The sequence below is a fragment of the Salmo trutta genome, chromosome 31, assembly GCF_901001165.1.
Source record: "Salmo trutta chromosome 31, fSalTru1.1, whole genome shotgun sequence".
Classification (NCBI taxonomy): domain Eukaryota; kingdom Metazoa; phylum Chordata; class Actinopteri; order Salmoniformes; family Salmonidae; genus Salmo; species Salmo trutta.
This window is the reverse complement of record NC_042987.1, coordinates 38059613-38185124: the sequence shown is the minus strand read 5'-3', so window position 1 is coordinate 38185124 and position 125512 is coordinate 38059613. Positions and strand designations below refer to the sequence as shown.

At 42.2% G+C, this 125512-nt stretch overlaps 6 protein-coding genes across 10 annotated transcripts; 1 reads left to right on the top strand and 5 right to left on the bottom strand.

Moving 5' to 3' along the window:
* Positions 1-661: 661 nt before the first annotated feature.
* On the bottom strand, positions 662-2257 carry opn4.1 (opsin 4.1). The gene is given in 3 exon segments (XM_029724692.1): positions 662-1048; positions 1050-1177; positions 1180-2257. Coding segments are annotated over 3 exon segments (1593 nt in total).
* A 6948-nt stretch (positions 2258-9205) lies between these two features.
* On the bottom strand, positions 9206-16346 carry LOC115170175 (PX domain-containing protein 1). 2 transcript variants are annotated; one of them, XM_029726539.1, is made up of 6 exons: positions 15856-16342; positions 15385-15559; positions 14859-14959; positions 13980-14097; positions 11551-11674; positions 9206-10512 (listed from the first exon to the last, which is right to left on the bottom strand). In XM_029726539.1, the coding sequence occupies exons 2-6, from the start codon at positions 15437-15439 to the stop codon at positions 10368-10370; spliced, it is 543 nt and encodes a 180-aa protein (XP_029582399.1). In that variant the 5' UTR covers positions 15440-15559; positions 15856-16342; the 3' UTR covers positions 9206-10367. The 2 variants fall into 2 exon arrangements, with proteins under 2 accessions (XP_029582399.1, XP_029582398.1); XM_029726538.1 differs by having other exon boundaries at positions 15385-16346.
* Positions 16347-29794: 13448 nt separating this feature from the next.
* Positions 29795-56979, top strand: prpf4ba (pre-mRNA processing factor 4Ba). Of its 2 annotated transcripts, XM_029726534.1 has the most exons (16): positions 29795-29907; positions 30407-31498; positions 35028-35165; positions 38742-38894; positions 39115-39196; positions 40334-40532; positions 42917-42990; positions 43660-43750; positions 44963-45110; positions 47509-47646; positions 51164-51317; positions 52354-52468; positions 52904-53055; positions 54442-54528; positions 54620-54668; positions 55107-55282. In XM_029726534.1, exons 1-16 carry the CDS (start codon positions 29855-29857, stop codon positions 55157-55159), a joined length of 2778 nt encoding a protein of 925 aa, XP_029582394.1. In that variant the 5' UTR covers positions 29795-29854; the 3' UTR covers positions 55160-55282. The 2 variants fall into 2 exon arrangements, with proteins under 2 accessions (XP_029582394.1, XP_029582393.1); XM_029726533.1 differs by lacking the exon at positions 54620-54668 and having other exon boundaries at positions 55107-56979.
* A 2565-nt stretch (positions 56980-59544) lies between these two features.
* Positions 59545-65300, bottom strand: LOC115170174 (uncharacterized). 2 transcript variants are annotated; one of them, XM_029726537.1, is made up of 6 exons: positions 64876-65300; positions 64677-64780; positions 64545-64570; positions 63620-63691; positions 63326-63390; positions 59545-61124 (listed from the first exon to the last, which is right to left on the bottom strand). In XM_029726537.1, the coding sequence occupies exons 2-6, from the start codon at positions 64726-64728 to the stop codon at positions 60059-60061; spliced, it is 1281 nt and encodes a 426-aa protein (XP_029582397.1). In that variant the 5' UTR covers positions 64729-64780; positions 64876-65300; the 3' UTR covers positions 59545-60058. The 2 variants fall into 2 exon arrangements, with proteins under 2 accessions (XP_029582397.1, XP_029582395.1); XM_029726535.1 differs by having other exon boundaries at positions 64677-65300.
* Positions 65301-89510: 24210 nt separating this feature from the next.
* Positions 89511-93930, bottom strand: LOC115170172 (C-C chemokine receptor type 9). The gene is made up of 3 exons (XM_029726532.1): positions 93822-93930; positions 93547-93591; positions 89511-91512 (listed from the first exon to the last, which is right to left on the bottom strand). Exons 2-3 carry the CDS (start codon positions 93589-93591, stop codon positions 90451-90453), a joined length of 1107 nt encoding a protein of 368 aa, XP_029582392.1. The 5' UTR covers positions 93822-93930; the 3' UTR covers positions 89511-90450.
* An 8331-nt stretch (positions 93931-102261) lies between these two features.
* Positions 102262-108766, bottom strand: zgc:136930 (thread biopolymer filament subunit gamma). Of its 2 annotated transcripts, none has more exons than XM_029726531.1 (9): positions 108313-108766; positions 107868-107928; positions 107623-107718; positions 107235-107414; positions 106663-106788; positions 105310-105530; positions 104895-104976; positions 103164-103208; positions 102262-102476 (listed from the first exon to the last, which is right to left on the bottom strand). In XM_029726531.1, exons 1-8 carry the CDS (start codon positions 108711-108713, stop codon positions 103167-103169), a joined length of 1209 nt encoding a protein of 402 aa, XP_029582391.1. In that variant the 5' UTR covers positions 108714-108766; the 3' UTR covers positions 102262-102476; positions 103164-103166. The 2 variants fall into 2 exon arrangements, with proteins under 2 accessions (XP_029582391.1, XP_029582390.1); XM_029726530.1 differs by having other exon boundaries at positions 104930-104976; positions 108313-108765.
* Positions 108767-125512: the final 16746 nt, after the last annotated feature.

Sequence of the window (125512 nt, the reverse complement as noted above, 5' to 3'; positions counted from 1 at the left end):
GGTGAGGGAATAAGAACAAAGGCTTACCTCAGTTGATTTAAAAATCTGTCCCCTCCTCATTCCCTTCCCTTTCACCTGTATTGATTTGGGAAAGACTTGACAGGGAAAAACAATATGCTGGAAGATCCTCATTGTCTGGCTTTTATCCGAAACAGTTCTTTCAGATCAATGCAATGAGAGGAGGTGAGGAGAGGATATACTTGTTAGACAATTGAAAAAGAGCCTAAATTCAGTTACCAGGAAGCAGGACACCTTTACCATCAGATTGAAAACGAGCCTATATTCAGTAACCAGGAAGCAGGACACCTTTACCATCAGATTGAAAACGAGCCTATATTCAGTTACCAGGAAGCAGGACACCTTTACCATCAGATTGAAAACCAGCCTATATTCAGTTACCAGGAAGCAGGACACCTTTACCATCAGATTGAAAACGAGCCTATATTCAGTAATCAGGAAGCAGGACACCTTTACCATCAGATTGAAAACGAGCCTATATTCAGTTACCAGGAAGCAGGACACCTTTACCATCAGATTGAAAACGAGCCTATATTCAGATACCAGGAAGCAGGACACCTTTACCATCAGATTGAAAACAAGCCTATATTCAGTTACCAGGAAGCAGGACACCTTTACCATCAGATTGAAAAGGAGCCGAAGATCAGTTAACACGGAGCAGGAGATATTTACTAGAGGTGTACCGAGTAGTCGGACAAAACGAGTATAAACGATCTTTAACATCAGATGGGCCTGTATCGGGCACATCTCCTTCAAACACCATTAAGGTGCTTGAAATGCTGCTAACCCTGAGGCTGTCAGACAACACTCCCACTTTCTGCGAGGCGACCACGCCTGCTGACTGCTGATTGGGGATAGCCGTATCTGTGGAGATCTCCGTGGAGACACGTCGGTCGAAGGGAATTGAGTTAACGCTGGAGATGTCGGCCTCGTTCTCCATCCAGCACGAGTCAGTGTCGGAGGCCGATGAGAGGCGGCTCTTGCCCCATGGTTCGTTGGCACATGCCCGTGACGACCATGCACCCTCTCGCACCCACACCCATGGCCAGGGAGCACTGTCTGGTGAAGGTGGGCCGTCGAGAGCCAAGGGAGGAACCACTGTTGGAGCTGAAGGATGAAAGCAGGTCCTTGTCACCCACACGCAGCAGCGAGCGTAGCATGGCACGTAGCTGGCGATTGCGATGCGGTACTTGGGGTGCGTGATGGCGCAGATGATGGGGTTGTGGATGGCCGAGGCCTTGGCAATGACAGCGGGCACTGAGTTCATGTAGGGTGTCAGCAGGTGGGCATAGCCTGCCGTGGCAACCAGCGCCACCACCGAGTAGGGCGACCAAGACACGACGAAGAGTAGGATGACCACCAGCGCCACTTTGGACATGCGCCACTCAACGCGAAGCCGCTCGTATGCCTTGTACTTCTCGCCGCAGTCCAGCCACCGCACATCTCGGCCTGCCTGGTGGATGGTGCGGAAGATGGCTACATAGCAGCCGCTGATCACCCCCAGCGGGATGAAGAAGACGAAGGTGATGAGGAGTATGGTGTAGGCATGCACCGATAGGGTGAAGGTGGTGTAGTCCCAGCTGCACGACGTCTGCAGGCCCTCGGGCACGTATGCGCTCCAGCCGAAGAACGGCGGCAGGCTCCACCCCAGGCTCCAGAGCCAACAGGCTATCAACATGACAATGGCCTGCCGCCGGCTCATGCTGCCCAGCGAGGCCAGCGGCCAGGTGATGGCCAGGCAGCGGTCAACGGCGATGGCTGTCAGCGTCATCATGGAGCACATGCCGAAGAGGGCGCCACAGAATGCGTAGAGCTCACAGGCGTGCTCACCAAACACCCAGCGGCGGTGCAGCGAGGCCACGAAGAAGACGGGGGACTGGGTAAGCGCCGTGAGGAAGTCAGCCACGGCCAGGTTGACCACAAACAGGTTGCCCGGTATGTGGAGGGTGCGGCTGCGACAGAAGACATAGATGACCAGAGCATTACCCAGTATGCCCATGATGCCCACCATGAGGATGACTGAGCCGATGATGTAGTGCACATGGTCGGGAACATCCACGGTGGGGAAGGGATGCGGTGGCACCGGGTGAAAGGGCAGGTGGGTTGGCCCATGGCCAAGCACATGATCAAGTTTATTGTTCCTGGAGGTTGAGAAGTACTCCTTAAAAATCCTTGAGCTCCCCCGGTGGGCAAAATGCCCCTTTTCTGGTCGAACGATGCCAATACTTATTTCTCTCATTAAAATGCAAATCATTTTATAACATTTTTGACATGCGTTTTTCTGGATATTTTTGTTGTTATTCTGTCTCTCACTGTTCAAATAAACCTACCAGTAAAATTATAGACTGATCATTTCTTTGTAAGTGGGCAAACGTACAAAATCAGCATGGGATCAAATACTTTTCCCCCCACTGTACACAACTTTGCAGAGAGCATATCCAACTGACAATTCTTAGAAAAAAATATAAACTATTGGAACCAAGACTTAAAAATAATTGATATTGGCATAAGATGGAAGGAATGATGGAACATAACTAACTAAATTACAGTTAATGAAAATGTATGATTAATCCAGTATAAACAAATGTATAGAATGTATTACACAAGAGAAAAAATTCACAAATTCAGCAGAGTCATGTCTTAAGTGTAAAATTAACTATGGTTAAACAATCCATGCCTTCAAGGGAATTTGCTTTTAATCTGTCTATCTTCATATTTTTATTTTACTCAGCAAGTCAGTTAAGAACAAATTCTTATTTACACTGACAGCCTACTGGGGAACAGTGGGTTAACTTCCATGTTCAGGGGAAGAACAAGATATTTTTTCATCTTGTCAGCTCAGGGATTGTTCCAGCAACTTTTCAGTTACTGACCCAACGCACTAACCACTTGGCTACCTGCCACCCCTCTGTTTAGCTCTATATGAGTGTGCAGTGTTGTGTCTTTGGCTATGCCGGATTAAGTGATATGACATGCTATTCTATAAAATCATTTCTCTGTAATTAATATTACCTGATTAAGCTAATCAGGTAGATAATTAACTAGAAAGTCGGGGCAGCACGAAAGAATGTTTATAGAGCTGTTATCTTCCGAATAAACACTTAAAGACCTGGTAATTTTTTACATCAATAGCAGTCAATATTTAATCCTCACCTTGTTTAGTCTCATCTGAAAGGGGTAAATTCTTGGTTATCTTCACGAACCCTGGCTAACAAGTTGAATCAGCAATACAAAATTGGGTTTAATTATTTATTTGCTAAATAATCACACAGAATGGATCATACATTGATTACAAATGATGTCATAAAGGAAAACGTCCCTGGTGGACGGAACAGAGACGACGGCTGGTTACACAAAGAGAGGGGGGTTGGGTTTGAGTGAAAGAGCGGGAAGACTTGAGTAACAAAGGGAGAAGCTATGCAATCGTAAATACAGAATCTTATGCATTCTAAATAACCGCCCATTTGGAAAAGGAAAATGCAATAAATATTTACTCTGAGCTGCGCTTCAATAGGTTGGTTGTAGATGGAAGGCCGGGTTGCCCAACCTTGTCCTTTGAAGAGTGTCTCTGGTGGTAAACTGGATACGTTGTAGTATCGTCGTTGTGTGGTAGACTGGATACGTCGTCCGTCCTTTCCTAGCCCACGTTTACAGCTGCTGTTGCTAACTCAACGGCTAGTATGTCTCACTTCTTTAGTGAATAAGAGTTCAAAGTTCATACCATTCGCAACCAAAGCTCACGCTGAGGTTAGCTTAGTTCTGTAGTTGACATGTTTATCCTTTTAATGTATGGACTGTCGTCCTATCGTCCTCAGAACAGAAAGTTACATTTTCGTCAAGAGCTTTATATAGGAGGGGAGAGAAAGGCGTGTTTCATAGTTTATAACCAATGTATCTTCACATGGGCGGGCCATTGAGTGAGCAGAGCTTTAACCTTATGAAAACCCAATTCTCTCATTTGGAAGCTAAAATTACATTTAATCTTTTCACAAATAGTTTCATATTTAAACATTTAAATTGCACAACAATTCCATGTGAATCTGATAACTAGAATGTGTAGACTTTCCAAGATACAGTTTATGTCGTCCTGTCATCAGTCATAATGTCTCAGACGCCAACTGATCTGGCATCATATTCATTGAGTACCAACGCATATTTTCAACTGGTTGGATTACCGAAGTATGGTTCCTTTCCCCCCACCTTTTGATGTTCCCAGACTCTCTATGTTTATCAAAGGCTATTCAAGAGTCCTTCTGTAGAGTCAAGAGAAAGGATAGGGAGAAAAGTATTTATGGGGGGCCATAAACCTCACCCACAGGCCAACGTCATGACAGCAATGAGATACCCGAAGAGTTGGACGATACTTTTCTCGTTAATCATCAATCATCAATTACAGCTCGAATTCAAAATGGATGAAATATATTATTTAGTGTTTTAGGTTATTGTCCTGCTGAAAGGTGAAATCATTTATTTATTTATTTTTACATTTATTTAACCAGGTAGGCTAGTTGAGAACAAGTTCTCATTTACAACTGTGACCTGGCCAAGATAAAGCAAAGCAGTGCGACACAAACAACAACCCAGAGTTACACATGGAACAAACAAGCGTTCAGTCAATAACACAATAGAAAAAAGAATGTATATATACAGTGTGTGCAAATGGAATGAGGAGGTAAGGCAATAAATAATAGGCCATAGTAGCGAAGTAATTACAATTCAGTAAATTAACACTTCGAGTGATAGATGTGCAGATGATGATGTGCAAGTAGAAATACTGGTGTGCAAAAGGACAGAAAAGTAAATAAAAACAATATGGGGATGAGGTTGGTTGATTGGATGGGCTATTTACAGATAGGCTATGTACAGCTGCAGCGATCGGTTAGCTGCTCAGAAAGCTGATGTTTAAAGTTAGTGAGGGAAATATGTCTCCAGCTTTAGCGATTTTTGCAATTCGTTCCAGTCATTGGCAGCAGAGACTTGGAAGGAAAGGCGGCCAAAGTAGGTGTTGGACCTTACAGATAATTGTCATCTCCCGTTGTCTGGTGGAAAGCTGACGAAACCAGGTTTTCCTCTAGGATTTTGCCTGTGCTTAGCTCTATTTGTATCCAAATAAACTCCCCAGTCCTTAACGATTACAAGCATACCCATAACATGATGCAGCCACCATTATGCTTGAAAATATTGAGAGCGGTACTCAGTAATGTGTTGTATTGGATTTGTCACAAACATAATACTTTGTATTCAGGACAAAAAGTGAATAGCTTTTTTGCAGTATTACTTTAATGCCTTATTGCATGTTTTGGAATATTTGTACTCTGTACAGGCTTCTTTCTTTTCACTCTTATTTACAGTAGGCTTGCCATAACAAAGGGGTTGAATACTTATTGACTTAAGACATTTCAGCTTTTAATTTTGAATGAATTTGTAAAAATATTAATTAAAAAAACACCATTCCACTTTGACATTATGGGGTATTGTGTGTAGGCCATTTGAAATGCATGCTGTAAAAACAAAAGGGAAAAAATCAAGGGGTGTGAATACTTTCTGAAGGCACTGTGTATACTTATAAACAGGAAATCAACCAAACCTCCATCGTTAACACAATGGAAAGATAATGTGCTTTATTATCTAAATGTTGTAAGTGCATGGGCGACGGAGAGAATCAAAATGGTGCAGTGATTCGGGCGCAGGAGATGGGGGTGTGAGCAGGTGGGTCTGGGCAGGGGAGATGTTGTGGATGTTTGTGTGCGTCTATATGCTGTCGTTTATATGTGTATGTTTTTGTACTGTAAAAAAAATTAAGAAACCTTACAAAAATAACAACAAATCAATAGGGTCATTAAAATGATCAATTGTAACATGGTCACTGGTCTCCCTTTCTGGGGTCTTTCGAAGGCTCTGAGAGAAAAGCTACTTTTTTTTGTCCTCAAAATCCCAGCAATGGATCGGTTGAGTGCTTGTAATGTGTCTAATCAATACGGAAGCAGGCTAAAATTTAGAGCAGGGTGTTTATTTTCCGACCGCTGTGTATAAACAGGTCTATTAGCTCTCCCTTCCCTGCAGCGTTTACTGACCTGAACTCTTAACATTCTAATCTTTATTTTCAGTAGATTATACAACATTAACATTAACAGCCAAGAACAGATCAGGTAAAAAAATAAATAATTAAAAGTACTTTTTTTATTTTTTTATTACATTTCCATCATTAAGGATAGACACATTTGGCAATACTTTATAGAAACAATTTTAAATACTATTTGAACCTTGGGTCTGAGTCCCAGTCAGCTATAGGCCACAGAGCATATTGCACTTTCACAAAATGCTAATCTGTTGAACTTTAAGATCTTTACTTTAGGATTGTTCAAATAGGCCTGTTATTTTTTCTTCTTCTATGTGCCAGTTGAATGATTTATGAACAAATCATATAGCTAGTTCACAATGAGGACACTTCCATACAGATCTTCAATGAAGAGCCTTTAGACATTTTCTTCGGTATCATTGAGATAAGTATTAGCCATTTATAGACAATAGTGTATTTCTTAATATATGCCTTGAGGTATCTACACAGGGGTACTTGGCACTTTCAAAGTCAATTGAGACTTACATTAGTGATTTACCTCAATAGTTAATGATTTAACTACAGCTTCATATAGGTGATGAGTCTAAGACTTGACCTCCTTGAACACTTCATTCCACGCCGTGAACATACCACTCCTCCCAGTGTGCAAAGCATTTGCCCATTTAGTAAGCCTGAAAGAACATATGAGACTGCACGCAGAGGAGAATGCTTACGAGCCTCATGTGTTCTTTCAGGCTTACTAAATGGGCAGATGCTTTGCACACTGGGAGGAGTGGTAAGGCTTGGGAGAAGTGGTCAATGAGGTCAAGTCTTAGACTCATCACCTATATGAAGCTGTAGTTAAATCATTAACTATTGAGGTAAATCACTAATGTAAGTCAAGCCATTACATTACACTCTTTTATGTTTTAGTGGATTTATATAACATTTACATGAATGTTAAAAGCCAACAAAAGATCCGGTCAATAAATGAATACCAGTTCCTTGTTTTACCTTTTCCATCCTTGACGATCGAGACATTAGGCAACTCTTTTCATAACAACTCCTAAACCAAAATACTGCACTGTTACTCCAATAAAGGAATTAGATGGTATGATATTAACTCAATTGCAAAATGATCAGGGAACCAACAGATGCAAGATGAAAATACACAGGCTGTATCTCATTTTGATATTGATTATTGTACTGCAATGTTGAGTGAGCTAGCATACAAGCATTTCACTGCACCTTTTACACTTGCTGTAAATGGTGTATGTGACAAATACAATTGAATTATATTTGAATAGTCTAAAATGGCTTCCTCTACTGGTCTACTTTTCTTCATTTACACTGGTGTAAAATAACTGTATTGGACTGGTCGTAAAGAACTGTATTGGATTTACGTAAATAACTAGATTGGATTTACTTAAAAAACTGGATGTGACTACCTGTCGTAAAGAACTCAATTGGACTAGGCTGTCATAAAGAACTAGATCGGACTAGTTGTCATAAAGAACTAGATTGGACTAGCTGTTGTAAAGAACTAGATTGGACTAGCTGTCGTAAAGAACTAGATTGGACTAGCTGTCGTAAAGAACTGGATGTGACTAGCTGTCGTAAAGAACTAGATTGGACTAGCTGTCGTAAAGAACTGGATGTGACTAGCTGTCGTAAAGAACTGGATGTGACTAGCTGTCATAAAGAACTAGATTGGACTAGCTGTCGTAAAAAAACTAGATTGGACTAGCTGTCGTAAAGAACTAGATTGGACTAGCTGTCGTAAAGAACTAGATTGGACTAGCTGTCGTAAAGAACTAGATTGGACTAGCTGTCGTAAAGAACTAGATTGGACTAGCTGGCGTAAAGAACTGGATTGGACTAGCTGTCGTAAAGAACTAGATTGGACTAGCTGTCGTAAAGAACTAGATTGGACTAGCTGTCGTAAAGAACTAGATTGGACTAGCTGTCGTAAAGAACTAGATTGGACTAGCTGTCGTAAAAAACTGGATGTGACTAGCTGGCGTAAAGAACTGGATTGGACTAGCTGGCGTAAATAACTTGATTGGATTTGCTGGCGTAAGGAACTGGATTGGACTGGATAAATAATTGGATTGGACTAGCTGTCGTAAAGAACTGGATTGTACTAGATAAAGAACTGGATTGGATTAGATAAAGAACTGGATTGGATTAGGTAAAGAACTGGATTGGATTAGGTAAAGAACTGGATTGGATTAGGTAAAGAACTGGATTGGACTAGCTGGCGTAAAGAACTGGATTGGACTAGCTGGCGTAAAGAACTGGATTGGACTAGCTAGCGTAAGGAACTGGATTGGACCAGGTAAAGAACTGGATTGGACTAGATAAATAACTGGATTGGGTTTGCTGTCGTGCTGAACTGGATTGGAGTAGCTGGTGTAAAGAACTGGATTGGACTGGATAAAGAACTGGATTGGAGTAGCTGTTGTAATGAACTGGATTGGACTAGCTGGTATAAATAACTGGATTGGCCTGGATAAAGAACTGGATTGGATTAGATAAAGAACTGGATTGGACTAGCTGGCGTAACGAACTGGATTGGACTAGGTAAAGAACTGGATTGGACTAGGTAAAGAACTGGATTGGACTAGGTATTGTAAAGAACTGGATTGGACTAGGTAAAGAACTGGATTGGACTAGGTATTGTAAAGAACTGGATTGGACTAGGTAAAGAACTGGATTGGACTAGGTATTGTAAAGAACTGGATTGGACTAGGTATTGTAAAGAACTGGATTGGACTAGGTAAAGAACTGGATTGGACTAGGTAAAGAACTGGATTGGACTAGGTATTGTAAAGAACTGGATTGGACTAGGTAAAGAACTGGATTGGACTAGCTCTAGTATAGGCTTCACTATGTTCTTTCACCAGTTTGTTACAGATCAAAACTCTAAACCACCAGATCAATGCAGATGAAGGAGGAGACGAGGAGAAAGCCACTATCGAGATGCACCCAAAGAACTGCACCATATCTGGAATGTGTTTTATCCTTATTTGCCAATTGATGGCAGTGTTGTGCAGCTTACATTCTAGACTGGGGAACCAATTCCAATGTGGGCCCCATTCAGGCATGAGATTCACATGTACACTTTTCTCACTGTGCATTATGACGTCAGATTTAATCCTACGGCAATGTGGGCTCCAACAAGATATGCGATAGGGGTAGAGATCCATGGAAATGTGGTGGGGTCTGGTCTGGTGGTAGTGATGCCGCCCCCCAGACCACACATTGCCCCACCACTCACTTTCTGTGCTATATCCCTCTGATCTATCTCCCCATCCACAACCCGTATTTATCAACAAAACTTTAACATAGCAAATTCCAGGATGTGAAAACCCTAGAATAAGTTGAGCGAACCTTTTCCCTGCATGTGAGAAAACACATCTAGTGATTTAACCTGGAAGGGAATGAAACCAGTTCTCACTACAATGCAATATATTGACTTATTTTATTTAACCTTTATTTAAACTAGGCAAGTCAGTTAATATCTTGTTAAGAGTTAGTATATTGGTTAATCAGTTTGGAGAACGATTATTTTTTTAACTCTATCTTCGTGGCACAAATGTGAAATCATTTGAATCTAGCAGCAACAGTCTGTAACCTACATAATTTAGACCGGACCAGTGAGTCTAGCAGCATCAGTCTGTAACCAGGGGTTAGGTAGGTTACTTTCTAAATGTAATCTGTTACAGTTACTAGTTACACTATATGGCCAAAAGTATTGTACCTGTCCAAAATTGTTATCAGCAAGGTAACCTTTGGATTACCCAAACTCATTAATGTAATCTGATTACTTTGAGTTACTTTCCTCTTAAGAGGCATTAGAAGACAAAATGGATTCATCAAACACATTTGGTGAGTCGTCATAGTGGTCTTGTGGTCAAACTCACTCAGGTGGAACAAACTTATACTTGCATCTTTTTTATGCTGAATTGAATGTCATTGAGAAAACAGAAAGGTCTCATAATGTATTTTTTTTCAAACATAATTTCTGAATTTAAAAGTAATCCAACTAAGTAATCATCTAGTTTTTCCAAAAGTATCTGTAATCCGATTACAATATTTTTGCTGGTAATGTAACTTGTTACAGGTACAGTTTTTTAGGGGGGGTAATCAGATTACACATAACAGACTACTGTAATCAGTTACTCCCCAACCCTGTCTGTAACCTACATCATTTGGACAGGAACCAGTGAAAGTGTAGGTAAACAAGTGAGAACCATACAGAGTCAAACAATATGTCCACCACTGTCGTTCATTCCAGAATATCAGTCTCGTAGGTCAGTAGTTGGTAGTACGTCAGATTAGGGAAAGACGTTTCTTGGTCTTCGGCGCTACCATCCGTTGATGCTGTCTCAACGAGGTCCAGGGTCTCCTTAAATCCAGATTGGGTATCGTACCTGAAAAACAATGGAAAAATATGAAAATACTCCAAAGACAAGGCATTGGAAAATGTAGTGTAAGAAAGTTGCAGGCATGTTGATGGCTGGTGACTTGTTCTGAGTGAGACAAAGAAACAGAAAATGTTAAAGAAGACAAATGGAAGAATAGACTTAAAAACAATATTACAGTTTTATTTTTTCTTCTTCATTTGTCCACTGTTGATACAGTCCCGAAATGTTTTGCATGTCAGCAGTCAAGTTTTCAAGATATTGGACTTTAAAGAAGCAGTGTCACCGGCCACATCATCATGATAATGACAAATGCAGTGCAATCTGCCTTTCATTAAAGGGGAAGTTCACCTTAAATGTAGACATTTCTTTCTGACTTTGGATGTACCGACCACAGCCTGACTGTTGTAAAGTTATTTCAACAGTTTTTTTTTTTTTTTTTAGCAATGTCCAGCATCCCAAGGCTAGAATATTTGAAGCAAAACAATGTTAATGGAAACGCATAGACCCCGCTATCGGTGTACTCATAAGCATGGGGAAAGACATGTGGAGCGAGGGAAAAGGATCTGTTTTCTTGAAAGTGGATGCTCTTTCCCCATGCTTTTGAATGTACCGCTACCTGAGTCCATCCATTTCTATTAGCATTGCTACATGCTCTGAAAATGCTAACCAGGAAATGCTGGACGTTATTAGCTAAATAATGACCCAGTGAGCTGAAGACGTTAAAACACAAAAAGATTACAGTTTCAACCAAAAATGTGTATTTTCAAAGTATTTTGCTCATAGGGCAACTGTCTAAACGAATTGAGTCAAAAAAAGAGGGAAACTTTATTTTGAGTGAACTAACTCTTTAAAAAGAACATAATATATGCATCATAATTTTCTAAACCACAACCAAGACTGTATGTCATAACAATGGATAGTAGCATGAGATATAAGATACAATAAACATGACTGTCCACTAGGGAAAATTTCAGCGTGATTTACACACAGTATGAAATAAAATTAGTAAGTTGAATGATGAAGGAAAGGATGATGAAAACTCACCCAAAACCTGCAGACTCTGTACATGTGGACACTGACAGGGCTCTGTGTCTATCCTGTGGTGCACTGTAGTCATAGAAAATGGTCTCTGTGTTAGCCAGACAAAATCCATTGCACCTCATGATATCTGTAAAGCAAAATATGCACAATATGTTTGAAAATATTCTGATAATGTACAATACTGGGGTCATGTTCAGTAGGGTACACCGCAGCGAAGCGCTTTGCAACAAACAAACTAAAATCTTTGTTGTAGCATTTCCTGTGGCACCTTCTTCGTTTCGAAAGGTTCTGTTTTGTGCCTACTGAACAAGACCCAGGTGTTGTCACAGTAATGTTTTTGCAGAGGGGTGCACGAGTCACTCAGACCCGTGCCAATGCCCCTCGCTCCGGGGGTTAGCCCATCCAAGTGCTCGGGGGGCTGCGTCTTCATCGGAGAATCACGCAAACCCAGTTTCCTTCACTCCCTTAAGCATGCTAGCCAATAGCACGGTCGGTTCAGAATAACCAAGCGACTTAATGCTAAATGAGAGCTACAAAAAAATTTGACCGTGGGGACGCAAGAATAGCTAGCTCGCCTTGGCGAGTTAGCCAACCTGGCTAGCACGCTATGCAGCGCTAGTTTAGCTAGCCCGATCTCGAAAGATCATGTAGGACCAGATCACGGAGGTGGGATCGGACCCCTCATCAACAAGTCTGGCAAGAGAGGCAAGCGGTGCTTCACCAAGGCAGACACAGGCTGCGGGGGGGGGCAGACACAGGCACCCTCTGTCTTAGAGTAGCCTCCCGTAACAGACGACAGAGTGCACAGGAGCCAGGTTGGGCGCAGGCAGCCACCACATACCCCACGCAGACAAGACATTTTCTCCGACCACCTAATCCCTCTCCGTATCCTGCTCTTCAGGTCCCAGATGAGGTACCTGCATCCAGGATAGGAAAGTAGCCATCGGTAATTCCAAGCTTCCTCAAGAATGCTGCACGTCTTTCCAGAGAGTTTGTACGCAGTACGTGCGAGTGCCACCTGAACGTGTTCCAAACCAAGACCTTTCAGAGAAATGCTATAACTGTATGACCTGGGGACCTGATTTCAATCCCGAACCTGGCTTAGCCATAACTGTTTCAGTTGTTTTCTTAGCCATTTTACACATTGCACCAGCTAATTGAAGAATAACTAATTGTTTGTGATTAGGAACAAGTACAACCTTCAGCACACAATGTCCAGGGGGTGAGTACGCTCTACCACTATGGGACAGTTTAGTTTGGCGCAACATAAGAAAGTCTCATTTTCCAGTTGTTTGTTTTCAGTAGCGTGTATCGTTCCCATTCACACCTAGGTGAATAATTGAAGAATATTAATCTCAGCCTCACACGTATCACCTGTGCAAGGCGGGGCTTCCAGATAGACATGGATTTCATTGGCCTTGTCAAGCTTGATTGTAGATCTTTCAACTGAAGTCGCGAGAGTGCAACTCCCCATAGTATGTTGTCAATTAAACTACACTGAACCAAAATATAAAATGCAAGATGTAAAGTGTTGGTCCCATGTTTCATGAGCTAAAAAAAAAAGTCCCCAGAAATGTTCCATATGCAGAAAAAGCTTGTTTCTTTCAAATTTTGTGCACAAATTTGTTTACATCCTTGTTAAGTGAGCATTTTTCCTTTGCCAAGATAATCCATCCACCTGACAGGTGTCACATATCAAGAAGCTGATTAAACAGCATGATCATTACACAGGTGCACCTTGTACTGGGGACAATAAAAGGCCACTTTTAAAATGTACTGTTTTTCACACAACACAATGCCACGTCTCACGTTTTGAGGGAGCGTGCAATTGGAATTCTGACTGCAGGAATGTCCACCAGAGCTGTTGCCGGATAATTTAATGTTCGTTTCTCTAACATAAGCCTTCTCCAACGTTGTTTTAGAGAATTTGGCAGTACATCCAACCGGCTTCACAACCGCAGACTACGTGTAACCACGCCAGCTCAGGACCTCCACATCCGACTTCTTCACCAGCGGGATCGTCTGAGGAGGGGTGCTGAGAAGTATTTCTGTCTGTAATAAAGCCTATTTGTGGTTAAAAACTAATTCTGATTGGCTGGGCCTGGCTGCCAAGTGGGTGGGCCTATGCCCTCCAAGGCCCACCTATGACTGCAGTCCTGCCCAGTCATGTGAAATCCATAGATTACGGCCTAATGCATTTCCTTTAATTGACTGATTTCCTTTTTTGAACTTTAACTCAGTAAAATCTTTGAAATTGTTGCATGTTGCATTTATATTTTTGCTCAGTGCACTTGATGTTGCTTTAATTGGGCAGCACAATCGTTTGCCCTCCAGAAACTGGTATGTGGACTGTGAAATTAACTAAACAATAAATCAGACACTTGTTTACAGTGAAACATGTTCATTAAATAAATTGCTAGATACATTCAGACCTGATATTGTTACTGGACTCTGGTAGTATGGCTCCATATTGTTGATGTTGTTTTCTCTTATCATCAGGTCCAGCGGAGATTGCTCAAAGAACGTGAGCACTGCTTCTGACCGTGAATACTGTAGACGAAAAGGTTGAAGATGAGAGTGAATTGGGTGAATCTCAAAAGTATTTTCCTCGATTGCTTGTTTCCTCTCTCCTCGCCACTTTCTCTAAGGAAAGGAGGAGAGTGTTGGAAGAAAATAACCCAGGAGAAAATCTCCTCCAATGCTCTCCTCGCATCTCTCTGAAGTTTTGAGGAGGTCGAGGAGAAAGGATGTAAGGAATCACCCCGACTTCACCCTGTCTAGGGGAAACATTTTCAGGGAATACAGCCCAAGTACATTGGGTGACCTTTTCAAGGCTCAGAAATAAATGACTTCATAAGCAATATTATTCAACCTCAAAAGGGATAAGTATAAGATACAGTACCAGTTAAAATTGTGGACACACCTACTCATTCTTTATTTTTACTATTTTCTACATTGTAGAATAATGGTGAAGACATCAAAACTATGAAATAACACATACAGAATCATGTAGTAACCAAAAAAGTGTTAAATAAATGAAAATATATATTGAGATTTGAGATTCTTCAAAGGAGCCACCCTTTGCCTTAATGACAGCTTTGCACACTCTTGGCATTCTCTCAACCAGCTTCACCTGGAATGCTTTTCCAACAATCTTGAAGGAGACACATACATTGTCATTTTGAGTGGACCCTATTATTTAATACCACGTCAACTAGTGTCCTGTTGAAATACCCAGATTGTTATTATGAAGAGACATAACTGTATATTGATATGCATTTCTAGATGTAAATAACTATAAGCCACTCTACCTTAATTGGCAAGGTGAAGACCCTCCTGAGTAGTTTTTCCACCTCCTGCAATCGAATCTCAATATCATTGGCCTCTGCAGCATCTCTTATTCGCACAAGTCCTGGTGGGGAAAAACATAGACAGGAACTATTTCAATACAAGTCATATTTTAAAGTATTTCAGAATATAAATACAGTCAAGTTATTTTAAATACTGTATTTATACTGTAGACTATAGGTTTACAATTTGTATAGGCTTTCAATGATGCATTTGTAATATGTCTTTGCAAGATTTTGTCCATGTAAGAACGACATGTCATCTTGGTGTTTTTATATAAACTAGGTTTGTACACTTTCACATGAAGGTCAATGTAGGCTGTACAATGTAGGCTGTACTTTGAATTATTATTGTGGGCCTGTACATTTTAGGCTTATCTCCACATGAAATGATCTATTCAACTTTTCATCCACATAGGTCATAGAATAATGTAGTTCTGATTCTGTGAGTTGTTTATCATGGGTCATGTATTTATAACGGGCTACCTACCGTCTAGGAGCGCTGACCGTGTAGGAGTTGCTATATCCTCTGGGAAAGCATCCATGAGTCTCTTTAGAAGGCTTCCAAGATCGCGGTCCGTTCTGTGCAAATAGAGAACGCTCCTGTCCGACAATTCGGTCCGGACTTCAATGAATTCTTCCTCTCCGCGGTGACTGATGATTCGCTGTGTGCCAACAACCCAACAATTTTGTACAAACATGTTCATGAGCGAAGTTCCCTCAAAAGCAACAGTTGCCATTTTCACTGCTTTATTCCCATTCGATGACAGGCTATAATTGTTAGTTTGACTTCGGGGCGCCTAAATATCTGCAATTTGATTCCTTTCCCCAATCTTCATCATGCATAGGCTAACGGTCGGGGAACGTTTTTTTTTTCTCAAACGTTTTCAGAAATATTAAGTGCCGTTTCGATTAACCTAAATGGCTTGTATGATGTCCAATTGGATCAAAAGTACCATACCCGCAGATGGAAGCGACTCCTCTCTCACTGGCAGAAGTGACTTGAAGGAGAAGGTTGCCAGGTTGGAAGTTTTGCTGATTATTTATGCTCCGCTCTCGCACACCACTTGATGCTATGCAGCCGGAGATGCCCAAACCCCAAATCACACTAACGACGCAATATAGCATGATACCAAACCATCTGCAACAGCAAGTTTTGCAAACCTAGAAAACTATTTAGAGCTAAGAAAGTCAGTGATTTCAAATAAATGTTGATGTACTGGTAATTCAATTCCTGCCATTTAGTTGATGGTCCTTTCAGGCTAGTGGATGCTAGCGGAACTGGTGCTGTGTTTATTTTTAACAAAGGTGGGATAATCCAATCGGGGGATTGAGAGGTGGGATTTGCTTCACAGCACGGTGCTATGCTATGCTATGTCAACTGAGGCACAGGTTAGTCTTGTAGGCTAGGGTTGTTAACCAAGGTATGTTCAGTACACAGCACATCCAACCTGGGTTACATTTTTTTAATTTTAATATTTAACTACAGTGAAGTTATAACACATTTTTATTTACAATGACAGCCTAGGAACCGTGTGTTAACTGCCTTGTTCAAAAGTAGAATGACAGATTTTTACCTAGTCAGCTCTGGGATTTGATCTAGCAACCTTTTGGTTACAAGCCCAAAACTCTAACCACTGGGCTACCTGACGAGTCACGCTCAAATCAGGGACTAGAGATTAAAAAAGATATATGTGCTATCTAGCTAAATCTGGTGCAATTGTATGTTGTTCATGGTCCCTGAAAAATAAACAACAACAAAAAAAACGATGTGCAATCTATCAAATACTTTGAGCATTTGCCTGCCTAAAGTTCCAGGTGGGCGTTGTTTGCAGGTGCGGATTGGCCATCTGGCAATTATGGCAAATGCCAGATGGGCTGGACCATTTTTTTGTTGGGTGGATTGGTCAAAATTGACATACACGAAAATAAAAATGTTAAAAGAAAAAGTTAAAACAATGAAAAAGATGACATGGCCGGTGGCCCATTGGCCTGTTAATTTCTCTGTTATTCTAGTCTATAATGATCCTTTAGCTGATCAGTGGGCAATGCCGGCCTGGTTTTCGAGGTCACGCAAACTCACATTCAAAGTCATATGCTGAACAAGCAAAGAGTCCTGCTCTGACTCTCACTCTGTCATCAGTTAGATTGTAAAACAATGGAAATGGTGCCTACAAACAAGTGAAGCGCATCATCCTCATGATTCCTGTAATGAAAGTGTCTGGCCTGCCCCTGTGCCTGTGCCCTCGCTGGGGCCTGCTGCTGTGATGAGTGAGCCACTCTCCTCTCCACCCATGCGCTCAAGGGAAAAATGTGTTCTCATTGTATAACATTTCAAAATGCAATTGCGTAAAAAACACAACTTTGGAAGCTTCGTCCCCTTGTCCCTGTCGAGGAGAGGAGGGTCTCAGCATTCTGTAGGTATAATACATATTTGATATGGCTTTGAGATATTGAGCGGCGTGCACGCAAAATGCACACCAACTATTGTGAGGGCATAGGCCTAGGGCTGGGCAATATATCAAATTCATTCGATTCATTTGAATTCCTTTTTTAGCAATGTTCCAAATGCCTGTATTGCAAGAATCAAGGTTTTTATTTTTGTTCAGTTTTTGAGCGTTTGTGTCTTTTTGGTCTCGTCTCCTTCCCACTCCACAGACACTAAGCCCCTCCTCCTTCTATGCTGTGTGCACTGTGCACCTTCCCACTCCACAGACACCAAGCCCCTCTTCCTGCCACTCACAACTACAAAGAGGTGAAAGATCACTTCTTCCTCATTGACAACAAGCAGTTTCACATCGCTATTTACAGTTGAGGTTTGGTCCGACGTAATCATGTCATATGGACACCGAAACACATTGAAACATATTTTACTGTATTAAGAGAACTTAACATTTGTAACGATACCCTTTTTATGTCTCGACTCCCAAAATGTAGAACAGAGCAGACCCTACTCAGACGGGAGTATCAATGAACATGATTGCGGAAAATTCATGCTCCGTCTTTGTCACGCCCGGCATTGCGGTACCATGTACCGCCAGCAGCATTTATGTGCTAGCGGTCTAGTCTGTGATTTATAAATGTGCAATGAGCATAAAAATATACACATGTATAAGGAATTGGCAACTCGCGCTCATTCTGAGAAATAAGTATCTTCTTATGCAGGTAGGACACTTGATTTCAACATTTAAACAAAATGAACAAGCCATGTTGTTCAAACAGTTGGCGACGGAGAGAAGGGTGTATTCATAACAGTTCAACTGTTTTAAATATAAAGATTAGCTGGCTAATCTCCAGACAGAGGACCAGTTATAGTGGTGAGTTGTATCTCCAGACAGAGGAACAGTTATAGTGGTGAGTTGTATCTCCAGACAGAGGAACAGTTATAGTGGTGAGTTGTATCTCCAGAGGACCAGTTATAGTGGTGAGTTGTATCTCCAGACAGAGGAACAGTTATAGTGGTGAGTTGTATCTCCAGACAGAGGAACAGTTATAGTGGTGAGTTGTATCTCCAGAGGACCAGTTATAGTGGTGAGTTGTATCTCCAGACAGAGGAACAGTTATAGTGGTGAGTTGTATCTCCAGAGGAACAGTTATAGTGGTGAGATGTATCTCCAGACAGAGGACCAGTTATAGAGGTGAGTTGTATCTCCAGAGGAACAGTTATAGTGGTGAGTTGTATCTCCAGACAGAGGAACAGTTATAGTGGTGAGTTGTATCTCCAGAGGAACAGTTATAGTGGTGAGATGTATCTCCAGACAGAGGACCAGTTATAGTGGTGAGATGTATCTCCAGACAGAGGACCAGTTATAGTGGTGAGTTGTATCTCCAGAGGAACAGTTATAGTGGTGAGTTGTATCTCCAGACAGAGGACCAGTTATAGTGGTGAGATGTATCTCCAGAGGAACAGTTATAGTGGTGAGTTGTATCTCCAGACAGAGGACCAGTTATAGTTGTGAGATGTATCTCCAGACAGAGGACCAGTTATAGTGGTGAGTTGTATCTCCAGAGGAACAGTTATAGTGGTGAGTTGTATCTCCAGACAGAGGAACAGTTATAGTGGTGAGTTGTATCTCCAGAGGAACAGTTATAGTGGTGAGTTGTATCTCCAGACAGAGACACAGTTATAGTGGTGAGTTGTATCTCCAGACAGAGGAACAGTTATAGTGGTGAGTTGTATCTCCAGAAGACCAGTTATAGTGGTGAGTTGTATCTCCAGACAGAGGAACAGTTATAGTGGTGAGTTGTATCTCCAGAGGAACAGTTATAGTGGTGAGTTGTATCTCCAGACAGAGGAACAGTTATAGTGGTGAGTTGTATCTCCAGACAGAGGAACAGTTATAGTGGTGAGTTGTATCTCCAGACAGAGGAACAGTTATAGTGGTGAGTTGTATCTCCAGACAGAGGAACAGTTATGGTGGTGAGTTGTATCTCCAGACAGAGGAACAGTTATAGTGGTGAGTTGTATCTCCAGACAGAGGAACAGTTATAGTGGTGAGTTGTATCTCCAGACAGAGGAACAGTTATAGTGGTGAGTTGTATCTCCAGACAGAGGAACAGTTATAGTGGTGAGTTGTATCTCCAGACAGAGGAACAGTTATAGGGGTGATTTGTATCGCCAAACAGAGGAACAGTTAGTGTAGAGTGGTGTCAGCACTGCTGCCTGTGTCTAAGTAGGGTATGTAGGGGGCTGAGTTGGCCTCTCGCACAGTGATATGGGCTGGTGTGGGTAAAATTCCATGGCCGAATTCTTGTCCCAGTCCGCCCCTGTTGTTTGCACTTTGGGACTTTTCTATTGGTTCCATTGCAACAGTCAAGCATAACTAAAGACAGCATTTGACATGATTTGCAAAAGAGTTTACATCCAACATCATAACACATACAACTTCAACATAGCCTAATATACTTTACATGCAAATGACTTCTCTGAAGCTCCCTGTGCTGAACAACAAAGACTTGAATTTCTACATGAATCTACACAGACAGACAACCATTCCCCATGCTGTGCTGTTGCTGAGGTATAAATAACAGTGGTTAAAGAGAAACTTATGGAATGGGGAAAAATTCCAGCCACAGCCAGTCCCTCAACCCCACATTATTATGTAACACGACCAGCGTCCCCTTGGATACTAGCTCTATGAGAGAGTGTGTTGGAATCGTTTCCAAATCATTTTGGCAATGGCAGCATTTCTCTCTGTTAGAAGAAGCACAGAAAACTATGGGGGAAATATTTGGTCCCCCGTGTTATTGGTTGTTTGCCATCGTTATACCAACAGTATGCTATAAAACCACATAATGGTTTTGGGTACTAGTAAATCCTACCACTACTAGTACTACAACAGTACCTGGTAAACTACTGCAGTAGTACTACCACAGTACCTGGTAAACTACTACTATTACTAGTACTACCACAGTACCTGGTAAACTACTGCAGTAGTACTACCACAGTCCCTGGTAAACTACTACTACTAGTAATTCTACCACAGTAACTGGTAAACTACTACTACTACTACTACTACTACCACAGAACCTGGTAAACTACTACTACTAGTACTACTAGTACTACCACAGTACCTGGTAAACTACTACTACTAGTTCTACCACAGTACCTGGTAAACTACTACTACTAGTACTACTAGTACTACCACAGTACCTGGTAAACTACTACCACTAGTACTACTAGTACTACCACAGTACCTGGTAAACTACTACTACTAGTTCTACCACAGTACCTGGTAAACTACTACTACTAGTACTACTAGTACTACCACTGTACCTGATAAACTACTACTAGTACTACCACAGTACCTGATAAACTACTACTAGGACTACCACAGTATCTGGTAAACTACTACTAGTACTACCACTGTACCTGATAAACTACTACTAGGACTACCACAGTATCTGGTAAACTACTACTACTACTAGTACTACTACAGTATCTGGTAAACTACTACTAGGACTTCCACAGTACTTGATAAACTACTACTACTAGGACTACCCCAGTACCTGATAAAGTCGCTCTCTTCAGGTAGAGGCTTAGAGTTTTCAGAGAAAAGTATGCACACACAGGGCAGTTATAAAAAAAGTTATGCATTTTCTAATATTTTGAATTCTGTTTATAATGTCAAAGGTACTGCTCATCTCTCTTGCAACTGTAAGCAGTGGTGTGATGGAAGGTATACACAGTTATACACCTTATAGCCACTCTTTTGATGGACATTGGGTATACTCACTTCTTAATCCCCACGATGCGTATCAAAGTAGTGTAGTAGAGTTAGGCTATACGCCATATCAATTAATGAGGCTGACGGAACAGATCAGAACGTTTAGCTTAAAACGTTGATCAAATTTGAGGGAAAACACCATTCTAAAATGTGCGCTACACATGCGAACGGTTTTCATGGACAGAGATGGAATAAATCCATTAGGAATTTAGATGCAACCTTAAGATGCAACAACTATCACGGGTTGCTATTATGACTAGGATACTGGCTTTGGCTGGTGGCAATGAAAGAGTTCATTTGAAAAACAATAGAAAATAATTGCCTCCACGTTTCTATGGCGGGATTTTGTCAATAGGCTACTTTGAAGCTAGTAAGACATGCCTCGTATTATGAACTGTGTATCATATCTACATAGTCACTTTAACTATACATTCATGTACATACATACTACCTCAATTAGTCTGACTAACTGGTGCCCCCGCACATTGGCTACCCACGACTATCTGCATTGTGTCCCGCCACCCTCCAACTCCTCTTTTACGCTACTGCTACTCTCTGTTTATCATATATGCATAGTCACTTTAACCAAACCTACATGTACATACTACCTCAATTAGCCCGACTAACCGGTGCCTGTCTATAGCCTCCCTACTGTATGTAGCCTCTCTACTGTATATAGCCTCGCTACTGTTATTTTCACTGTCTTTTTACTGTTGTTTTTATTTCTTTACTTATCTATTGTTCACCTAATACCTATTTTTTACTTAAAACTTGCACTGTTTGTTAGGGCTTGTAAGTCAGCATTTCACTGTAAGGTCTACACCTGTTGTATTCGGCACACGTGACAAACTTTGATTTGATAAAACGTCCAGGTTTCAAACAATTAAGGAACAATTAAGGAAACATATAGCGATGCTAATGACTGGCCTAACCTTCTACTGGTAGATGGAAAGGCTTTCGCTAAAACCTTCTCAATTAAATGTTAACTACAACGTAGCCTATATGCCTACCTGGCAGAATGATATCATAATTATTTGCATCAATCCAATGGCCATTTGTTTTGCAAACTCCATCTCATGTGCGCTACAGCAACACACTAACCAAACAGTGCTAAGTGCCGGACCAGTTTAATTAAAGGGTAACTACACCAAAAAAATCTAAATTTCTTTGATTTTTCTCAGACCTCAAAAGTGGTCTCCTGATGTAGTTTGGGCATTGTAGACTGAACATCCATTTAAGTTTTTTGTTTATTTATTAATAAAGTGTCACTTTGAAAGCAAAGACACAAAGCAAAGACAGGATTTTTTTTATGACTCAGTTGACTCGTTTATCTGTTTCAATAGTAGGCCTACTATTAGTCTACTTGCACAGTACAGCTTGGGTTGGCCTGACTGTGAAAGACCAGTATGGGATTCAGCATTTTAGATCATTCAGAGTGTATGTCACTGTTTGTCATTGAATTTTTTCGCCGGGCAAAATGGGATTATACGCACTTCTCCATGCACGGCCATACCACTGAAGAGAAAGACAGAGTAAATCTGGAATGATGCAATTGGTAACTACCAATGATTTACTCCTATGTAACTACCTGGTACCAGATGTTACTTAGTGGTGCCTGCTTTGATTTAATGAATCTGAAAGAACCTTCATAGAAAATTAATAGGTTAATACTGTGTAATGACCATTTTACCATGTCATTTCTTAATAAAAGCAGTATCAAGTAGTATGTGGTGTCGTAATATAAATGTGCTTGTTTAATAAGAGTCATTACATATTTACATACAAGACCAAGGTCACGTTCATTAGGCCACGCAACAGAAAAGGAAAATAAGTGTTTCTTATCGGACACGTCCAGGTAGTCCCTCCCTACATCAGTCAATTTTCTTTGGTTTGGTGCCTACTGAAAACAGCTCAAAAAAAGGCCTTTGTCAGGATTGCTGGGCCCTTCCTGCCAAGGTAGAGGATTTGGAGCGTTTGGGTGTCCTTGGTCCTAATACGGGGGACGATCTAGAGTGGTGGTGCATTACGCACGTGGCGTAGCAGCTGGTGGTCCGGCGTAGCGTACGGACAGAGGTGGCAGGGGAAAGACTCGCCTTTGAGGTGGCGCCGTGCGTGGAGGTCCAAGCTCTTTTTCTGGATGCTACAGAAAGAGAGAAAGAAAGAGAGAAAGAGAGGAGAGAGAGCAAGAAAGAGAGAGGAAGAGAGAGAGAGAGAGTGGAGAGAGAGAGGTGGAGAGAGAGCGAGAGCTTTCTTACAGTGAGCTAGTGTGTGGGAGACTGGTGCCGTAGACAGAGGCTGCCATTGAGGAGTAGAGAGACTTTGCAAACGATTAACATGAGCTCTAAAGAGCTATTTGTGTGTGTGTGTGTGTGTTTGTGTGTGTATTAACCTGCTGTAGGGACACTACTGGCACCAGTAGAGCCTCTCCTGTGTGTGTGTGTGTGTGTGTGTGTGTGTGTGTGTGTGTGTGTGTGTGTGTGTGTGTGTGTGTGTGTGTGTGTGTGTGTGTGTATGTGTAGTTTACCTGTGTGTAGGCTACCTGTTGTAGTACATGGCCAAGATGTTCAAACGTTCATAGATGACCAGCAGGGTAAAATAATAATAATCACTGTGGTTGTCGAGGGTGCAACAGGTCAGCACCTCGGGAGTAAATGTCAATTGGCTTTTCATAGCCGATCATTCAGAGTTCGAGACAACAGGTCCGGTAGAGAGAGAGAGAGAGAGTCGAAAACAGCAAGTCCGGGACAAGGTACAGTAGCACGTCCGGTGAACAGGTCAGGTTTCCATAGCCATAGGCAGAACAGTTGAACATGTTTGTTTTTTACTAGTCTCCACCGGGGGTCTTTAAAGCCAAATACAACAATGTGACTGTGGCCCTCAAGGACGGGTTCGAAACTCTACACTCCTGGAATAGTAGGAAAACCCTTTTTAAACACAAAGCTACTGTCGATAACTTTATTTGACCAGAGTAGGTAGCTACTTAATAATGGGGTTTCAATGCCAGACTTGGCTGCTCCCGAGTGGAGCAACGGTCTAAGGCACTGCATATCAGTGCTAGAGGCGTCACTATAGACACCCTGGTTTGAATCCAGGCTGTATCACAACTAGCCGTGATTGGGAGTCCCATAGGGTAGTACACAATTGCCCCAGGGTCGTCTGGGTAGGCCGTCATTGTAAATAACAATTTGTTCTTAATTGACTTGCCTGGTTAAATAAATAACATAAAAATGCTGCTATGACCCTCTTGGTCACATGATAAGTAGTGTATAAAAAGGGTACCTATTATTAGGTTCTGTAGCTTTCCAACAATCAACGACAAACACGTTTGTTCAGAAACAAACTGCGTATCTCATATGACTTGCTCTGTTGCCCAGTGCATCCCAATTCCTAAAAGAAATGTCTACAATATATTGTAAATATTGGTGTCTGCTTTCCTGCAAGTTTCTCGAGGGGGCCTGGCCCCACTTTAGGAAAATATCTAGGAAAAACAATGCATTCTACTAAATATTGTGTTTTTTGATGTACATATCATGTCAGTGGAATGGAACATTGGCCTATATGGGATGAACATTCCAGTCTTCAACCCCATGGCATATTATGTAACCTCACTGGTGTTACCATGGCCACACAGCTCTCAAAGCACTTGCTGAGACAGAATGTGTGGGAAAGGTTCTGCAATAAAATTGGGCCACAGCGACATTCCCCCCCCTTTGGTAAGAACCAGCGAACAATGGGAAAATGTTTGAGGGTCCAGTTACGCCTCCGACGGTGTTCACTGGTTTTGCATGTCCAGCTTTTCTGTAAAAAAATAAATAAAACTACATTAAACGTCTAACACTTATAATTTCTTAAACAGACACGTCTGATATCTACAAGCCACACACACAGTAATGTGCCTTACTACTACTACACATGTCATGAATAACACTAGTACCAGTGAGTGTGTGTGTGTATGTGTGTGTGTGTGTGTATGTGTGTGTGTGTGTGTGTGTGTGTGTGTGTGTGTGTGTATGTGTGCGTGTGTGTATCACTCTGGATAAGAGCATCTGCTCAATTACACAAAATGTAAAAATGTGTGTGTACGTGTATGTATCCTTGTGCTGACTACACTACCAGTTACTGTAGGGTGATTGGACATGGTCTGAAAACATGACCTGTGTGAACACGGAGGTGCTGTACCAGTGAAGCCTTGAGCCGGGTGCTTGAAGTAGCAATGGGGAACCTCAACGTGGCTTGTCACCTGTTGCATGTCCATGTGGTGGACAACTTCCTGTCATGGCTCATTGAGATGTATTCATAACATGGTCATACTTTAAATGAACTCCAAATGATGAAGGCTTTTTAAGCACTACTGTACATCAATGCTTCACCAATTGTGTATAGATAGATTAGGCCTAAAAGGTTATAGTTTTGTATACCATGGGTTTTTCTCTATGTACGCCTCTCTCAACACTGTAGCGTTTACTTGATATGTGCTCCCATTATATCACCAGATGGTCCTACAGTGTGTTGCGCGTCATTCCGGTTGAGTTTTACAGCCCATTTTATTGTGACAAATTTTATTTTTGAAAGTGTATACTGTATGTTATGAAAAAATAAAAAGACGAGTCAACAGACAAAGCATCTGTAATAGGCTTGAGGTTTGAGGGCCATAAAGGTCATAAAAGTCCTGTGTGGCTCAGTTGGTAGAGCATTGCACTTGCAATGCCAGGGTTGTGGGTTTGATTCCCACGGGGGAACAGTATGAATGAAAAAAAATGTATGCACTCACACAACTGTAAGTTGTTGCTCTTGTAACGATCTTCCACAAAAAAAACTGAACTCTGACCCCTTGTGGTAAAATTGGTTACTGACACCTCTGAGTGACTGACTACCTGTTGCAAAGGGAGCAGCAGAACTCTTTTCTGCCCCTCCTCTACGTTCCTTCTTCTTGTCTGCTTCAGCCTCCTCTTCTTCCTCGGTTGGGACCACTTTTCTGGCTCCACTCCTTGTCGGTCTTGTGGGTAATTGCTTTCGTGGGTGAACTTCCTTGAAGCGCACCTTTGAGTTGGAGAGGGGTTCGTTAAATTGGCAATCTGCAGTTCAAACAACAAATCGGATACCCTGCCATTGTTTTGGTAAACAGCTGAGGGATGAATGGGACAAATATAACCAATCTCAAATTCATGAGCAGAGCCATTAATGCAAGGACTGACCACTCATTACATTAAATATATGGTTAAAAAAAGAATTTGGCTGTAAAATGTTTGTTTACAATTACATTGTCTACAACAAAAAAATGGGAAATAAAAATGATGTTGGTTGCTGATTGGATATGACAGATGCTAAGCTCGTGAGGCATTTTTATAAGTTATATTGTTTAAGAATCAATGGGTATATTACTACTTTAAAAGTCCAAAATGGAAGTACCAACCGCAGATTGACCCTTTAATATAATTAACTGACTCAACTGTGTTCAAACACCAACTTGTGAAAATTCATCAGAATAGATTTGATACAGTAGCTAACAGGAGCCCTGTTCGAATTATTTAGAAGTGCATCTTTCCTGAAAGCCATGTGGTGGAGCCCTTGTGTCGTCTAATCAGTGATTACTTCACAGAAGGATTTTTACTGAATTCAAATAGGGCCTATGTCCAGACCAAATGCTTATAAATATTTTGGGTGCACACAATGAGAAGGTTGGTTTGGTGCTTTGGGGCTATGTTGCAGGGAGGGAACAAGTAAACCACCTAGACAACATCGGTACTCAGTCCACCCGCGTCTGTCAGTCAGTCTGTCCCCAAAGGCTTTAAGTTCTGAAAGAATATGTTTGTGCAGCAGAGCCGGTAGAGAGACATGGGACAAGGGGGTAAAACTAAAACATTTATAGAATCTATATTAGTGTAAATGTATATGTGTTCCTCTGAACAATGTCAGGTGGAATATAGACATTGGGGTAAAATTGGGATAAAACTGGTGCATGCTCTCAGCACTGTAGTGACAGTGTAGGCACATGAAGCATTGTTGAGGTCTCCGCTGTCGACTGTGGTGCCTCCGCTTGTAGGCATCCTTTGACACTACGGAACCTCCGAGGGACAAACCTGGCAGGAATGGGGCCTGGAGCCCCTCTCCCACACGTCACCTTCTCTCCCACCCGCCGCCTCCTCCTCTTCCCATGGGCCCTCCAGTGGCGCTCCATCTCCTCCAGCCGGCCTAATGCACTTGAAGCCCCAATCCCCATCGTGGCATTTCAGGTGGCTCTCAAGCAAGTGTTTGGAGGTCAGTGTGGAGCGGCAGAGGACGCAGGACAGTTTTCTTAACTGCTTGGGGCTGTGAGGAGGTGGTGACTGCTGCTCCTGGGGCTGGAGCACTTTGTCATCCAGGGAGGTGTCCGACTCCATGCCCTTTTGTCCGATGGGAGTGGAGGCAAGTTGGGTACCCACTCGGCCTGACAGGCCCTTGTTGGCTGTGGAGATGCGAAAGAGGCCCTGGTCATGACGTGAGCTGACTGGGCCATTTCCTCATCCTTGGCCTCAGGCTCATTCACCACCACCGAGCCAATTGGACAGGACAGGTTGATGGAGCCGGCAGCGTCCAATAGGAACACACTCTCCTTACTAGTCCACCATTCTATCCTCTTGACCTTAATTTTCACTGTATCTGAAACAAAAGTCCCCCCCCTAGAAAACATTTATCTTACCTCACAGGTCTATGCAACGTGTAGGCTCACATCTGAGTTGGAGCTCAGGGCCATGTCACATGACCCGGGATTGATATTGGGCAGTATGCCATACATGGACAGCATGAAGGACATGTGCGCCAAGCCCATATGATCTATCTGGTCATCATCAGCATCCTTTGAGCCAGAATGGAGGTCATCCTCCAGGTTTTAGCTTGGGGAGCCATTTTGGACCAGTTCAACTCCAATCCCTACATCCACCTCTAGGCCATGGACCTTCTCAAGACAGGGTCTGCTAAGTCGTGCCTCTCCAGTACGTGTGTGTGGATGCTGGTGAACTGGCACACTCTGCAGCTGTACATGTCGACCAGGTCTTATTAGCATGGGCAGGACTTCCAATTTTATTGTGATGTGGAACAGGAGACAGGAGCCAGAGTCAGGGCAGCAAAACTGCAGTGAGAGGATAAACAGCGTCAAGTAGGGAAACAGGTACATCAGGGTAACAGGATCTTGAATAATAATGGATAGAAGCATAAACTGACTGAGCAGAGATTAGGATCTGGCAGAGTGGAAGTGGCAGAATTGAGTACTTGTAGAGGTCTTGATCATGGAACGAGTTGCAGCTGGTAGGGATCTGCTTATAAATGTAATACCTGAATTCACACCAAAATCCCTGAACTCATTATTTGTCTGCGGCAGTAAAATGTTTTATGTGCTACAACTCACACAAAATGGGTGGTTCGAGTCCTGAATGCTGATTGGCTGAAATATTTAAGCAATAAGGCCCGACGGGGTTTGGTATATGGCCAATATACCACGGCTAAGGGCTGTTCTTATGCACGACACAGGGCGGAGTGCCTGGATACAGTCCTTAGCCGTGGTATATTGGCCACATACCACAAACCCCAGAGGTGCCTTATTGCTATTATTAACTGGTTACCAACGTAATTAGAGGTGGAAAAATAATTGTTTTGTCATACCGTGATATACGGTCTGATATACCACGGATTTCAGCCATTCAGCCTTCAGGGCTTGAACCACCCAGTTTATAACAGATCATATACCAAGGGTATCCTCTAATTACGTTATAACCAGTTTATAATAGCAATAATGCACCTTCGGGGTTTGTGATATACTGTATGGCCAATATGCACGGCTAAGGGCTGTAAACACTGAATGTGCTGGAATATACCATTTTTCTAATAATGGTTTATCTACTCACCACTAACATTACATTTGTTAAAACATCTTGTCAGTCATCACCAGAAGTTTCAGGTAGCTAGCTAGCCAGCTAATGTTAACATAGACTTACAGTCCATAGCTAGTTAGACTATCTGACAATGATGTCCCCGTTATGTCAGCCATGAGTACATGCGTACAGTATGAAATGTAAACACGTCCGATTCCGAAACAAACTGGATCCAAGCATGCAAATGAGCCAACCCATGCTGACCTTTTAGGGACCACTGTCAATATTATGCTTAGATTCTGTGCAGTAAATTACGTATTGTTTTATTGAAACATTTTATGTAATAAGTCAGTGTATAATAGTTTGTCAAATCAAAGTATACGCAAAAAGAAGATGAATTATTTCGAAATCTCATATAGGGGATACAAACAAAAAACTTTAAAGACAACGCTTTGGTTTGTCTCGCTTTCCTATCCATTGCGCATGTCCAAAGTAAACGATGGGCGGATTCGATTACGCTGAACTCCGGGGCAGCGAGTAGGAGCTCCTTCAACTCGAAAAGTAATCTGTGTCGCTCGCTCATTTTGTCAACAAGGTAACATAGTGCATCGTCAAGAAACATAAAACATATATTTTCCATACATTTTGGGGGGAATTTCCCATGCAATCACTTTTGCATGGGAAAACACAGAGTCCTACTAATTACAACACGTGCTAAATTACAACATATTTGTTTTTAGCCGACTTCGTCATGGGCATTGAACGGGGCACCTGCCTCACGCCCGGGAGGCAGCCAGTTCCACATCGAATGCAACCAACTTTTAACTAATGCGAAACACGCAAACACGGGTGCCTGGACGAGATTAATCGAATCCCCTCACTGAAAATGGCTGCCGTTGACTTTATAATGTTAACTGGTGACAGCGAGAAAAAACAATCGTAAGCAATTTTTTTTTATTGTGTTTTAGGTAGCTATAATGTATAGTTTTCCATATGGGTTATTCTGCGTATGGTCATAACCAGTTATTGTTTTTAAAAAAAATCGTCTTATATACGCGTCGTTAGCGAGAGCCTGTATCGCTTCTAGCTAGCTAGCTAGCTTACAAGCCTATGTCATAGTAATGCAACTCGGATAAATACTGGACAAGGTTAGCCAAGACCCCCAGCCGTTTACTATATTCAAGAGCTAGATCATCTGATTCAACTTGCCAATCCTCAAGCCCCTGACTAGCTAATTTAATCAGTTGGGCTTGTTTAAACTGCAACAAAATTGTGTAACGACTGGGGGGTCCCCAAGGAAAGGTCTGAGAAACACTCAAGTTGTACAAGTAGTTGTTGTAGAATAAACCAGCAATAGTTGTCAAATGAACCGATTATCATGGAGCATTCCAGTTGATTAATCATTACATTACTCCTTCCCATATCCTGTCGTGTGCAGGGGAGAGAAAGCAGAGAGTGGCAATGAAGAGGAAAACCAGGACCTGTCAGAGGAGGAAGGAGGCACCAGGAAGGCAGACGCCAGTTCGTCGAAGCGCATGGTCGCCGCGACCTCAGCCAAGACCAAGAAAAAGAAACACAGGCACCACAGCAAACACAAGAGACACAAGCAGTCTTCACCTCAGGACAAGGAGCGACGCCACAAGCACCGGCACAAGCGCAAAAAGCACAAGCGTAAAGACAGCCCCTTGACTGACGGCTTCCCCACCGGTGGCGACAACAACGCTTTCCCATACTCTTCCTCCGCCAAGCCGCCGAGACTGGAAGACGATGAGATGGCGCTTCTGGAGGAGCTGGAGAAACAGAGGGCCCTGATCCAAGCCGAGCTAGACAGTGAAATGACTGAGGGTGGCAGGGGGGTACAGTCGGGCATGGGGCTCATACTCCAGGGATACCACTCTGGGGAGGAGGAGGAGGATGGGGAGATTCAGGGGGAGAGGATGTGCAACGGGCAGCACTTGCGGAGAGGGGCAACGGGGCCCGTGGCTGGCTCAGGCTCGCAGACTGCTAAAGACACCGGTAGAGTCCAGCGAGAGTCGACAGATGCCGGCAAAGCTAAGCAGAACAATCCCAATAAAAACGGCAGGAAGAGAAAGATGGACGGCAAGACCAAGGATCAGATGAGAGGACTGAGCACGTCCAGGGATCGAGAGAACAGGAGACATTCCAGGAGTGCAGATTGCTTCAAGGAAAGGGCACGGGTATCCAAGTCTCCTCCTGGCACTAGCAAGCCTTCCCTGCCGGCTCAAAGCAGAGAGGCCCAAAACCAGGACAAACACAAGAAGGGGATCAAGTCCCCCGCCAAGGATGCTTCCTCTGGGAATGAGAACTGCTCTCCTGGCCTACGAGGGAGGCCGACAGGCCCCGCCTCGCAGCTGCAGCGCAGCAAGTCCCCATCACAGTGCCGGGACCCCCGGGCCTCCTCCGAAGCCGAGCGACGGGCCAGGTCACCGCCACCACCCAGAGGGGGCCACCCGAGCTCCCCGGAGAGTCAAAGGAGAGAGGTGGACCGACTGAGATTCTCACCTGGCAGGTCAAAACATTGTTTGGCCTCATGTCGATTCAACACACACACACACATCACAAAAAAAAAAATCATCCAAGTTGATGAGTTAAGAAATTTGGCCTTTTGTGTTTAATACAGATAAACAGGCGATTTTGTTTTCAAGGAGGAGATGCATCTTCTCGCACCATGTAAAGGCACCACAAATTAATTTACTGGTAACGTTGTAACAAACCATTAGGTTCGGGTTGTCACTCTCCCGCTGGGATAGACCATGAGCATTGGGGGGGGGGGTTGTATTCATTAGTTCACACTGTAGCGAAACGGTTTACAATGAATAGTAGTGTTTCTTATGGGGCAAATGTAGCTTAGTCCCTCTCCGTTTCAGCTGGTTGCTTCCGTTTGGTTTCTAGTGAATACGATGGTGTTAGACACCACACCGAGGATGGTTAAGGGGCCGGGCTCACATTTTAAAACTACATCTCAGTTAAAATAATAATAACATATTACATTGTCACATACACCGGATAGATGCAGTGAAATGTGTTGTTTTACAGGGTCAGCCGTAGTAGTATGATAGATGCAGTGAAATGTGTTGTTTTACAGGGTCAGCCGTAGTAGTATGATAGATGCAGTGAAATGTGTTGTTTTACAGGGTCAGCCGTAGCAGTATGATAGATGCAGTGAAATGTGTTGTTTTACAGGGTCAGCCGTAGCAGTGTGATAGATGCAGTGAAATGTGTTGTTTTACAGGGTCAGCCGTAGCAGTATGATAGATGCAGTGAAATGTGTTGTTTTACAGGGTCGGCCGTAGCAGTGTGATAGATGCAGTGAAATGTGTTGTTTTACAGGGTCAGCCGTAGTAGTATGATAGATGCAGTGAAATGTGTTGTTTTACAGGGTCAGCCGTAGCAGTATGATAGATGCAGTGAAATGTGTTGTTTTACAGGGTCAGCCGTAGCAGTATGATAGATGCAGTGAAATGTGTTGTTTTACAGGGTCAGCCGTAGCAGTGTGATAGATGCAGTGAAATGTGTTGTTTTACAGGGTCAGCAGTAGCAGTGTGATAGATGCAGTGAAATGTGTTGTTTTACAGGGTCAGCCGTAGCAGTGTGATAGATGCAGTGAAATGTGTTGTTTTACAGGGTCAGCCGTAGCAGTGTGATAGATGCAGTGAAATGTGTTGTTTTACAAGGTCAGCCACAGTAGTACAGCGCCCCTGGAGCAAATTGGGGTTAAGTTCTTTGCTCAAGGGCACCTCGACAGATCTTTCACCTTGTCTACTCGGGTATTCGAAACGGTGACTTTTCAGTTACTCTAATTGCAAGTAGACAGCTGCTTTATCCAGTATTTGATTTGATTTATTTAACCTTTATTTAACTAGGCAAGTCGGTTAAGAACTAATTCTTATTTACAATGACAGCCTACCAAAAGGCCTCCTTCGGGGATGGGGGCCTGGGATTAATAATAATAAAAAATAAATACAATATAAATATAGGGCAAAACACACATCACAACACTACATAAAGAGAGGCCTAAGACAACAACATAACACAGCATGGTAACAACATGACATGGTAGCAGCACAAAAACATGGTACAAACATTATTGGGCAAAGTCAACAGCACAAAGGTCAAGAAGGTAGAGACAACAATACATCATACAAAGCAGCCACAACTGTCAGTAAGCGTGTCCATGATTGAATCTTTGTAAGGGTCTATCAGCAGAATCTGAAGCAGATAAAAGCCACGAAGAAGAAAGGAGTGTTGACGTACAGTGGGGGAGGAAAGTATTTGATCCCCTGCTGATTTTGTACGTTTGCCCACTGACAAAGAAATGATCAGTCTATAATTTTAATGGTAGGTTTATTTGAACAGTGAGAAACAGAATAACAACAAAAAAATCTAGAAAAACGCATGTCAAAAATGTTATAAAAGGATTTGCATTTTAATGAGGGAAATAAGTATTTGATCCCTCTGCAAAACATGACTTAGTACTTGGTGGCAAAACCCTTGTTGGCAATCACAGAGGTCAGACGTTTCTTATAGTTGGCCACCAGGTTTGCACACATCTCAGGAGGGATTTTGTCCTACTCCTCTTTGCAGATCTTCTCCAAGTCATTAAGGTTTTGAGGCTGACGTTTGGCAACTCGAACCTTCAGCTCCCTCCACAGATTTTCTATGGGATTAAGGTCTGGAGACTGGCTAGGCCACTCCAGGACCTTAATGTGATTCTTCTTGAGCCACTCCTTTGTTGCCTTGGCCGTGTGTTTTGGGTCATTGTCATGCTGGAATACCCATCCACGACCCATTTTCAATGCCCTGGCTGAGGGAAGGAGGTTCTCACCCAAGATTTGACGGTACATGGCCCCGTCAAATGATGCGGTGAAGTTGTCCTGTCCCCTTAGCAGAAAAACACCCCCAAAGCATAATGTTTCCACCTCCATGTTTGACGGTAGAGATGGTGTTCTTGGGGTCATAGGCAGCATTCCTCCTCCTCCAAACACGGTGAGTTGACTTGATGTCAAAGAGCTCCATTTTGGTCTCATCTGACCACAACACTTTCACCAGTTGTCCTCTGAGTCATTCAGATGTTCATTGGCAAACTTCAGACGGGCATGTATATCTATTTTTGAGCAGGGGGACCTTGCGGGCGCTGCAGGATTTCAGTCCTTCATGGCGTAGTGTGTTACCAATTGTTTTCTTGGTGACCATGGTCCCAGCTGCCTTGAGATCATTGACAAGATCCTCCCGTGTAGTTCTGGGCTGATTCCTCACCGTTCTCATGATCATTGCAACTCCACGAGGTGAGATCTTGCATGGAGCCCCAGGCCGAGGGAGATTGACAGTTCTTTTGTGTTTCTTCCATTTGCGAATAATCGCACCAAATGTTGTCACCTTCTCACCAAGCTGCTTGGCGATGGTCTTGAAGCCCATTCCAGCCTTGTGTAGGTCAACAATCTTGTCCCTCACATCCTTGGGGAGCTCTTTGGTCTTGGCAATGGTGGAGAGTTTGGAATCTGATTGATTGCTTCTGTGGACAGGTGTCTTTTTTACAGTAACAAGCTGCGGTTAGGAGCACTCCCTTTGAGTGTGCTCCTAATCTCAGCTCGTTACCTGTATAAAAGACACCTGGGAGCCAGAAATCTTTCTGATTGAGAGGGGGTCAAATACTTATTTCCCTCATTAAAATGCAAATCAATTTATAACATTTCTGACATGCGTTTTTCTGGATATTTTTTTGTTATTCTGTCTCTCACTGTTCAAATAAACCTGCCATTAAAATTATAGACTGATCCTTTCTTTGTCAGTGGGCAAACGTACAAAAACAGCAGGGGATCAAATACTTTTTTCCCCCACTGTAAGACCAGTACTTAATTGCCACGTGGAAGATGGCATGTGTCATCATCGCCGCAATATTCCCATCCAAACATAGTCCAGTTTACGTCACCCACACATTGAATTCGTGTCCAAATTAAATCACACCCCCCCCTTTTTTAGGTAATACATGGAGAACATTGAATTTGTAACCCCTTGTCCTGTTGCTGCGTGACCTTCAGGATTCGGAGCCAGGACGAGGCAGGGGGCCGCAGGGATGCCAGCGCAGCTCTAGGTGCCCGGCGACGGCTTAGCCGCTCACCATTCAGGCGGAGGTGTTGCTCTCCCAGGAGACGCAGCAGGTCTCCATTCAGAAGGAGGTGGGTGGAGGTACTTTTGTCCCCATATGTCTGATAACTGTACTGTCCCCACCTGTGTTGTGTATATGTCTGATAACTGTACTATCCCCACCTGTGTTGTGTATATGTCTGATAACTGTACTGTCCCCACCTGTGTTGTGTATATGTCTGTGAGAGTCTAAAAATACACAAGTCATATTCTATCCCAATTTTCTGTCCGATGGTCTACTTAGACCGAAACCTAATTCTTTATTTTAATCTTTACTCACAATAAAAAATAAAAAATAAATATATATATATATATAATGGGGACTGTTGCAATTTACCTATTTTGAGGTTATCGTAGTTCTTCTAATTGTATTGTCACGTAACCGGATAGATGCAGTGAAGTGTTGTTTTGCAGGATCAGTTCAGTGAAATGTGTTGTTTTACAGGATCAGTTTAGTGAAATGTGTTGTTTTACAGGATCAGTACATTGAAATGTGTTGTTTTACAGGATCAGCCATAGTAGTACGACTCCCCTGGAGCAAGTTAGGGTTATTTACCTTGCTCAAGGGCACATTGACAGATTTTTCACCTTGTTGGCTCGGGTATTCGAACCAGCTACCATTCGGTTACTGGCCCAACGCTCTAACCGCTAGTTTACCTGCCGCCCTATCATGTTTTTCTTCAAGATTCAATAGTTTATACTGTGCATTCGGAAAGTATTCAGACCCATTGACTTTTTCCACATCTTGTTACGTTACAGCCTTATTCTTCAATGGATCAAATAAAATACAAATTATCTATCTACACACAATACCCCATAATGACAAAGCAAAAACAGGTTTTTAGAAATGTTTGCACATTTATATAAATATTCAGACCCTTACACTCAGTATTTTGTTGAAGCACCTTTTGGCAGCGATTACATCCTCAAATCTTCTTGGGTATGATGCTATAACCTTGGCACACCCCTGTTTCTCTCATTCTTCTCTTGTCAGGTTGGATGGGGAGTGTTGTTGCACAGCTATTTTCAGGTCTCTCCATAGATGTTCGATTGGGTTCAAGTCCAGGCAGTGCCTGGGCTCAAGGACATTCGGAGACTTGTTCTGAAGCCACCTGTTCCAGAGAGCTTTTCATCAAGGATGTCTCTGTATGTTGCTCTGTTCATCTTTCCCTCAATCCTGGCTAGTCTCCCACTCCCTGACCAAGGCCCTTCTCCCTTGATTTCACCGTTTGGCCGGGCGGCCAGTCCTAGGAAGAGTCTTGGTGGTTCCAAACTTCTTCCATTTAAGAATGATGGAGGCCACTGTGTTCTGAGGGACCTTCAATGTTGCAGAAATTGTTTGGTACCCTTCCCCAGATCTGTGCCTTGACACAATCTTGTCTCGGAGCTCTACAGACAATTCCTTGGACCTCATGGCATGGTTTTTGCTCTGACATGCACCGTCAACTGTGGGACCTTAAAAATTAGTACCAGTCAAAAGTTTGAACACACCTACTCATTCCAGAGTTTATCTTTATTTTTACAGTTTTCTACATTGTAGAATAATAGTGAAGACATCAAAACTATGAAATAACACAGATTTTTTTATTTTACCTTTATTTAACTAGGCAAGTCAGTTATGAACAAATTCTTATTTTCAATGACGGCCTAGGAACAGTGGGTTAACTGCCTTGTTCAGGGGCAGAACGACAGATTTGTACCTTGTCAGCTCGGGGATTCGAACTTGCAACCTTTCGGTTACTAGGCTACCCTGCCACCAGGGAGTGTTAAACAAAAAAGTGTTAAACAAATAAAATAATTTTTATTACTTTACACCTTTTTCTCCCCAATTTCGTGGTATCTAATTGTCCCATCGCTGCAACTCCCGTATGGACTCAGGAGAGGCGAAGGTCGAGAGCCGTGCGTCCTCCGAAACACAACCCAGCCAAGCCGCACTTTATATTTACGGTTCTTTAAAGTAGCCACCTTTTGCCTAGATGACAGCTTTGTACACTCTTGGCATTCTCTCAACCAGCTTCATGAGGTAGTCACCTGGAATGCATTTCAATTAACAGGTGTCTTGTTAATTTGTGGAATTTCTTTCCTTCTTAATGCGTTTGTCCCAATCAGTTGTGTTGTGACAAAGTATGGGTGGTATACAGAAGATAGCCCTATTTGGTAAAAGACCAAGTCCATATTATGGCAAGAACAGCTCAAATAAGCAAAGAGAAACAACAGTCCATCATTACTTTAAGACATGGTCAGTCAATCCGGAAAATGTCAATAACTTTTAAAGTTTCTTCAAGTGCAGTCACAAAAACCATCAAGCGCTATGATGAAACTAACTCTCATGAGGACCGCCACGGGAAAGGAAGACCCAGAGTTACCTCTGCTGCAGAGGATAAGTTCATTAGACTTAACTGCACCTCAGATTGCAGCCCAAATAAATGCTTCACAGAGTTCAAGTAACAGACACATCTCAACATCAACTGTTCAGAGGAGACTGCGTGAATCAGGCCTTCATGGTCGAATTGCTGCAAACAAACCACTACTAAAGGACACCAATAAGAAGACTTGCTTGGGCCAAAAAACACAAGCAATGGATATTATGCCAGTAGAAATCTGTTGTTTGGTCTGATGAGTCCAAATTTGAAATTTTTGGTTCCAACCGCCTTGTCCACCACTTGGTGTTTTACATTTCAAGGCACACTTAACCAGCATGGCTACCATAGCATTCTGCAGCGATACGCAATCCCATCTGGTTTGCACTTGGTGAGACTATATCATTTGTTTTTCAGCAGTACAATGACCCAAAACACACCTCCAGGCTGTGTAAGGGCTATTTGACCAAGAAGGAGTGCTGCATCGGATTACCTGGCCTCCACAATCACCCGATCTCAACCCAATTGAGATGGTTTGGGATGAGTTGGACCGCAGAGTCAAGGAAAAACAGCCAACAAGTGCTCAGCATATGTGGAAACTCCTTATTGGAAAAGCATTCCAGGTGACTTTCTCATGAAGCTGGTGGAGAGAATGCCAAGAGGGTGCAAAGCTGTCTACTTTGAAGAATCTGAAATATATACATTTTTTTTAAATAACACTTTTTTTGGTTTGTACTTGATTCCATATGTGTTGTTTCATAGATTTGATGTCTTCACTATTATTCTACAATGTCGAAAATTGTAAAAATGAGTCGGTATGTCCTTACTTTTGACTTGTAGTGTGTGTGCGTTTCCAAATCATGTCCAATCAATTGAATTTACCACAGGTGGACTCCAATCAAGTTGTGAAAACAGGATGCACCTGAGCTCAATTTCATGTCTCATAGCAAAGGGTCTGAATACTTATGTAAATAAGGTATTTCTGTTTTTTTTATTAAAAGTTTGCTAAAATGTGTAAACCTGTTTTCACTTTGTTATTATGGGGTATGTTGTGTAGTTAGATGAGGATTTTTTGTGTGTATATATACATTTTAGAATAAGGCTTTATTGTTACAAAATATGGGGAAGGGGTCTGAATACTTTCCGAATGCACTGTATATCATTAATTGAAATGACCAATTGAACATCGGGAAATCTTACATATTGCATCTGACTTTTGCTTTTCTTTACTGTGACTCTTCTACGTAGGTCATTGGATCGGGACAGGCTGGGACGGAGGCCGCAGTGGGGTTCCAGATCCCAGGAGGGGAGGCAGAGACTGAGTCGGGACAGAGAGGACAAGTTCAAGGGCAGCCTCTCGGAGGGAATGAAGGTTGACAAGGAGGACTCTGAAGATGAAGTGTAGGCAGTTCACTTGGGATTTAATTTGAGTTGTTTACTGTTTACCTCCAGATGTGTTGAATGGATGGTTCGTACACAAATGATACAACATGAATCCATTTCATTGTCATTAATTAAATCACGCACCATTTTTAGCAATGTAAGCTTTTGTCTATGGGTGTGGGGTGGACGACCACTTTGTGTGTGTGTGTGTGTGTTGACGTGGTTTGTCCTGTAATAGGCTGGAAGATTACGACGTGGATGAGGACGACGAGGAGGCTCTCATCGAACAGAGGAGGCTACAGCGTCTGGCCATCGTCCAGGTGGGTAAAAAGACGTATGACATCATCATCATCATCATCCCCTCTGCACCGACCTAACTTAACCAGAGCCACACAGCCATGTTGCTACAATATGTATTTTAACCTTTCTTTATTGGCTATTGTCATGCACAGCATGCAAACATGACACACACAGCTGTTTGTTTGTTAGTTTAACAATTTGAACAGACACACACTCACAGACACACATACTCTGGCAACACCCCTAATCCCAGGTTTTGTGTTGCTTAGTGCCAAGGGAGTCAATCAAAATGCTTAATGGCACGCCCACCTTTTCATTGGCCGATCGGGTCCTGGTCTGTTGATCACATTAGTTTCTGGTTGTTGTGTAAGAGGACTACATCGGTAGGCAGGAAGAAGGCTGGGCTGAGCGACAGAGGGGAGGGCAGTGTATTCTGTATTCCTGGAAAATACAAGCTCTCTCTCTCCCTGTCCACCAACCTCACTCACCCTGTCCACCAACCTCCCTCTCTCTGCCTATCCACAAACCTCGCTCTCTCTCTCTCCCTGTCCACCAACAACCAGAATTCCTGTAGGCCCTTCCCTCCCAGCACACCACTAAGAATACCAATAATTATGACCATATAGAGATGATTTTGTATGCACAATTTTATTTTTTTATGATTTAGAAAAGGGTGCAAATTTTGAAGTGTTTCATGTTTATAATCACTGGAGAATAAACTGGATGTGCTCCGATTGCGACTATCCTATCAACATGATCTGAAGTACTGTAATATCCTATGTCACTTTTACCCCAAGCTACATGTACATATTACATCAATCACCTCTACTACCTTGTACCCCAGCACATTGACTCCATATCGGTACGCCTCTTTATTATTATTTTGTGTTACCATTTTTTTTTGTGTGTGTGCTACTTTTTTTCTTCCTTTTGAACTCTGCATTGTTGGTTAAGGGCTCGTAAGCATTTCACGGTAAAGTCTACACCGGTTGTATTCAGTTCATGTGACAAATAAAATTTGATTTTGATTTGACATGTGCATTGTGTGCGTATGTATTTGTGTCTGTTTTTATACATATTCTCGTGCCTGTGCTTGCATATTTTTGCTGATGTGTGTGTGTGTGTGTGTGTGTGTGTGTTTTTTTTTCTGTGAACAGAAGTACAAGGGAGGGAACGAGGACAGTAACATGTCGGAGCCCGGCAGCCCGCAGAGCAGCCAGCGCAGCCGCTCTCCCTCGCCAGACGACATCCTGGAGCGTGTGACGGCCGACGTCAAAGAGTACGAGCGGGAAAACATGGACACCTTTGAAGAAAACATCAAGGCTAAGCACAACCTCATCGAACAGGAGAAAGATGGTAAACATATGTGCTGTATATACAGTTGAAGTCGTACGTTTACATACACCTTAGCCAATTACATTTAAACTCAGTTTTTCACAATTCCTGACATTTAATCCTCATAAAAAAATCCCTGTCTTAGGTCAATTAGGACCACCACTTTTATTTTAAGGATTTGAAATGTCAGAATAATAGCAGAGAATAATTTTTCAGCTTTTATTTTTTTTAATCACATTCCCAGTGGGTCAGAAGTTTACATACACTCAATTAGTATTTGGTAGCATTGCCTTTAAATTGTTTAACTTGGGTCAAACGTTTCGGGTAGCCTTTTGCAAGCTTTCCGCAATAAGTTGAGTGAATTTTGGCCCATTCCTTCTGATAGAGCTGGTGTAACTGAGTCAGGTTTGTAGGCCTCCTTGCTCGCACACGCTTTTTCAGTTCTGCCCACAAATTTTGAGGTCAGGGCTTTGTGATGGCCACTCCGATACCTTGACTTTGTTGTCCTTAAGCCATTTTGACACAACTTTGGAAGTATGCTTGGGGTCGTTGTCCATATGGAAGTCCCATTTGCGACCAAGCTTTAACTTCCTGACTGAGGTCTTGAGATGTTGCTTCAATATAGCCACATCATTTTCCTTTCTCATGATGCCATCTATTTTGTGAAGTGCACCAGTCTCTCCTGTAGCAAAGCACCCCCACAACATGATGCTGCCACCCTGTGCTTCACGGTTGGGATGGTGTTCTTCGGCTTGCAAGCCTCCCCCTTTTAACTCCAAACATAACGATGGTCATTATGGCCAACAGTTCTATTTTTGTTTCATCATACCAGAGGATATTTCTCCAAAAAGTATGATATTTGTCACCATGTGCAGTTGCAAACTATAATCTGGCTTTTTTATGGCGGTTTTGGAGCAGTGGCTTCTTCCTTGCTGAGCGGCCTTTCAGGTTATGTCGATATAGGACTCGTTTTACTGTCGATATAGATACTTTTGTGCCTGTTTCCTCCAGCATCTTTACAAGGTCCTTTGCTGTTGTTCTGGGATTGATTTGCACTTTTCGCACCAAAGAACATTCATATCTAGGAGACAAAGTGTCTCCGTCCTGAGCGGTATGACGGCTGCGTGGTCCCATGGTGTTTATACTTGCGTACTATTGTTTGTACAGATGAATGTGGTAACCTCAGGCATTTGGAAATTGCTCCCGTGGATGAACCAGACTTATGGAGGTCTACAATTTTTTCCCCGAGGTCTTGGCTGATATCTTTTGATTTTCCCATGATGTCAAGCAAAGAGGCACTGAGTTTGAAGGTAGGTCTTGAAATACATCCACAGGTACACCTCCAATTGACTCAAATTATGTCAATTAGCCTATCAGAAGCTTCTAAAGCCATGACACTATTTTCTGGAATTTTCCAAGCTGTTTAAAGGTACAGTGAACTTAGTGTATGTAAACTTCTGACCCACTGGAATTGTGATACAGTGAATTATAAGTTAAACAATTGTTGGAAAAATTACTTGTGTCATGCACAAAGTAGATGTCCTAACCGACTTGCCAAAACTATAGTTTGTTAACAAGAAATTTGTGGAGTGGTTGAAAAACGAGCTTTAATGACTCCAACCTATGTGTATGTAAACTTCCGACTTCAACTGTAAAAGTGTGTGTGTGTGTGTGTGTGTGTGTACATCAGACATGTCAACTAAGACATAGACCTATGTGAAATACTTTCAACTAATTAATCTACGCTTGGTACATTATGGAAACCATAGATTACTCTGTTGTTAATACCATGAAGTGTCTGACCCAGTTGGGTGTTTGTCTGATACAGTAGTAACAGCCACAGCAGCACTCGGCATGTTTGTTTGTCTGATGCAGTAGTAGCAGCAAAAGCAGGCTCAGTAATAGTCGTCAGGCTAGTAGTAGTGATTCAGAAGTGGAAAGGGGATACCTAGTCAGTTGTACAACTGAATGCATTCAACTGAAATGTGTCTTAAGCATTTAACCCAACCCCTCTGAATCAGAGAGGTGCGGGGGGCTGCCTTAATCGACATCTACGTCTTCAGCGCCTGGGGAACAGTGGGTTAACTGCCTTGCTCAGGGGCAGAACGACAGATTTTTTTTACTTTGTCAGCTCGGGGATTTGATCCAGCAACCTTTCGGTTACTGGCCCAATGCTCCTACCCACCAGGCTACTTGGACGTTGATCGATTTCAAATATAGTTCATAAGTCTATTACTCAATTACTTATTATGATGTTAATTTCTCATGTACTCTGACTTCTTAATCAATGAAATAGATTTTTTTTTTAAAAAGTCATATTGACATCAGCAGTTATGTCAAAGTGCTTTTACAGTTTAACAGTTTAAAGCTTCAGATTAAACTCTACCCCCTTTCTTTCCTAAAAGGAACCAACCCCAAAAAACCTTCCGCCCCCGACATGTTTACCGAATCGGATGACATGTTCGCCGCCTACTTTGACGTGAGTACTCCTCCTGTTGCTTTGATTCCATTGCGTCGTTTGGACTCTGACCACCATGACTTGTGCCAATGTGTCTTCAACTTTTTTTTAAATGAAGTTGTCTATGGAATAGGATCCTGTCAGATAGGGTTGCTAAGAGTGGTGTCTGTGTCTCGGGTCGCCCTTGTATTATCACTGTCCAAACACGCGTCTGTCAGCGGGTAACTTTAGACCGAGCCACATCGTTTTCTCTGGTGACCTTTCTGTGAGGCGACTGAGAACTGCTAGTCCGATTTTGAGTCGAGATAAGCGCGCAAGTTGGGACTTTCGCGTAAATCATTTGTTGATGTCAGTGCGGGACCAAAGGTTTGCCGCGTCAATCTCAAGTCAGAATACCACCTCAACTGTGGTTTTGTATTGTAGCCTGACAGTCAGACCTTGGTTCAAATAGTATTTGTTTTTTCTTTGAACTACTTTGAGCGTTTAAATGAGCCTGCATGGGGTGCCAGATGGACAGCATTTTCACATTTGGGACTGTTCCTTTGGTTCCATTGCACTAGGCAAGCTCAATCAAGCACAGATTCCCATCAGAATAATAACTGATTTCTTGAAAGGAAAAAAAAACGAACAATGGAAAAACCATTTGGTCTCCCGTCATACTAACACTTAAGTGATTTGTGGCCACTGCAGAGTGCAAGGTTTCGAGCAGCAGGTATCGGGAAGGACTTTAAGGAGAACCCCAACCTCCGAGACAACTGGACAGATGCAGAGGGATACTACCGTAAGTCCATTTGGCATTAAAGCTCCTTCCTTATTTTGTTCATTTATATGTTTGCTTATTCATTCATTAATCACTACTGAACAATACATATAAAAACGCAACATGCAACAATTTCAAAGACTTTACTGAGTTACATTTCGTATAAGGAGATCAGTCAATTGAGATTAATTCCTTAGGCCCTAATCTATGGATTTCACATGACTGGGCAGGGGTGTAGCCATGGGTGGGCCTTGGAGGGCACCCACTGAGGGGCCAGACTCTGCCAATCAGAATGAGATTTCCCCTACAAGAGGGCTTTATTACGGACAGAAATACTCCTCAGCGCCCCACCCAAATAATATTTTTGTGTGGATGGAATATTTCTGGGATCTTTTATTTCAGCTCATTAAACATGGAACTAACCCTTTACATGTTGCGTTTTTATATTTTATGTTGGATGTTTATCTATATTCCGGTCTCTGACATTGCGTGTTCTGATATTTCTTAATGTCTGTGTATTTTTTTACATTTTTACTGCTAGATATTACTTTTAGAGCTAGAGGAACAAGCATTTCGCTGCAGCTGCTATAACATCTGCACATGACGTGACCAATAAACTTTGATTTGCCCGAAAATGTGAAGATGGTTGTTTACATGCAAAATTGCCATTTCTTGTTGGTCGCTAAATCAAACAAGGAGGATCAGAAAATCTGTTTTACTCACCTGCTACATCGGACGCGTAACTTTTGCTTAGCGTGAGACGCTCCAGTTAATTTCAACAAGTCCTGAGCATAACCATGCCGGCTCTGTTTGAGCATAATATTCAGTTCTGGTTCTATTTTCAAGATTTCGACACACAGCTCACGCCTGAGAGCAAAAGGATATTGTGGCTAGCGTTCTGCTTGCACAGACCAAAAGTTACTCTTCCAGTGTAGCAAAAAATAAAGTGTGTTTGGCTACTGGAATTATGTTTTTATAAAAAATTTATTTATTTTCTTCCTAATGGTGCAACCATAGAGCAAACTCACTTGCCCGGCTGCCATGAATCCCATAAATTGTCAGTCTTTCACTTAAACATTGGGAATGAACCATAAAGATCTGTTTTAGGCCTACTGGAATTCTTTGTCGTTTTTTGTTTACTTGCCCCAGGCAACAGGGCAACGCTTAAGGTCAATCCCTACTTATTCATAACCAATTAGCTAATACATTCAATGTCTTTTTGCTATTTGACAGGACTCAATATCGGGGAGAAACTGGACAAGCGGTATAGTGTGTACGGCTACACGGGGCAGGGCGTGTTCAGCAACGTCATCCGAGCCCGTGACGTGGCTCGCGCCAGCCAGGAGGTTGCTATTAAGATCATTCGGAACAACGAGCTCATGTGAGTGTCGTTTACCAATAGCTAGTCTTGCACCCGGTTCAGTAGGCAGAAAACGTTTTGAAACTGGAGAGATTGACTACAGCTCAGCGTTCAACACCAAGCTCATCACTAAGCTAAGGACCCTGAGATTAAAACACCTCCCTCTGCAACTGGATTCTGGACTCCCTGATTTTGTACGTTTGCCCACTGACAAAGAAATGATCAGTCTATAATTTTAATGGTAGGTTTATTTGAACAGTGAGAGACAGAATAACAACAAAAAATCCAGAAAAACGCATGTCAAAAATGTTATAAATTGATTTGCATTTTAATGAGGAAAATAAGTATTTGACCCCCTCTCAATCAGAAAGATTTCTGGCTCCCAGGTGTCTTTTATACAGGCAATGAGCTGAGATTAGGAGTTTACTCTTAAAGGGAGTGCTCCTAATCTCAGTTTGTTACCTGTATAAAAGACACCTGTCCACAGAAGCAATCAATCAATCAGATTCCAAACTCTCCACCATGTCCGAGACCAAAGAGCTCTCCAAGGATGTCAGGGACAAGATTGTAGACCTACACAAGGCTGGAATGGGCTACAAGACCATCGCCAAGCAGCTTGGTGAGAAGGTGACAACAGTTGGTGCGATTATTCGCAAATGGAAGAAACACAAATGAACTGTCAATCTCCCTCGGCCTGGGGCTCCATCCAAGATCTCACCTCGTGGAGTTGCAATGATCATGAGAACGGTGAGGAATCAGCCCAGAACTACACAGGAGGATCTTGTTAATGATCTCAAGGCAGCTGGGACCATAGTCACCAAGAAAACAATTGGTAACATACTACGCCGTGAAGGACTGAAATCCTACAGCGCCCACAAGGTCCCCCTGCTCAAGAAAGCACATATACATGCCCGTCTGAAGTTTGCCAATGAACATCGGAATGATTCAGAGGATAACTGGGGGAAAGTGTTGTGGTCAGATGAGACCAAAATGGAGCTCTTTGGCATCAACTCAACTCGTCGTGTTTGGAGGAGGAGGAATGCTGCCTATGACCCCAAGAACACCATCCCCACCGTCAAACATGGAGGTGGAAACATTATGCTTTGGGTGTGTTTTTCTGCTAAGGGGACAGGACAACTTCATCGCATCAAAGGGACGATGGACGGGGCCAAAACACACGGCCAAGGCAACAAAGGAGTGGCTCAAGAAGCCCATTAAGGTCCTGGAGTGGCCTAGCCAGTCTCCAGACCTTAATCCCATAGAAAATCTGTGGAGGGAGCTGAAGGTTCGAGTTGCCAAACGTCAGCCTCAAAACCTTAATGACTTGGAGAAGATCTGCAAAGAGGAGTGGGACACAATCCCTCTTGAGATGTGTGCAAATCTGGTGGCCAACTACAAGAAACGTCTGACCTCTGTGATTGCCAACAAGTGTTTTGCCACCAAGTACTAAGTCATGTTTTGCAGAGGGGTCAAATACTTATTTCCCTCATTAAAATGCAAATCATTTTATAACATTTTTGACGTGTGTTTCTAGATTTTTTTTGTTGTTATTCTGTTTCTCACTGTTCAAATAAACCTACCATTACAATTATAGACTGATCATTTCTTTGTCAATGGGCAAACGTACAAAATCGGCATGGGATCAAATACTTTTTTCCCTCACTGTATCATGGTCCACATACGCCAACAGTTGTGAAGAGGGCATGACAACGCCTCTTCCCCCTCAGGAGGATGAGAAGATGTGGCTTTGGCCCTCAGATCCTCAAAGGTTCTACAGCTGCGCCATTGAGAGCATCTTGACTGGCTGCATCACCGCTTGGTATCGCAACTGCTTGGCATCCGACCACAAGGCGCTACAGAGGGTAGTGTGTACAGCCGAGTACAGCGCTCCCTGCCATCCAGGACCTCCAATACCAGGGGAAGGCCCTAAAAATTGTCACACTCCAGCCACCCATGTCCTAGACTATTCTCTCTGCTACCGCACGGCAAGCAGTACCGATGCACCAAGTCTGGAACCAACTGTACCCTGAACAGCTTCTTCTACCCCCAAGCCATAAGACTGGTTAATAGTTAGTCCGGTTTGGTTAACTATTTAACTATCTGCGTTGACCCTTTACTTTTTTTTTGACTCATCACATACACTGCTGTTACTGTATTATCTGTCACTGTATTCCTAGTTACATATCTACGTCAGTTACTATTGTGGGTAGATATTGGGTGTACAGGCTTTTTGTTTTAGCCCTGCTCGAACACACCGGATTCCACTAACCTGTACTTGATTATCTGAGTCAGGTGTGTCAGAGCAGGGCTGGAACCAAAAGCCTGTCCACCCAATAGCTCTCCAGGGGGACCTGTCCTACTGGCACACCAGTGTGTCCATGACTTTAGACTCATCGAAGTGGTCTTTCTGTCCCAAAAGGCAGAAGACTGGGCTCAAGGAGCTGGAGTTCTTGAAGAAACTCAACGATGCCGACCCTGACGACAAGTTCCACTGCCTGCGCCTCTTCCGACACTTCTACCACAAGCAGCACCTCTGCCTGGTTTTCGAGCCTCTCAGGTACACCCTCCAGGTTACTGGCACCCTTAGATTGAGAACAGTGTTTCTTTATTTTTTATTTTTTTTTTGTCATTTTAGCAGACGCTCTTATCCAGAGCGACTACAGTAGTGAGTGCATACATTTCATACATTTTTTTCTCCATACTGGTCCCCCGTGGGAATCGAACCCACAACCCTGGCGTTGCAAACACCATGCTCTATCAACTGAGCCACCATTGTATAGGCAGTGTGGGCCTAGGGTTGTTAAGGTCACGAAATGTCGTCAGCCGGTGATTTGTCATGCAAATAACTGTCGGTTTCACGGTAATTTGCTTAATTAATGAACACATTTAGCATCTCCTGGCTTCAAGCCATTGATGCAGACCTTTTGAACATCTACATTTTTAAAAAGTCTAATACATTTATTTAATATAGCCTACAACCTTCACAATAAAGCCATTATTTATTTTAGACCGGTTTAAAGAAGCATGATTTGAAGAACATGTGGTCTATTTCAGAACAGAATAGCATACTCTGTGTTGTCCTGATGTGGCTATTCCAAATGACTGTGGGCTACACTAGTTCATTTAGCAGACGAGATTTGCTTAGAATTCCAGCATTATTTTATAGTAATTAAGAATAAAATTGAACAAAGCTGAATAAAATAAAGGATATTTTCTCCAAACGGTTTGAGGGTGTGCTGAGTTGTGCTGAGCGGTTAACAAAGAAATAGGTATTCTTATACATTAACTCTAAATTAAGCATAACTTTAGTTGTTCTACAAACGTCGGGCTATATGTTTTGATTTTTAATACATTTTAATGCTGCATGCTCCTCCTCTTTAGTAGAGGCCATCACTCTGTTTTCTTGCACAATTGCATAGCCTATAGCGATGTTGCGCAACATAAGCTCATGGGCTCTTAAGTGTTTAATTAGAGTTTCGATGACATTTGCATTGATGTTAGAGTGATTAGAGGGACAGTAGAGTGCTGAGTATCAGGCAGTTAGCAAGTTTGGTAGGCTACTAATGACCAGCAGTGGCATCAGAGCTTGGAGAAGCCTAATTACCTTGACTAAACAAGGTAATTACTGACGGTGTGGAGGTAATACAGTCACCGTAACACCCCTAGGTGGGCCCCTTGCGCGTAGGTTTGCTCTCCCTGTGTTAAAGAATGTGGTTTCAATTGATCATTTTGCTTGTAAAAGCCTTAGCTGCTGGAGATGGAGTCTGAAAAGAGGTGGTCTTATTGATGCAAAGAGGCTGTTTGAAGTGTGAGGGAGTCCACTGCTCTCTGTCCTAGGGATGGGGGAAATCGATATGGAATGGTGATATTATTTTTTTCCCATTTTATATCAATACTGTGACTCCCAAGTATCTGTTTTTCATTTTTAAATTAGATTTATTTTTTTTGCTAGGCAGTTAACGTTAGCTAGCGCTAGTCGGCTGTACCTGCAAAATACCTCCCAGTATTTCTCATCCTGTAGCTTGTTCTTTTTTAAACACTAGAACCGCCTGGCCTTTCAGCCTACAGGTATCCGCTAGAGAACGTTGCCGGTCATCTCGTTTAGCATCAGATGCATATCAACCCACAAGGTGCTGAAACATAAGCACCAACGCTTGATAAATAGTGCATCAACTATTGTAAAGGATTAGTTGCATGAAGAAATATTTGTGGAACTATATCAATTTTAAACAAAAATAACAACAATAGTTATTTGTTTAGATAGTCAAGGATATGTTTTGTCCTAGGAAAAAAATGTAGGCCTATAGCCTAGTTTAGGTTCCCTTAAAATGGATTACACGAATGTTTTTAATTGTATCAACTTTATTTGTAGATTAAATTAGTAAGAGTTATAGTAATTAATAAAGTCCAGTTAAAGCTTCTTTTGACAAAGTATAAAACAAAAAAGATAATATAACCAGCCAGGTGCACAGGTGAAATTATTTGCTATATATTCCTAAACAAAAGGCACCAGTGCATGAACAATTAAAGGATGAATTGCCTAAATAAATAGCATATTTTTAAGTTTATAATGTTTATTTGTTTTTGCTTAGTTAGCCAGAGCAATGCTGCTGCGTGGGTGGTCATGTGCTGAATGCACGTATATTCTTGGAAAATGTGACATTTGGAAATAGAGCCGCACCTCTTGAATGATGAGTTATTTGACAGATGTATGTGTCATAGAAACTGCAGAATATGCTCTTTCTGATACTGTATAGAAATCAAAAATGTTTTTCCTGCATGTGACTCTGAAGGAGGATTTGTGATTCTCCATTCCATGCCTTTGTAAAGTACAAGATTCGCCCATTTCTTCATGTACAATTTGACAGCTGATAGGCCTAATATTGTCACTCATCAGATTATTGTCAAATGAATCTTGTCTATAGGATAACGGTTATGTGTGAAATTAGTTTCGGTATCGTTGAGGTGTAGTTTCGATGGGCCAGCTGTGCCGTCTGACTGGCATCATTGGTTTCCTGCTCATCAACTTAGATCAAGGATATGTTTAGCATTATTCTAAAGGCCTACTGTAACAAACAGCATGTTTTCATTTCCCTTACAATTAATTTGATTAGTAATAGAGTTATAGTAAATAAAACAGTCTTGTAACAGCTTTTTTTTTTTTTTACGTAAAAGAGAATGGTATCAAGCCTCAAGGTGCACGTTCAAATTATTAACATGAGTGCCAACGCTGATAAATAGTCATAACACACACTCATCATTACACTAATGTTGTTCTACATTAAATCAACCTCTTCACCCTCATCGTTCTGTTGGGCCTCATTTAAAATCAATTGTGTGAAGTAAGGTGCACAATTATTGCCCGTTCATCCATTTGTCATTCTTTCAGTGAGGAGAGAGAGAGAGAGAGAGAGAGAGACACATTAGCGCGTGGCTGAGTACTAACATCCTACAGCGCATTGTCTTGGGTAAAATTAGGTAAAAAGGCTCAATACTTTTCCATTTGTGATTTTTTTTTTTTTTAAATTCGGACAATAGAGTAATGTAAAATACAAACGTATCGTGAGGTCCCTGGCAATTTCCAGCCCAACTCTGTCCCATGTTTTACTGCTGAGTAGATATTGTTTTCATTCTAACCAGGATCTCAATTCGTTTTAGCGCAGACGGGTTACTAAACTGTCTGAAATGGCTCCATATTCCTTACATAGTGCACGACTTCTTCTTCTTCTGTGGTTACAAGTAGTGCACTACTACTTCTTCTTCTTCTGTGGTTACAAGTAGTGCACTACTTCTTCTGTGGTTACAAGTAGTGCACTAAAATCAAATCATATTTTATTGGTCACATACACGTGTTTAGCAGATGATATTGCGGGTGGAACAAAATGCTTGTGTTTCTAGCTCCAACAGTGCAGTAATATCTAACAATTTCACAACAATACACACATCTAAAAGAATGGAATTAAGAATATATATACATATTTGGACGAGCAATGTCGGCACTATTTAGTGAATAGGGTGCCATTTTGTGACTCACCCCTGTATTGTATGTGGTGTCTACTCTCTCTCCTCCTCAGTATGAATCTGCGCGAGGTGCTGAAGAAGTATGGCAAAGACGTGGGCCTCCACATCAAGGCAGTGCGCTCCTACAGCCAGCAGCTCTTTCTGGCCCTGAAGCTGCTCAAACGCTGCAACATCCTTCACGCCGACATCAAACCTGACAATATCCTGGTGCGTCACCTCTAACCCACCATAGTCCCCAGAGAGACACAGTAAACTCTAACCCACCATAGTCCCCAGAGAGACACAGTAAACTCTAACCCACCGTAGTCCCCAGAGAGACACAGTAAACTCTAACCCACCATAGTCCCCAGAGAGACACAGTAAACTCTAACCCACCGTAGTCCCCAGAGAGACACAGTAAACTCTAACCCACCATAGTCCCCAGAGAGACACAGTAAACTCTAACCCACCTTAGTCCCCAGAGAGACACAGTAAACTCTAACCCACCATAGTCCCCAGAGAGACACAGTAAACTCTAACCCACCATAGTCCCCAGAGAGACACAGTAAACTCTAACCCACCATAGTCCCCAGAGAGACACAGTAAACTCTAACCCACCATAGTCCCCAGAGAGACACAGTAAACTCTAACCCACCATAGTCCCCAGAGAGAGACAGTCACCTCTAACCCACCGTAGTCCCCAGAGAGAGACCGTCACCTCTAACCCACCGTAGTCCCCAGAGAGAGACCGTCACCTCTAACCCACCGTAGTCCCCAGAGAGAGACCGTCACCTCTAACCCACCGTAGTCCCCAGAGAGACACAGTAAACTCTAACCCACCGTAGTCCCCAGAGAGACACAGTAAACTCTAACCCACCATAGTCCCCAGAGAGACCGTCCTCTAACCCACCATAGTCCCCAGAGAGAGACCGTCACCTCTAACCCACCATAGTCCCCAGAGAGAGACCGTCACCTCTAACCCACCATAGTCCCCAGAGAGACACGGTCACCTCTAGCCCCAGAGAGACACGGTCACCTCTAACCCACCGATCAGGGCACTCTACTCTTACCAGTTTCTCCCGGTCACATGACGGGCCATAGCCCAATGGACCAGGGTTGGCTAATTGAACCCACCCAGTGTGAATAATGTGCTGTTTGACGGGGCTTTGATGTCACCTTTGACCTTTTTAAAACTGTTGGCTGGAGTTTTATATAGGTCATGTGGCATATATATATTTTTTTTTTATTGGTTTGTTTTCAACAGGTGAACGAGTCGAAAACCATCCTCAAGCTCTGCGACTTTGGTTCAGCGTCGCACGTGGCAGAGAATGACATCACTCCCTACCTGGTTAGCCGGTTCTACAGGGCGCCGGAGATTAGTGAGACTCCTCTTTTCTTGTCTTTTCCTACTCTTCTCTTTTGTGTTCTCCTCTGTTCTTTTTTTAATCCTGTCACGACCCTTGACCTTGAGAGCTACTGGGTTCAGGTTTTTTCCTCCAGCCCAGCTATATTCAACTAATCACCTGCTCATCATGTCCTTGATTGGTTAAATTAGTGTAATTCAGCAGCTCTCCACAACCAGTTGGTGAACACTGCTGTAGGTCTTAACTTGTAGGGAAAATATTCAACTGTCGTGTTTTCGTACGCACCAAACGGAAGGGGAAAACTGAGTAAAATTGGGAGGGGTTACTTTGTTCCCCCGTTTTTATAAAACTTTTTGAAACGGTGTACACTTATGAACACAATGCTCATCAAACATACTAATTTTCCATAGTTTGTCCCAAGTCCCCTAAAGCCTGTATCTGTCCTTGCAGTCATCGGGAAGCCTTACGACTACGGCATCGACATGTGGTCCGTTGGCTGCACTCTGTATGAGCTGTACACGGGCAAGATCCTTTTCCCAGGGAAAACCAACAACCACATGATTAAGCTCGCCATGGACCTCAAGGGCAAGATGCCCAACAAGGTCAGACCAAAATCCACCAACCACAGAAACTCTCCCTTCACCCTACTAATGGATATTTAACTGTAGTGTAGGGTCCATCCAGAAACTCTCCCTTCACCCTACTAATGGATATTTAACTGTAGTGTAGGGTCCATCCATAAACTCTCCCTTCACCCTACTAATGGATATTTAACTGTAGTGTAGGGTCCATCCATAAACTCTCCCTTCACCCTACTAATGGATATTTAACTGTAGTGTAGGGTCCATCCATAAACTCTCCCTTCACCCTACTAATGGATATTTAACTGTAGTGTAGGGTCCATCCATAAACTCTCCCTTCACCCTACTAATGGATATTTAACTGTAGTGTAGGGTCCATCCAGAAACTCTCCCTTCACCCTACTAATGGATATTTAACTGTAGTGTAGGGTCCATCCAGAAACTCTCCCTTCACCCTACTAATGGATATTTAACTGTAGTGTAGGGTCCATCCATAAACTCTCCCTTCACCCTACTAATGGATATTTAACTGTAGTGTAGGGTCCATCCATAAACTCTCCCTTCACCCTACTAATGGATATTTAACTGTAGTGTAGGGTCCATCCATAAACTCTCCCTTCACCCTACTAATGGATATTTAACTGTAGTGTAGGGTCCATCCATAAACTCTCCCTTCACCCTACTAATAGATATTTAACTGTAGTGTAGGGTCCATCCATAAACTCTCCCTTCACCCTACTAATGGATATTTAACTGTAGTGTAGGGTCCATCCATAAACTCTCCCTTCACCCTACTAATGGATATTTAACTGTAGTGTAGGGTCCATCCAGAAACTCTCCCTTCACCCTACTAATGGATATTTAACTGTAGTGTAGGGTCCATCCATAAACTCTCCCTTCACCCTACTAATGGATATTTAACTGTAGTGTAGGGTCCATCCATAAACTCTCCCTTCACCCTACTAATGGATATTTAACTGTAGTGTAGGGTCCATCCAGAAACTCTCCCTTCACCCTACTAATGGATATTTAACTGTAGTGTAGGGTCCATCCAGAAACTCTCCCTTCACCCTACTAATGGATATTTAACTGTAGTGTAGGGTCCATCCAGAAACTCTCCCTTCACCCTACTAATGGATATTTAACTGTAGTGTAGGGTCCATCCATAAACTCTCCCTTCACCCTACTAATGGATATTTAACTGTAGTGTAGGGTCCATCCATAAACTCTCCCTTCACCCTACTAATGGATATTTTACAGCAGAAAAACTATTTATTCGGAAGTGTTATTGAAATTCCAATTCAAAAAAAATCTGAGGAATCTAAAATCTGAGTTTCCGGTTATTTCCTGAATGGAATAATTTGAAATGGAATTGACCCCCAACTAGTATCTTTCTATCCTGCACAGATGATCAGGAAAGGCGTGTTCAAGGACCAGCACTTTGACCAGAACCTCAACTTCCTGTACACCGAAGTAGACAGAGTTACTGAAAGGGTAGGAGGTTGTTGTTTTCTCTCATATTGTCTCAGTGGGAATGTTAATGAAGGATAGATAGTAAGCTAAGTCATGTGTCTATATTTTTAAGGACCCTACTTTCCTGAGGATGACTCTAAAACCTTGTGATCTGCAAAAAAGTAAAACGAACCTCAAATTATGTCATGTATCGATTTATGTCCATCTCATCTCTATGGTGTCATTGCTCTTGCCTTCTGTCCTCTTACTCCTTTTCCACATCTCTCCCCCCCTCTTTCTCCCACTCTTTTTCTCCCTCTTTCTCTCCCCCTCTTCATTCTCCTTTTCCTCCTATTCCAACCCCCCCTTCCGTATCTCTGCTAATTTTCTCTCTACCATCTTTGTTTTGTTCACTCATTTCTCTCTTCTTCTTTTAAAACTGTTTTGTTTTCCCTCCCTGGGTCTTTTTCGACTCTGATCTCTTGCCCCGCCCCACCCAACTCCACACCACTTATCTGTTCCGCTTCTCATCCCATCTCTTTCTCTCTCTCCCTCCTGCCCTCCCTCCCTCGCTCTTCCCCCTCCCCCACTTGTTTTTCTTCTGTCCCACCCATTCACAGGAGAAGGTGACAGTGATGAGCACCATCAACCCCACCAAGGAGCTGCTGGCTGACATGGTGGGCTGCCAGCGTCTGCCCGAGGACCAACGCAAGAAGGTGGCCCAGCTCAAGGACCTGCTGGACCAGACCCTTATGCTGGACCCGGCCAAGAGGATCAGCATCAACCAGGCCCTGCAGCACCCCTACATCCAGGAGAAGATCTTCTGACCACTTTGTACTGTATCCACTCACAGTCACGCATTGATTGCCGCAACCAGTACTGACTCCTTAGTTTGACTATGGTTGTACCCCTATCCCATCTGGCACTGCTGATGGAGAGGAAGTAGTATTATCTTTCTTCCCCCGTTTGAAACACACACACACACACACACACACACACACGTTTTTCATCGGTCTTCTGGATTGTATTAAATAACCGTAGTAGGGCTCCAAGCAGAATGCCTGCTGCACAGCATATGTTCAGTCTCAGCCTACCTGTAAGTCAGATAGTTCTGTCTCATTATAAGCCCTCTATCTCATGGACAGTAAGCCACTCGAGTTGGACTTTCATCCAATCAGATCTTCCGTTTTTTGATTGGCCCCTTGCAGGTGACTGAAGGTGGATGATATTTTTTTTTTTAAATTCTGATTGGGTTAAGTAAAATGTTAATTCTGATTTGTTGGGAATGGTTAGTCAAATGTTAATTCTGATTGGGTTAGTCAAATGTTCATTCTGATTGGGTTAGTCAAATGTTAATTCTGGTTGTTGGGGAAGGGTTTTTGAGTTAACGGTCATTCATGAGTTGCCAAGGCTGTGACAAGCAGGGAGGGTAACCCAATGCCCTTACCCTTTTCAATGGGATGTTTGTACAGTGAGTAGACTAAACTCCTGCAACCTTGGCAGCTCCATTGACTTACTGTTACCTGTGATGTGGTGCAGGGCCAGCATAAATGATGTCTATATCCGCGTCTCCCCCAGGTATTGAAAGCCCAGAGCGCTCCCCCACCCACCCTGTCCCCACATCCTGGTGTCTGTGCAGGCCCTGGTCCGCATGCCCGTTCTGCTGCTGCCTGTAGGTCTGTCAGTGCCGAAAACCCAAACGGTTGGGGGGTCCTTGGGTTCTACTTGAGCACACCTGCAGGGATGGCCCCTCATGTTTAAAGCAGGTTGTATACCACTTTCAGTACATTGAAGGTAAGCTATCCCCCCTCCCCTAGAAAAAAAAAACTCAACTTCAACTGGTCATTACCTCATATGTTTATTTTGTATTACACATGGTTTTAGCTAGATGTCCCTGTAGACATGGTTTACCTTGCTCCAGGGTATCTCTTACATGTCTTGAAACATGGTTTCTATAAGACAACTATATATATTTCTTAAGCATAAAACAAATCACTATGGCAAATATTGGATTTAAAAAAATCTAAAATCAGTCACGCATCCAAATTTGTAGAGAGAAAATTGTATCGGGGGGCTTTATCCAACAAGCTGTCACCTTCAGTGTACTTCTCTTAATGCAACAGCTACGTTTTATTTGCTCTACTGTGTAATGAATACCTTTTTTTTTTTTTTTTTTTTCCCCCCCTGCGCTCCCTTTACGGTGTTACGATGTTAGAAACTGTGAGGATAGCAGTCTTGCTATGTACACAAAAGCATGTGTTGAAATTGTTTCTCGGTGTGTTCTCCAAAAAAAGGCAATGTAAGTGTTTTGTTTCCTTATGCTATCTGTCATTGGTATTCATGTTTTGTATTGTTGTCTTTTGATACAGGGATATTCCTGCACTGAGCTTTCAGTCTGCTTATTATGAGCGGTAATTGCCTCTATTTTATTTGGTGTTATATATGTTCTTATAGGACCAAAGCAGAAATAAAACAGCCTAAATGAGTAGCTAATGCAGTATGTATGCCTTTTCCATAAAATGTCTTCCCTACATACAAATGCCAATGTTCAGGCCCCTTAAAGTGTCAACAATGAACTGAAATGCGTTATTTTTAAAGCTAATCCACCAAACCTAAACTAAGAATACTTTGGTGTTCAGCAACTTTTAGGCTGGAATCCAAACTTGAGATCTGTGCGCCAAAACTTGACGCGTACAGATCGAAAGTTAGGATTTGGCCCTTACATGCTAGATTTAGTTCAAACCAAAGGAGCAGAAGACATCATTTTGTGTGCTGTTTCACTGACGCTGATGTTTGTGCTGTTTTTCCCCACAATGATGTTTCCTGTGGTGGCTGAGAGCGAGACAGTCCAGCACTTCCTTCTCCAGCCCGGGCTCCACTTTCAGAGAGACAAGACCTCCACAAGGCCACTTATCAAGGTCATTTCTGATGGCATGTGTAGATACTAAAAGCCGTAAGCTATAGAAATAAATAAATAGTCGCAAACTCATAACTCCCAGCGACTCTATTTAGTTGTATAGCTTCCAGTTAATTCGCCCTTAGTCACCACCTCTACACGATTGTTCTCTGGGGATGCTCCAGCTTTTTATTACATACTAAAAGCCAACAACACTGGGGGTGATGTAAAGTACAATATGGGGAATTCATTTTGCTTACTGTTTTCCGGGAAGGCATTTATCACCCACACTCAACCATTAAAAAGTTGTGGTTCCAAATGTTTCCTCTCACAAGATGTTAAGGCTTGATCCTTGTATTCGTCTACACATGACAGACACTTTCTGGTTAACAAAGTGTCATTCCAAGCTGCACATGTACCTGAGTGTGTTTTGGTTACGCATATGGCTCTAAACTGGTTCCAGATTGCCACAAGGTGTCAGGTAGCTTGACTTGTAGCTGTCGAAGTTGAACCACCAGGCAGCCGGTAGCTTGACTTGTAGCTGTCAAAGTTGAACCACCAGGCATCAGGTAGCTTGACTTGTAGCTGTCGAAGTTGAACCACCAGGCATCCGGTAGCTTGACTTGTAGCTGTCGAAGTTGAACCACCAGGCATCCGGTAGCTTGACTTGTAGCTGTCGAAGTTGAACCACCAGGCATCCGGTAGCTTGACTTGTAGCTGTCGAAGTTGAACCACCAGGCATCCGGTAGCTTGACTTGTAACTGTCAAAGTTGAACCACCAGGCGTCAGGTAGCTTGACTTGTAACTGTCAAAGTTGAACCAAGATACTTGTTCATTTGTTCTCTATATGTTCTAGGTGCTGCCCTTTTAGAGAAGAGTCTCGCAAGGAACCTCCTCTGGACAAAGGTTTCTGTTCTGGAGAGTTACTGTATTTGCAAAGGTGGACTCATCAATATGACATCATCATACAAAGCAGGGGAAATTCCTGCATACAGAAATCAACAGCAGCATTCAAATCTTCTGAGACTGACACTTGTGGCTTTTCCCCATGTGGGCAAAGGTCAAGGGAGGGTGCAAATTAGGAAGAGGCAAATGTGGCAGTCCTGGCAGATTTTTATTCCATCGTTGATGTCTGTAAGCAGGAAGACGGGGCATGTATGATGATGTCAATTATTAGTAGACATGTCATGACCTGACATTTTCAAATATGCTATCAGTAACTACTTCAGTTACCATAATGAGTCAGTATTAGACACATTGTTACCATAATGAATCACTATTAGACACATTGTTACCGTAATGAGTCAGTGTTAGACACGTTGTTACCGTAATGAGTCAGTGTTAGACACGTTGTTACCGTAATGAGTCAGTGTTAGACACGCTGTTACCGTAATGAGTCAGTGTTAGACGTTGTTACCATAATGAATCACTATTAGACACATTGTTACCATAATGAGTCAGTGTTAGACGTTGTTACCATAATGAATCACTATTAGACACATTGTTACCATAATGAGTCACTATTACACGTTGTTACCGTAATGAGTCAGTGTTAGACACGTTGGGTGAGATTTTGGACCCATTAGACTTTTGAGATTTGTTCATGAACTCAATGTTTTTATTATGGATTCTGAGAAAGTATATGGCAATCATGATAAATTGTATTAGTTCGATTGAACTTTTGTTATAATGTGGCTAAATCTATGCCAAAGTGACCAACAATAAGGTAATACTTTTTCTTGTTATTGATAAATATGGCCAGATTCATGTTATCACTGGTAACATTGCAATTTTGTGTTTTTGTTTTTCAGGGTAAGTCAGAACTTCTCTTCCCTGCCTTGGTTCCCTCAGTCTCCTCTTTCTGTGCCCATGTAAGACTCGAGACCAGAGAGATGTTCAATGAATGAGCCCAGTGGATATTTCTCAGATAGAAAATGTTAAAACAGAAATATATATATATTTATTTTAAATGTATGTAACACATTTGTCTACATCCTTCACTTTTTTCAATGTAATCCAACCCAAATGACTGTACACTACTGTTTCCTTAAGATATAACATCAATGTGCATATTCTGTCCTTTGAGAACGTAACACCTTGTGTTCATTTTCATTTGTGTATTAATATAATAAACATAGGCACAGACTACCAGAAGATTTTCAGTTTCTTTGGTAAAAGTTTACTTGGATGCTGTCATAGTCTACATAATCGTGTTGCCATAATGACAAGCTGTCACAAAACAATCATGACTTAGCCTGTCTGCTTAATGACAACTGACTTAAAAATAAACATGGCTCAACCATGGTTTGAATTTAAGGGGTGCTAGAATATGAACTTAAACATCAGTGTGGACACACTCAAAATAGTCAAGATTTTGACACCCCAAAGAGTTTGTATAATTTGAACCCTGAACAAAAAGTGTTATTTAGGCATTCTAATTCCCACTAGTCAACTAGCTTCCAGTACCTACATAGATAACATTGCCTGACTTTGACATGTTATATCGTTATGACACCAAAGGTCTGACGAGATATTTTGTACAATTCATTGACTGGTACACTAGTTCACTTAGCTGTCATGTTCTACTTTGAGAACATTGTGCAGTGATCAGGAAACACCCTGTCAAAGGAAAAGGCTTTCTAAATGCACAGTCTGTGTAATCCCTGTCTCCAATTGTTAAGCCTTTCTCAAGTCCCTGGCTTTAGTTTTCTTTGCAGAGCTTGGTGGTGACACTCTGTGGGAGGTCAATGTGCCTTTCTTGCTCGCTTTGGCTTTTCTGATTTTGGTGCAACCTGTAGGTTTTGGTGTCGATCCCTCACCCCAAGACTGGACCTGGACAAGGGTCTCTGTTCTGTTTAGTTTGGCTGAGCTGGAACAGGGCCTCTTAAAGACTGTATGTGGCCTTGCGCCCACCCTGATGCAATTCTGTTTGTAAGGAGCACAAGTCGGCCTAGTGCGTGAGTCGCGAGACAGGCTCAGTTCCGTAACACTGGACACAACTGAATCTGCTTTCCTCAAGCGAGAAGTGCTCCTGGTCAAGCTGACGGCCGTAGCCGGCCGACACCGGCCCGTTTTGGTCAGCTCTCGCTGTACTGTGGCCGCCTGCAGATCCTCCATCTCAGATAGTCTGCTTACGATGGCAACCAACGAAGGCTCTCGCATGTGCAGGCTCTGGCGACTTTCCCAATCGGCCGTGCTGGGCAGACTCCGGGTCAGATCCAACACTTTCAGAGATGCGGGGAGCACCTCCGCAAATGGCGACTGGGCCTCCGACGACTCCGAGAAGTGCAAGTCAGAGTCCAGGTCTAAGTCGAAAGGTTCAGGCCTCAACCTTAGCTCCACTTCGGGCGTGACCCACTCGTGGGGCTGGGCACCCCCTTTCTCTTGGTCGGATAGATCGCTGGCGTCAGAGTGGATGTCCGCCGGTGTGCTGCTACCGTTTCGCTTTGAGCCATCAGTGCTGGTTCCTGACCAAAGCCCTGCTCTGTCATTCATTGGGCCCCAACAGTAGAATGTCTTTACCCTCCTCTCCCCATTGCCCTTTCTCCTGTCCCTCGAATTGACAGTGTAAGCCGCCTGGACAGGTGTGATTTTCAGAGACTCACTGGAGCTTGTGTCCCGGCCCTCCCCTTGGTTATGTTTGGTGAAACTCGGATGCCGTAGCCTGCTGTTGAGATGATGGATGTTGATTGTTGGTCGTCTGTGGATCATCCTGAACTGGGCTCTCTGTGGTTGGCTCTGGCTAAAGATAAAGAGGGCATAAAAATAGCATAGAGCTAAGTAGTATGGCGATCTTAATTTCGAACTCCATAAACCTGAAAGGTGTTTTACTTTACACCTTTGGCAATACTGACAACCAAATGTAGTGTTTTAAGTAGCTTATCTAAGCAAAACGGATAACTAAAAACTGTCCTAGTGAATTGACTACAGCCAAGATAAATGGTAAATCATGTTTGGTTATATTTTCAGTGGAATATTCCTTTTTTGATAATCAAGAAATGGGGGTGAAGTACAGTGGGGAAAAAAAGTATTTAGTCAGCCACCAATTGTGCAAGTTCTCCCACTTAAAAAGATGAGAGGCCTGTAATTTTCATCATAGGTACACGTCAGCTATGACAGACAAAATGAGAGAAAAAAATCCAGAAAATCACATTGTAGGATCTTTAATGAATTTATTTGCAAATTATGGTGGAAAATAAGTATTTGGTCATCTACAAACAAGCAAGATTTCTGGTTCTCACAGACCTGTAACTTCTTCTTTAAGAGGCTCCTCTGTCCTCCACTCGTTACCTGTATTAATGGCACCTGTTTGAACTTGTTATCAGTATAAAAGACACCTGTCCACAACCTCAAACAGTCACACTCCAAACTCCACTATGGCCAAGACCAAAGAGCTGTCAAAGGACACCAGAAACAAAATTGTAGACCTGCACCAGGCTGGGAAGACTGAATCTGCAATAGGTAAGCAGCTTGGTTTGAAGAAATCAACTGTGGGAGCAATTATTAGGAAATGGAAGACATACAAGACCACTGATAATCTCCCTCGATCTGGGGCTCCATGCAAGATCTCACCCCGTGGGGTCAAAATTATCACAAGAACGGTGAGCAAAAATCCCAGAACCACACGGGGGGACCTAGTGAATGACCTGCAGAGAGCTGGGACCAAAGTAACAAAGCCTACCATCAGTAACACACTACGCCGCCAGGGACTCAAATCCTGCAGTGCCAGACGTGTCCCCCTGCTTAAGCCAGTACATGTCCAGGCCCGTCTGAAGTTTGCTAGAGAGCATTTGGATGATCCAGAAGAGGATTGGGAGAATGTCATATGGTCAGATGAAACCAAAATATAACTTTTTGGTAAAAACTCAACTCGTTGTGTTTGGAAGACAAAGAATGCTGAGTTGCATCCAAAGAACACCATACCTACTGTGAAGCATGGGGGTGGAAACATCATGCTTTGTGGCTGTTTTTCTGCAAAGGGACCAGGACGACTGATCCGTGTAAAGGAAAGAATGAATGGGGCCATGTATCGTGAGATTTTGAGTGAAAACCTCCTTCCATCAGCAAGGGCATTGAAGATGAAACATGGCTGGGTCTTTCAGCATGACAATGATCCCAAACACACCGCCCGGGCAACAAAGGAGTGGCTTCATAAGAAGCATTTCAAGGTCCTGGAGTGGCCTAGCCAGTCTCCAGATCTCAACCCCATAGAAAATCTTTGGAGGGAGTTGAAAGTCAGTGTTGCCCAGCGACAGCCCTAAAACATCACTGCTCTAGAGGAGATCTGCATGGAGGAATGGGCCAAAATACCAGCAACAGTGTGTGAAAACCTTGTGAAGACTTTCAGAAAACGTTTGACCTGTGTCATTGCCAACAAAGGGTATATAACAAAGTATTGAGAGACTTTTGTTATTCACCAAATACTTATTTTCCACCATAATTTGCAAATAAATTCATTAAAAATCCTACAATGTGATTTTCTGGATTTTTTTTTTCATTTTGTCTGTCATCGTTGAAGTGTACGTATGATGAAAATTACAGGCCTCATCTTTTTAAGTGGGAGAACTTGCACAATTGGTAGCTGACTAAATACTTTTTCCCCCACTGTAACCTAATATTTGAGTTTGGATACACATTTTTTTGTATTTTTTTTTTAATGGATTCCAATGAAAAGCTAGTCAATTTAAAGTTTGGTATTTTGGCGACGGCAGAACAAACATGACACCAAATGCTGTCAGACGGGCTGGCATACATTTCTGATTGATTTTCCCTCCGTCAAGGTAATGGCTGGCCCATTGTTTAATATCCCATTGTCCTCTATACAGGTGACTGGTATACAGAGGGTAATATTCCCACACTGAAGATCTCATTCAGCCTGTGAATAGCCCAGCTGTCACCACGTTAGGGTAGTAAGCAGACATTTTAAAATATTTATCTACTTACACAGACTCTGATGGGCTACGGCAGGTGGTCAGGTAGATACTTGAATTGAGTGTTGATGGAAATATCTAAGAAATTAAAAAGATGACTTTTAAATGCATTTTAAAGTAATATGTATTAAAGGCATTAAAAACAACAGTACGCTAAAGGCAAAGGAATTTGTTGAAAATGGTCATACACAACCGGTAACCATTCCTTGTCTGGAAACATCCAGAACCGTAAAATGGATTAGACTTGCTCATACACGCTGTACATCTAAATGCTCTAAACTATAGTAAGTACTTTTACAGTTATCACCTTCTGTGCTCTGACGCCACTTGACATGTCCAAGTCTTCAAGTTGACGAATCAGATGAGAGATATAGAAGTCCTGTGGGCAATAAACGGTTCATTCAGTCTTTTCTTAATTAAAGCTCACAGTTGGTAGACTTTGTACATTTGAATTCAGGAACAAGATCTGAGAAATAATAACTATTCATTCTTATTATTTTATAAAGCCCTACTTTAAATATGAGATTAGCATTAGATAAGTTTGGACAATAGAAAAAAACATGTTAAGTAAAGACTGATGTATTATACAAGTTTTAATTAAGGTCTCCAATTTAGTTTTTCTCTAATTAATTAAACCATGTGATCTTTTTCCCCATTTAGCTGTTTCTCAAGGCAATGTACCTATATAGGTTATGGAAAGCTATAATCAAACTTTAGTAGCACTTCATTAACCTATATGGTAGGTATAATGACATAGTCAAATTGTAATTACACAGAAAGTACGCCATAATTAGTTTTTCTTTTGGTAGCCTTTACCAGTAGGTCAATGGAAAGTATACATAGGCTACAAACAGCTCTTATGTTTACAGGTGCACAGAGAGAGAACAAATGTATAAATAAAATGGAAAGTCCATCACACTGATGTTGGATGCTCCACAAACTTAGATGGCACACCAACGTTTCAGTCAATAGACCTTTATTGGTCTTGGGATCTAAACATTTGTGAGATCCATTTAATTGTTTGTGGAGCGTTCCATACCTTTTTTATTTGTATTACTGACAACATTTTGGCTACGAGCTTGCGCCCTAATTTTGCACCCTAATTGTTAGCACACTTAGACAATGCTAATCATAATGAAGATTTAATTGTATAAGATTAACGTCACACGCTTACACTGCCTTTAATTTGCTTTATTGAAAAAGCGGTGTGATGAGCCCGTTTTGTCACTCACCTGGTTTATTTGGCCAGATACAGCTCCTAGAAGAAAAAAAATGAAAGAACAACATTTCAGTTAAAACGGGCATAAGTCGGGTGAAAATAATGATTTCATTATATAAAAATAAAAAAAGATAGGTTAGCCTACCTGGCGTCGAGAGATGCGCCTCAGCTAAACCGTGTCTACGAGCTGTTGACATGTTGAGGGTTGCCGTTTGTCAGACTCTTGCCGTTTTGATCATTCAAGTGAAACTGTTGGATTCCAGACGTCGTTAATATTTGGACATGATCAGATATCCCTCTTTCTCTCCGTTAATCATTTTCAGCTACAGTATATCAATTCATACCTCTCTACCTGTAACAATTACGAGTTCGTTTTCTCTTCTACACTCTCTGTCCTCGTAGCTTCATAGGGAGCCTATTGACTTGTATTTCCCCCTCCCCCCCCCGAAAGATTTAGCCAGATACAAATGTTACAACGTGTACCCAAAAGTTATCTTAAAATAAATGATCTAAGATTTGTGTTTGTCTTTCTGTCATTGCGACACAGATCTTCTACAATATGATCATGACAGATCTTCTACAACAACATGATAATGGGCTCCATTAGCTAGCTACATGACTCAAAACGAAAATGGTGACTGAAACCATGGTAACACATGAACTATGGTAACTTCCCAGTACTAGAAATGTAGCCTGTTTTACATCCGCCTCAAATAGACTAAAACCCATTGGTGGTGTTGGAGGGTAAGTAGGAGCCACCCTTTCCTCTGGTCTAAAAAAAAATATATATCCCAATGCCCCAGGGCAATGATTGCCCTGTGTAGGGTTCTGTCTTTCGGGATGTGATGTTAAATGGGTGTCCTGACTCTCTGTGGTCACTAAAGAGCCCATGGCACTTATAGTAAGAGTAGGGGTGTTAACCCCAGTGTCCTGGCTAAATTCCCAAATCTGTCCCTCATATCATCACGGTCACCTAATCATCCCGTTTACAATTGGCTCATTCATCCCCCAATCCTCTCCCCTGTAACTGTTCCCCAGGTCATTGCTGTAAATGAGAATGTGTTCTCAGTCAATTTACCTTGTAAAATAAGGGTTAAATAAAAATATAAAGATAGTTGTGTGGCTAAACGCAATAGCCTAATCAAACATTTTTCATATTTGTGTTTTTAAACAGAAATGAATGGGTAGAATCCTTAATGAAACTATAATAATGCGGACACACCGCCTGTGTTTTGATGAAAAGCTTAAGGATGATTTTTTGTTATTTAAAAAATGTGTTACGTTCCCCAGTTTCTGTGTTGTTTGGGGTTTGTATGTGTGTATTTCAGGAAATGGCTTTCTGGATTCTAAGCAGCTGATTTGTCGGCCCCTCGGCAATTGGAGCTCTGAACCCTCCCTCTCGTCTGAGGAAACAGCTGTTTTCAATTACAAACTCCTTCTGCAGCTTGAAAAGCCAAACCGGTATAGTTCCCCTTCCCACTTTCCTGCTTGATGTTGTCAAAAAAAGTGTATAAGGCAAGTATCAGTGGAATGAGCTGTTCTCAAGCCAGATTGTAGTTCATAAAGAAGTTTGTGCTCAAGAAGGTAACCCCTAAGTTGATAAAAAAAAATAAAACATCTCTCAACAACTTCAGATAAGGTGCTGAGGATTGACACTGGCCTGTAGCTTCCTACATTTGTTTTACTGCTCTTCTTGTGGAGTGGAACCATCCGGGATGTTTTGAGATCCTTGGGAAATGGACCACTACTAATAGAAAGGTTTACAATATGTGTTATCATTTTAGCGGTGACACAAGGCACTATCCTTTATGAATCTTGCAGGAAGGTTATCCAGCCCAGTTGCTTTGTTTGTGCTCATTAAGCATAGTAGATTGGAAACGTTGTCCTCTGTTACCATGCAAAGCTCAAACAAATTATTAGTGATACCTTTGCTATCTATGGTAAAAAGTATTGATGAAAGACTGGCCATAATAGTGTCCAGAGCAGGTTGGTAACTTCTCTTAAATGTAATGGCAAAATGTAGATTCCCGTCTAAATAGACATACGCAAAAGTAACTGCTTTTCATGTGTAATTACATGATTCTGAAATGCAAAAACGTGGTATTTTTGGAAAGAAGACATCTGGGAGATTGTGAGGAAATTATCAGAAGATAGATAGGAGTTACAAGGTTCAGAATACACAAGATCAAGCACACACAAAGTAACCGTTTAAAAAAAAAATTACATTTAGTTTTTGTTTTTTCATTGACAAGCTATAAGTGAATTATTGATGACTGGAGCTATAAACACATCAGATGGCTTCCACAACATGTGAACAATATAAACGTGGAAAAAATGGGATTGATAGACCTAACAACTAGAAATGGGCAGATGTTTTAGTAAGTGGTGTCAGGTGTGGTCAATTCTAAATGTTTAAAAATTAATTAAAAATGGAAAGCTGAAATGTCTTGAGTTTATAAGTATTCAACCCCTTTGCTATGGCAAGCCTAAATACGTTCTGGAGTAAAAATGTGCTTAACAATTCATATAATAAGTTGCATGGATTCACTAGGTGTGCAATAATAGAGTTTTACATTATTTTTTAATGACTACCTCATCTCTGTAGCCAACATATACAATTATCTGTAAGGTCCCTCAGTCAAGCAGTGAATTCAGATTCAACCACAAAGACCAGCGAGGTTTTCCAATGCCTTGCAAAAAATGGCATCTATTGGTAGATGGGTTAAAATAAAAAAGCAGACATTGAATATCCCTTTTAGCAAGGTGAAGTTGCACTTTGGATCAATACACCCAGTCACTACAAAGAAACAGGTGTCCTTCCTAACTCAGTTGCCGGAGAGGAAGGAAACCGCTCAGGGATTTCTCCAATGATGACTTTAAAACACTTACATAGGATAAAACTATCACAGCCTTTAAACTGAGATGGATCAACAACATTGTAGTTACTCCAGAATACTAACCTAAATGACATTGTGAAAAGAAGGAAGCTTGTACAGAATACAAATATTCCAAAACATGCATCCTTTTTGCAACAAGGCACTAAAGTAAAACTGCCAAAAATGTAGCAAAGAAATTCACTTTATCTCCTGAATACAAGGTGGGTATGCTTGTCATCAGCAAGGACTAGGCAGTTTTTTAGGATAAAAAGAAACGGAATAGAGCTAAGCACAGGCAAAATCCTAGAGGAATCCCTGGTTCAGTCTGCTTTCCAACAGGCACTGGGAGATGAATTCACCTTTCAGCAGGATAATAACCTAAAACACAAGGCCAAATCTACACTGGAGTTGATTACCAAGATGACATTGAATGTTTCTGAGTGGCCTATTTACCGTTTGTACTTAAATTGACTTGAACATCAAGACCTGAAAATGTCTGTCTTGCAATGATCAACAACCAACTTGACAGAGCTGGAATAATTTTAAAAAGAGTAATGTGCAAATATTGTACAATCCGGGTCTGCAAAGCTCTTTAAGACTTATCCAGAAAAACTCACAGCTGTAATCGCTGCCAAAGGTGATTCTAACATGTATTGACACAGGGGTGTGAATATCTACAGTACCAGTCAAAGGTTTGGACACACCTACTCATTGCAGGGTTTTTCTTTATTTTTACTATTTTCTACATTGTAGAATAATAGTGAAGACATCAAAAAACTATAAAATAACAAATATGGAATCATGTAGCAACCAAAAATGTGTTAAACAAATTTTGAGATTCTTTAAGGAGCCACCCACTGCCTTGATGACAGCTTTGTACACTCTTGGCATTCTCTCAACCAGCTTCATGAGGTAGTCACCTGGAATGCATTTCAATTAACAGGTGTGCCTTGTTAAAATTTAATTTGTGGAATTTCTTTCAATCTCAATGTGTTTGCATCAGTTGTGTTGTGACAAGGTAGGGGTGGTATACAGAAGATAGCCCTATTTGTTCAAATACCAAGTCCATATTATGGCAAGAACAGCTCAAATAAGCAAAGAGAAACAACAGTCCATCATTACTTTAAGACATAAAGGTCAGTCAATAATAACCCAGAGTTACCTCTGCAGAGGATACGTTAATTAGAGTTAACTGCGCCTCCAAATAAATGCTTCTGTAACGCCTGCTCCCGCTCTCCCTCCCTGGCGCTCGAGGGCACCAGGCTGCCCAGCACTATGCACTCCTGCCGCCATCATTACGCACACCTGCTCCCCTCGTCACGTGCATCAGCGATTCTTTGCACTCACCTGGACTCAATCACCTGTGTTATTTCCTCCCCTATATCTGTCTGATCCCCAACTCTGTTCCCCGATTCAGAATTCATTGTTGTAGGTCGTTGTGTTACCCGGTTCTGACGCTGTTCCTGTCCTGTTCCATGTCTGTGCAAAATGAAATGTTCACTCTCCATACCTGCTTCTCTACTCCAGCGTCGGTTCTTACAGCTTCACAGAGTTCAATTAACAGACACATCTCAACATCAACTGTTCAGGGGAGACTGCGTGAATCCAGCCTTCATGGTTGAATTGCTGCAAATTAACCACTACTAAAGGCCACCAATAAGAAGAAGAGACTTGCTTGGGCCAAGAAACACGAGCAATGGACATTAGACCGGTGGAAATGTGTCCTTTGGTCTGATGAGTCCAAATTTGCGATTTTTGGTTCCAACCACCAAGTCATTGTGACACACAGAGTAGGTGAACGGATGATCTCTGCATGTGTGGTTCCCACAGTGCAGAATGGAGGAGGAGGTGTGATGGTGTGGGGGTGCTTTGCTGGTGACACTGTCTGTGATTTATTTAGAATTCAAGGCACACTTAACCAGCATGGCTACCACATCAATCTGCAGCGATACACCATCCCATCTGGTTTGCACTTAGTGGTACTATCATTTATTTTTCAACAGGACAATGACCCTGTGTAATGGCTATTTGATCAAGAAGGAGAGTGATGGAGTGCTGCATCAGATGACCTGGCCTCCCCAATCACCTGACCTCAACCCAATTGAGATGGTTTGGGAAGAGTTGGACCGCAGAGTGAAGGAAAAGCAGCCAACAAGTGCTCAGCATATGTGGGAACTCCTTCAAGACTGTTGGAAAAGCATTCTAAGTGTAGCTGGTTGAGAGAATGCCAAGAGTGTACAAAGCTGTCATCAAGCAAAGGGTGGCTACTTTGAAGAATCTAAATCTAAATATTTTGATTCGTTTTTTTGGTTACTACATGATTCCATATGTGTTATTTCATAGTTTTGATGTCTTCACTATTATTCTACAATGTAGAAAATAGTAAAAAATAAAGAAAAACCCTTGAATGAGTAGGTGTGTGTAACGCCCTGGCCATAGAGAGGGGTTTTTGTTCTTTATTTTGGTTAGGCCAGGGTGTTACATTGGGTGGGCGTTCTATGTTCCTTTTTCTATGTTTTTGTATTTCTTTGTTTTGGGCCGTGTGTGGCTCCCAATCAGGCACAGCTGAAGCTCGTTGTTGCTGATTGGGAGTCACACATAAGGAGCATGTTTCTCCTTTGGGTTTTGTGGGTAATTGTTTCTGTTAGTGTTTGCACCTGACAGGACTGTTTTGGCTGTCAGTTTTCTTGTTTTTTGTATAGTGTTCACGTTGTTCTATTAAAATTCTAATGATGAACACATCCTCTGCTGCACCTTGGTCTACTTCCACAGACAGCCGTTACAGTGTGTCCAATCTTTTGACTGGTACTGGTAAATAAATAAAGGTGACATTCTGTACTGTTGCCGCATATAAAACATTTGGCCTCATATCCAAAATGCTGGAGTATAGAGCCAAATTAAACTTTTTAGCTAGTGTCTGAAATATCAAATATATTTTGATTTGTTTAAGACTTTTTAGGTTGCTATATGTCTTATTTCATAGTTTTGATGTCTTCACTATTATTCTACAATGTAGAAAATAGTTTAAAAAATAATAAAGAAAATCCCTTGAATGAGTAGGTGTCCAAACTTTTCACTGGTATATCTGAGAAAAACACTTTTCAACCCATATGATCTAGTACACAATAAAAGTAAATAATAAAACATGTACAAATATGAAGATATGTTAAAATACAATTGTGAATGAATTAGCCTTTTCATATTTTATAATATGTCCATATATAGTTATGTTTTAGGAACATCTACCCAACATATTTCACCTTCTTTATTACTTTACCAAACATAGCATGACATTATCTGTTAAATATGTGAACGTCTAAATCCCTCCGGTAGACATGAGAAGAAGGACTATGTAAAGGGATTGATTTTGTCATTCGGAGCATATGCAATGGGTCTGCTTCCGGAAAACAAATGTTTGACTTCCACACCAAATTACTTATTTACTTATTTTAGGTTTAAGGAAGTGTGTAGTTCACGTTCTTTATCGTAGATCCGCCTGCTCGAGACAAATTCAGGGATTGCTTTGCCATGTCTGTGCCATAAAGCAGTCGAGCTGGATAAATGTTTTTCTTGACGTGACGTTGTAGTGAAGTGATACTGTATAAATCGATGTAATGATGCAGCCGACCACCAGATGAAGGCAAATACAAGTTTATTCGACAGAGGACGTTTGCATGGCCCTGGGAAGTTCTGGATTGTTGTCGTCTGACTTATAAAACGATGGGAAATCAATAAAATAAGCCATGTGAACATATACAGTACCAGTCAAAAGGGTTTTTCTTTATTTTTACTATTTTCTGCATTGTAGAATAATAGTGAAGACATCAAAACTATGAAATAACAAATATGGAATCATGTTGTAACCAAAAAAGTGTTAAACATATCAAAATATATTTTAGAATCTTCAAAGTAGCTACCTTTTGCCTTGATGACAGCTTTGCACACTCTTGGCATTCTCTCAAACAGCTTCACCTGGAATGGTTTTCCAACAATCTTGAAGGACTTCCCACACACACACACACACACACATATACATACATATATATATATAATCCGACCTTTATTTAACTAGGCAAGTTAGTTAAGAACAAATTCTTATTTATAATGATGCCCGACCCCGGCCAAACCTGGACGACGCTGGGCCAATTGTTCACCGCCCTATGGGACTTCCAATCACGACCGGATGTGATACAGCCTGAATTCGAACCAGGTACTGTAGTGACGCCTCTTGCACTGAGATTTGGTATTTGGTATTTTATTAGGATCCCCATTAGCTGTTGCAAAAGCAGCAGCTACTCTTCTTGGGGTTCCACACAAAACATGAAACATAATACAGAATGACATAATACAGAACATCAATAGACGAGAACAGCTCAAGGACAGAACTACATAAAAAAAATGTAAAGGCACACGTAGCCTACATATCAATGCATACACACAACCTATCTAGGTCAAATAGGGGAGAGGAGTTGTGCCACGAGGTGTTGCTTTATCTGTTTTTTGAAACCACGTTTGCTGTTTATTTGAGCAATATGAGATGGAAGGAAGTTCCATGCAATAAGGGCTCTATATAATACTGTACACTTTCATGAATTTGTTCTGGATTTGGGGACTGTAAAAAGACCCCTGGTGGCATATCTGGTGGTATAAGTGTGTGTCAGAGCTGTGTGTAAGTTGACTATGCAAACAAGTTGGGATTTTCAACATGTTAATGTTTCTTATAGAAGAATTGATGCAGTCAGTCTCTCCTCAACTCTTAGCCAAGAGAGACTGTCATGCATAGTATTTATATCAGCCCTCCGATTACAATAAAGAGCAAAACGTGCCACTCTGTTCTGGGCCAGCTGAAGCTTAACTAGGCATTTCCTTGCAGCACTGGACCACACGACTGGACAATAATCAAGATTAGACAAAACTAGAGCCTGGAGAACTTGCTTTTTGGAGTGTGGGTGTCAAAAAAGCAGAGCATATCTTTATTACAGCCAGACCTCTCCCCATCTTTACAACCATTGAATCTATATGTTTTGACCATGACAGTTTACAATCTAAGGTAACGCCAAGTAATTTAGTCTCCTCAACTTGTTCAAAGACACACCATTCATTACCAGATTCAGCTGAGGTCTAGAACTTAAGGAATGATTTGTACCAAGTACAATGCTCTTAGTTTTAGAGATGTTCAGGACCAGTTTATTACTGGCTACCCATTCCAAAACAGGCTGCAACTCTTTGTTAAGGAATCTTCTCAGGTTTTTGCCTGCCATATGAGTTCTGTTATACTCACAGACACCATTCAAACAGTTTTAGAAACTTTAGGGTGTTTTCTATCCAAAGCCAATAATTATATGCATATTCTAGTTACTGGGTAGGAGTAGTAACCAGATTAAATCGGGTACGTTTTTTATCCGGCCGTGTAAATACTGCCCCCTAGCCCTAACAGGTTAAAGGAAGTGCCCTCTCTGACAAGATCTTGTTCTTCTTGTCTCTGTTTATTGAAGACTGAGGATCTTTGCTGTAACGTGACACTTCCTACGGCTCCCATAGGCTCTCAGAGCCCGGGAAAAAGCTGAATGATGTCATTCCAGCCCCAGGCTGAAACACATTTGCGCTTTTGGCAAGTGGCCGATAAGAGGATAATGGGCTTAGGCGCGTGCACGAGTCGATCCCGTACTTTATTTTCTTTCGTCTATTTACCTAAACGCAGATTCCCGGTCGGAATATTATCGCTTTTTTACGAGAAAAATGGCATAAAAATGGATTTTAAACAGCGGTTGACATGCTTCGAAGTACGGTAATGGAATATTTAGAATTTTTTTGTCACGAAATGCGCCGTGCTCGTAACCCTTATTTACCATTCGGATAGTGTCTTGAACGCACGAACAAAACGCCGCTGTTTGAACATAACTATGGATTATTTGGGACCAAACCAACATTTGTCATTGAAGCAGAAGTCCTGGGAGTGCATTCTGACGAAGAACACCAAAGGTAATCAAACTTTTCTAATAGTAAATCGGAGTTTGGTGAAGGCTAAACTTGCTGGGTGTCTGAATAGCTAGCCCTGTGATGCCGGGCTATCTACTTAGAATATTGCAAAATGTGCTTTCAACAAAAAGCTATTTTAAAATCAGACATATCGAGTGCATAGAGGAGTTCTGTATCTATAATTCTTAAAATAATTGTTATGCTTTTTGTGAACGTTTATCGTGAGTAATTTAGTAAATTGTTAGTAAATTCGCCGGAAGTTTGTGGGGGATATGCTAGTTCTGAACGTCACATGCTAATGTAAAAAGCTGGTTTTTGATATAAATATGAACTTGATTGAACAAAACATGCATGTATTGTATAACATAATGTCCTAGGTGTGTCATCTGATGAAGATCATCAAAGGTTAGTGCTGCATTTAGCTGTCTTCTGGGTTTTTGTGACATTATATGCTAGCTTGAAATATGGGTGTCTGATTATTTCTGTCTGGGTACTCTGCTGACATAATCTAATGTTTTGCTTTCATTGTAAAGCCTTTTTGAAATCGGACAGTGTGGTTAGATTAACGAGTGTCTTGTCTTTAAAATGCTGTAAAATAGTCATATGTTTGAGAAATTGAAGTAATAGCATTTCTAAGGTATTTGAATAACGCGCCACAGGATTCCACTGGCTGTTATGTAGGTGGGACGATTTGGTGCCACCTACCTTAGAGAGGTTAAGGGCTTCAGTGACTTAATTAGATGTTGTTGCTGATGCGTATATGGTTGAATCATCAGCATACAGTTCATGGACACACATGCTTTGTTTAATGCCAGTGGCAGGTCATTGGTAAAAATAGAAATGAGTAGAGGGCCTAGAGAGCTGCCTTGCGGTACACCACACTTTACATGTTTGACATTAGAGAAGCTTCCATTAAAGAAAACCCTTTGAGTTGCATTAGATAGATAGCTCTGAATGCACGATATGGCAGAGGTTGAAAAGCCATACCATGTACGTTTTTTCAACAACATGTTATGGTCAATAATATCAAAAGCTTCACTGAAATCTAACAGTACAGCTCCCACAATCTTCTTATTATCAATTTCTTTCAACCAATCATCAGTCATTTGTATCAGTGCAGTACATGTTAAGCATGCTATAAGCATGCTGAAAGTCTGTTGTTAATTTGTTTACAGAGAAATAATGTTATATTTTGTCACGTCCTGACCAGTAAAGGGGCTGTTTGTTATTGTAGTTTGGTCAGGGCGTGGCAGGGGGTGTTTGTTTAGTGTGGTTCGGGGTTGTTTGGGTTATGTTCTATCTTAGTGTATTTCTATGTTATTTCTAGTTGGTCTATTTCTATGTGGTGTTTATTGGGTTGACCTTCAATTGGAGGCAGCTGCTTCTCGTTGCCTCTGATTGAAGGTCCTATTTATAGGGGTGTTTGTTCTATGGGGGTGTGCGGGTAGTTATTTCCTGGTTTAGTGTTTGTTGCACCTGACGGGACTGTTTGGAGTTGTTTGTTTTGTATACGTGTTTATTTTGTTTTTCCTTCTTCAAATAAAAAAAAGAAGATGAGTATACATTTTCCCGCTGCGTTTTGGTCCACTCCTTACGACAATCGTGACATATTTAGTCAAACACCATTTTTTCCCAACAGTTTGCTAAGAGCTGGCAGCAAGCTTATAGGTCTGCTGTTAGAACTAGTAAAGGCCACTTTACCACTCTTGGGTAGCGGAAATTCTTTGGCTTCCCTCCAGGAACGAGGACAAAGACTTTCCTATAGGGTCAGATTAAAAATATGACAGCGGCCTCCCAAGTGGCGCAGTGGTCTAAGAAACTGCATCTCAGTGCTAGCTGTGCCACTAAAGATCCTGGTTTGAGTCCAGGCTCTGTCGCAGCTGACCGCGACCAGGAGATCCATGGGGCGGTGCACAATTGGACCAGCAACGTCTGGGTTAGAGGAGGGTTTGGCCGGCAGGGATGTACTTGTCCCATTGCTCACTAGGGACTCTTGTGGCGGGCCAGGCGCAATGCATGCTGACATGGTTGCCAGGTGTACAGTCTTTCCTCTGACACATTGGTGCGGCTGGCTTCTGGGTTAAGCGGGCATTGTGTTAGCCTTCCCTGTGGCTCAGTTGGTAGAGCATGGTGTGTGCAATGCCAGGGTTGTGGGTTCGATTCCCACGGGGGGCCAGTACAAAAAAATAAAATATGCATGAAATGTATGTATTCACTACTGTAAGTCGCTCTGGATAAGAACGTCTGCTAAATGGCTGTAAATGTCAAGAAGCTGCTGGGTTGTGTTTTGGACGACGCACGTCTCTCAACCTTTGCCTCTCCTGAGTCCGTACGGGAGATGCAGCGATGGAACAAGACTCTAACTACAAAATTCAAACTTGCAATGCTTTTATTTCATTATTTGTTTGTTTATGCATGAATACAATTGCTCAGTGTTCGTTGTTGGCTTTTCCTTTGTAAGTTTGCCCACTTTGCCAATGAAATAATAATTAAAATACTTGGCAACATCAAATGGTTTTGTGATGAATAAGCCATCTGATTCGATGAAAGATGGAGTTGAATTTGTCTTTCTGCCCATAATTTCATTTAAAGTACTCCAACGTTTTATTCCATCATTACTTATATCATTGATCTTGCCTTCATAATACAGTTTCTTCTTCTTTTTGCTGAGTTTAGTCACATAATTTCTCAATTTGCAGTAAGTCAGCCAGTCAGATGTGCAGCCAGACTTATTAGCCACTCTTTTTGCCCCATCTCTTTCAACCATACAGTTTTTCAATTCCTCATCAATCCCTGAAGCCTTAACAGTTCTAACAGTCAATTTCTTAACAGGTGCATGTTTAGCAAAAATTGGAAGAAGCAATTTCATAAATTCATCAAGTGCAGCGTCTGGATGCTCCTCATTAATCACATCAGACCAACAAATATTTTTAACATCATCCACATAAGAGTCACAGCAAAATCTTTTGTATGATCGCTTATACACTGTTTTAGGCCCAGCTGTTGGAACTTTGGCTTTCCTGGATATAGCCACTATATTGTGATCATTGCATCCAGTGCGTACGGATACAGCTTTAGAACAAAGTTCTACAGGATTAGTAAAAATGTGATCGATACAAACTAACTTTTAACAAAGTACACCTGTTAATTGAAATGCATTCCAGGTGACTACCTCATGAAGCTGTTTGAGAGAATGCCAAGAGTGTGCAAAGCTGTCATCAAGGCAAAGGGTGGCTACTTTGAAGAATTTCAAATATAAAATATATTTTGATCTGTTTAACACTTTAGGGGGTTACTACATGATTCCATATGTGTTATTTCATAGTTTTGATGTCATCACTATTATTCTACAAAGTAGAAAAAAGTAAAATAAAGTAAAACCCTGGAATGAGTAGGTGTGTTCAAACTTTTGACAGGTACTGTACATATTTTTTTTAATCATTTTAGTGCCCGATTTCAGGGAATGTCAGCTTAATTCTCATCACATTAGGTATTTTTATTTAATTTGTATTTCATCTCGTCATAAACAAATGTCTTCTGCGATAACTTGATATGTTGAGCCAGTCCTTACGATCATGTCACGTCCTGACCAGCAGAGGGAGCAATTGTATTAGTTTTGGTCAGGACGTGGCAGCGGTTTTTTGTGTTATGTGTAGATTGGTTGTTGGACTCTCAATTGGAGGCAGGTGGTTCTAGTTGCCTCTGATTGGGAGTCCTATAAACAGGTGTGTGTTTTTCTTTGGGGTTGTGGGTAGTTGTTTTTGCACTGCGTTTTGTGTGCCTGCAAAACTGTTCCTGTCGTGTTTATTGTTGTTTTTCCTGTGGATGCTTTACTCGTGTTTATTAAAAATATGAGTATCCACATTCCCGCTGCACCTTGGTCCATTCCTGACGACAGACCTTACAGATCAGTTCCATCTCAAGTAATGTTTCTATTCTCCAGGGCTTTCAGCTTATTGTAGTCTATTAAAGCTACTTTCATGTTTTTGTCATCATTGTAATGAATGTGTTCACTGTTACAGGTGGAGCTTCTGTTTCTAAGAACTGGGTTACATCTTACCTGAACTGTTTCGAGGAAATGCTTCTCTTCAAGCTTCTAACATCCTACCCAATTAACAGTTTGGTAACCACTTTCTGTTTGCAAATTACGCTACACAGCAATGGGTTTCACCACATTGGTTCCCTTATTGCTAGTGTGCAAGGTTCATCTGGCACCTGCACGTTCTTGGTTAGCACCCAGTTTCCATAACACTTTTACTATGGTTGTCGACGCAGTGCCTGATCTCAGAACTCATTATGTGTTTTACTATGGATGCTTCCCATCCGTATACTTTTTGTGGGATTTTCAGGCTCAGTAGTATGCAGTTCATTGGTTTACATAACATTGATAATTCTATAGTGGGCCTCAACTCATCGCACACTAAGCAAATCACATTATTTCAGCAAACATTAAGCCTGGTTGCATTGTCTCATGCCATCTTTGCCCACTCGTATTATTTTTTTGTAATATTTTATTTCACATCCTCCTTTTCTTCCTTTAACAAAAACATACCTAGACAAAAACAACCCACAACTTAACATTTACTTCAAATTGTGTTGAGCCGTTTCTGTCTAGCCAGATTTCTTTCAATATTTAAAGATGCACTATGCAGATATCACTCTGACATTTCCTGGTTGATAATTTGAATAGTTCGCCTAATTTCAGTTTGAGACAAAACAAGCAAGAACATCCCTGGCCACCCCTACTCTGATGTGGCGGACTCACTAAACACAAATGCTTCGTTTGTAGATGATGTCTGAGTGTTGGAGTGTACCCCTGATTATCTGTACATTTTAAAAACATGAAAATGTTGCCGTCTGGTTTGATTAATATAAGGAATTTAAAATTATTTATACTTTTACTTTTAATACTTAAGTATATTTTAACAATTACATTTACTTTTGATACTTAAGTATATTTAAAACCAAATGCTTTTAGACTTTTACTCAAGTAGTATTTTACTGGGTGACTTTCACTTTTACTTGAGTCATTTTCAATTAAGGTAACTTTACTTTTACTCAAGTATGACCATTGGGTACTTTTTCCACCACTGAGAATGACAGATCTATAACCCATATTTCTATGTGAATTTGGTCGGGTCGCCCATAAAGTTACATATTGCAGCTTTAAATAATAAAGCATTTGATCCTTCCATTCTCTTAACGCTAGGCTATCATTTGACTTCCAGTATTTAAGTAATAGCTTCTTCAATATACAGTAATTGATGGAAATAATATTGTCCAACCCAATGGGTATCTTACCACACCCCCATATGCCATGTCTTCAAATATGCAGATAGATGGATTAAAAGTAAATTTACATTGTAAAACATCTGACAGCCATCTTTCTAACTCTGCCCATAACTTTAGGACTTCATAGAACTCCCAGAAGGCATGAATCATTGAGTCATTGTTAGTTTTACACTTAGGACATGACTCTGCCGTTGTGCTGTAGAATTTGTGAATTTTGTCTCTTGTATAATAAATTCTATATATTAGTTTATATTGGATTAAGTGTTCATTTTAGTTAACTGTAATTTTGTTTATTATGTTCCAACACTCCCTCCAATTTGTGCAAATATCAGTTCTTTTTAAGTCTTGGTTCCAATAGTTAATATTTTTTCCTAAGCGATTGTCAGTTGTATATGCTCTCTGCAAGATTTTGGAAATCTTACCTGTCATATGAGTATCTTTTTCTGACTCAAATAGGATTCCCTCAAAATTGCTGTGATGTCCAGAAGCATTCAGGTTGAAATTTCATGATGTAAAACTTTTAAGTTGCATATATTTGAAAATGTTTACATTGGTCAGTGAAAAATTGCTTTATTTTTTGAATAGTCACAATACTTTTCTTGCCTAACATCATTATTTGGAAACAGTACATTGATGATATTTTTGTTCTATGGAGGGGTGATGCAGAACAGCTCCAGGCATTCCATGCTTTTCTTAACTCCTGTTCTGAACATTTGAGATTTACTATGCAATCTGATACACGTCAAATCAGTTTTCTTGATCTTCTGATCTTGTGTGAAGATAATGTTCTATACACTGATCTTTACAGTTTACAGTACACTGATCGTAACAGTTTGTTGAGGGCTGATAGTTGTTAACCACTTCTCTTGAAAAACAGTTGCCCTACAGCCAATTCTGTCGAATCAAAAGAATTTGTAAAAAACAATCCGATTTTGACAGAAATATGGCTGACTCAAAGAAAATTCAAGAAGAGGGGGTACAAAAACAGTCAGATTAATCCTGCCTTTGAGAAAATTCAAAACCAAACGAGACATGACCTTTTTCAAGGCCAGTCTCGCAAAAATAAGCATGCTTGCGTTCTAACTACCAGCTATTCAAAGTGCTCTGAACAAATTAAGGGAATCAGCTAAAATTATTATATAGAACTCTTGCCACCAACAAAATGTTGAATATTTGTGGCATAAAATCATCAAAGCTCTGCAGATTTTGTTGTGAGGATACAGAATCAATAGACCATTTATTTTGGTGTTGCCCTCAGGTAGCTTGTTTCTGGTCTCAGGTTCAGGAATGGCTCAAAATGCAGAACATTGATCTAAAATTGACCCTAGAAATAGTACTGTTAGGAGATCTGGAGAGACCGGGTCAGTCAATTACTAATATACTAATACTCTTAGTATAAGTATTTATCTTCAACTCGCAATCTGTGGATTCTATTCGATTAGATAGATTGAAATTGTACATTAAACATCACAGTATAGTTGAAAGATATGTGTTGCGTAGAAACCCGAAGTGGGTGGCCAGCAGAGATAGATGGGATGGGCTGAGGGAAGCTGAGGGTTGGGATGTGGAATTGGAGACAAGTGGGCGTGGAGTTGCTGTGTGAGAGATAGAATGATGGTCAAAGATAAAAGTAAAAAATGTAAAATAAAGTCAAAATAAATCATAATAAAAAGTACATTTGAAGTGGCAGTATTTCTACAACTAATGCCGGTTTGCCTGAGGCTGATGCTGTGCAGCTGTTTGTACACATGCACATACACACACTCTCATTCAAATAAACACATACAAGAACACACACATACATGTAATAGTGCCAGACATGCACACAAACATATACAGTTGGCTTTGCGGTTATGATTTTAGTTGTCCTTGATGTCCTTTGTTTTAAAATTGTTTTATGTATTTTGCATTGTTGTTTGCTGTTTTCTTCTGTCTTTTCCTTTTCTCTCTTTAGTTCATTCTCTTGGTTGTTGGTGCATCGGGGGGGGGGGGGGGGGGGGTTCTTGGGGGTGGGGAATGGAATTAATTGTATTTTTAATTTTTTTTCTTGGGGGGACTGTGGGAGGGGTTTCGATTGGTTGAGGGACAGCTATTGGGGAACTGTGGGGGGGGGATCTTGGAGGTTTCGGGTTCACATTTTTTGGCCTGGTGGTAGATCTGTCAACATGCCCTTGAGCAGGGCATTGACCCTGGATGCTTCTGTGTGTCGCTCTGAATGGGAATCTGTTGGATGACTGGTATGATGCAGTTATTGAGCGGCTTCACTGAAAGTATATTGTATGTTTCGAATATTCAATAAATAATCAATAATAATAATAAAAAAATATTAAAGGAATCGTTCACAAACATTGGCACATTCTAAGATCCAATGATAGTATCGGTAATGTTTTCGGACCTTCCCTTGGTTGTATTCTCACGGGGCAGAAACCTCAGAAATCAATTGGTAAACTCCGATTTACCACCCCAAGATATCCCTGCACAACGTCTATTTTCGCCTCTACTGGATGGAAACTACAAGTGTAACAGCTGTGTGTGGTCCCTGGTTCGAGCCCAGGTTGGGGCGAAGAGAGGGACGGAACCTACACTGTTACATGTGCTCAATGCAATGGCACTTATAAATGTAGATCCTTCAAACACCCCCAAACAGGGAAACAGATCCCAATCAATGTTGTTATCACGTGCTCCACTAAGGCAGTTATTTATCTTATAACTTGTCCTTGTGGTAAAAATGATGTGGGTAAAACAAAGCGTGAATTAAACGTACGTATCGTAGCACCATTAGGTGCAAAAACTCGACTTACCCAGTTGCGGCCCACTTTTCGAAAGAAAACCACTCGATATTGGCATCGAACATGTCACCCTCCCTAGGAGAGGGGGTGACCTTGACAATTTATTGTTAAAAAGAGAGGCTGCCTGGATCTTTAACTTAAAGATCCTTGCTCCCTTCGGTCTCAACGTAGACTTTGATCTGAAGCCATTCTTGTGATTATTGTGATTTTGCTGTTATAAATGTTTGTAGGCTTATGTTGCCAAATTGTATCTATGATCGTACGCTATCCATTTATGTTTTTTTGTATGCTATTTTAATATATGAGAATTAACCAATGATATCAGGCCACACCTGGCCATGATTACAGACACCCTGTGTGTCTTTTGACACTATATAAATGAGTCATCTCGCAGTGTTTGTCATTATACCCTGATGAAGACAGCTTGTCTGTAGAAACGTTAATAAGTTGGACGTATTAATAAACATTTCATAAAATATTTTCCATTACAGCACAGTTACACTTTTGTTCTATTCTTCACATGTATCTCTTTCACATCTAATGATCATTGTTTTCAATCTTTAGATCTAACCATTGCTCCGCTGTGAACCTTCTCCCTGATGAGTAGGGTATTTATTTGGGGGGGGGGGGGTTCGATGCCAGCCGCCCAGCAAAAGGCTACCTGTCCTCAGCATCTGGCTATGAGGAGTATTCCTCAGAGAGGAGGCCATACACCAAACTATTTAACAAAATGCCATATTGCATTCTGTCTCTATTGTTCATTCAGTTAAGCCTATACTCGATTTAACTGTAATTTCTGCATTTATGAAGCATTTTTAAACTACCCTCACTTATCCTTAATTTATTTGGCGTGAGCTAAGGCCAAACAGTAGCCTGTGTGTTGTTTGGTTAATAAACCGTACAAGTGTTAACCTCTACGGGCCACGGGGGCAGTATTGAGAATTTTGAAAGAAATATGTGCCCATTTTTAACTGCCTCCTACACCAACTCAGAAGCTAGGATATGCATATTATTAACACATTCGGATAGAAAACACTCTGAATTTTCTAAAACAGTTTGAATGGTGTCTGTAAGTATAACAAAACTCATATTGCAGGCAAAAACCTGTGAAAAATAGATTAAAAAAAATAGAGAATTTTGTGACTGTACTATTTAGTGTCATTGTTTTAAAGATACCACAGTGAGAAAGGATTCAGTTCGCAACTCCTACTGCTTCCACTAGATGTCAACGATCTTTAGAAAGTTGTTGGAAGCATCTGTCATGAATACAGACCGAATTAGAAAGCTTACAAGTTGACACGTCATCACTTCATTTTTTGCGCCTGTGCATGAATCTGAGAAGAGTGCCTTTGTCATTATCGTTTATTCTAGACACTTGATAGGTTGTGTGAAAATATTACTGATGTTTACTGATGTTTCACGTTAAAAATGGAACAAAAGATTAGTGCTAAACAACGTTTGACATGTTTAAACAAACGTAAATAGATTATTTACTAGGTTTTCTTTAGCTTTTCGACGTGACTTTACACTGCCCACCTCATTTTGTGGGAGCCTACTGAACGCTAACTATTTGGACATAAATTATGAACTTTGTCAAAAGAAACCACATTTGTTCTGGACCTGGGATCTCTGGCAGCGCCTTCTGATGGAGATAATCAAAGGTAAGGGGATATTTAGAATGTTATTATCGATATTAGATGATGCTAATGCTAACGGTATAGCTTAGCTTAGCTTAGCATATAGCTTATTGTTGTTAGCATAGTACCCAGTTTATGCAAAATGTGATTTCCCAGTAAAGTTATTTTGAGATCTGGCCATTCGGTAGCAATTACGAGATGATAATATATTATTCTTTGAATGACAATATTATAATTTACCAATGTTTTCGAATAGTAATTCCGTGATTTGTAATGCTGGATTCACTGGGTGCATTCGAGCCGAAAAAAATTCTGAATTTCACCGCGACTGTAAATGCTGTTTTTGGATATAAATATGAACTTGATGGAACTAAAAATGCATGTATTGTATAACATAATGTCCTATGAGTGTCATCTGATGCAGATTGTCAAAGGTAAGTGCATAATTCTAGCTAGTTTTCTGTCTGTTGATGCCCTTCTTTGAATTGGCTAAACATTACACGCAGCTATTGTCAATGTACTCTCCTCACATAACCTAACTTTATGCATTCTCCGTAATGCCTCTGAAAATCGGACAGCGTGGTTAGATTTAGGAGATATATCTTTCAAATGGAGGAAAATAGTTGATTATTTGATTTTTTGAAATGATTACTCTTGCAGTTTTGAATTCCCCGCCATGGTCACATGACAATGAATCCCAATACCGGGATAAGATCGGGATAAGATCCTCAACAGGTTTTAACTCAATCCTCTGTTTGGACAATTGTTCCTTTATGATCTAGTCAGGTCTTTACAGTACTAAAGTTAGCTAGCGTTTCTCCCTTATTCAGTATTCAGTAATGCAACGTTAGCTAGCTAGCTACATTAGCTAAGCCCCTTGGACATTGTCAACAAATTTCACAACTCGGTCAGTATACGTTACAAAAACAAAATCCTTTAGTTAAATTTCACTATTTACACTATTTGTACGTTATGACCCAGGACAAAATTAAGAGACAGACAGAAACCAGTTGCTTTCATTTTGACTCGAAGATGATCTATTATATTGACAACAAGATAGCCAAGTGACCGCTCTAACAATGGAAATACATGTCCTCAATGATTGGAGGCAGGCGAGATGAAGTGGGACCATTGTAGCCAATGAGAGGGCAGATACACGTGTGAACAACAGGCACAACTAAGTAATTTGTCTCAAAGTTGACGGAATGCTTCCTTCCTTCCCTTTAATCAGTACATTTGTAACAGCCTAAACATTACAAAACTTCTATTCAATCAAATAAGCCTCATGTAATTCTACGTTCTCTCATATACCTCCATTCCAAAAAAAAAGGGCTAATCTCATGTGGACAGATTTAGGAGCGGAGTAAATCCTTATGCTTCGCCTCTTCCTCTCCGTTTGACGGCAGACGAGAGGTCAGTGTGGCATCCCTTCCGGGTGACAGCCCAGCGTTCTTCTGGCTTCTTATTAGCTTTTTTTTTATGTACAAATGTACACTTTCAGTCATGAAATAGTGAACAAAATGGTTAACAATGTTTTGTGGGCAATTTTTTGTAGAAGCGAGAGGTCACTGGGAAGTGACACATCCTCTCACCTCTCACATGCGCCTCCTGTAGCTGGAGGCGTGGTTAACTGATTTCATGGAGTGTGTCTGAAAGTGGGCGTATCAACAGAAGTGGGTGTATGGAAAGCAAATCATCTAATTGGGCAGATTTGTTGCCACTCAAGACCGTTTTGCGTGGCTGATTGGGCTGCACAATGAGTCGATTGTTGACAACTGTAGCAATTTAGCTAAGCCTAACCCTTTTCCTAACCTTAACCTCATTCTCCTAACCTGCCTTGTTAATTCTCCTAACCTGCCTTGTTAATTATCCTAACCTGCATTGTTAATTCTCCTAACCTGCTACGTTAATTCTCCTAACCTGCTACGTTAATTATCCTAACCTGCTATGTTAATTCTCCTAACCTGCCTTGTTAATTATCCTAACCTGCTATGTTAATTCTCCTAACCTGCTATGTTAATTCTCCTAACCTGCCTTGTTAATTCTCCTAACCCGCCTTGTTAATTATCCTAACCTGCTACGTTAATTATCCTAACCTGCTACGTTAATTCTCCTAACCTGCTATGTTAATTCTCCTAACCTGCTACGTTAATTATCCTAACCTGCTATGTAAACATTAAGCTGACCCGCGGTGCACCTGGCTATGGACGGTCTAACCAATAATCAAGCACTGATGCTACACCCATTGCTGTTGATCCACCCACAACTTTTTCAACGCCCACTTTCAGACACACTCCAAGTATGCAGTTACCCATATTTGGGTGGCTGTGCAGCCAAAGTGGAAAGAACGTCATTTGTCCCGTGTTAAAGGTTCATAATGTGAAGAATAAAAAAAACATTGTAAGTCTAAAAATCGTGAGATAGCAACTGTGTTTTAATGTACTGTAATCTCGACATAGCTCATTCTAATATGTCTACTACTGTACATTGCATTTTAGTTACACTCGTTTATACACACCACATATTTATTTAAAGACTGGATTCTTGACATAGCTCACTCTAATATATATACTGTTGTACATATCATTCCTAGTATATTTTATGTAAATTAATCTGGTGTAGATGTGTATAGATTGGATTACTGTTACAGTGCTATTGGGTTGTTAGGTGTATTCATTCCGAAATGTCTTCATTTGTTGTTGTACTTTTAAAAAAATTATTATTTGTGTAACTGTTTGACATTTACTGCATTGTTAGGCGCTAGTAACACCCGCTGTAACATCTGCTAAACTGTATACGTGACCAATAGCTTTGATTTGTACATTTTATTGACTTGTAAAACGTGTTGACATCGCCAGGGGCTAAACTAGCTGCTAGCTACATTAGGGCCCGAATTCCCGACCAGAGTTAAGCGAGCTAAATGGAACGTCATTCTCTATGCGTATTCTTACCTTAAACTTAAGCATGCGAATAGCGCACTATTCCCCTGCTATTCATGTAGGTGTAGTGGAGGTGTGTCTACCTTAACTTAATGGGGCGGCAGGTAGTCTAGTGGTCAGAGCGTTGGACTAATAACCGAAAGGTTGCGACATCTAATCCCAGAGCTGACAAGGTAAAACATCTGTCTTTCTGCCCCTGAACAAGGCAGTTAACCCACTGTTCTGAGGCTGTCATTGTAAGTAAGAATTTGTTCTTAACTGACTAAATAAATAAAAAATATTCCACCACTGTGCATGAAGAACATTGAGCAAACCTACTGTTTAGAAATACACCCTTCTCCATGCACTGTAATGTACAACTTCATAAGAGCACATGATAAGACCTAAGTAATTAGTTATTTATTTAGATAAGGGAATTGTGTCTCCTGGAGATGAACGTACTTTGGTGCGAAAAGTGCAAATCAATCCCAGAACAATAGCAAAAGACCTTGTGAACATGATGGAGGAAACAGGTACAAAAGTATCTATATCCACAGTAAAATGAGTCCTATATCGACATAACCTGAAAGGCCGCTCAGCAAGGAAGAAACCACTGCTCCAAAACCGCCATAAAAAAAGCCAGACTACAGTTTGCAACTGCACATGGGGACAAAGATTGTACTTTTTGGAGAAATGTCCTCTGGTCTGATGAAACAAAAATAGAACTGTTTGGCCATAATGACCATCGTTATGCTTGGAGGAAAAGGGGGAGGCTTGCAAGCCGAAGAACACCATCCCAACCGTGAAGCACGGGGGTGGCAGCATCATGTTGTGGGGGTGCTTTGCTGCAGGAGGGACTGGTGCACTTCACAAAATAGATGGCATCATGAGGATGGAAAATTATGTGGATATATTGAAGCAACATCTCAAGACATCAGTCAGGAAGTTAAGGCTTGGTCGCAAATGGGTCTTCCAAATGGACAATGACCCCAAGCATACTTCCAAAGTTGTGGCAAAATGGCTTAAGGACAACAAAGTCAAGGTATTGGAGTGGCCATCACAAAGCCCTGACCTCAAATCTATAGAAAATTTGTGGGCAGAACTGAAAAAGAGTGTGCGAGCAAGGAGGCCTACAAACCTGACTCAGTTACACCAGCTCTGTCAGGAGGAATAGGCCAAAATTCACCCAACTTATTGTGGGAAGCTTATGGAAGGCTACCCGAAATGTTTGACCCAAGTTAAACAATTTAAAGGCAATTAAATATGAATTGTGAAAAACTGAGTTTAAATGTAATTGGCTAAGGTCTATGTAAACTTCTGACTTCAACTGTAAATGACACTTGTTTTAGATATATTTGACCTTCTAACCAGTGGAGACAAAATGTGAAACCAGTCATACAGCAGCAAACTGAAGCATATCAACATATCTACTTTCCCACAGAAAAGTTTATGAAATGCTGTGCCATTATGCAGAATTTAATTTTACAGCCTTTTAACTTGCAGGGACGGGCACTCTAGAATGTCTTAATTATATTATACCCAAATTTCTCTGTTTCCTAATTCTATCATGTTAAATATTAACCACTATCAGTAGCAAACATCAGTAGGCTTAATAATAACAACACCTATTCAACTGCCAATTTACTGTTAGTTCCCTTGAGTTGGTATAGCCTCCATTATCCATTTAATTACATCGCTTCAATTACCTTCATTTGCTTCCTCTGTAAACGCCATCACGGCCATGTGGCTGGTACTGAGGGTCATTTGTAACAGTTGATAATATAAAAAAGAAAACATGTAAACTAAATAAATTGTTATGGAGGGGAACACAGACCAAGCAGTAACAGTTTGGAACCCGACGCATAGCGAAATACTTGGCTGTGACATCACACAGTTCCATGGTGAGTGTAGGTAATAGACGAGGGTATAGCCCACTATTGTACACTATCCTCCCTATTAGAATTCTATGTACACCAATCTTCCAATATTATCATGGAATAAAAAACTTAATGTGTCAATATTCAGAATGAATCAAACCACCGTTTTCTTTCTTTTGTGAGTAAAGGCTCTCCAAACCAGTTTTTTTATGGATTCATAAATATTTTCCTAACCCTAAATAATCTACAAGGTCAGAGAATTTTTAAAATCTACCAATTTTTACTGAAACTGAGACGAATATGCATATAGTAAGGTGGGTTTTCCTACGCACGCCTTTCCTACGCACTTCTCAGTATTTGGTATTCAGACTTACCTTATTCAGTCACATAACACGCTCTGCCGGTGTGGCTATCTTGCGCTCTCTAAATACATTTCATTCAACCGCTGAAAACCCTCCCACTTGCTGGCCAACAGATTTTGCTGCGGTGTTTTCATTCAATAGGATTTTCAGTACATTTATCTTAAGCTATCCCTTTAAATACGATGTTCCTTTAAGTTATAATTTTGTCGACAGACTCAATAGAATACATGTAGAGAACGGGTTCAGAATATAGGGATCAATGAAAGAATGCCATCAATGCATCCTCGTCTCCATTTCAGCACCAACTGGTAAATAAAAAAAACACATTTACATTTTACAGATGCTCTTATCCAGAGCGACTACATACATTTCATGCATTTTTTTTTGTACTTGCCCCCCATGGGAATCGAACCCACAACCCTGGCATTGCACACACCATGCTGGTGCTGCAAACACCATGCTCTACCAACTGAGCCACAGGGAAGACCAAATGCTCTAATCTTGTAGATTATTTGGAGGAGGGCTGTTAATTAGTTACGAAATCTTTATGATATGACCCTCAACTGCACCATTTGATCCGTAATATTTACCCCGAAGGATTTGAACCCTGTGGGGATCTTCATGCACCATTGACCTCAATGAGAAGAAGAAGAAGAAGAAGGTAAATCACGGGCCGATACAGTCCGGTGGCGGGAAATGGGGCTGGTACAGGCTATATATCAGCATCATTTTCAAAACGGACTTTGGTCTTTTGGAATATTCACTAACACTGGTATGGCATAAACACATTTTGAAAACAGCCATAAGGATAAAACTACTATGTCACTGTACTAAAACATCTATTAAGATAACTAAATATGAGCTCTTGCATAGCATGACATAAATTAATCTACATTTTGGAAAACAGTTAAGGCGCTAAAGCGTGGAAATTCCTCTCCTTCCCTACCCAAGCAAGTTATACCTGTAATAATGCAGTTAGGACCTGTTATAACACGTTCATGAGACGCTTATAGATGTGTAACTGCATTATAACAGGATAATGAGTTATATCCATAGCATATCTAATAGCGCATTTAAACAAACAAAAAAATGTACCAAGGAAAAACACATTGAGACCTTGGTCTCATTTGCAAATGTGTCCTGGGAACAATACAGAAAATACAATTATACACAATTTAAAACGTGGATATGTAGTCAAAGTATATCGTTACCAAATTTGGAAAATTCAATAATAGTGACCTAAAAAATATATTTTTTAAATGCATTGTTTATTTACAGTCATTACAGTCACAAATGTCATTGTGAACAGGGCAGTCACAATCATGGATATTTTATACAACTTTTTGTTTATGACACTTGTTCACTCTCACTGTGAAAGCTAAACATACTCATTACAAATAAGTGCTTTCCTACTTAGAAAGTGTCTCAAATAATTGATCAGCTCATTGATACGGTTCGACCAAAGAGATTGATGAAATAATATTAATATTAGTTAATATTGCCAATTAACTTTATAATATAGAGATGGATAGAGGGCGCACTTGATCACAAAGTAGATACCTATGCTGTCACAGAATCCATCATTGTAAAGAAAATACTTGTTTCCTCTTTCTCTATACTTTCTAAACAAATGCAACCAAAAAAAGGCACAAAACAGCTTGGCTGAATTTACAGAACCGTAAAGACCAATGAAAATGCATTGTACCAGATGCATTGTACAGACCCAATGCTGTCATGGTTAGCTCTTTTCCCATCACTGGAATCGTCAAACACAAACCCCCAAACAAGACTTCGACCGTCCATCCTTTGTGGTCATCAGCTAAAACTGAGAAGGTCTTTAGACCAGCCAAAGAAGAGTCCTATCATGACCAATGCTTCTAGCAACGTACACAAGAGCCAAGAGTTTCTCCAGCTATAAGAAAGGGACCTCTTCTCCCCATGTCACTGCCTCAGCCTCAGCCATGGTCAGATAACCAAAGAAGTCTAAGTCTGATGCAAGATTGGGCAACCTGGGGAGGGGGGGGGGGCAACGACGACAGTACAACCTCTCTCACTGGGACTGTTAGCCATATTGGTTTGTCTTTCCGTTGCCAGACCTTACATTGTGGAACAGAGCGTTGTTGCACAGCCCCTCAATTGTTATGAGGGACTTCTGGTCGCACGCAAAAGGTTGTACTATGACTGTGCCTTCAAAGCGAGAGTGCCTGTGTGGTGTCCGTGTCGGACATGACCGATGAGCGCCCAGGTCCTCCCTGGATCTTGCTGAGTATCCCCTGGGCCGGCCAGCAGTGGTAGATGCGGATAAGCTTGAGGATGTCTCTGCGGAAGCGTTCGCCCACAAATACATACAGGAAGGGGTTGAGGGAGGCATGCATGTAGGCCAGGCTCTTCAGCACCTGGCCGGCCACGTCGAAACGCTTTTCCGCATCGCAGTCCATTCCGGTGCTGTTGACCGCCTTGGTAGCCTCCACCACCAGCACGCTGTTGTATGGCAACTGGGAGAGGACAAACACAACCACCACCACCATGATCACGCGCAGTGCCTTGTGCTTCTTGAAGTTGCGGGTTTTGAGCAGGGTGCGGATGATGCCGGCGTAGCAGAACACCATCACCAGGAGGGGCAGGCAGAAGCCCATGCAGATCTGAAGCACCAGGACCAGGATCTTGGTGCGGTTGTCCTGGTTACTCCAGTAGACCATGGTGCAGTAGCCCCGGCCCTCCAGCTCCTTGACGTTGGCGAACATGAACTCGGGCAGGGCCAACACCACGGCCAGGAGCCAGACGCAGGTGCACACCAACTTGCTGCAGCTCAGCCTCTGTCTCTTGGAATTCTGGGCCTTGGTGGTCTGGACGATGACCACGTAGCGATCGACACTGATGCAGGTGAGCAGCAGCATGCTGCTGAAGAAGTTGATCTTGTAGAGGGCAGAGGTGATCTTGCAGAGGCCCAAGCCGAAGCTCCATCCCTGGTTGCCCTCCACAGCCCAAAAGGGTAAAGTGCCCAGGAAGAAGAGGTCGGCCACAGCTAGGTTCAACAGGTAGACATCGGTCATAGTCTTGAGACGCTGGTGGAAGTGCAGGTAGATCCACACCACGGTCAGGTTACCCAGGCCTCCCAGGATGACGATGGACCAGTAAAGAGGTGGTTCATACTGACCTCTGAAAGCCCTAACGGCAGATTTGTCGCACATAAAGTCATCCAGACCATCCTCGCCAACCGTGGGGGTGAAGCTGGAGTCGTAGTCGTACACCTGTGTGTAAGACAGGACAACATAGCTTGTTGGACATGTGGACCAATTGTGCCAGTAAATGATATGAGCAGAATATACGGTTGCGGACAGAAATATCGGAACACTTTTCTTAAATAATTTCCTATTTATTGTCAAATAAAAAAATAAAAATTATAATAACTTTGTCAGATTCTCAAATTGCAAAATACATTTTATTTTCGCAAACTTGGCAATTTTAAATCAGGGCCAGATTACCGAACAGGCACGCAGGGGGGTTGGGGGTCCCCTGGAGGTAGGGGGGCCACCAAATAGCATATGATAACAAACTATGTTTCATTGCAGGAAATTAGCTTTGAAAATGATAAACGTTTTCTTAGCCTCATGACAAAATGTGTAGAATAGCATTATAAAACTCAAAATGTTTCTCTCTGCACTATGGCGAAATCAGTTTTCCTAAAAAAGGAATGCGGTAGTCCGACAAAATTATTGGCACTCCAGAGCTAGTACTTGGTTAGACAGCCTTTGGACAAAACTGCAGACAAACTCTTCTGGTAGCTGTCAATGAGCATGCTGCACCTTTCTACTGAAAATGTGGCCCACTTTTCAGCAGCAAATTGCTCTAATTCATCATTATTTGAAGGGTGCCCTCCACCAACTGTTGTTTTCAGATCTCGTTTTGTATATGATTCAGATCTGGACTCTTCCCTGGCCACACCAGAACAGTCCAGCATCTTTTCTTAACCATTCCTAGGGGCTTTTTTATGTGTGTTTGGTGTCGTTGTCCTGCTGGAAGACCCACAAACGTCAATGGAGACCCAGTTTTTGGTCACTGGGTTGAACATCAGACTACAAAACACCTTATAATCTGCTGATTTCATGATGCCTTGTGCACATTCAAGGCCCACAATACCAGAGGCAGCAAAGCAACCACAAAGCATTATTAAATCTCCCCCATCTTTGATTGTAGGGAGGGTGTTCTTTTCATTGAATGCTTCGTTTGGCCATCAACAAACACAGTGCTGATCTGTATTGCCAAAGTGCTCTCATTTTGTTTAATTGGTCCACACTTTTTTTTGTGGGGTGTAAGCTTGTTTAAGTGGGTTTTTGAGAAGTTCAATCAGTTTCTTTCAGCATTGTGGTCTTCCTATGTTTACCAACGACCAAATGAAGCTTTCAAAGAAAATAACACCTTCCTCTACAATCAGGTTTGATACTGCTAACGGTTTGCTTTGCTTCCTCTGGTACTAGGGGCTTTGAATGTGTGCAACACGTCATGAAATCAGCAGATTATTTTGGAGTGCAATGTTCGACCCAGTGTCCAAAAAACGGTGTTTCTGTTGAAGGTTTTGGGTCTTCCATTGGACAACAACCCCAAAGCACCCTGGAATGGTTCTAGAAGAAACACTGGACTGTCCTGGAGTGGCCAGTGAAGAGTCCAGATCTGAATCACATCCATAATCTATGGCGAGAGATGAACACAGAAGTTGGTGAATGGGACCCCTTAAACATTGAAGATTTAGAGCAGTTTTCTGCCAAAGAGTGGGCCAAATTGAAAATAGAAAGGTTCAGCAAGCTCATTGATGGCTACAAGAAGCATTTGTTGGCAGTTATCTTGGCCAATGGCTGCGCAACCAAGTACTAGTTCTAAAGTGCCAATCATTTTGTCTTTATTTTCTAAATTAAAATGGTAAACTTAAGTTTACAATGTTTAACATCCAATAAGGGGGAGACCAAAATGTTTTTTTTTTCAATTTCAAGTACTTTTAGAAGAAATAGGGAATTATTTAAGAAAATTGCAAGGGTGCCAATATACTGTACACATACTTATATAGACCAGGGGTCTCCAACATGTTATCTCATAAGAGCACGTAAAAAAAAAACGATATACATGTAATTTAACTGTTATGAATTAAAATAAGAAAAATTTGTTGTGATTTTTTTGTTGTTGCTATTTCATACAAATATAACACACACACACAATATTTTACACATATGGTATAAAAAAGTACAAAAAAATCAATATATATATATATATATAGTGTACAAGTTGTTTACCTCTGAATCCATTGGTGAAGTCACCATGTCACCTATAACTGGCATCTGAAAAGAGACGGGAGAGAAACAACAAATTAGTCAGGAAAATAACACACAGTACAGTATAGGTCATGGTGTAATATTGACTAAATATTAAAACTAAAATATTACAGCATGATGAAGTAGATACTTTATAGTAATACATGCAAAATACTTCCATTTCAAATCTGCTATCTTAAATGTTAATACATTTGAGAACACTACACAAGACCAGCTGTTCAGACAATTTTACTTACAGTTGTTCTCTGCTAGTGAGATGTCAAACAGGCGCTTAAATTCAAGATGCTTGTTGTTTGCTTCCTTATCACGGAGTAGTTTTAGAGAACTGTCTGGCAACGGTTTGCTCTCCAGAGGCTTATAAAGGTTTCAGTTAAACCACAGTTGACGTCAGGTTGCAAAGCAGGGTGATATTCTATTGTGCTCATTTGCGTGTTTTGCCGCGTCTCGCTGAACCTGCAGCGTGCGTACAACCTCATGCAACTTCTCAGGGATTTTAGTCATATACGAAGATGTATATGTAGCTACCTGTATACAATGGATGAGTCATAGGAAATCCCTTTTATTCTCAGCAGAAGTCTCCATTCATCTGAGATCTATGCCAAAAGAACACTTTCTCAGGACACCTTTGTTCATATATACTAATTTTACAGTTCATTTCAGAGATCCCCCAAAATCTCCAGGATGACAGCCATGTGCTTGGGATTTTTTTGACTGTAGTATAAACATAAGAAGGTGGATTATGCTTTTTTGACAAGGGCACACACACACACACACACACACACACACACACACACACACACACACACACACACACACACACACACACACACACACACACACACACACACACACACACACACACATTGACTAGAACCCACACACCTTGGCCAGAGAGTCCACTCACCTGGTGTCCCAGGTCTAAATCATTCCCTGATTAGAGGGGAAGGATGCAGACCAGCATTGCATAAAGAGCTGTCGAAGCAGTAGGTGTTTTCAAAAGACACTGTAACATATGGCTACAACATGGGTGGTGGTAGAGTCCTATTGTGCTATCTCCTGGATCCTTATTATACGTTATTATATATGATATGGTGATTTAGTAGATATCTGTCTCTACTTGTCAAGGCGCCGGGGTCGACACTGGAGCAGATGAGTAAGGTGATACACTCCAACCAGATGCTGTCAAGTTAAGAATTGCTCAAGGTGTTTACCGTATTTTTGTTGTTTTCTTACCGTTCAAGAGTTGCCACAGTGTCAGGCATGCTTGTCATGTGACGATACGAGTCGTTAAACAACCAGATGAATTGAAGACATGACAACGCACTGAGGGTATATTTAGTTGTAGGCATGGTTCCGAAACCGTTGTATGTGTTTACGTTACAACACTTGAATTTCGTAATGTACATGGGGCCTATGAACATTAATTATGTAACCACTCCCTCTTCAAATCAGGGTTGATTGGAAAAAAGCTGTTCAGAAGAGGACAATGTATTATCGTATCATTGTACTCCCTGACGAAGAGTTTTTTTTCATCTTTGTTTCCGTTGAACATGTCATATAAATAAAGGCATTTTTTTTATTAATTATATGAAGAGTGCCTTGGTCCTCCTTTCTTTGTGAAGTCATTTCAAAATGCCTAGTCTAGTAATATCATCCCGTCTCGGCTCACGTCTCTAATTGCTTCTGCCTGGATAACCCCTGGATGCTACCAGCTGTACGTTATATGGTGATTCGACACTGTCATGCTTGCCTTGACTGGCCTTTTAGGCCTCCGTCGTAACAGCTAGTGATATATCACCTGTCTCTCATATCAATCTGCACATCCTTTAGGGCCAAGACATACTGAAAAACATGGGCAGACATTCTCAGTGTGTGTGTGTGTGTGTGTCTCAGTGTGTGTGTGTCTCAGTGTGTGTGTGTCTCAGTGTGTGTGTGTCTCAGTGTGTGAGTGAGTGTGTGTGAGTGAGTGAGTGAGTGTGTGTGTGTGTGTGTGTGTGTGTGTGTGTCTCAGTGTGTGTGTGTGTGTGTGTGTCTCAGTGTGTGTGTGTGTGTGTGTGTGTGTGTGTGTGTCTCAGTGTGTGTGTGTGTGTGTGTGTGTGTGTGTGTCTCAGTGTGTGTGTGTGTGTGTGTGTCTCAGTGTGTGTGTGTGTGTGTGTGTGTGTGTGTGTGTCTCAGTGTGTGAGTGTGTGTGTGTGTGTGTGTGTGTGTGTGTCTCAGTGTGTGTGTGTGTGTGTCTCAGTGTGTGTGTGTGTGTCTCAGTGTGTGTGTGTGTGTCTCAGTGTGTGTGTGTGTGTGTGTCTCAGTGGGTGTGTGTGTGTGTGTCTCTGTGTGTGTGTGTGTCTCAGTGTATGTGTGTGTGTGTGTGTGTGTGTGTGTGTGTGTGTGTCTCAGTGTGTGTGTGTGTGTGTGTGTGTGTGTGTGTGTGTGTGTATCAGTGTGTGTGTGTGTGTGTGTGTGTGTGTGTGTGTGTGTCTCAGTGTGTGTGTGTGTGTGTGTGTGTGTCTCAGTGTGTGTGTACGTTGCTTTGTAATAAGATATCTTTCTAAACTTTACTTGAACTCTTCATCATAAGGGACTGCTTATAATGATGATAATGCCTACAACCACTGTAAAGACACAAAACAGTGTTTAGACTAGCAAACTTGCTAACCAATAGCTACCTTTAATTTTCAATAGCTTACCTTCAATCTTCAATTCAAGCCTACTAAAAAGAGTGTGCTCTCAGGCCTGGAGGGAAGCAAAAGTAATTCCCCTATTGTACTTAAGAATAGTAAAGTCCCCTTAACTGGCTCAAATAGCCGACCAATCAGCCTGTTACCAACCCATAGTAAACTTTTGTAAAAAATGGTGTTTGACTAGATACAATGCTATTTTTCAGTAAACAAAATTGACAACAGACTTTCAGCAAGCTTATAGGGAAGGACATTCAACAAGCACAGCACGTACACAAATGACTGATGATTGGCTGAGAGAAATTGATGATAAAAAGATAGTGGGGCTGTTTTGTTAGACTTCAGTGCAGCTTTTGACATTATTGATCATAGTCATACAGCCTTCCCTGTAGCTCAGTTGGTAGAGCATGGTGTTTGCAACACCAGGGTTGTGGGTTCGATTCCCACGGGGGGCCAGCACAGAAAAAAAATGTATGATATGTATGAAATTGTATGAAATGTATGCATTCACTACTGTAAGTCGCTCTGGATAAGAGCGACTAAAAATGTAAAAAAATGACTGCTGCTGGAAAAACGTATGTGTTATGGCTTTACACCCCCTGCTATAATGTGGATAAAGAGCTGCCTGTCTTACAGAACACAGAGGGTGTTCTTTAATGGAAGCCTCTCCAACAAAATCCAGGTAGAATCAAGAATTCCCCAGGGCAGTTGTCTAGGCCCCTTACGTATTACAATCTTTACTAATGACATGCTTTGAGTAAAGCCAGTGTGTCCATGTATACAGATGACTCAACACTATACACGTCAGCTACCTCAGCAACTGAATTGACAGCAACACTTAACAAAAAGCTGCAGTTAGTTTCAGAATGGGTGTCAAGGAATAAGTTAGTCCTAAATATTTCTAAAACTAAAAGCATTGTATTTGGGTCAAATCATTCACTACATCCTAAACCTCAACTGTGAAGCAACACAAACACAGACACATGCATACAAACACACGATAACATATGCACTACACATGTACACATGGATTTTGTGTTATAGATAAGTAGTAGTAGATTTGAGGCCCGAGGGCACCCACTTAATATGTTGTGAAATCTGTTATGAATGTATCGTAATGTTTTTAAAATGTATAACTGCCTTAATTTTGTTGGAACCCAGGAAGAGTAGCTGCTGCCTTGGCAGTAGCTAATGGGGATCCATAATAAATACAAATACCTAGGTAACAGTTTGTGTCCTGAGAGTGTAAAGCCAGTTGCCATGAGCTGACACCAACTTGACTGTTTATAACATCTGTTATGCCGTCATTATGATAGTTTTATGTAGACCGTATGACAAAGGGTTAAAATAAAGTGATATTAAACAGACCAATGGGGGTAAAGTTAAATTCGAAACATGATTGTTAATGCCATTAGATTTGTAACCTATTCTTACATCACTGTGTTTGGTACAGCTGATTTGGTAATACTGAGATGTGATGAGAAAAGTGTTGCAATCAATCCTATGCAATGAAGCTGGTATAACAACACAACAACTTGTGTTTTTGTGAGCAAGAACTCGTGTCTGTTGTCTATGATTGGGGTTGCTCTAAAGTCCAACACGGTGAAGCCATTGTAACAGAATAACCAGACTTCACACGATGGTGGGTTTCCAAAAAGTTGTAAACAGTGGGAGCAGCAGAGGGCAGATTTTATACAAATAAAAAGGACTGAGAACATAACAATATATACATTCAAAACTGTGTGGTGTTCACAGTCTTAGTAATTCCCCGAAATACAGTGCATTCGGAAAGTATTCAGACCCCTTCCCTTTTTCCACATTTTATTACGTTACGACCTTATTTTAAAATGGATGAAATATTTTTTTTCCACATCAATCTACACACAATACCACATAATGACAAAAGAAAATAAAAAAATATATAAAAAAACATACCTTATTTACATAAGTTACATAAGCTTGAAATTGAGCTCAGGCTCATCCTGTTTCCATCGATCATCCTTGAGATGTTTCTACAACTTGATTGGAGTCCACCTGTTGTAATTTCAATTGATTGGACATGATTTGGAAAGGCGCACACACCTGTCTATATAAGGTCCCGCAGTTGACAGTGCATGTCAGAGCAAAAACGAAGCCATGAGGTTGAAGGAATTGTCCGTAGAGCCCCAAGACAAAATTGTGTCGAGGCACAGATCTGGAGAAGGGTACCAAAACATTTCTGTAGCATTGAAGGCCCCCAAGAACACAATGGCCTAAGGCATTCTTAAATGGACTAAGTTTGGAACGATCAAGACTCTTCCTAGAGTTGGCCGCCCGGCCAAACTGAGCAATCGGGGGAGAAGGGCCTTGGTCAGGGAGGTGACCAAGAATCCGATGGTCACTCTGACAGAGCTCCAGAGTTCCTCTGTGGAGATGGTAGAACCTTCCAGAAGGACAGCCATCTCTACAGCACTCCACCAATCAGGCCTTTATGGTAGAGTGGCCAGACGGAAGCCACTCCTCAGTAAAAGGCACATGACAACCCACTTGGAGTTTGCCAAAAGGCACCTAAAGGACTCTCAGACCATGAGAAACAAGATTCTCTTGTCTGATGAAACCGAAATTGAACTCTTTGGCTTGAATGCCATGTGTCACATCTGGAGGAAACCTGGCCAATACCATCCCTACGGTGAAGCATGGTGGTGGCGGCATCATGCTGTGGGGATGTTTTTCAGCAGCAGGGACTGAGAGACTAGTCAGGATCGAGGGAAAGATGAACAGAGCAAAATACAGAGAGATCCTTGATGAAAATCTTCTCCAGAGCGCTCAGGACCTCAGACTGGGGTGAAGGTTCATCTTCCAACAGGACAATGACCCTAAGCCCACATCCAAGACTGGGGGCCAGTACAAAAAAAATATATAATAATATAATGTATGAAATGTATGCATTCACTACTGTAAGTCGCTCTGGATAAGAGCGTCTGCTAAATGACTAAAATGTAAATGTAAAAAAAATGCAGGAGTGGCTTCAGGACAAGTCTCTGAATGTCCTTGAGTGGCCCAGCGAGAGCCCGTACCCAATCGAACATCTCTGGAGAGACCTGAAAATAACTGCGCAGCGACGCTCCCCATCCAACCTGACAGAGCTTGAGAGGATCTGCAGAGAAGAATGGGAGAAACTCCCCAAATACAGGTGTGCCAAGCTTGTACTGGCATACCCAAGAAACAAAGGTGCTTCAACATAGTACCGAGTAAAAGGTCTGAATACTTATATAAATGTGATATTTCCATTTATTTATTTCTTTATTTATGAATTTGCTAACATTTCTAAAAACCTTGTTTTTGATTTGTCCTTATGGTGTATTGTGTGTAGATTGATGAGGGTAAAAAAACAAACATATTTAATCCAGTTTAGAATAAGGCTGTAACGTAACAAAATGTGGAAAAAGTCAAGGGGTCATACTTTCTGACCGTTCTATATATGTTTGTTTTGCTGTGTGCTTCTCTGCTACATACGCATCTGACTCTAAGATTGCATCATCCTGTGGTCAACTTGAAATAGCTTCCAGGAAAGAAAGGTCACGTTTTTCCTCCACACTGTCTGTGAACACAATCAACAACACACAAAGCGTCTGCAACTCTATTGGGAGCTGATGGTATACTTAAGCAATATGGCCCAAGGGGTGTGGTATATGGCCAATATACCACGGCTAAGGGCCTTCCTTAAGCGCGACGCAACACGGAGTGCCTGGATACAGCCCTTAGCCGTGGTACATTGGCCGTATACCACAAGCCCCCCGAGGTGCCTTATTGCTATTCTAAACGGGTTACCAATGTAATTTCAGCATTAAAAGGAAATATTTTGTCATACCCGTAGTATACGGTCTGATATGCCACGGCTGTCAGCCAATCAGTATTCAGGGCTCGAACCCCGCAGTTTATAATAGAGGGTATAGCTGCATTGGTTCCATCGCTGTCGAGTATAGGAGTAGCGACTTCCATCATAGGAAGTATAATGTCATTGAAAGTTGGTATGTCCTAAAATGTACACCGTAATATTGTCCATAATATTGCCCTAGCAATGTCAAACAAACATGTCATTGTGACCTGACATTTCCATTGGTGAACAATGCCATCAATTTGGTATCTGTTTACATTCAGAGGAGAATGGCACACATCAGAGGAAGAGGAAGTGGGCAAATCTTAGTTTTCTGTTTATGTTCACAGAGGACATGACACACACGTGCACATGACGCACTCGTGCACACGTCTGGTGTGGGTAAAGATAGTAGTACCAATCACAGAGCCCTCAGCCTCTGCTCAAAAGGTTGAACAAAACTCCTTGAGAGCACCGAAACGGGCAGCTATTCAACCAAATAAAGTTTATTGAACTTTTTACAATATTTTGTAGAAGAAAAAAAAGAAAGAAGCTGCAATCCTGTGGAAATGATACTGATGACAGTATAACTTATTTTCTAATACGGGCACAAGTTTGGTAAAAAAGGGAATGCCGTCAAACCATAACGGTTCATTCAAGATATTCACAGACAAAAAAAAAAAAACTGTGGCTACAGTATACCATTGTTAATGATTTAATACTGATATGTTCTTGAAGTAGGTTATTTATCTAAACCTGCTTAGGTCTAATTTTTAGATTTTATGTTTCATATCAACGGCATGCCAATGTAGCCAATACCCACTTTTGTAAACTAATGTCACAAAATGTTATTCCGAGATCACCCTTCGCCCCCCCCCCCCCCCCCCCCCTCTTCCAAACGTGTAACCTTGGTAACCACATGCAGTCACAAACAGAAAGTGAAGAGCAGGTGGGGGGGGGACTGTGGCCTAAGCTAGTAGCCAAAAATAAGCTGTGGTTAGAACCTAGCAGCAAGGCAAGGAGGTTCTAGACACACCTTTTGGAATTATACTGGCAGCTCTAAGAGTATGGAGAAAATACAGCGCCTACAGAAGCTGCCCAAGTATAACAAGCCAAAGCCTAATTTGTTTTAATTACACTTTTTTTCAATAGTTAGTTCATCTTTCCTAATGCTTTCTTGCAGTACTTTTAAAACATATTTTGAAGTTTGTAATTTTGGTAACACTTTGCAGTATTACTATAACTTTATACAAATGGGCAAATATCTCCCCAAAAATATTATCTCCGGGGCATACCACATTTGTAATCTTTACCCACACCAGACGTGTGCACGTGTGTGTCATGTCGTCTGTGAAACATAAACAGAAAACTAGCTGCTCATATGAGTAATTACAAAACGTATTACATTGTACTTACGGTACATCATTAGTTACACCGTAATAATAAAACGAATTGTGTAAATTTGTAATTGTTCAATTATCATGTACAGTAAACACAATAATTACCTACAATAAGCTAATACTATATAATATATAGATATATATAGTAATGTTAGCTAATTGTTTGCTAAAACTTGCAGTATAGCTGCATGTTCTTAACTAATATTAAATAAATGTATAGATTTTAACCAGTGATTTTTTTTTTTTAACCAAACCTCAGATGAACAAGCACCCCCTACGCACACCAGGGTTGCCGTGACAACAGTCCGTCTTGTATAATAACTGTGTATGACTTCCTGTGTAGCGTGACAAACTTTCACAGCAGTTGCGTGTGGGGGTTGGCTGTCCTGTTTAGAACATTGTATGGTGCACTTTATCTGGGGCCTTTGCATGCCAAGCGCAGACCACAAAAATAACGATATTTGAGGAACAGGATAGAGATGACAGAGAGAAGCGTACACACACACACACTGACATTCTCACATGCCCCCCTCCAACTGTCCTGTTTCTACTCACAAACACAAATAATTATGCAACTAATGTAATTATGCAATTTCTAATCAAAACACAGTAAATGAATGAGTGCACAGACACTCAGTCACACATCCACATATAAAATTATAGGCGTTTGAAAAATGTATAGAAAATTATAATAAACATCTCCAAAGACCTTATAATGTAACAGAGCCGACATAAATGAGCAGGGGGGTCAGATGTAAGATGCAATGTTTATTGTGTAGTTTATAAATCAGGGAAAGTGGGGCATAGATTGACAGAGAAGCTGGGGGGGGGGGGGGGGGGTAGGTTAAAAGAGTTGCTTTAGCATCTGAACGTCCAACGTTCCAATGGTACCCTGGTGGATTCAGGTGGATTCAGATTCATCTGCGGATATGGTTTCAGAGATCCGAGAGGTCTCTGTGAGTTCTAAGGGGAGCAAAGTGAAGGACAAAAAAAAAACAATATTACAAATGTTAGGGTAATACTGTAATTAGATTTGGCATGGCACTCCCCACCTGCCCTGGCATGAACTCAATATTAGGAAGGTGTGCAATGGTTTTGTATACTCAGTGTGTGTTGACTAATGGCCTTACATGATGACGTGATGACTTGTAGACGGCACGTAAGGTTACATGGAGTGTACAAAATATTAAGAACACCTTCCTAATATAGAGTTGCACCCCCCCTCGAAAGTGTATCACAGGGATGCTGGCCCATGTTGACTCCAATGCTTCCCACAGTTGTGTCAAGTTGGCTGGATGTCCTTTGGGTGGTGGACCATTCTTGATACACACAGGAAACTATTGAGCTTGAAAAACCCAGCAGCGTTGCAGTTCTTGACACACTCAAACCGGTGCGTCTGGCATCTACTACCATACCTTGTTCAAAGGCACTTAAATATTTTGTCTTGCACCATTCACTCTCTGAATGGCACACATGCACAATCCATGTCTCAATTGTCCCAAGGGTTAAAAATCCTTCTTTAAGCTGTCTCCTCCCCTTCATCTACACTGATTGAAGTGGATTTATCAGGTGACATCAATAAGGAATAATAGCTTTCACCTGGATTCACCACACGTTATGACAGGTTAATACCGTACCAAAGTGACTGACCTGTTATGATCTCTTTAACTTGAATTCCCCCTCCTCCACCTCCAGCTAGAAAGACAGATATGAAAGGAAAACCAGATGAGGGGATAGAGAAAGAGCACAGAAGAGATAGCGAGGGAGATACCTTGTTTAGCCATATTCACACATTTTAACTCATGAGATGTTGTGACCAAAAAAAGCTGTTCAGCAACTTCCCCATTGCGAAACGTGTTACAGACTTCAGCAGAGAAAATAGAAGGGTAGTTTTCCATTCTCCTACCCTGAGGCTCCCTCTATGTGTGTGAACTTGCCTTTGTATCTAGCCTGGGTAGGAGGTAAAGGGGAGCCCTGGGGAGTGCTGGAGCGGGGAGCGTCCCAGTCTGCAGGATGGAAATGTGGAGGTGAATGAGGGCTCTGTCTACCCCTACACTCTCCCTCCACACTCCCCAGTACTCCTGCCCCCTACACTACCGCTACACTCTCCCTCCACACTCCCCAGTACTCCTGCCCCCTACACTCTCCCTCCACACTGCCCAGTACTCCTGCCCCCTACACTACCCCTACACTCTCCCCAGTACTCCTGCCCCTACACTCCCCAGTACTCCTGCCCCCTACACTACCGCTACACTCTCCCTCCACACTCCCCAGTACTCCTGCCCCCTACACTACCGCTACACTCTCCCTCCACACTCCCCACTACACCTGCCCTCCACACTCCCCAGTACTCCTGCCCCTACACTCTCCCCAGTACTCCTGCCCCTACACTCTCCCCAGTACTCCTGCCCCTACACTCCCCAGTACTCCTGCCCCCTACACTCTCCCTCCACACTCCCCAGTACTCCTGCCCCTACACTCCCCAGTACTCCTGCCCCCTACACTACACCTGCCCTCCACACTCCCCAGCACTCCTGCCCCCTACACTACCGCTACACTCCCCAGTACTCCTGCCCCCTACACTACACCTGCCCTCCACACTCCCCAGTACTCCTGCCCCCTACACCTGCCCTCCACACTCCCCAGTACTCCTGCCCTCCACACTCCCCAGTACTCCTGCCCTCCACACTCCCCAGTACTCCTGCCCTCCACACTCCCCAGTACTCCTGCCCTCCACACTCCCCAGTACTCCTGCCCTCCACACTCCCCAGTACTCCTGCCCTCCACACTCCCCAGTACTCCTGCCCTCCACACTCCCCAGTACTCCTGCCCTCCACACTCCCCAGTACTCCTGCCCTCCACACTCCCCAGTACTCCTGCCCTCCACTCTCCCCAGTACTCCTGCCCCCTCCACTCTCCCCAGTACTCCTGCCCTCCACACTCCCCAGTACTCCTGCCCCTACACTCTCCCTCCACTCTCCCCAGTACTCCTGCCCTCCACACTCCCCAGTACTCCTGCCCACTCCATGCCAGCTCCAGTGGTCCTACAGATCAACCATCCGTCAGGTGGTCTGACTGGGACATTAGTTAAGATTTCTCGATAAATTGATTAGTCAAATAAAAAAATAGATATAGGATTTTAGAAAGGGCCCATCCTGAGTTATTAAAAAAAAAAATATATATATATATTTTTTTTTTTTTTACTGTTGTGTGCCATCCATTTGGGTACGTTTTTACAAGGGGGGGGGGTTAAAAAGTCGCCACTCATTGAAGTCGCCACTCATTGAAGTCGCCACTCATTGAAGTCTCCACTCATTGAAAGCCTATGGGTGTTTTTTGGGTTGTATTTTCCCACATGGTATTTTTGGCCCCTCTATTCACCTCTACTATACTCCCTTGTTTCAAATGTTTCTCACCCGAGAAACTGTAGGAAGATGTTGTAAACCCGGATGTCTCAGGTAATCTGGAGGAAAAAGAGTGAAAATATGACAGTTTAACAACCTCCTCACAGTCTTTTTAGATTACATTTTATTATGTTAAATTTGACAAAAAAAAAAACAGTACACATGCCTTCATCTACACGCAGAGACATAAAAATGGTATCCACGACTTTTATAACTTTTATAACTTGTATAGCTGCTTTAATTGCTTTACGTTTGCTGGACCCCAAGAAGGCAGCAGCTAATGGGGATCCATAATAAATACAAATACAAATCTGACTCTGGGGAAGTAGAATAACACAATTGCCAGAATCTCACAGTATCCTTTTAAAACTGTATGTATTGATTGTACTGACTTGAGGTGGTCTCCTTCCAGCAGGGTTCTGTAAGTGGAGATCTCCACGTCTAGAGCCAGCTTGACGTCCAGAAGCTCCTGGTAGGCCATGATCTGCTTGTGGAGGTCATTTTTGGCCACCTCGATGGCCGACGTCAAGCTGGAGATCTGACCCTGGTACCCGGCCACGCCCATGCTAGACTGGGCATGGGCTTCTGCCAAGCTCTGCTCCAGGGACATGTTCTGGAGAGAGGGGTGGAGAGAGAGCACAGGAATGGAGGAATGTGAGGGCGGGGATTCCGGATAGAGTAAGGTAGGAGGGTAAAGGAGCGAAGGAGATTATGTGAGACAGGGAAGAGGAGAAGAGAGGGTGTGGGAATGGGAGATGAATGGGAAGAGGAGAAAGAGAGAGAGAGAAAGAGAGAGAGAGAGAGAGAGACAAAATAAAAACAGGGAATACATGGAAAGTAGAGAGTTGAGTGAGATGGGGAATAATTAGAGATGATGAATTCTACACCAGTATTTAGCTATAGTAACTATTGTATTTGCATGTTGTAATGTCTTGGATGAGCAAAGATCTTTAGACAGTGAAAATCATCTCTTGTTTAAGAAAGGAAAAAAACTGCAAATTAATTAGTGTAACAGAAAAAAAACTGCAAATTAATTAGTGTAAGTTCCCTCTGAGGAAGTCTGTCTGGCACATTCAGAGCTGGTATCATCTGTGGGACTTTCCTGTCACTCAGAGAACCAGATACAGATTCAACCACTTCCTGTGTCTTCTGCATTCTACTTCCTGACGTGATTTATCATAAAGTCTGACGGTGATCTGCTGGGAAGCAGTGTACTGAAACAGCAGTTAAACAGTCGGTGTAGCTGGCGAACCGTGTGAAAAATGTTTTTTTGCTTTGTTGGCTGAGGTACATTTTTCACAAGGTCTTACTCAGTTGTTTTACTGCAGGTGGTTTCTCTTCTGAAATTGGCCTTGTGAGAGCACTATGGTGGGGATTCTCCATGTGGTCACAGTGAGGCATTTTATTTGCATTTATTTAACTAGGGAATTCAGTTGAGAACAAATTCTTATCTACAATGACAGCCTACCCCTTGCCAAACCCAGACGACACTGGGCCAATTGTGCGGTGCCCTATGGGACTCCCAAATCACAGCCGGTTGTGATACAGCCTGGAATCGAACCAGGGTCTGTAGTGACGCCTCTAGCAGTGAGATACAGTGCCTTAGACCGCTGCACCACTCGGGAGATAAGACCAAGACTTTGAGATCAAAATGTTAGGTGTCCCCTCTCACCCCCAAAACTTTACTGTAAAGAGGGTATTTTTTTTGTGTGAAGTGAAGTAGTAAGATGGAGGGTCCCACTCACTGTAGTGACCAGGCCTTGGAGCTCTAGACCGAAAGCCTGCAGCTCCTTCCGGGCCACTGAGATTTCCATCTTGGCCTCTGAGACGGCCTCCGAACTCTTGGCAGTAGCGGTCTGTATCTCTTCCATCTGCAAGAGGAGAGAGACACTCCCTGTTAAAACACTATTTACGTTCTTTGGGATTAGCTCATTTAAACAAGCGCCATTTTGTCACTTGGTACCAGGTAGTTGCCACTCAGTAGTAAACTATACAGATTACGAGAAAGTATCAAAAAGTATGCTTTGTTATGACAGACAGACAGACAGACAGACAGACAGACAGACAGACAGACAGACAGACAGACAGACAGACAGACAGACAGACAGACAGACAGACAGACAGACAGACAGAGTAGACAGAGTAGACAGACAGACAGAGTAGACAGACAGAGTAGACAGACAGAGTAGACAGAGAGAGTAGACAGACAGAGTAGACAGACAGAGTAGACAGACAGAGACATACAGGCCAGGCTAGACAAACAGACAGGCCAGGCCAGGGTTGGCAGTTAGATAGATGCAGTAAATAGTTGAAGAACCTTCAGTTTGTAGTAGGCGTCCGCCTCATCTCTGTGTTGCTGCACAGACTTCTCGTACTCCACCCTGATCTTGTTGAGAGCAGTGGAGATGTCGAAGGACTTGCCCGTGTCAACCTCGATCATGGACACAGACGTGTCCATAGACGTGGTGCCCAGTTTGGACTGCAGAGTGGACAATTCCTGTGTGGATAGACGGTGGACAGTGATGTACAGAGTCAGCTAGACAGAGTCAGGTAGACAGAGAGTCAGGTAGACAGAGAGTCAGGTGTGATGAACACATACACTTCGACAACCAGATATCAAAATAATGACATTGTTCATTTACTATACTCATACTTAATTTACTAATTTACTATACTCATAAACATAAACACTTTATTCTCTGTACCTCTTCCTGCGTCTTGGTGACAAAGTCCAGTTCGTCCTTCAAGCTGGAGTACTTGGCATCCAAATCAATGCGTAATTCAGATGCCATATCTATGTCCTGGAAAGAGAGAGTGATAGTGGTACATCTACACGCTGAACAAATTCGGAGGGAGAGTAGGGAATTCTGTCATGGGGGAGGAGGAGTATGTTCGCAAAATGTACACCATATCCCAGTAAAAATAAATGCCTCTTTGTTTCTCTCTTTACCTTCTTCATAGCTGAAATGTCAGAGTCCAACTGAAACTTCACACCTTGCTCAAAGTCAAACCTGCAACAACATGCAGCAAAACCCTTTTTAATGCACCATTCAGCTGCACAAGGAAGTTCCATCTAACCATCAAGCTTGTCTATAGAGGGGCCAGATGAATATGGGACGAGGATAAAAGTGCTATGCAAAATAAAAGCTATCCGGTCAAGAGGCATAATTTCAACAAATTGAGGAATCTTAAAGGATCACCGTTTAGAGTTTCCATATAGTTTTATCAACCGAATAAAGTAATAACTGCTTCTTGAATGTTCAATTACTTACAGTATTTGGCTAAATAAAGGTGGACTAAGTTAGAATATCTATAGTTGTACTGTGCTAGTAGTCTAACCAAGATATTAAATAATTCTCTGAAAGTGAAATAAAATATGTGAAACGGACACTGACTTGGCCTTGAGTTCGTGGGCAGTGCCACGAACGTTGTCCAGCTCGATCTCCAGTTTGATGGTGTCCAGGGTGAGCGTCTCCAGGGCACCGCGGTACTCGACGAGCTGAGCCTCGTACTCCGCTGTGGTGGTGCTGGAGGACTCTGGAGACCCCATGTCCGCACCCCCCGACAACTGGGACAGTCTGGCCTCCAGGATGGCGTTCTCCTGCTGGAGGACTCTCACTTTGCCCATGTACGAGGAGAAACGTTCGTTGAGGCCGGACAGCATGTTCTTCTCTGCCTGCCGGGACCTCATAGGAGCCAATGCTGGGCCCAGAGAGGTACCCAATGCCATGGCCGACCCGCCACCGATCCCCCCTGCTGCCATGGTGCGCCCCATAGCGAAGGCAGGACTGGCCATCAGGACTCCACCGCCACCTCCACCATAACCTCCACCTCCACCATAACCTGCACCTCCACCATAACCTACAACATAACCTCCACCACCACCACCTCCACCTCCACCTAAGCCACCACCGAAACCCAGCCCACCCCCTGCTCCCCCACCCAACCCCAGCCCAGACCCCATAGCCAGTCCTCCTCCCAAGCCCAGCCCCATGCCCAAGCCTCCTCCGCCACCTACCCCAAAGCCACTGCCACCTCCCCCAAAGCCATCTCCAACTCCCCCAAAGCCAAAGCCCAACCTGGCTCCACCGCCTCCTATTCCCCCAGACAGGCCATGGCCACTACCGGCCGACATCCTGGAGGACCAAGCCATGGACATGATGTGCAGCTGAGGATCACAGCATATGCAGCAGATGTAAGAGAATGGGAGAGAGAGCTGTCTATGAGAGTAGATTCCCCAAAGAAAGCAGATCTGGATTTATATACTGTGGAGTCAGGGAGTGGGGGGGGGGGGGGGTTGAGGGAGTGGAGGAACAGGACGAGGCTTGTGACTGTGCCACACCACCACTCAGGCACAGACAGAGCCCTCGGGGTGCTGGAGCACCTGCCCTTTTGCCTTACTATGAAAAAGTGGCCATTTGATTGGTGGAAAAAAATATATATACAGTTGAAGTCAGAAGTTTACATACACCTTAGCCAAATATATTTAAACTCAGCTTTCACAATTCCTGACATTTAATCAGAGTAAAAATTCCCTGTCTTAGGTCAGTTAGGATCACCACTTTATTTTAAGAATGTGAAATGTCAGAATAATAGTAGAGAGAATGATTTATTTCAGCTTTTATTTCTTTCATCACATTCCCAGTGGGTCAGAAGTTTACATATACTCAATTAGTATTTGGTAGCACTGCCTTTAAATTGTTTAACTTTGTTCAAACGTTTTGGGTAGCCTTCCACAAGCTTCCAACAACAAATTGGGTTAATTTTGGCCCATTCCTCCTGACAGAGCTGGTGTAACTGAGTCAGGTTTGTAGGCCTCCTTGCTCGCACACGCTTTTTCAGTTCTGCCCACAAATTTTCTATAGGATTGAGGTTAGGGCTTTGTGATGGCCACTCCAATACCTTGACTTTGTTGTCCTTAAGCCATTTTGCCACAACTTTGGAAGTATGCTTGGGGTCATTGTCCATTTGGAAGACCCATTTGCGACCAAGCTTTAACTTCCTGACTGATGTCTTGAGATGTTGCTTCAATATATCCACATCATTTTCCATCCTCATGATTCCATCTATTTTGTGAGGTGCACCAGTCCCTCCTGTAGCAAAGCACCCCCACAACATGATGCTGCCACCCCCGTGCTTCACGGCTGGGATGGTGTTCTTCGGCTTGCAAGCCTCCCCCTTTTTCCTCCAAACATAACAATGGTCATTATATAGATATAGATACTTTTGTACCTGTTTCCTCCAGCATGTTCACAAGGTCCTTTGCTGTTGATCTGGGATTGATTTGCACTTTTCCCACCAAAGTACGTTCATCTCTAGGAGACAGAACGCATCTCCTTCCTGAGCGGTATGACGGCTGCGTGGTCCCATGGTGTTTATACATGCGTACTATTGTTTGTACAGATGAACATGGTACCTTCAGGCATTTGGAAATTGCTCCCAAGGATGAACCAGACTTGTGGAGGTCTTGGCTGATTTCTTTTGATTTCCCATGCTGTCAAGCAAAGAGGCACTGAGTTTGAAGGTAGGCCTTGAAATACATCCACAGGTACACCTCCAATTGACTCAAATGATGTCAATTAGCCTATCAGAAGCTTCTAAAGCCTTGACATCATTTTCTGGAATTTTCCAAGCTGTTTAAAGGCACAGTCAACTTTGTGTATGTAAACTTCTGACCCACTGGAATTGTGATACTTTGAATTATAAGTGAAATAATCTGTCTGTAAACAATTGTTGGAAAAATGACTTGTGTCATGCACAAAGTAGATGTCCTAACCGATTTGCGAAAACTATAGTTTGTTAACAATAAATTTGTGGAGTGGTTGAAAAAACGAGTTTTAATGACTCCAAACTAAGTGTATGTTAACTTCCGACTTCAACTGTATATATATATATTTTTTTTTTAAGTGCTTGTATTGTATTTTTTTGTCTCTTTTCGCTCGTAACTTTAAATGGAACGAATTGCCTATCAAACTACATACTTTGTCATTAACACATTAATCTTGAAAGAAGTCCCCCCCAATGGCTTAAACTTTTAGTTAATGAGGGATACAAAGTATATTGAAAACATGTGCTTCCACACAGGTGTGGTTCCTGAGTTAATTAAGCAATTAACATCCCATCATGCTTAGGGCCATGTATAAAAATGCCCAGTTGCCCATTATTTTGGCTACCATGGCTAGAAGAAGAGATCTCAGGGACTTTGAAATAGAGGTCTCAAAGGAATATAGGGTTTTAAAGGATGTGTGTGTGTGTGTGTGTGTCATCAGATCTCAACCCAATTGAACACTTATGAGAAATTCTGGAGCGGCGCCTGAGACAGCATTTTCCACCAACATCACCACAACACCAAATGATGGAATTTCTCGGGGAAGAATGGTGTCGCATCCCTCCTATAGAGTTCCAGACACTTGTAGAATCTATGCCAAGGAGCATTGAAGCTGTTCTGGCTCGTGGCGGCCCAACATCCCTATTAAGACACTATGTTGGTGTTTCCTTTATTATGTGGCAACCTGTATGTCAGTTATGGTATGCTTTTAATGCTTGAGTTTGAAATCAGCCTTTAATAACTGCTAAAAAAAAGAGTACTGCCTCACTTCAACACGATATCAGTTACAGTACTATAACTTTGTTATAAAATCTATAATGCCTTTTTTCCCCTGGCTGTCTCCCAGCTATGCTATATGTCCCAACGGGTTCTCATTCCTGATGCTCATAAAACCTGGAATTCAAGTGGTGATGCAAAGGATACTGTCTGGTCTTGAAAGCCTCTGCCGGCGTTTTTAGGACGCTGTTTTTAGGAGTCTTTCCAGGTAAGAAGGTGTAGCGTGCCTATCTCTCCATGCGGCAGGTGGGGCATACCTGGACGTTGTGTGAAAACATGTACGCAGGATTTCAGCTTAACCCACCATCAGCTATCTGTGTAGCCGGCGCTTCACTAGCTAATCAATCATACTCTAAAGATTGCCCCTGCGGTCAAATAGTATTTCTCTCATATTGGAAGGTTGAATGCCACATCACTAGTTAGCCTACGTGTGTTCTTTAATACAGAATCTAGATTGCATACGTCCTGCCATTACTGGGAAATGTTTTCCTTTGTTCTCATTATTAATGTAAATTGCTGAAGTTGATGGTAATGTGTGACCTTTATTTAACTGGGAAATTCAGTTAAGACCAAATTCTTATTTACAATGACGGACTACCCCGGCCAAACCCGGACAACGCTGGGCCAATTGTGCACCGCCCCTATGGTATGCATGTTGTATAACCATTCTATAGCTCTGTACTGTTATTTGAGCACATTTATTTAAATGTATTTAACCGGACAACCTGTAATGGTTACTATCTTAATTTACTGTAAATACCACTTTTTCATTCTTCATGGTCCTTTGATCCTCCACATATCGTTCCTATTTTGTTGGCAGTATTATGTTACAAACTTGTTAAGACAGCCTGAAAACACCAATAACCTGTACAAAAAAAACATTCATGGCCCTTGTTGAGCAGGTGTGGGCTAACCTGTGTTGGCCTGGTGTGGGCTATCCCTTGTTGATCCGGTGTGGGCTTGATGTAGGCTAGCCCTCGTTGGGCCGGTGTGGGCTTGATGTAGGCTAGCCCTCGTTGGGCCGGTGTGGAATGGAATGTTTGTATACTACAAAATAACAAACTATTTGATCAATTTTAGAATAAGGCTGTAACGTAATAAAATGTGGAAAAGTCAAGGGGTCTGAGTACTTTCCGAAGGTACTGTATAGCCATTGTTCAGCTGGAATGGAACTTTTGGATCCTGTATATTTGACTGTGATATGTGATTGTCTCACCTAGCTATCTTAAGATGAATGCAGTTACTGTAAATCGCTCTGGATAAAAGCATCTGCTAAATGACTAAAATGTAAAATATAAATGTTTTACATACAGATCTAATATTACTGTATTGATTAAAAAAAACATGTTTTTAAATATTGGTCACATATTTATTATTTGTAAAGTTCTTTATTAAACATTTGTGTAAAACCTAGCAGTACTACTTATTTCTCTGAGAGTGAAGCAGATACTGTATACAGCGTTTTAATAAAAACAAGATTATTTGTCCCACCGAAATGAAACCATCAAGTGGTAAATTTCAAACAAATACATGTCATTGAACAATCCCATGATTAGATAGTGAAAAGACACCCCGATCCCTTTCATAAGTTCTTTAACCTGTTTGGGATAGGGGGCAGTATTTTCACGGCCGGATGAAAAAACGTACCCAATTTAAACTGGTTACTACTCTTGCCCAGAAATATGCATATTATTAGTAGATTTGGATAGAAAACACTCTAAAGTTTCTAAAACTGTTTGAATGGTGTCTGTGAGTATAACAGAACTCATATAGTAGGCAAAAACCTGAGAAAATTCCAAGAAGGAAGTGGCCTGTCTGAGAATTTGTAGTTCTTCTTTTGATTCTCTATCAAAACTACAGTATCTGTGGGGTTACGTAGCACTTTCTAAGGCTTCCATTGGCTCTCTAAAGCCTTCAGAAAGCGGATTGAGGCGTTCTGTCTCTGGGCAGAGTATAGTAGCTCAGTTTGTCAGTGGTCTGCCTGGTGACAAAGAGATTGGATGTGTGCGTTCACGTGAGCACGCTGTTTTTTATTTTCCTCTTTGAATGAATACACTATTGTCCAGTTGGAATATTATCGCTATTTTACGAGAAAAATACCATAAAAATTGATTTTGAACAGCGTTTGACATGCTTCTAAGTACGGTAATGGAACATTTTGAATTTTTTTTGTCTCGAAATGCGCTCGCGCGTTACCCTTTGGATAGTGACCTGAACGCACGAACAAAATGGAGGTATTTGGACATACCTATGGATTATTTGGAACAAAAACAACATTTCTTGTGGAAGTAGCAGTCCTGGGAGTGCATTCTGACGAAGATCAGCAAAGGTAATACCATTTTCTAATAGTAATTCTGAGTTTAGTGTGCGCCGAACTTGGCGGGTGTCAAAATAGCTAGCTGTGATGGCTGAGCTATGTACTAAGAATATTGCAAAATGTGCTTTCGCCGAAAAGCTATTTTAAAATCTGACATAGCGATTGCATAAAGGAGTTCTGTATCTATAATTCTTAAAATAATTGTTATGTATTTTGTCAACGTTTATGATGAGTAATTTAGTAAATTCACTGGAAGTTTTGGGTGGGAATGCATGTTCTGAACATCACATGCCAATGTAAAAAGCTGTTTTTGGATATAAATATGAACTTGATTGAACAAAACATGCATGTATTGTATAACATAATGTCCTAGGAGTGTCATCTGATGAAGATCAAAGGTTAGTGCTTCATTTAGCTGTGTTTTGGGTTTTTGTGACATATATGTTTGCTTGGAAAATGGTTGTGTGATTATTTTTGTCTATGTACTCTCCTAACATAATCTAATGTTTTGCTTTCACTGTAAAGCCTTTTTGAAAATCGGACAATGTGGTTACATCAAGGAGAAGTGCATCTTTAAAATGGTGTAAAAAACTTGTATGTTTGAGAAAGTTGAATTATGACATTTTGTTGTTTTTGAATTTGCCGCCCTGATATTTCACTGGCTGTGTCCCGCAGATGCTAGCGTCCCACGTAGCCCATAGAAGTTAAACAATTAAAGCCTATTTACTAATATTTTTGAAAAAGGTTTTGGAAAGAAACTAAACTATATAATTTTGGTTCAGTAATTATCAGTTTTGAGAAGTTTCATTAAAGCTGGAATCCTTAATGGTGAAACAGCCACATCTGTTTACGATATTACATCAACAATTGTTCGTTGTTTGCAGAAGTTACTGCAAACAACGAACTCAGTTTTTTTCCCTCGGACATCATTGCATGTGTGATAGAAGAGCATAATATGTACTGCAATTTTGTAGATACTGGTCTGCCTTTTTTTTTACCACGGTTGTAGGACAACCATCGGTGCTTTTTACTGGTGGATACCATTTTAAGTCATAGTTAAAATGTCGAGTTGTGAAAATGTACTATATACACTTGTGAAAATTGCATCAAAGGGATTGATAACAAGAAAAACAGGAACGCATTTAGTAAATCTTAGCGCTGGCGGTAGCGCTATAGGTTCGGGGGTGTGCTAGAAATATTTTTGCTATTTTCACAACTGGAATTATGGGCGGAGAAGCTGGCGGTGGTGCAAAAAGTGTTCGGTTTTGATGAATGAACAAGTTGTGGGTGTGTCGAGGTTTGACACCTCACTGGCCAATTAGAAAATGCTCCCTGGCTAAATATGTCGTTTCTTCAAGTTGTGTATTTACGGTTTGTTATGAATTGCGTTATCGAACGGATCTGCTTTCCCGCACCCTGTGGTTCTACGTCGGTGGAGGGCCCTGTGAGTGTGCTCCAGTCCATCAATTGGTCCTCCTGTATCATTGGCCCCATGTTTTGGGACGTAGATGTGGATATCTGCCAGGCTCCAGAGATGGAACCCGCTCCTGCCACCTTCCCTCCAGAGCATATCTACGTCCCCACGGGGGTGAGAGATCGGCTGTTGACCTGTGCACACACACATCCCTCGCCGCTGGACACCCAGGTATCACCCGCACCATCCAATCCCTTTCTGCTAAATACTGGTGTACCACTTTGGCATAGGACGTCGCCCACTATGTCAACTCATGTTCGATATGTACTCAATCAAAATCTCCCCGGCACGCTACAGCAGGGAAACTACTTGGTCACATCTGTCCATAGACTTTGTAACAATCTCCCCCTTTCTGATGGTTTTACCACTATTCTGGTTGTTGTTGACAGATTCTCTAAATCCTGCAGTTTTATCCCTCTCTTTAGTCTACCTACTGCTCTCCAGGTCGCTGAAGCACTATTCCAGCAGGTCTTCCGGCACTATGGCCTTCTGGAGGACATCGTTGCCGACTGTGGTCCCCAATTCACGTCCCGGTTCTGGAAAGCCTTTATGGAGAAGCTGGGGGCCACGGTCAGCCTTACATCCGGGTACCGGCCTCAGTCAGGTGGAGAGGACCAACCAGGAGCTGGGGAGGTTCCTGAGGATTCACTGCCAAGGCCGGCAGGGAGAGTGTGTCCGGTTCCTTTCCTGGGCGTTATACACCCTGAACTCACTTCGTCACCCCTCCACCAGGTTTACTCCTTTCCAGTGCATCCTGGCATATCAGCCGGCCCTGACTCTGTGGACTCTAAGCCAGACCGAGGCCCCTGCAGTGGACGAGTGGTTCCGCCCCGTCCGCCGTCAGAAGGATCAAGCGGACCGCCACTGCACTGAGGCTCACGTGTTCCATCCTGGTGATCGCATCTGGCTCTCCACCAGGAACCTCCTGCTCCGCCTGCCCTGCCAGAGGTGTGTCATAGGGAACGGTATCAGCCAGGGGACCAGCAACTACCGGCCTGAGGAGGGAAACATGAAAGGAGGGTGAGATCCGGTAGTTGGTGGGGGGTTCTAAACGAGTTTCCCTCCTTTCAAGTCCTCTGGCAGGTGGTTGCTGGTCCCCTGGCTGATGCCGTCCACCGTGACACCCCGTTGCCTCCCTGGACATCGAGGGGACACCTGCCTATGCTGTTAGGTCCCTCCTGGACTCCGGACGTTGTGGGGGTTAGCTCCAGTATCTGGTGGACTGGGAGGGCTATGGTCCTGAGGAGCACTCTTGGGTACCAGTGGCGGACATCCTGGACCCCAACATCATCCGGGATTTCCATCTCCATCGTCCGGACCGGCCCGCTCCTCGCCCTCAGGGCCGTCCTGCGGCTCGAGCCGTGCATTGGGAGGGTACCGTCATGCCTACTCCTGCTCCCTGCCTCCTGCGCTCGACGTCGCCGGTCTTCTAACCACCAGTCCTGGCAGCCATCATTGCGCACACCTGCTCACCATCATTAAGCACACCTGGACTTCATCACCACCCTGATTACTCTCCTTTTATATAGCCCTCAGTAAGCCTCAGTCATCAGACAGTAATGTTCTCTCTCATGTTCAGAACGCTTCTCATGTTTGTTCTTTTGTATCATTTCATTATTAAACTCACCTTCTGCACCTGCTTCCAGACTCCTGTAAACATGACGATAAACTCAAAGCTGTGGGATTACAATGTTGCAGACAAAATGACTGCTCGATGGCTCAAAGTGGGGTCCCTCGAGACCCGGCTTTTCTAGTGTTTAGGTTAGAGTACCACCGTCTGCTACTTCCCACAGTGATGCATTAAAGTTCCATGATAATTATAAAACTTATTGAGTGAAACTAAACTTACTCGCTTGCTTTTTGATAACCTACTGTAGATGTGAGACCTATTGAGTGAACATGCAGCTATAATTGTAACTTGCTGAACTCCTTGTCAAACAGGTAGGAAAACTTCCAAAAGCGCAAGTAATTTGTCCAAAAATAGGAAATAGCGTTGTATGAAGCAAGAAACCACTTTACAAAATAAAAGTATAATAATTATCATACAGAGGATAAGAAAATAGGTAGGCTACCCTATGTATATTGGCTTCTTTGCATATTCAAGCCTAACAAATCAATATGCAAAATACCTTTGCATATTCAAGTCTGACTCAAAACAACACTCTTTACCTAACTCGCTTTTCAAAGATGGCTAGAAATATATACGTGTTGTGCTCCTGTAGGAACCAATCACTCCCGCCATTGCTGACCAGAAATTAGCTAGAACTTGGCTAATAACTAGCGAACTAGCAAAAAATACCAACAAATGTACAGACGCAGTGATTGTGTGTTTTTGTAGACTGACACGAGTTGTATTGGTATTTCTAGACCCGCTTGTCCCCATTTGCTTGCTAAATGTTGGTATGAGGCCAGGTTTAAAAATAAAAATTCAGCTGATAATTATTGATTAAAAAGACCCCTCCAGAAGAAGTTGCCGGCGCATTTCAAAGTAATTCCTGTCCTAGTGTGGAACTGCTGGTTCCGTTCCACCCTCCAAACACTGACGTATGGCTCCTTATAAATATTGATTAATCGGGCGTGTACATCTCCACCTTGCTCTGTGTGCACAGCCCATACGGTCTCTGTCGCAGCCCACACTCTACGAGTAAACAAACCAAAAAGTCAGGGTCAGGGTAGCTTTGCTAATCACTACAGAAAACAGCACAGCTAGCTACGAAAAGGTGGAGGACCATCCACTCTCCTCTTCCACAACGGAATTGAAAAATCACGGATGAAACCGAGTTTAGAGGTAACCCTTGGGTTTTAGCGGTGAAGCTAGAGGCAAGCTAAACTACTTCCTGGGCCAATATGTAACGACGGTCGTCAGGAATGGACCAAGGCGCAGCGGGTTGAGTGCTCATAATTAACTTTTTAATGAAAACACTTATACAAACAAAAAACTAAACGATGGACGACGAATACAGACTTGAAGGCGAACAACAGCAATTCAAGTGACAACCTCCCACAAATTACAAACACACCCTAATATATAGGACTCTCAATCAAAGGCAACTAGACACCACCTGCCTTCAATTGAGAGTCCACACCCCAATTAACTAAACATAGAAAACAGACTAACTAGAAACAACATAGACTAACAAAGCAGTGACCAAAAAACCCCGGAATACATAAACCAACTACCCTCTCCATAATACACACACCCCGAACCACATAAACCAAATACCCTCTGCCACGTCCTGACCAGCCTACACTAACAAAAGAACCCTCATACTGGTCAGAACGTGACATTACCCCCCCCCCCCCCCAAAGGTGCAGACCCCGGATGCACCTCACACAAAAAAAAAAACTAACAACAAATAACCCCCAAAACACTACTAAATCCCCAAAAGTACATGGGAGGGAAGGGAGGGTGGCCACCGTCACCGACGGTGCTCCTGCAACACCCCCCCTCCTAACCCCAATACTCCCCCCTCAGGAGGTGGCTCAGGAGCCGGACGCAGACCCCACTCCACCCCTGGCTCACTCCCTTCATAAACTGTCTCTACAGTGATGTCCCTCTCTGTCGACCCCGGACTGTAGGACGACTCTAGGAGCTCTGGACTGTAGGACGACTCTAGGAGCTCTGGACTGTAGGACGACTCTAGGAGCTCTGGACTGTAGGACGACTCTAGGAGCTCTGGACTGTAGGACGACTCTAGAAGCTCTGGACTGTAGGACGACTCACTCGGCTCTGAACAGTGGGCCGTCTCTCTCCGGGGCACTGTCGCCGGAAGCTCTGGACGAGGCACTGTTGCCGGAGGCCTGGTGCGTGGGGCTGGCTTAGGGCGTGCCAGACTAAGGACACGCACCACATGGCTAGTACGAGGAACATGGACAGGACGTGCTGGACTGGGCTGACGCACTGGAAGCCTGGTGCGTGGTGCTGGTACTGGATATGCCAGCCTGGAAACACACACCTTAGGACTAGTGCGTGGAGCGGGAACAGGATATATTGGACCGTGAAGGCGCACTGGCGGTCTCGAGCGCAGTACTGGCTCCACCCTTCCTGGCTGGATGCCTGCTTTCCCCTGACAAATGCGGGGCGCAGGTACTGCGCACACCGGCCTGTGAATACTAGGCCTCAACGCCGTGCACCTCACTCCAACGCACGTGACCTGACTAATACTAGGCTGCCCCCAATAAGCACGGGGATTTGGCTTGCGGCTCAATCCTGGCCCTGCCAAACTACCCGTGTGCCCCCCCCAAAAAAATTATTGGGGCTGCCTCTCCGGCTTAATAGCCAGTCGTGTTCCCCTGTAGCGTTCCCGGTCTTCGCTCCATTTTTTCCATGGGCCCTCTCCGGCCATAATCTGTTCCCATGTCCATTTCTCCCGTTGGTCCAACTCAAATTCCCTTTGCTCCACTAAGTCCACCTGTTGCTCCTTCCTTCGCTGCTTGGTCCGAATTTGGTGGGAGGTTCTGTAAGGGCTGTCGTCATGGAGAGAAGAAGACCAAGGTGCAGCGGAGTTAGTGTTCATGATTTAATTAAAAAAGAACACTGGAACACTACAAAACAAGAAACACCAACAGCTCAACAGCACTGACAGCTGAAACACAACTGAACAGAAACACACCCTAATATATAGGACTCTCAATCAAAGGCAACTAGACAACACCTGCCTTCAATTGAGAGTCCACACCCCAATTAACTAAACATAGACTAACAGAGCAGTGACCAAAAAACCCCGGAATACATAAATCAACTACCCTCTACATAATACACACACCCCGAACCACATAAACCAAATACACTCTGCCACGTCCTGACCAGCCTACACTAACAAAAGAACCCTCATACTGGTCAGAACGTGACACAATAAAGCTAGGTAGATAGTGGTAACTACTAGCAACTATGTATAATTTGTTCCAAAAATGTTTCCAGCATAAGAGTACCTGTAACTACACTAGCTAGTTCAGCTGTTTTTCTGATAACTTTATTATCTGAAGCATCAATGGTTAAAAAATGTAGCTGTACTTGAAATGTATCTAGCTTAGCTACCTGGCTAGCTAACTAAACAACAGCTGTAACGTTTACAAAGTATCCCCACTAGACGACCAAAATATATTTTTTATTTAACTAGGCAAGCCAGTTAAGAACAAATTCTTATTTACAATGCCAGCCTACCGGGTAACAGTGGGTTAACTGCCTTGTTCAGGGGGCAGAACAACAGATTTTTACCTTGTCAGCTTAGGGATTCAATCCAGCAACCTTTTGGTTACTGGCCCAACGCTCTAACCACTAGGCTACCTGCCTGCCCCTACACTCTAACCACTAGGCAACCTGCCTGCCCCTACACTCTAACCACTAGGCAACCTGCCTGCCCCTACACTCTAACCACTAGGCAACCTGCCTGCCCCTACACTCTAACCACTAGGCAACCTGCCTGCCCCTACACTCTAACCACTAGGCAACCTGCCTGCCCCTACACTCTAACCACTAGGCAACCTGGCTGCCCCTACACTCTAACCACTAGGCAACCTGGCTGCCCCTACACTCTAACCACTAGGCAACCTGCCTGCCCCTACACTCTAACCACTAGGCAACCTGCCTGCCCCTACACTCTAACCACTAGGCAACCTGCCTGCCCCTACATTCTAACCACTAGGTTACCTGCCTGCCCCTACACTCTAACCACTAGGCTACCTGCCGTCCCTCCAAACTAACCACTAGGCTACCTGCCGTCCCTCCACTCTAACCACTAGGCTACCTGCCGTCCCTCCACTCTAACCACTAGGCTACCTGCCGTCCCTCCACTCTAACCACTAGGCTACCTGCCGTCCCTCCACTCTAACCACTAGGCTACCTGCCGTCCCCTACACTCTAACCACTAGGCTACCTGCCGTCCCTACACTCTAACCACTAGGCTACCTGCCGTCCCTCCACTCTAACCACTAGGCAACCTGCCGTCCCTCCACTCTAACCACTAGGCAACCTGCCGCCCCTCCACTCTAACCACTAGGCAACCTGCCGCCCCTACACTCTAACCACTAGGCTACCTGCCGTCCCTCCACTCTAACCACTAGGCTACCTGCCTGCCCCTACATTCTAACCACTAGACTACCTGCCTGCCCCTACATTCTAACCACTAGGCTACCTGCCGTCCCTCCACTCTAACCACTAGGCAACCTGCCTGCCCCTCCACTCTAACTACTAGGCTACCTGCCGTCCCTCCACTCTAACCACTAGGCAACCTGCCTGCCCCTACACTCTAACCACTAGGCAACCTGCCTGCCCAAAATAAAATCATATAAGTGTTGGTTGACCCTAAAACCTTTTATAGGGAGCCAAGGAAACCAACTCTTCCGTTCACGTATCAGTGATGGACAGTAGCTAGAATGTGTAAGGTTAACAATACTATTAGCAATAGGCCAATACCAATACAATAGGCCAACTTCTTGCACATTGTTGTGATGAGCCAGTGCCCTTAGAATAAGGCTGTCACTTGGTTAAATCACAATTCATATTCTATACTAAATACATTGCATATCAATAAAAAATGTAATTCAACTGCATGTTCCTTTGTATTTACTTATTATTATCAACCGTCATCCAGATATTACACTGTTGATGAGTCTGGACTACAACATTACTAGTTAGCTTGTATTCTCTGAACAATAACACCAGTGTTCCTGTAACAGAATGTGTACACTGTATATACAAAAGTATGTGGACATCCCTTCAAATTAGTGGATTTGGCTATTTCAGCCACAGCCATGCAATCTCCAAAGACAAACCTTGGCAGTAGAATGGCCTTACTGAAGAGATCAATGACTTTCAACGTGGCAACGTCATAGGATGCCACCTTTCCAACTAGTCAATTCGTCAAATTTCTGCCCTGCTAGAGCTGCCCCAGTCAACTGTGCTGTTATTGTGAAATGGAAACATCTAGGAGCAACACTGGCTCAGCCGCAAAGTGGTAGGCCACACAAGCTCACAGAACGGGACCGCCGAGTGCTGAAGCATGGTTGCAATACTCACTACCGAGTTTCAAACTGCCTCAAGAACTGTTCGTCTGGAGCATCATGAAATGGGTTTCCATGGCCGAGCAGTCACACACAAGCCTAAGATCACCATGCGTAATGCCAAGCGTCGGCTGGAGTGGTGTAAAGCTCGCAGACATTGGACTCTGGAGCAGTGGAAACGCGTTCTCTGGAGAGATGAATCACGCATGACAATGCACCCGTGCACAAAGTGAGGTCCATACAGAAATGGTTTGTCGAGATCAGTGGGGAAGAACTTGACTGGCCTGCACAGAGCCCTGACCTCAATCCCATCGAACACCTTTGGGATGAATTGGAACGCCGATTACAAGCCAGGCCTAAACGCCCAACATCAGTACCCGACCTCACTAATGCCCTTGTGGCTGAATGGAAGCAAGTCCCTGCAGCAATGTTGCAGTGTAAAATCTTTCCCAGAAGAGTGGAGGTCGTTAAAGCAGCAAAGGGGGACCAACTCCATATTGAATGATTTTGGAAATAGATGTTCGACGAGCAGGTGTCCACATACTTTTGGTCATGTAGTGTATGTACTGTAGGTTATAGCCAAGAGAGGAGGAAGTCGTGGCTTCTTAGAACACAGACATGGTTTGAATTTTCCATGGTGCTTCTTATAACACAACCCTGTAAAAAGATTGTAACATCTTATCAATATGTGATAGGACCCTGAGCACAAGAGTAGACTATAATGAACAATTTGTTTTCTATTTTATTGTTTGCTCAGATTGAACAGCCATCATTCTCCTGTAGTAAGAGACAAAGAGACACACACACCATTAAACATACTCACAAACACTTATATATTGTTTTTCACACTGTGTATGTATATGCTGCTTTCTTCAAATAGCTCATTCTAATATACACTATCTACTATTGTACAATACATTTTTGGTTAAACTGTTTATACACACACTGCATATTTATATACTGGATTCTTCAGAACAGGCATTGTGTGATAAACAAAGCAAAACATGGACCCATTTTGGGGAAAGAAAATGTACAATGTCATCCACAACTCACTTTATGTCAATATAACAATAATCGCTACTGAGCGTCTGTAAGACACATGAATCGCATAGCTAGGTTGTTGAATTTGTCATTATGTCTGTCACGGGGTTCAGTCCATACCATTACCCTTTTGATGTTCTCAGTTTAGCCCAGAGAACAGAATCAGGCAGGGATTCTCTCTGTGTATAGAGTCAAGACAGTGCTGTCGGGTTCCTACCCACCTTACGTAGATCGATGACAGGCTGAAGCCGCCCATGACTGTCCAGTCTTACAGTCCTCACATCCTCTACTCAGTTTCACCTGGGTGGTGGAGGGATTTTAGGGGGAATGGACAAAATGAAGGAAAAAGGAAACCGCACACTGCTCTTGATAGTATCACTGATCTTTAATAAGCTTACGTATCACTGATCTTTAATAAGCTTACGTATCGGCCTCACAGAGCTTTTGTGAGTTTAAAAAAAAAAAGTGCACCCTTATGTAGACCTAGCCACACCCACATCCGTTCCACGCATCGAAAGGGGTTGGAGGCGAAAGGGAAAACAAATAAATGCTACCAACTATAACAATATGCATTTCATAAATATTCAAATAAAGTGTGTAAATAATAAACACATCTGTAAAACCACAGTGAGGACATAGACCTACCGAGCAAGTCTTCATTAATCATTGGGTACATCATTGGGTACATCGTACGAAAAACAGAGTAATCTTAAATAAAGGGATAATTCATACTCAAATTCACAACATAACATACATAGGCATTTCCTCATTAAGTGGACAAACAAACTATCATGGACTGATGAAAATGGGGTCAATTTAGGATCTGATTGGCTGTTTTTGGAGAGAGAGAGAGAATAATCTTTCTCAGTTTTCTGGGTATCGCTTGTGTGATTGACAGTGACATACCTTTACAGGCTACTCAAATGAATGTGTAGTACACGGCCTTTGTCTGGACAAACTTCAAATGACGCTGAATAGTTGCTGTCTGGTGACTCGTGAAACACAGACAAATACTGTAGGTGGAGTTAGTGAATAGTCACCTTGTCTGTCTGTCATGGATCAAAGTATAGCTTCATTTATAGGAACTATGTAGATCAATGACAGGCTCAAGACACACCCATGACTGTCCAGCCTTGTAGTCCTCACATCCTCTATTTCCCCTGGGTGGTGAAGGGATTTTAGGGGGATAGAAACTGGGGTTAATTTAGGATCTGATTTGCAGTTTTTAGAAAGAGAAAATAATCTCTGTTTTCTGGGCTTGTGTGAGTAACAATGTGATTGACAGTGACATACAGGTTACTAACATGTGTACACTGCATTTTTCTGGATAAACTTCAATAAGGCTGAATTGTTGTTGTCTGTTGACTCCTGGAACACATAGACACAGGCATGTTTGGAAGGAATCCAGCAATGTGTACAACGCCATCTTGTCTATTTCAAATCTTCTCTTATTGATTGAGATAGGTGTACACCCCACGCCATGATGACACTCACTTGTCTCGATGAATGAGAATATTTGAAATAGACTACATGGTAGCTTTCACATTGTTGGATTACTTCAAGGAGCAAAACATTTATTTTATTTAATAACAGAGCATTTTCTAAATTCTAACGAACCCCCCCCCCCCCCCCCCCGCAAATTAGACATGGATGTTTAGTCGTGAATTGAGGAAGTATCTTCAAGTTAAGGTTGGTCCAAAATTCTCTGTACTATGCCAAACAGTACGTAATCTGTAATGGCTAATGAAGCATCACATTAGCCCTTTACAATCTGCTAAATAAGATAGTTAGTGACCCATAGGCCTACTCTTGCTGCTACTTTAGCACGCCATGCATTATAACATGTATCCAGAAACAACGAGGTGTCCCAGCTGTGTTGACATTTCACCGATCCACGTCATCCACTTTTGATGTCACTACAGATGTAGGATCTTAATTTTATCATCTTGTTGCAGGAGAACTTTCCTGCAACGCATTTAACACTTGTAGTGTATTTGAGGTTTAAAAAAAGCTTCTGAAGTTTGTAATTTCCACTTTCAGACTTGATTTTCACTTACGAAAAATGTATAAACCCCAACAAAAATGTCCATTAATTATAATTCACATAATACTTCACATTTCCTGTTGCTGGAGGATTATTTTCCTACTGTAGCAAAC

Bases quoted from the DNA above. Each gene is read 5' to 3' on its own strand.
- LOC115170174 (XM_029726535.1), bottom strand. From the start codon at position 64,728: ATGTCAACAGCTCGTAGACACGGTTTAGCTGAGGCGCATCTCTCGACG. The intron at 63,692-64,544 runs GTGAGTGACAAA...TATTGCCCACAG, and splicing joins TATCTGGCCAAATAAACCAG to GACTTCTATATCTCTCATCT. The intron at 63,391-63,619 runs GTGATAACTGTA...TTAATTTCTTAG, and splicing joins GTGGCGTCAGAGCACAGAAG to ATATTTCCATCAACACTCAA.
- zgc:136930 (XM_029726530.1), bottom strand. From the start codon at position 108,713: ATGGCCAGTCCTGCCTTCGCTATGGGGCGCACCATGGCAGCAGGGGGG. The intron at 106,789-107,234 runs GTTCTTCAACTA...CTCCTCTTGCAG, and splicing joins ACGCCTACTACAAACTGAAG to ATGGAAGAGATACAGACCGC. The intron at 104,977-105,309 runs GTCAGTACAATC...TTTTTCCTCCAG, and splicing joins CTGGAAGGAGACCACCTCAA to ATTACCTGAGACATCCGGGT.
- LOC115170172 (XM_029726532.1), bottom strand. From the start codon at position 93,591: ATGCCAGTTATAGGTGACATGGTGACTTCACCAATGGATTCAGAG. The intron at 91,513-93,546 runs GTAAACAACTTG...TCTTACACACAG, and splicing joins CTTCACCAATGGATTCAGAG to GTGTACGACTACGACTCCAG.
- prpf4ba (XM_029726533.1), top strand. From the start codon at position 29,855: ATGGCTGCCGTTGACTTTATAATGTTAACTGGTGACAGCGAGAAAAAA. The intron at 52,469-52,903 runs GTGAGACTCCTC...CTGTCCTTGCAG, and splicing joins CTACAGGGCGCCGGAGATTA to TCATCGGGAAGCCTTACGAC. The intron at 54,529-55,106 runs GTAGGAGGTTGT...ACCCATTCACAG, and splicing joins TAGACAGAGTTACTGAAAGG to GAGAAGGTGACAGTGATGAG.
- LOC115170175 (XM_029726538.1), bottom strand. From the start codon at position 15,634: ATGGCAACTGTTGCTTTTGAGGGAACTTCGCTCATGAACATGTTTGTA. The intron at 14,098-14,858 runs GTAGAGTGGCTT...TTTCGTCTACAG, and splicing joins TCTTCACCTTGCCAATTAAG to TATTCACGGTCAGAAGCAGT. The intron at 10,513-11,550 runs GTGAGTTTTCAT...ATTGTTTTTCAG, and splicing joins ACAGAGTCTGCAGGTTTTGG to GTACGATACCCAATCTGGAT.